The 144,179-nt window shown below is 37.0% G+C and overlaps 1 long non-coding RNA gene across 1 annotated transcript; it reads right to left on the bottom strand.

Annotated features, from left to right (window-relative positions):
- Positions 1-26,737: 26,737 nt before the first annotated feature.
- LOC138710445 (uncharacterized) lies at positions 26,738-125,096 on the bottom strand. Its single transcript, XR_011335241.1, has 6 exons — positions 124,853-125,096; positions 112,248-119,177; positions 88,079-88,356; positions 79,998-80,176; positions 74,650-75,664; positions 26,738-26,752 (listed from the first exon to the last, which is right to left on the bottom strand). It is a non-coding gene; the product is annotated as an uncharacterized lncRNA (long non-coding RNA).
- Positions 125,097-144,179: the final 19,083 nt, after the last annotated feature.

Below are 144,179 nucleotides of genomic sequence, written 5' to 3'. Positions count from 1 at the left end.
TGTCTCACTGTACTCTTGATATCCTATGCCTGTGAATGTACATATAATACTCATTCATGCATGGTTCTGCTATTATTTCCGAGGCATTACTTCCAATTGGACAAATGCCAGAAGAAGCCCAAGAAGCAATATTCAATCAACTCCTTGCCACCTCTGATTTCTTTTATAATATCCCTCCACCAGCAGTTCCAAACAAATGACAAAAAAGGATCCTACCTGTGGAAGTCATAAAACTGTAGAATACTGAAACAAACAAGGGACAGCTCATAAGTAGGCCTACTGCAAGCGCAGTTACAACTTTCGAAGGGTAGGACAATACCAATATTAGTGACAGTGATCAATGAACATTCTTTACCCTATTAAAGTATTTCTAAGACTGTATTGTGTATGTGCTCACTTAGACTTTATTATTTATTAAGTGCTCCCATAATAAATATAATAAACAGTGAAGTTACTTTAACACGTGACAAACATTAAAAAGTTACTATTAAACAGTCATGAACATAATCATACAATGTTTCTAACACGTAATGCGCAGATTAACTCAATGAATATTAGTAATATGTAAAGTGTTAAATTAAGCACCTTTATTATGGACAAAGAAAACTGGATCTACCACTTCACTGTTCAAGTATGGGCTATCCAGGAGAACGCAAGCCATCAGTTGAGAAACACCGTCCTAAGGGTACAAACACGTTGACGATGGTAGACTAGCTGGTAGAGTAGCTGGTAGCGGTAGTGGGGGAAATGAATCGCTAGAATCATATGGCACCGCACACGTTGACTCATGGATGGTCGCTTTACTGCTAGCTTTCCAGCACGCTGTTTGCTCCAAGAATGGTTTCAGTCATTCTTTCAAGCTTGCAGCGCAAGTCTCGGCGTGGAGTTACAGAGATATTGGAGAGGTGGCCTGTGGACCAGATGTCAATGATGACTTGTGTAATTAGTAGTAATTTTATCAATTAATTGTGTAATTCGTGCTTTTTAATTTACACAAATTTGTATTCTATTTTAAACTACGCGCGTGTGATTTAGTTTTGACGTTAATTGGCCGTAACTCGGTAACCAGTAAAGATTTTGAGGAATGGTAACTTTTAAAACGAATTTCCATTCTTACTAAACATTTTTCTCGCTTTGACCCCCCCATCTAACGTGAAAAACAAAAAAGTTTACCACTTACCGAAAATTTTTTTCTGTGAGCAGATCACTTAAAAGTTAGTATTTTTTTTCTCACTTTTAAAAACAATATTTTGACTTCGAATTGTTTTCTATGCTTCCCTTGGACATTGACCTATCAATACAAAAAACTGCAGCACGATTGTTTGAATATCATAGATGCTACGACGTGATAAGTTAAACAGAGCAGGAAATATCATTCTTGGCTACTACGACTATCAGCCAGCATCCTGTGAAGCTCCGCCTTGAGCATACCGCTTGCTTCACTCGTGGCGGGAATCCTGTGTCAGTGGTTGTAAAGTTTTAAAACAATGCACACATTGGATGTAGAAAAACGTATTGCTCGTGTGTTCGAAAGACCTGCCACGACATTAACTTTTCGTATAGATTCAAAACTGGAGGTAGAATTTAATTAATTTTTTAATTACAAACTACCAATGAATTCGGATGAATGGATATCGTCGTTCACCAATAGGCCTGATTTGCAGTCTTCAACCTCATTTCAAGGGTTTAATCGCTTTCTTCTGTATGTGCCTTAATACCACGAAAAATAGAAAAAAATAAACAAATAAATAATAACTAATATCAATCAAATTATTGAGAATGTTCACTAGGCACTATTTTGTAAGAATTGTACAGTTTACCTCAGTGTGAGTATACGCCGTTATTCCTGCAAAATAGGATTCCCTGGCAATTTTACCAAGCCTTCTGTATGAAATCTTTGGTTAAATAGAGAAGAGAAGTTTCGATTTCCACTCTCGGGAAACTAATGCATTTTTCTGGAAAGTTCCACTGATATTTAAAAAGATAATATTCACCAAACGCAACACTTTATTATTTATAGGATGAAGGGAACACTGTCGAGAAAAGAATTCTTGTAATAGTAATCACTCTGGTTTTGCACTGTCTATTAATCAAATTCTACTTGAATCCCTTGCGATATCAAGTCTACACAGAGATTCCAAGGAGATGACCTAATCAGCTGTGAATCAGCTGACAGATTAAAGCGACCTGCAAACAAGCTCCAATTTGTGCACACCAAACTTCCTTATTTTTCATAACACTGATAGCGGAGCCTGCTAGCTTTAAAGCTAGGCGCCAACGTGTTCGTACCCTAAGGTAAGCAAATAGACCTGATATATTGTTAATATGATATTATCTTTCACTGTTCATTAGATGGAAGCAAGGGACGGAGCATATTATCAGACATATTTTTAGCACATCAAAAAAATGCCGCCAAACAAAATTAAAGTTTTAATAGTTGGTAACATTAAGGAGTGCACATAAACTAAAATTATTCTAACAGAATTGCTTGACTATGAACAAATGGTCGGGGAAACATAGGAACACGCTAAGGGCAATCTATCTGGATATGGCTATTAGACATAAAATTTATAATACTTATCCCAAAAAAAGACGACCAAGCCCATCTTATCAAGGGTCAGCGGCAACCCTTCGTTCTTCTTTCCTCATCGTCTTCTGCTGGAAGATATTCCAATGAAGGTGCCGGCACGGGATCTACTATGGCGGCTCGCATGAGATCTGGCATGGCTGCTAACATTGGAGCTGACATGGCACCAAGGACAGGATCTGGCATGGCAGGTAGAATGGGGTCTGGCATGGCATTTAACATGGGGGTTGGCATGGAAGCTAGCATGGTAGCTGGTACGGGATCTAGCATGGCAGCTCGTACGGGACCTGTATTGGCAGCAGGGACGGGCTCTGCCATGGTAGCTAGCATGGGAACTGGCATGGCAGCTGGCATGAGATTTTGCTTGCCAGCTTCTAAGGCAGCTGGCATAGGATCTAACATGGGATCAGCCATGAGATCATGCTTGCCAGCTTCTATGACAGCTGGCATAGGATCTAACATGCGATCTGGCATGAGATCTTGCAAGCCAGCTTCTATGGCAGCTGGCATATGATCTAACATGGGATCTGGCATGAGATCTTGCTTGCCAGCTTCTATGGCAGCTGGCATAGGATATAACTTGCGATCTGGCATGAGATCATGCTTGCCAGCTTCTATGGAAGCTGGCATAAGCTGGCATAGGATCTAGCATGGGATCTGACATGAGATCATGCTTGCCAGCTTCAATGGCAACTAGCATGGTAGCTAGCATAGGATCTAAAATGCGATGTAGCATGAGATCTTGCTTTCCAGCTTTTATGGCAAATAGTATGGCAGCTGGCATAAGATCTAACATGGGATCTGGCATGAGATCTAGCTTGTCAGCTTCTATGGCAGCTGGATTAGAATCTAACATAGGATCTGGCATGAGATCATGCTTGCCAGCTTCAATGGCAGCTGGCATAGGATCTAACATGGGATATGTCAAGAGATCTTGCTTGCCAGCTTCTATGGCAGCTAGACGACGAAGCCTAAAAGATACATATCTTATAAAGGGCCAGCAGCAACCCTTCGTTCTTCCTTCCTCATCTTCTTCTGCTGGTAGATGTTCCAATGAAGATGCCGGCATGGGATCTACCATGGGGCATCGCATGAGATCTGGCATGGCTGCTAACATGGCAGCAGGGACGGGGACTGGCATGGCATCTAACATGGGAACTGGCATGTCAGCTAGCATAGAGTCTGGCATGGCATTTAACATTGGGGCCGGCATGGCAGCTAGCATGGGATCAAACATGGGTGGTGGCATGGCAGCTAGCATGGTAGCTCGTGTGGGATCTAACATGGCAGCTGGTACAGGATCTGGCTTGGCAGCAGGGACGGGATTTTCCATGGTAGCTAGCATGTGAACTGGCATGGCAGCTACCATGGCAGCTGGCATAGGAACTAACATGGGATCTGGCATGAGATTTTGCTTGCCAGCTTCTATGGCAGCTAGCATGGCATCTGCAATAGGATATAACATGGGATCTGAGATGATATCTTGCTTGCCAGCTTCTATGGCAGCTAGCATGACAGCTGGCATAGGATCTAACATGCGATCTGGCATGAGATCTTGCTTGCCAGCTTCTATGGCAGCTGGCATAAGATCTAATATGCGATCTGGCATGAGATCTTGCTTGCCAGCTTCTATGGTAAGTGGCATATGATGTAACATGTGATCTGGCATGGGATTTAGCTTGCCAGCTTCTATAGCAGCTGTCATGGGTAGTAACATGGGATCTGACACGAGATTTTGCTTGCCAGCTTCTATGGCAGTTGGCATAGGATCTAACATGGGATCTGGCATGACATCTTGCTTGCCAGCTTCTATGGCACCTGGCATAGGATGTAACATGGGATATGCCATGAGATTTTGCTTGCGAGCTTCTATGGCAGCTGTCATAGGATGTAACATGGGATCTGGCATGAGATTTTGCTTGCCAGCTTCTATGGCAGCTGACATAGTATCTAACATGGGATCTGGAATGAGAATAGCAGCTGGCATGGTTTGTAACATGGGATCTGGCATGAGACTTTGCTTGCCAGCTTCAATGGCAGCTCGCATAGGATCTAACTTGGGATCTGCCAAAGGTTCTTGCCTGTCAGCTTCTATAGTAGCTAGAATGTCCTCTGGCTTATTATCTAACATGGGATCTGGCACGAGATTTTGGTTCCTGGCTTCTATGGTAGCTGGCATTGCCTCTAGTCCGAATTCTGGCACTGGTATGCCAAGTGCGATCTCATCTGCAAGAAACAAAATAAACTTGGTGGTCAAGCGTGAGTCATTGCATTCATTGGCTTTCAGTGAATGGCATATTAATAGGGTGAGGATTTGTATGGAACTGCATATTTTTACTGTCCATATGCAAGTCATAGAAAATTATTTTATAGATGATTTGAAGGGATGTAATAACGAATATTCAAAATTAATTGTACATATTTTCGCATATTTCAGGCTTTCTCGTATATAATGGACCACTGAGCATGTAATGTAGCATATTTTCAGTATTTTTTGGCACATACCCCAAATTAGCATATTTTGTAAAAACAATAATATTCAGAATTTATTGTCAGCACATAATAATTTTCCCTTAAGTGTACTCGATGGCGGAAAATTCTTTGCATATGCAGTATGGGTGTGGGAAAACCAAAGAACCACACCATACTTTTGTTCCATTTTGCTACTGCGCAACAAGAAGCATTCCCAGACACCTCTATATACCTGACTTCATCTTCATCATCATCATTATCATCAACATCTATACAAGTATTAGGCCATTGGACTATTACAATCTCATAACAAAGAGAAATTTTCTCCCCAACTCTTTTTCGGACGTCCCAGATATCTTTTCCCCTGGGGTTGATAGTGAAGCATTGTTTTTGGAATTATGTGGGATCTCATACATTGAAAATGGCTCATCGAGTTCTGATATTTTTATATGAAATAGAATGATTCCAGACTGAGTTCTTCCATTATGTCGTATTTGCGTTTGTGGTCCCATTTTGTATATTATGCTGTTCTTCGCATAAATCTCATGCTTTCATCCATCCACCTTAATGTCCATACTGCTAGCCAAATTCTGAGCTCACAATAACCGGTAATTGAGAATATGGAAGACGAAAAACTATCTATGACATTACTTTCAAAGTGGGGCTGTGATGGCAGTAGCGGACATTCACTCTACAAAGGGCGGAGGAGTTTTCTGACTCTGATATTTTCTTTATGTCTATGGTCGCTTTGCAGCTTTATTCTTCAAGCGAAAATAGAGAAAAAATTATTGATTGGCAAAATCCTCGATCATCTTCTACATTGTACTGTCGGCCCATAAGGGTACAATTTCCAAAAGAGACTGCTAAACCATTTAACGAAGAAGTAGCTTACATTGAAGAACAGATAAGTGCCCTCAGTTCCACTCACATAGTTTGCTTGGAAAAGAGCTAGAAATCAACCATGAAATGGTACTAATCATGATAGATGGCAATATTTGTAATGCTGTGACGTCAACTTTATCCACCCAAAGGTGTTACATCTGCGGGGCAACACCGAAAGAAATGAACCAGTTAGATGGCATAGGCAAGGAGAAGAAAGTTGACACATCTACTGTTAAATTTGGCTTGTCAACTTTGCATGGCTGGATTCGCTTCTTCGAGTGTTTCCTCTATCTTTCCTACCATTTAGCATCTTAAGATTGGCAAGTGAGATGCAAGAAATTGAAAGAAGGTGTGGCCACTCGCAAGAAAGAAATCCAAAGTAAATTCCGTTCTGAATTAGGACTCTTGGTAGACCAAACCAAACCAGGTGGAAGCGGAAACAAACAATGGCAACACTGCCAGACAATTTTTTGATAATGAAGAAGTAAGTCCAGAAATAACTGGCATTGACAGGAATCTCGTCCACAGATGTGGAATTATACTTAAGACCACATCGTGTGGATTTGAAATAAACACAAATGAACTTGAAAAATATGCAACCGAGACTGCCAGACTATTTGTCTCACTGTACTCTTGATATCCCATGCCTATGAATGTACATAAAATACTCATTCATGCATGGTTCTGCTATCATTTCCGAGGCATTACCTCCAATTGGACAAATGCCAGAAGAAGCCTACGGAGCAATGTTCAATCAACTCCTTGCCACCTCTGATTTCTTTTATAACATCCCTCCACCAACAGTACCAAACAAATGACAAAAAAGGATCCTACCTGTGGAAGTCATAAACCTATAGAATACTGAAACAAACAAGGGACGGCTCATAAGTAGGCCTACTGCAAGCGCAGTCACAACTTTCGAAGGGTAGGACAATACCAATATTAGTGACAGTGATCAATGAAGGTTCTTTACCCTATTAAAGTATTTTTAAGACTGTATTGTGTATGTGCTCACTTAGACTTTATTATTTATTAAGTGCCCTCATAATAAATACAATAAACAGTGAAGTTACTTTAACACGTGACAACCATTAAAAAGTTACTATTAAACAGTCATGAACATAAGCATACAATGTTTCCAACACGTAATGCAAATATTAACTCAATGAATATTAGTAATATGTAAAGTGTTAAATTAAGCACCTTAATTATGGGCAAAGAAAACTGCTTCTACCACTTCACTGTTCAAGTATAGGCTACCCAGAAGAATGCAAGCCATCAGTTGAGGAACACTGTCCTAAGGTAAGCAAATAGACCTGATATATTGTCAATATATTATCTTTCACTGTTCATTGGGGGGAAGCAAGGGATGGAGCATGATATCAGACATATTATTAGCACATCAAGAAAAATGCCGCCAAACAAAATGAAAGTTTTAATAGTTGGTAACATTAAGGAGTGCAAATAATCTAAAATTATTATAACAAAATTGCTTTTCTATGAAAATATGGTCAGGGAAACACAGGAACACGCTAAGGGCGATCTATCTGGCAATGACCCTTAGACATAAAATTTATAACCACTTACCCCAAAAAAGACGACGAAGCCCACAGGATACATATCCTACAAAGGACCAGCGGCTACCCTTCGTTCTTCTTTCCTCATCTTCTTCTGCTGGTAGATGTTCCAATGAAGGTGCCGGCATGGTATCTACTATGGCGGCTCGCATGAGATCTGGCAAAGCTGCTAACATTGGAGCTGACATGGCAGCTGGGACAGGATCTGGCATGGCATCTAACATGGGAACTGGCATAGCAGGTAGAATGGGGTCTGGCATGGCATTTAACTTGGGGGCTCGCATGGCATCTACCACAGGATCTAACATGGGTGGTGGCATTGCAGCTAGCATGGTAGCTGGTACGGGTTCTAGGATGGCAGCTCGTACGGGATCTGTAGCTTGCATGGGAACTGGCATAGCATCTAACATGGGATCTGGCATGAGATCTTGCTTGCCAGCTTCTATGGCAGAAGGCATAGGATCTAACATGGGATCTGGCATGAGATCTTGCTTGCCATCTTCTATGACAGCTGGCATAGGATATAACTTGCGATCTGGCATGAGATCATGCTTGCCAGCTTCTATGGAAGCTGGCATAGGATCTAACTTGGGATATGGCATGAGATCTTGCTTGCCAGCTTTTATGGCAGCTGGCATACGATCTGGCATTAGATCTCGCTTGCCTGCTTCTATGGCAGCTGCCATAGAATCTAAAATGGGATCTGGCATCAGACAATGATTGCCAGGTTCTAGAGCAAGTGGCACAGGATCTAACATGGGATCTGGCATGAGATTTTGCTTGCCAGCTTCTATGGCAGCTAGCATGGCAGCTGGCATAGGATCTAACATGGGATCTGGCATGAGATATTGCTTGCCAGTTTCTATGGCAGCTGGCATAGTATCTAACATGGGATCTGGCATCATGGCAGCTGGCATAGGATCAAACATGCAATCTGGCATGAGATCTTGCTTGCCAGCTTCTACAGCACCTGGCATAGTATGTAACATGTGATCTGGCTTAAGATTTTGCTTGCGAGCTTCTATGGCAGCTGTCATAGAATGTAACAAGTGATCTGTCGTGAGATTTTGCTTGCGAGCTTCTACGGCAGCTGTCATAGTATGTAACATGTGATCTGTCATATTTTGCTTGCGAGCTTCTATGGCAGCTGGCATGGCATCTGGCATAGGATCTAACATGGGATCTCGCACGAGATTTTGCTTGCAAGCTTCTATGGTAGCTAGCATGGCAGCTGGCATAGGATCCAACTTGGGACCTAGCATGAAATCTTGCTTGCCAGCTTCTATGGCAGCTGTCATAGGATGTAACATGGGATCTGGCATGACATCTTGCTTGCCAGCTTCTATGGCACCTGGCATAGGATCTGACATGCGTTCTGGCATGAGATCTTGCTTGCCAGATTCTATGGCAGTTGCCATAGGATTTGGCATGAGATCATGCTTGCCAGCTTCTATGACAGAAGGCATAGGCTCTAACATGCGATCTGGCATGAGATCCTGCTTGCCAGCTTCTATGGCAGGTAGCATGGCAGCTGCCATAGGATGTAACATGAGATCTGGCATGAGATTTTGCTTGCCAGCTTCTATGGCACCAGGCATAGGACGTAACATGGGATCTGGCTTGAGATTTTGCTTGCGAGCTTCTATGGGAGCTGTCATAGGATGTAACATGGGATCTGACATGTGATTTTGCTTGCCAGCTTCAATGGCAGCTAGGATGGCAGCTCGCAAAGGTTCTAACATGGGATCTGGCATGAGATCTTGCTTGGCAGCTTCTATGGCAGCTGGCATAGTATCTAACATGGAATTAGTCATGAGATCTTGCTTGCCAGCTTCAATGGCAGCTAGCATGGCAGCTGGCATAGGATTTAACATGCGATCTGGCATGAGATCATGCTTGCCAGCTTTTATGGCAGCTAGTATGGCAAGTGGCATAGGATCTAACATGGGATCTGTCAGGAGATCTTGCTTGCCAGCTTCTATGGCAGCTAGACGACGAAGCCTACAAGATACATATCTTATAAAGGGCCTGCAGCAACCCTTCGTTCTTCTGTCCTCCTCTTCTTCCGCTGGTAAATGTTCCAATGAAGATGCCGGCATGGGATCTACCATAGTGCCTCGCATGAGATGTGGCATGCCTGCTAACATGGGATCTGACATGGCAGCAGGGACAGGATCGGGCATGGCATCTAACATGGGAACTGGCATGGCAGCTGGAATGGGGTCTGGCATAGCATTTGAGAAGGGGGCTGGCAAGGCAGCTAGCATGGGATCTAACATGGGTGGTGGCATGGTAGCTGGTACGGTATCTAGCATGGCAGCTGGTACGGGCTCTGGTATGGCAGCAGGGACGGGATCTGCCATGGTAGCTAGGATGGGAACTGGCATGGCAGCTGGTATAGGATCTAAAAAAGGATCTGTCATGAGATCTTGCTTGGCACTGTCTATGGCAGCTGGCATAGGATCTAGCATGAGATCATGTTTGCCGGCTTCAATGGCAGCTAGCATGGGAGCTGGCATAGGATCTAAAATGCGATCTGGCATGAGATTATGCTTGCCAGCGTCTATGGCAGCTAGAATGGCAGCTGGCATAGGATCTAACATGGGATCTGACATGAGATCTTGCTTGCCAGCTTCTATGACAGAAGGCATAGGCTCTAACATGAGATCTGGCATGAGATCTTGCTTGCCAGCTTCTATGGCAGCTAGCATGGCAGCTGGCATAGGATCTAACATGGGATCTAGCATGAGTTCTTTCTTGCCAGCTTCTATTGCAGCTGGCATAGGATCTAACATGCATTCTGGCATGAGATCTTGCTTGCCAGCTTCTGTAGCACCTGGCATAGTATGTAACATGGGGTCTGGCTTGAGATTTTGATTGCGAGCTTCTATGGCAGCTGTCATAAGATGTAACATGGGATCTGGCATGAGATTTTGCCACCCAGGTTCTATGGCAGCTGGCATAGGATCTAACATGGTATCTGGCATGAGATTTTGCTTGCCAGCTTCTATGGCAGCTAGCATGGGAGCTGGCATAGGATCTAACATGGGATCTGGCGTGAGATTTTGCTTGCCAGCTTCTATGGCAGCTAGCATGGCAGCTGGCATAGGATCTAACATGGGACCTAGCATGAAATCTTGCTTGCCAGCTTCTATGGCAGCTGTCATAGGATATAACATGGGATCTGGCATGAGATCTTGCTTGCCAGCTTCTATGTCACCTGGCATAGGATCTAACATGGGATCTGGCATGAGATCTTGCTTGCCAGATTCTATGGCTGCTGCCATAGAATATGGCATGAGATCATGCTTGCCAGCTTCTATGGCAGCTAGCATGGCAGCTGGCATATGATCTGAAATGGGATCTGGCATTAGATCTAGCTTGGCAGCTTCTATGGGAGCTGGCATAGGATCTAACATGGGATTTGGCATGAGATCATGCTTGCCAACTTCAATGGCAGCTAGGATCGCAGCTGGCATAGGATCTAACATGCGATCTGGCATGAGATCTTGCTTGCCAGCTTTTATGGCAGCTAGTATGGCAACTGGCATAGGATCTAACATGGGATCAGTCAGGAGATCTTGCTTGCCAGCTTCTATGGCAGCTAGACGACGAAGTCTACAAGATACATATCTTATAAAGGGCCAGCAGCAACCCTTCGTTCTCCTTTCCTCATCTTCTTCTGCTGGTAGATGTTCCAATGAAGGAGGCGGCATGGGATCTACCATAGGGGCGCGCATGAGATCTGGCATGGCTGCTAACATTGGAGCTGACATGGCAGCAGGGACAGGATCTAGCATGGCATCTAACATGGGAACTGGCATGGCAGGTAGAATGGGGTCTGGCATGGCATTTAACTTGGGGGCTCGCATGGCAACTACCACAGGATCTAACATGGGTGGTGGCATTGCAGCTAGCATGGTAGCTGGTACGGGTTCTAGGATGGCAGCTCGTACGGGATCTGTAGCTTGCATGGGAACTGGCATAGCATCTAACATGGGATCTGGCATGAGATCTTGCTTGCCAGCTTCTGTGGCAGAAGGCATAGGATCTAACATGGGATCTGGCATGAGATCTTGCTTGCCATCTTCTCTGACAGCTGGCATAAGATATAACTTGCGATCTTGCATGAGATCATGCTTGCCAGCTTCTATGGCAGCTGGCATAGGATCTAACTTGGGATCTGGCATGAGATCTTGCTTGCCAGCTTTTATGGTAGCTGGCATACGATCTGGCATGAGATCTCGCTTGCCTGCTTCTATGGCAGCTGCCATAGGATCTAAAATGGGATCTGGCATTAGACCATGCTTGCCAGGTTCTAGAGCAAGTGGCACAGGATCTAACATGGGATCTGGCATGAGATTTAGCTTGCCACCTTCTATGGCAGCTAGCATGGCAGCTGGCATAGGATCTAACATGGGATCTGGCATGAGATATTGCTTGCCAGTTACTATGGCAGCTGGCATAGGATCTAACATGGGATCTGGCATTATGGCAGCTGGCATAGTATCAAACATGCAATCTGGCATGAGATCTTGCTTGCCAGCTTCTACAGCACCTGGCATAGTATGTAACATGTGATCTGGCTTAAGATTTTGCTTGCGAGCTTCTATGGCAGCTGTCATAGAATGTAACATGTGATCTGTCATGAGATTTTCCTTGCGAGCTTCTATGGCAGCTGGCATGGCATCTGGCATAGGATCTAACATGGGATCTCGCACGAGATTTTGCTTGCCAGCTTCTATGGTAGCTAGCATGGCAGCTGGCATAGGATCCAACTTGGGACCTAGCATGAAATCTTGCTTGCCAGCTTCTATGGCAGCTGTCATAGGATGTAACATGGGATCTGGCATGACATCTTGCTTGCCAGCTTCTATGGCACCTGGCATAGGATCTAACATGGGATCTGGCATGAGATCTTGCTTGCCAGATTCTATGGCAGTTGCCATAGGATTTGGCATGAGATCAAGCTTGCCAGCTTCTATGACAGAAGGCATAGGCTCTAACATGCGATCTGGCATGAGATCCTGCTTGCCAGCTTCTATGGCAGGTAGCATGGCAGCTGCCATAGGATGTAACATGAGATCTGGCATGAGATTTTGCTTGCCAGCTTCTATGGCACCAGGCATAGGACGTAACATGGGATCTGGCTTGAGATTTTGCTTGCGAGCTTCTATGGGAGCTGTCATAGGATGTAACATGGGATCTGACATGTGATTTTGCTTGCCAGCTTCAATGGCAGCTAGGATGGCAGCTCGCATAGGTTCTAACATGGGATCTGGCATGAGATCTTGCTTGGCAGCTTCTATGGCAGCTGGCATAGGATCTAACATGGGATTAGTCATGAGATCATGCTTGCCAGCTTCAATGGCAGCTAGCATGGCAGCTGGGATAGGATTTAACATGTGATCTGGCATGAGATCATGCTTGCCAGCTTTTATGGCAGCCAGTATGGCAAGTGGCATAGGATCTAACATGGGATCTGTCAGGAGATCTTGCTTGCCAGCTTCTATGGCAGCTAGACGACGAAGCCTACAAGATACATATCTTATAAAGGGCCTGCAGCAACCTTTCGTTCCTCTGTCCTCCTCTTCTTCCGCTGGTAAATGTTCCAATGAAGATGCCGGCATGGGATCTACCATAGTGCCTCGCATGAGATGTGGCATGCCTGCTAACATGGGATCTGACATTGCAGCAGGGGCAGGATCGGGCATGGCATCTAACATGGGAACTGGCATGGCAGCCGGAATGGGGTCTGGCATAGCATTTAATAAGGTGGCTGGCAAGGCAGCTAGCATGGGATCTAACATGGGTGGTGGCATGGTAGCTGGTACGGTATCTAGCATGGCAGCTGGTACGGGCTCTGGTATGGCAGCAGGGACGGGATCTGCCATGGTAGCTAGGATGGGAACTGGCATGGCAGCTGGTATAGGATCTGAAAAAGGATCTGTCATGAGATTTTGCTTGGCACTGTGTATGGCAGCTGGCATAGGATCTAGCATGAGATCATGTTTGCCGGCTTCAATGGCAGCTAGCATGGGAGCTGGCATAGGATCTAAAATGCGATCTGGCATGAGATTATGCTTGCCAGCGTCTATGGCAGCTAGAATGGCAGATGGCATAGGATCTAACATGGGATCTGACATGAGATCTTGCTTGCCAGCTTCTATGACAGAAGGCATAGGCTCTAACATGAGATCTGGCATGAGATCTTGCTTGCCAGCTTCTATGGCAGCTAGCATGGCAGCTGGCATAGGATCTAACATGGGATCTAGCATGAGATCTTTCTTGCCAGCTTCTATTGCAGCTGGCATAGGATCTAACATGCATTCTGGCATGAGATCTTGCTTGCCAGCTTCTGTAGCACCTGGCATAGTATGTAACATGGGATCTGGCTTGAGATTTTGCTTGCGAGCTTCTATGGCAGCTGTCATAAGATGTAACATGGGATCTGGCATGAGATTTTGACTGCCAGGTTCTATGGCAGCTGGCATAGGATCTAACATGGGATCTGGCATGAGATTTTGCTTGCCAGCTTCTATGGCAGCTAGCATGGTAGCTGCCATAGGATCTAACATTGGATCTGGCGTGAGATTTTGCTTGCCAGCTTCTATGGCAGCTAGCATGGCAGCTGGCATAGGATCTAACATGGGACCTTGCATGAAATTTTGCTTGTCAGCTTCTATGGCAGCTGTCATAGGATCTAACATGGGATCTGGCATGAGATCTTGCTTGCCAGATTCTATGGCTGCTGCCATAGGATATGGCATGAGATCATGCTTGCCAGCTTCTATGGCAGCTAGCATGGCAGCTGGCATATGATCTGAAATGGGATCTGGCATGAGATCTAGCTTGGCAGCTTCTATGGGAGCTGGCATAGGATCTAACATGGGATTTGGCAAGAGATCATGCTTGCCAACTTCAATGGCAGCTAGCATGGCAGCTGGCATAGGATCTAACATGCGATCTGGCATGAGATCTTGCTTGCCAGCTTTTATGGCAGCTAGTATGGCAACTGGCATAGGATCTAACATGGGATCAGTCAGGAGATCTTGCTTGCCAGCTTCTATGGCAGCTAGACGACGAAGTCTACAAGATACATATCTTATAAAGGGCCAGCAGCAACCCTTCGTTCTTCTTTCCTCATCTTCTTCTGCTGGTAGATGTTCCAATGAAGGAGTCTGCATGGGATCTACCATGGGGGCTCGCATGAGATCTGGCATGCCTGCTGACAGGGGAGCGGACATGGCAGCAGGGACGTGATCTGGCATGGCATCTAACATGGGAACTGGCATGGCAGCTAGCATGGGATCTGGCATGGCATTTAACATAGGGCCTGGCATGGAAGCTAGAATGGGATTTAACAAGGGTGGTGGCATGGCAGCCAACATCGTAGCTGGTATGGGATCTAGCATGGCAGCTGATACGGGATTTGGCATGGCAGCAGGGACGGGATCTGCCGTGGTAGCTAGCATGGGAACTGGCATGGCAGCTAGCACAGCAGGCGGCATAGGATCTAACATGGGGTGTGGCATGAGATTTTGCTTGCCAGCTTCTATGGCAGCTAGCATGGGAGCTGGAATAGGATCTGACATGCGATCTGGCATGAGATCTTGCTTGCCAGCTTCTATGGCAGCTAGCATGGCAGTTGGCATAGGATGTAACATGCGATCCGGCATGAGATTTTGCTTCCCAGCTTCTATGGCACCTGGCATAGGATGTAATATGGGATCTGGCTTGAGATTTTGCTTGCGAGCTTCTATGGGAGCTGTCATAGGATGTAACATGGGATCTGGCATGAGATTTTGCTTGCCAGCTTCTATGGTAGCTGGCATAGGTTGTAACATGGGATCTGGCATGTGATTTTGCTTGCCAGCTTCAATGGCAGCTAGCATGGCAGCTCGCATAGGATCTAACATGGGATCTGGCATGAGATCTTGCTTGCCAGCTTCTATGGCAGCTATAATGTCAGCTGGCTTAGGATCTAACATGGGATCTGGCACGAGATTTTGGTTCCTGGCTTCTATGGTGGCTGGCATGGTCTCTAGTCCGATTTCTGGCGCTTGTATGCCAAGTGCAATAGCATCTGCAAGAAACAAAATAAACTTGGTGGTCAAGCACGAGTCATTGCATTCACTGGCTTTCAGTGAATGGCATATTAATAGGGCGAGGACTGGTATGGAAGTGCGTATTTTTACTGTCCATTTGAAAGTCATAGAAATTTATTTTATATACGGTTTGAATGGTGTAATAACGAATATTCAAAATTAATTGTACATAATTTCGCACATTTCAGGCTTTCTCGTATATAATGGACTACTGAGCATGTAATGTAGCATTTTTTACAGTATTTTGTGGCATAAAGCCCCAAATTAGCATATTTTGTAAAAACAATAATATTCAGAATTTTTTGTTTGTCAGCACATAATAATTTTCTCTTAACTGTACTCGATGGCGGGAAATTCCTTGCATATGCAGTAAGGGTGTGGGAAAACCAAAACAACCGCACTATAATTTTGCTCCATTTTGCTACTGCGCAACAAGAAGCATTCCCAAACACCTCTATCTACCTGACTTCATCATCTTCATCTTCATCATCATCATCATCATCATCATTATCATCATCATCATCATCATCATCATCGGCTATACAAGTATTGGTCGACATGGTTGGCGAGTAGGTATAGCGCTGGCCTTCTACGCCCAAGGTTGCGGGTTCGATCCCGGGCCAGGTCGATGGCATTTAAGTGTGCTTAAATGCGACAGGCTCATGTGAGTAGATTTACTGGCATGTAAAAGAACTCCTGCGGGACAAAATTCCGGCACATCCGGCGACGCTGATATAACCTCTGCAGTTGTGAGCGTCATTAAATAAAATATAACAGCGCATAATATCGCTTGCCTTCTACGCCCAAGGAGCGGGTTCGATCCCGGGCCAGGTCGATGGCATTTAAGTGTGCTTAAATGCGACAGGCTAATGTGAGTAGATTTACTGGCATGTAAAAGAATTCCTGCGGGACAAAATTCCGGCACATCCGGCGACGCTGATATAACCTCTGCAGCTGCGAGCGTCGTTAAATAAAACATAACATATAACATTTTACAAGTATTACACCATGTGGACTAATACAATCTCATAATAAAGGAAATTTTCTCCCCAATTCTTTTTCGGACATCCCTGAGATCTTTTCCCCTGGGGTTGATAGTGAAGCATAACTTTTGGAATTATGTGGGATCTCATACATTGGGAATGGCTCATCCAGTTCTGATATTTCTATTTGAACTAGAATGATTCCAGACTGACTTCTTCCATTACGTCGTATTTGCGTTTATGGTCCCATTTTGTATATTATGCTGTTCTTCGCATAAATTTCATGCTTTCATCTATCCAACTTAATGTCCATGCCTCACTACCATAACAGAGTACAAGGTTTGTTAAAGGTGTATTCTAGTGCTTTTCTGTATCAGGGAAGGTTTCATTATCCTGTTTATTATTTCCATAGTTTTGGTGTATTTTACAATTTTGCTTATTATAGACTATCCAAATCATTATCAAATATTAATTTGTAGCCAAGATAATATAAAATCATTTACACATTCTAAAATTTTGCCATCTAAACATATTTTACTAGGGACAGGGTATTTTCACCAGAAGGGCATAACTTTGGTTTTTTTTTCCTGTATTTATTTCCATGTTATATTTTTTGCAATGATGTTTAAATTATGTACAGAGTATTGCAAAATAATATTCTGCAGATGATATTAAAAGTAGGTTATCTGCAATATCAATGAACCTATTTTTAAATTTGTTTATCTGGAACTGATCATGTCGCATTTGTTTCAATTGCTGAAGATTATTTCGTTCATGTGCATTATAAACAGAATGAGGGAGAGACTGTAATCCCGTTTTACTTCTGTCTTAATTTCGAGCCATTCTGAGGTCCACTGGTCAATGATTTTGTTAAATAAATAATTTCGGGTGTTTCTTATATATAGCCGTCTGCTGATTCCAAAAATTAAGTCAGAAATTTTCCATCACCCACCATTTTTTTTATTTTGAAAATAATTTTTTTCCCGTTTATTAACATTTGTGGTATATGACATGCTGATTAGAAGGAGTATTTTACATTTATATTTCATTCCATTGTGTCAACAATTGACTTATTGTTGGTGATTGTTGTCTGTGAATTCACGAATAACAACAATAGCATTTCCCTCAGAAAGCTGTGATTATAAGGTAAAGTTCCCAGATGAATAGACACTTTCTTTAAAAAAGAAGTTAATCCTGTGCTGTCTTCCGTTGTCAATTGAATTGTGATAGAAGTGTATATATCGTACCTAATAGTGCATTATAAAGTATTTAGTATATAAGAAACATGTCTCGAAAGTGTCTTAATGATAGAAACAATTTCTGTTACATGTGTGGTGAGCTCACTTTAAAAGCAGAGAGGTGAAATTTTACTCCTTTAGTTAGAAGAGCTTATGACTGTTATTTTAACAACAAAATAGACCAGAACAAGACATGGGCCCCGGAAATCTGTTGTATCAAATGTGTAACACTATTAACTGGTTGTCATATGCCTTTTGCAGTCCCTATGATATGGCGCGAACCTAAGGATCATTTGACAGACTGCTACTTCCGCTTGACAAATATATCTGGAATAAATTCTATGTCCAGGCACACTGTTAAATATCCATCTTTAGATTCAGCAATTCGACTAGTGTTTCATGGGCCAGGACTTCCCATACCAACTCCAACAGATGACATAACATTGACTGAAGTAATTCAAAGTGTTCCTGATGTTCAGAATGAATTACAGAAAGATCCAGATTTTGTGGAAGATGACACTATATATGAACCTCTCTTTTTAACACAGAAGGATTTAAATGATTTGGTTCGGGATCTTGATTTAAGTAAAAGCAAGGCAAAATTACTCACCTCAAGACTGAAAGGTTGGAAGCTGCTGCAAGGTGACACCAAAGTAAATTTATTCCTCCAATGCCAAAAGGAATTTGAGCATTTGTTTCCTAAAGAGAGGACCTAGTTTTCTGCATTGATGTTGAGAATTTGTTCGAGTCACTGGGTGTTGAGCATAAACCTGAGGATTGACATTTGTTCATAAACTCCTCGAAAACAAGTTTTAAAGGTGTGTTACTATATAATGGAAACAAATATCCATCCATTCCTTTAGCCCATGTAGTTGGTATGAAGCAAAATAGATGAGAATATGAAGCTCTTACAATCTACTATCAAGTATCAAGTATTCTTGGCAGATATCTGGGGATTTGAAAGTAACAGCTATCTTATTTGGGTTACAGCTTGGCTATACTACATTTTGTTGCTTTGTGTGCAAGTGGAATAGCAGAGACAAAAATAATCATTACATAAAAAAGAACTGGTCAAATAGGGAGTCACTTTATGAAGAACAAGAAAATGTTCTTCACCAACCACTTGTAAGTTCTGAAAAAATCTTATTATCTCCACTGCATATCAAACTAGACTCAATTAAGAATTTTGTGAAAGCAATGGATCGTGATGGCAGTGCATTTATCTTTCTGAAAAATAAGTTCCCAAGAATCTGTGAAGCTAAATTAAAAGAAGGAATATTTGTTGGCTCTCAAATAAGTGAAGTGATGAAAGATACGCAATTTGAAAACCAGTTAAATATGCAAGAAGCAGGTGCATGACTGTCTTTCAGAAAAGTTGTCACTAACTTTCTAGGAAACTTCAGGTCTGAGAACTACAGAGAACTTGTCAGTGAGATCATTGAGAACTACAAGATCATGGGATCTTAATATGTCTTTAAAAATACACTTTCTGCATTCCCATCTCGATTTCTTCCCTGAAAACCTAAGGGCTGTGAGCAACAAGCACGGGGAGAGTTTCCACCAGGACATCGCAGAAATGGAAAGGCGCTACCAGGGTAAATGGTGTCCAAATATGTTGGCAGACTACTGTTGGACACTGAAAACAGATGTTCTTCAACCGAAGTACAGCCGAAAATCTACTTCACATACATTTCAGGTCAGTAAATAAATTATGTAATTTCAGCTAAGATATCATAATACTATAATCAGAGCATTTAGAATAGAAAATGTGGTAGCTCGACAATGGTCTAATGGAACTTTTAAACCCCCTTGTGTCGCCACGGCAACTGAGGGAAACATTGGCATGGCGATCATTCTGAGATTGCAGTTTTCTTCTTAATACTGTGGACAGAGCAGGTAGAACTCGTTCTGCTATGGAATTAAGGAGATATTTCTTGTGGTGTTCGGGTGATTTTATTGTGCCGTTTATGTGAGCGAGTAGTAATAAGCCTAATTTTTTTGTTCTTGATGTAAATCCACTTATATAATCTGTAAGGAAGGGACGAATCCTTTATCCACCCAAAGACTAGACTATTTTTCAGAAGTGGTGTAGAGCAATTCCACGAAGACAGAAAAAACTGTAGGCTCGTTTTTAAATCTGTGATATCCATTTTTCTGCGGTTTTGATTGTAATAGCCGATAAATTTATTATTGCCGGTAAAGAGGTAGAACTTTCACGCAAGAACTGGTGACCAAAACCTATGCCATAACACATATTTTCCCAGACTTGTCTCAATATCTTAAAAAAAGAAAAGAAGAGAAAATATCCAACCAAGAGGACATCAATTCTTTCTCATAACAATGTACCCTTACCAAATACCATCTGGCTATGACCAATTTCATTGACGCTAAATAATCCAGTAGTTGACACAACATCGTTAAATATCCGAGTAAAAAAGTAATTGGATGTGACACCCGAAAATCAGAAGAACACTTTAGCTAATATTGCGCTTGTGTGCATTTATGTGCCATTACTCCATACCTGAATGCCCAAAATTATGTCTAGGTACACTGACCGTAATTCCTTCCAGCAAATGAACCCCCAGACCAGCATTTCAGCTGTTTGGTGTGAGATTTTCAAAATCGATACTTTTTTAGAGTAAAAACTGTGATGGTTTCGAGGGAAGTGAAAATAGAAAAGAATTCAGAAGGTGAATGAACGACCTTGCAGTTACGCTGAACTCAAAGACTCCCCCTTCTGCCCTGTACAAAGGTTCCTAGCATTACACGATTTTAAAAAATATATTACATGTAATTGTCAATACAAAGAACACGTTTGCCTAAGAAAGAACCCTTGAATTATTTAGAGTGACAATTCAGAGCACTAGCGAAATATATTAATTCTTGTGGGATTGCAGATTTAAATATATTCTGACAGAAAAAATTTAACAAAGATTCTCTAGAGTGACATTTTGGAAATAGAAAATGATTATCTTGTGATGTTCACCATAGACTTTCTACATCTGAACATTTTTCAATCTATGTGCCGGTTAAAAAATGTGCTGTATTCAAGCGCTAATTATGAACACCTAATTGAATTCAAGCACCTAGCTTCTCCTTCATTAAATATACATGTTTAATTATTAATTATTTTATTTTTAATAATAGTACTTTAATCGTAATTAGCGTAAAAGTTATTTCGGTAACAAAAGTACAGTATAATTCTACTTTGCATCTAGGCTAAAAAATAATAATAATAATAATAATAATAATAATAATAATAATAATAATAATAATAATAATAATAATGGTTTATTTTAACTGGCAGGGTTAAGGCCATTCGGCCTTCTCTTCCACTCAAGCAGTATGATACAAAATTACTACATTGCTATGAACAGAACATAATCTGGTTTACAATTTTATTACATTTGTTTTTTTGTTTGTGAGGTTTCTAATCGAGCATATGAGAAAGTAACAGATCTCATGGAAAAGTCATTAATTTAATATTCTCCAATAAGTAGCATACAACTAGTTAATATAGTGCTACTAAATTGTTTTAATTTTACAAAACACAAAATAACCTAGGTATTTCAAAAGATCAAAGCTTACATTAGTATAGATATAATATCGAAGCTTAATTTATGAGTCTAAATTGCATGTAATATTTCTTGTTTCTCTGAATTATGTATAAACCAGATACAACTGCAACTAATGACTAAATAGTAGATAAAAACTATTGGTTAAAATAAAGTGTCTCCTTTATTTTATTACATTCTTTCTTATGTATAAAAAAACTACAATTTCATGTCAATGCGTACTTTATAATGCCATAAAAATGTTCAGTTTTGCGAAGCTGTACTTTTTTTGCGTATTTCTGGCTGAAGCCAGCACAATATTCCATTTTTCGGTTAATTATTATATTTACTATTCAGGGTTGTGTTGTATAACTCACAATTTATTAATGTAGTAATATTACATTTTTAAACAAGTTAAATATTGTAACAAAGTACTCTACAATACATTCTTACCTAATGGGTTATTTTTAAAAACCTTTTGCATTCGCTCAAATAGCCATCCTGAAACTGGTAACGGAAAACAGAGCTAGCGCCACTCGGCGACCAACCACTGAACTAGAGAAAGTAACGTCACTTTCTCTTCTACCCATCTGCTATAATGTATAGACACGAAAAATGTTTTTCATGTGATTACTCTAAAACCCTGGTCGATGGAAAAGGTCTGTAAATAGATTTGAAATCAGCATAAAAAAATAACTTAGAATCACCCATTGTTTTAACAGAGAAAAGTTTAAATTTTGTTGACTAGTGATTAGTTTTCAGTGAAATCAAATTTGTCCAGTCTGACCTAAAAATCCCGTAACCACCTTTTCTCTGTTTTACTTATTCCCAGTTGGCAATTTTTTTTTTTTTTGTGAAGTTTATTTATACACACTTTAACATCTGTGGTCATATCACGTGTGTAAAATCTTTGGCTATATCAGTAGGTCGTGTACTTTTGTTCTGACTCCGTTTTTATTGTCGTGTGTTATAGATGGCTTATGTTCATGTAACTGATTTAGATTTTGTTTTAATGTTTATGATATTGGTGATTAAGGAGGTCATGAATCATGGTATGTAAATTTCCAATCCAGCATGTGCCTTCGTGACTGAGGGAAACCAGGAAAAAACCTCAATCAGATTGGCTGACCAAGGGGTTTGAACCCAGGACCTTCCAAATACGAAGGCTCTAACTCTACCATTTGTGCCAAGTCGCTCGGTTTTTTTATTGCTTATCCAATTTTTGTAATTTTATTGTTTGTTAGTTGCAATTATAACAATACACGTTACACTACAGTAGACTACTAAGACATGCTATGTTGCACGTGTTGTTCAGTTGTGCAATTAAAAGTTCTCCAGAGAAAATTTTGTCACTAACTTTTTCACCCAGTATTCACACAATGTAAACAATGCGAAAATTTCGGGACACTGTACTGGAATGTGACACTTTATAGATTGTAATAATGGTGAGGGCATGCCTTGCTCCAAAACATGACAGCCTTTCTTCCTAGAATTAGTAAACCCTCATAAACTCCCATTTTCTCCTCAACTCTTATGCACGTGGCAGAAATAAAATATGACAATGACTTCAAGAATTAGCAACTGAGCTAAGTGTTTATTCTTTGCTCGTTCCTACAGTTAAGTGGTGAAGAATGTGAGGGAAGGCTGTCATGTTTTGGAGCAAAGTTATAAGTGTAAAGGTGTCGTCTTTACATGCAATGAAGGCGTTTTGGGGCCAACAAGGTAGAACTCCATGCCCGAGTTACCTCCCATATGCAGTGAGAAGAAAGTAACTAGAAGGGGATTGTAAATAGACATAATAATTAAATAACATTATTTCATGATATGAATACTTCACTTGAGGTTGTTCCACGTTAATTTATCTACATAGGTCTATTTCTAAATAGTCAGTCCCTCTCTCTTTTTTTTTTGCATTGCATAATGACCTCTATTGTATAAAATTCCTAATAAGAAGTGTGTATTATGATAACTTGAAATTATAATATTAAAGCTTTCGCTTATGGACATGCTTGTTCAGCTTTTTAGTCAACGTTGAAATCTCTGGTCATAAGGTTAAAACATTGCAACTCCAGTAATCGCATCTACAGATCCATTGATATATCCAGTGGTGTCATTCTAATTTTTTAACAATCAGTTCTCTCCGTTAATGACCGCAAATTTAAAAATATTAAATGACATAATAATAAACAGCTACAAATAAAGGAAAACTGCAATTCAACGTGTTCTTGCATAATTTAAAAAGCTGACTCACGTCACAAAGAATGGGAGTAGATTTTTGACACTTCATCTGTGCGCTCAGTAGCAGAGGATTGCCTCACTACAGACACATCATATCACATACATTGTCCTATCTACTATACTATTATATGCACAAATATAGTATAATATACAGCATTATACTATATACACACAAATTAAATAAAAACAATAGAAGCAGGAAATACATGCATTTAGGTGTTCCTTATGCAGAAATGACTGATGTTTCCAGGAAATGCGGCAGCATGGGTCAAGTGCTGTTCTATGCATGCGCAGAATCTTTTTTACTTTCTCCCAACATTCTTATCTCCAACACAATAACGGTAGATAAAGTGTAAGAAGTCCACAGAACAACACCAACTAACTAGCTTTCAATAGCTGCTCACATTGACATATTGTTTGAATTAACCCAAGATGCCCCAGCCAGAAATAGGAAAAAGTAGTGCTTGTTTGTTGTAGCCCTGTGCTCCACATAAGGACTTAAAGGAAATACTATACTATCCGAAGATGCATCTGCATACACACTTATACCACATACTGTTACATCAAGTTAATATAACATGTTCAGCATATCACTGCCACTTCTAGCAACACCATATTGTATCTTTGATCCAGGGAAAATACAATATGTCATTGCAGAAAGTGGCAGGATTAAGTCTTTCCATAAGTGACGAGTACTTTTCGTGGACCAAAAAAATTGTATGGCTTTCCTAAGAAGTAGGGATGATGTATTAAGCATTTACCACTTTCGAAACATCAGTCAATGAACCAGTTTTACTTTTCTCACATATACCTCTACCACCACTAATACAGGTTTGGTTTTAAGAATTGATGCACGTGAGGTGCAAGCTGGCACTTGTACCATCTTCGCAATGATGTGCGAGGCTTGTGGTTTCTCACACTGAGGATTTAGTGGATCAGTTGCTGAACGCATGTTGTGTTCAATGAATCTCTTTGCCTGTTTGCCACTTTTGGGAAAGGAAGTTAAGGATGAACTGGAAATTAACCTGCACACTTTGGTGGAGAAGAGAGTGATATCTTCAGTAGACTGTCAATACTCCAAGTATCTAAATGTTTTATTTTCCTATCTTATTATTCATTTTTATCACAGATTTGTTCCTTGGACCCGCATAGTTATGAACTTACATCGCTATTGATATAAAACTTTAAAAAATCCTCCCACATAATTCATTTTTGGCAGCCTGAGACAAAAATAGGTACAGTGATTCTAAAACAAGTTACAAAAGAGTTTTTTTACACTATTTTCTACACATTTACGACATTTACTGTGCCCTGTCCAACAATATGAAAAAAGAAAATAAGCATGGACTGGGGCGGTCCATGATACTATGGCAAAAACTGAAGTTGTTCTGATCTTAGCTCTATATGCTTTGTTTTTGTCTCTTGACAGTCAAACTGCTGTTTTAAATTTTAAGTTAATGAAGTGATATCTAGAGGTCGTTCCACTCTAAAAATTTATGTCAATTTTATCAGGTATGAATAAATGACTATGTCTAATAGTTTGAGATCTTCCCCTATGAACTGGCTCCTTGGAGAGCCAATCTCTAAATTGTCGACAGCAAGATTACCACATGGATTAGACATGCTCCAATGTGTACAGTTTCATCTCTTGGACAAAGACAAGCCCCTCCTATATAGTTACAGATTGGCCAAAGGGAGAATGCAAGGATTCCAACCCTGTGAATAGTTTTGTATGTTAAGAAACTTCCCAAACTATACGAAAAATACCTGGATCTAAAAAAAAAAAAGAGCTAGACAGCGAGGAAGTGATATAATAAAACAAAACACATTAAAGAGATCTGGGCTAGTTGTTTGATACTGCTATGACACATGCAATGAAAGAGATTAGAAATGAGGAGGACCAGATATTTCTTGAAATGCAAAGAGAAGACTCATTTTGAAGTAGCATGGAAGGTGCTGATCTAAAAACAGTTGCAAAAGAAATCAAGAATGAATGAAGAGAGCTCGGTATGAAGAAGTGAATTGTGTGTATGTCTAATAACTATCCAATTCACTTGCGTGATTCGGGTTCTGCATACTGCAGATAGATAGATACCTCTTCATCATGTTAATCACCTAGTGAATCTGATAGCAAGAATGAATATCGATTGTCTGAATCATTATCTTCATTTTTAACATTATTACCTGCTGTAGTTGTTCCCTCCTCACCACCTAGTGTCCCTAAAAACATATTCGAGTTACCTAAGGTAGTCAGTGCCTTGGATAGAGTCAATCTTCCAGATTGTGCAGCAGTATTTGTAGCTGGAGCCATTCCTGAGACATTAGATAACATTAGAGAGTGGAACAAAGCATCTATTGGTATTCAAAGTTGTTGTTTGTTGTTGTTGTTTTCTAATGCCAGACGTTTGACAATAAAGTCATTTGACCTCTTGCACTCCAATATTTTTCAAAGATATTATCATGACCAGCCACTGAAGCACAGATTTTGAGGTGTTCCGAATCCATTTCTTGGTTTGAGTTGCACAATGGACAGTTAGGGGACTGATATATTCCAATTCTATGCAGGTGTTTGGCCAAACAATCATGGCCTGTTGCCAAGCTAAATGCAGCTACAGACGATTTTCGTGGTAAATCGGGAATTAACTGTGGATTTTGATGCAGAGAGTTCCATTTTTTCCCATGGGATTGTGTTATCAAATTTTGTTTGTTAAAGTCTAAGTATGTAGATTTAATAAATCTTTTCACCGAGTAATATGTAGATTTAGTAGCAGGTCTGTAAGTAGCAGTGCTGCCCTTCTTTGCTAAAGCATCCGCATTCTCGTTTCCCAGGATTCCACAGTGTGATGGTATCCATTGGAATACAATTCTTTTATTGAGTGATATTAATTGAGAGAGCATTTTAGTTATTTCTGCTGTTTGAGATGAAGGTGTGTGTTTAGAGACTATTGATAGAATAGCTGCTTTGCAGTCTGACAATATAACTGCATTTTTAAATTTACTGATGTGGCATAGAAGATTCCTGAGACTTTCACTTATTGCAATGATTTCTCCATCAAAACTTGTTGTTCCATACCCAAGAGATCTATAAAGTGAGAAGAGACAGCACGTAACACCTGCACCGGCACCTAGTTCTCTGGAGATCAAGGATCCGTCAGTGTATAAATAAAGCCAGTTTTGTGGAGGGTATCTAATATTAATTGTCTCTAAAGACAAGTGTTTTAGTATTTCAGTGTTTACTTCTGATTTCAGTATTTCAAAGTCCATATAATGATATCAAGCTTCTTACTCTCCATAAGAAATATCCGAACCAAACTGTAGATAAGAAAGCACAATTATAGGCTACTATTGCAATTTGCCAACATCTTTGGTTTCTCTCTGAGCATCTGTTTGCTTTTTTGATGACCAAGTGACCACAGAGAAAAAGAAAAATCATCACAATCATCATCATCATCATCATCATCATCATTTACTAAACAGGCTTTAGATAATGTGGTCTGTTGCGGACTCAATTCGTTTAACCAGCAAAAAAGGAAAATATAGTGACAAACTTGCAGCCTCCACAGAAACCTGATACTCCTCAACGACTACAGACCATGGCTAAATTGGAAAACCTGAAATTGGAGAATCCTGTAACATTAAGAACCAGTTATTTATTTGAAGATTGAAATAGGAAGAGTCAAATCTCAATCTTTCCTGCACAGACTTCCTACAGAGTGGTTTTCAAGGAACTTCGTGATTGCTCCTCTTAGACGAAAGTAGTACCGGTAAATGACACGACAGAACACACTATCAACCTGTTCCGAAAGTTGTTGTTGTTGTCTAGTGCCTTGCATTTGGCAATGAAGCCATTAGCAGTCGTGCTTTCCAATACTTTTGAACTGTAGTTTCTTCTGATCTTAATGCTTCACAGGTCTTCAAGTGATCTTCATTCATTTCTGCTGGATCGTTACACAGGACATATATGGGTGAAGCTGAGATACCTATTCTGTAGAGATGACTTGCTAGACAGTCATGATTTGTCAATAGTCTGAAGGCTGCAACTGCTGTTTTCCTTGGTCTCTGGGAGATTATATCTGGGTTGGAAAGTAGTGTAATCCATTTTTTGTCTTTAGCATTTGATTCTATTTCTTGTAGGTATGAATGAGAAAATTTTGTAGTGATCAAGTGTTTTATTGAGGAATATGAGAAATTAAATTTAGATTTTTGTTTTATTGTTGTGCCTTTCTTGGCAAGTGTATCTGCTGTTTCATTCCCCATGACTCCACAGTGTGCTGGAATCCATTGGAGACGGACAATCTTATTAACTTTTTGGAGTTGTGTTAACATTTTGTAGCATTCTCTTATTTTTGTTGACTTCTTTGTAGCATTTGAACATATTCCCTGAATTGCAGCTTTAGAATCTGAAAAAATTACTGTCTTGTTATATTTATTTAAGGGAAGATTTAATAATTGTCGGAGAGCAATGTGTATAGCCTCTATTTCACCATCATAATTTGTTGTGTCTCTGCCAACAGAATGATAAAAGGAAAAATGTGTACATGTAACTCCAGCTCCAGTAAGGTTTTCTGTGGTTGATCCATCAGTATATATGTGTAGCCATTCTTCTGTAGGGTACTAATAAGAAACACCATAAGCCACAACAAGAAAGTACAATGAGACATTGACGAAGATGAATAGAAACAGTTTCTTCTAAAACTTTTATTCAAATACTGATAAGAGTTTTCTACTCCTTCAAAAGCTGCTCTGACTTTTTTCTTTTACTATGTTACACATTATAAACTTCTCAGCTCTGGAGCGACTTGTAAATGGTAATATTTTAATGAAATTTTTTATGCTTGTTTTATACATTAATGCATGATATTAGCCTTGTGGGAATTTGAATTTTTGAAAGTTCGGTTTTTTGGACCACACTACCATGTCAACGCACTGGAAGAATTTCTGTTAGCTACTAGCAAACACATGTAATTTTTAAGTAAAGAGTTCTCTTTTAGATCTTTTATGTCAGATTCTAGAATATTGACATAATTAAGTACTTGACTGAGGGTATTGAATGTATATTGCATATTTAATCTTACTGTTTCTAGTTGGACTGTGAGAGATTCGGTGTCATGTACGTATCTCTGGCAGACTTAGTGTTCTCTCAGAAGATAAAATTTTCTTGGTAGGCGATCTGTTGCAGACTGCATCCTGTTGTTCTCTCACCAGTGATAGCATGGTTGAAATATGATGTGAACTGACATGAACTTTTGTACTGTCACCCCTTGACAATCTTTCTGATGATAAACATATCTTGCATGGAAAGATGAAGGACCCACCTCATGTAAAAGCCTCATACTCAGGATTGCCGAATTTGAGACAATCAAGGTGGAATGCACTTCTGACCGTGCACCTCTTAGCTTTACAAACCACTCACTATTGCTCGTGTAGTGTGGTCTCTCACCTCGCATGCATCGGATCTTAAAAAACAAGCCTTTGAAGACTTGATTGCTGTGTGGATTTAGATTCAAACATGAGCACAGCTTAAATGATATTGACTACTAACGACCCAGCAACCATAAAGCATTCTGAATCGTTAGAGACTGGAATTTTTTGTTGAGTTCAAAGTGCAAAATGTGGGATTTTCAAATGGGAAAATCGGTGCTTTCAATTGAATTTTTCAGCATTTCCACATTGTTCGCTTTCGAGCTTGGAAATTAGTATGTTCGTTTTTATAAAGTCTTTACAACACTTTTTCCCAGATAGTCGCAAGTTTTCTTTTTGTTTTGCACACTGCAAAAACAAGTGGCAATAGAAGTCAGCACAAGAGATTGTTCATCTTCCTTGCGAAAATTAATTGCCGATACATGTTTTACCAACTTCAAATCTTTCTCAACAGTATCACTTCTTTCCCACGAGACCTCACAATTACAAAATTTACACATGACTGTACTTTTATCTGTGCAATAAAACCCATGCCTTTTATACTGGAAAGCTCTGACCCTTGGAGCTATTTTATTATTAAGCATTCTTGTAGTCTCACTTGCACGGGGACACAATAATGTTATTTCGCCTATGTGTGACACTATAAACAAATAAAACAAACACACTCAACACGCTCCAAAATAATATGAACTAAGGATGCATTCAGCAGGCTCACAATGCTTACCATGCTCACAATACGATTCTCGCACATCGCTACGTATATCAGATATGATGTCAGGAGTGTGTTTAGACCAGGTATTTGAATTAAAAACTTCTAGCTCATTGACGTTAACTAAAACAGATTCAATATCGATTGTGCAATACTAGTGACCATAAATATTGACCTTATCTGTGCGACAGCTATCGATTATCGATTGTAGTAAAAAAAATTAGAAATTGAAAATTCGCGCACATAGTTCGCTAATTGCTTAAAAAATCGCATTTCCGACTTGATACGGATTTCGCGATGTTTCACGAATTCAAATCAGGCATAAATGAATTGAAGAATGTATATTTACTGTAATAAGACGTTGAGAAATATTTTTTTTCCAAAATTCGAGAAATATTCCATTTCCTATGAATTGTCAATACTTTAAAAGAAGGAAATAATATATTTCATTCAAATGGAATAACAAATTGTAGGAGAGAGGAAAACGAAGTAGGGTAAATCTTGTTAATATTGTGATAAGAGTAATATCGTGATACTGTGTTTGATAGTTTGATTCAAGGGATTAGGTTTATTCTGTTCAGCATGGGAATTATACTTACAACATATAAATGCATGCTTAAATCCAATAATTCCTTCCTACATGCTACAAGGAAATTATCCCAAGAAATTACATCCAGTCTCACAGCACTCAGTATCACCGAATCAGCAAATATTTTGGACAAGTACAGCACTGTAGATACGCGAAAGGTATGGCAAGTATTAAGAGAAAAAGCGTTTGAGAACTGGAGCCAGAAAAAACATAAAGGCAAAGGCATGCTCTTATACCAACAATATACCCCGGCCAATAAGTGGATCCGGAATCACAGGGGTCTTTCCTGTAGTGAGTGGAGGGAAGCAATCAAGATGAATGCGAATGTGTCAGCTGTGCGTAGTGTACCTGGCAGGTCTTCGGGCAGTAACCTCTGTCGACGTTGCGACAGGGAGGTTGAAACCCTTGCCCATGTCCTGGGGGCCTGTCCACACAGTTAACTTCTACGAAATACGTGGCATCATACAGTAAGATCTATAATAGAAACTGCCTTAAGGAACAAAGGTTATTCAGTATATGAAGAAGTACACGGCATATCCAGTGAGGGCAGTAATCGAAGAATTGACATAACTGCATTTAAACCTCCCTCTCTTGAAGGTTACATCATTGATTCTACTGTGAGATTCGAATCGCACAAACACCAGCCAGAAGAAGTACACGAGGAAAAAAGGAATATATATGAACCTTCCATCAGTTTTTATAAGGACAAATACCATCTGGAATCCATTGTCATTACGGGACTAATGATAGGAGCCCGTGGGACCATACCACAGTTCCTAGTCGACTTCTGTAAATCTTTTGACCTGCATAAAAGTATTTTAAGAGATCTAACAATTGCAGCACTCAAAGGCTCAATAGCTATTTTCAGGCATCATACATATTGTAACTATGCTGTTGTAAAATTGAAAATTAATATGTAATGTATTTATTATTATTATTATTATTATTATTATTATTATTACTACTACTACTACTACTACTACTACTATTATTATTATTATCATTATTATTATTATTATTATTGTCAGTTATCAATATCATCATTGCTATCTCTGTTTTCTTTCTTTTTTCTTGTATTAGCTCGATGAGAGCTCTATAGTGTTCTTTTGACTCTGTTGACCCTCTACAGGGCTTTAACTTAATTTGTATTATTTTCATCAGTGTTTGTATTCCTTTTTTGTATTTATATGTGCTATCTGGTAGGATGGAAGAGAAGGCCTTATGGCCTTAATTCTGTCAGATTAAATAAATAAATAATTATTATATGGACCATGACTAATTCGCATCTCCTTATGTTACTTCGTTTAATATCATGTGTTTCAATATAATTCAAATTGTTTATTTTTCACTCTAACAACAATTTATCACTAAGCCTCAAGGCATTTACTCTATTGTATCATGGTACTCTTTGTCGATGGCAACCTGTAGTGGTTACAGGAAGAAATTAAATCAAAATCAATGGTTTTAAAGAGCGAGAGAAGGACCGATTTTATGCAGCAACTTGTCCATGAACTTGTCCTTAATACATTGTCACAAAAAACCAGATTTTTGTCTCGATAAGTAAAATTGTAATAAATTCTCATACCAACTATCACGATATTACTCATATCACGATATTACCAACCTTTACCCTATCTTATTAATGTGGTTAATAATGTATTTTGTAATTGAAAATCTATTTATTTATTTAAATTATGTTTTTGAATAATAAATTATGGTTCATAATTGTGTATGTGATATTAGCACTCAAAGAGAAAGGGATATTGGTAGACGACTGCCAAAGTAATTGCAGATCAGTTTCAAGTCTGCAAACATAGTAATATCGACAGGCCAGTTCTAAAGAGAAACAACTCAAAATTTAAAGTTTTGAGAAAACTGAAGCTAAAGCTTCAAGCATATGTTGTTGTTGTGTTTTCTAATGCCAGGCGTTTGACAATAAAGTCATTTGACCTCTTGCACTCCAATATTTTTCAAAGATATTATCATGACTAGCCACTGAAGCACAGATTTTGAGGTGTTCCGAATCCATTTCTGCTTCAAGCATATATATTGTAACTATATATAAAAAGCATATATAAAAGCATATATAAAACATGATTAATTGAATTTGGATTAAGTTAAATGATCCTTTGATTATGCAAATCTGGCTTCCAGCTCCCTGTGAAGCAGGCTGAATAATTTCAAGGGAAAAATTGTTCCGGGGCTGGGTATCGATCCTGGGACCCTTCACTTAGCACACAAATACTCTACCGACTGAGCTACCCCAGGAACCATACACAACACCGACAATGCCACAACCCAACTTTGAGTGCACACAATTCTGTGTGACTTAAATTGTGGGGTAGCTCAGTCGGTAGAGCATTGGTGCACTAAGCAAAGGGTCCCAGGATCGATACCCGGCACCAGAACAATTTTTCCCTTGAAATAATTCAAGTCTGCTTCACAGGGAGCTTCTACCTGAAAGCCAGATTTGCATAATAATATATATTCGTTACTGTAGATATGTTAACAGAAAGCCACAATCTAAGTCACACAGAATTGTGTGTATTCAAAGGTCGGTTCTGGCATCTTCTCAGCCCATTTGAATTGTGTGGATATAAAGGGAAGAATTGTGACGGTGTCGTGTAAGGTTCCTGGGATAGCTCAGTTGGTGGAGCATTTGAGCGCTAAGCGAAGGGTCCCGGAATCGATACCTGGCCCCAGAACAATTTTTCCCTTGAAATTATTCGATCCTTTGATTCTTCACAGCAACATAAAGCTTCAAAATGCAGGTTTCTCTAAACTTTAAATTTTGAGTTGTTTCACTTTCAAGCTGGGCCGTCAATTTTGTTTTCCTGTTTTGACCGCCAGCACACTTGGATAAGAAACAACGATTTAATAATGTGATTATGTTTACTGTTATATTAAAAAACTAGAGAATTTCGTGTTAAAATGTTAAATTAATGTTCTTGCTTTCTGTCAAGAACCTAATTTGTTTTAATTTCAAACATTTAAGAACAGGTTCTACGAACTGCGACAAATTCAACAAGTGAATCCACTGGATAAATGCCCTATTTGCTACCAGTAAGAATTCAAGTCTCCTGAACTTGTTCACAGAGTCCGTGGATATCCAGAGTACTGCAATCCTTTGCACTGGAAATGCCGACAAATCAGCTATTTTTATTACAGCGCTTGCTATTTGCAATATATATTTGTAAAGGGAATGAATGTAGCCTAAATCAGAATAAAATATTTTTAATTTTAAGGGCCATGGCTTAAATTGAGTTATACTTTAAATGTTCCTATCCCAAGCATGTTGAAATGGAATAACAACAGTGGCCGACTAATTGATTGCACTACTCTGGGATTCTGCTTGTGCATAGCCGAAAGAGCTTCTACTTCAGAATGTAAACAGTTACTGTACCTATGAACAAAGAGGAGTGGAAAAGACGATTCTCCAATTTCTGCAGATGCCACAGCTCCTCCTGCCCGACTTTCTTCTCCCACTTGGCGTACTGTCTGCTGGATTCCCTGAAGTGGTCGCTGCTCGAGCTCTGGGTGGCAGCGTCTGGCATCATCAGCTTTGCCGGCTTGCCAGTTGTATCATGTTGAGCTAAAAGGCAGTGTAATTCTGAACTGAAATCTTCGTAATACACTGATTGCTAACTATGAAGAGAATAAATAGGTACTGTCCAGCCGAATGGTTATATCTCTTTCCTGTTCGTCCCACTCGTTTCTCCTGCCCTCTTTGTAAGGGCTAGTGGCTGAGCTGTTAGGTTCTTCTCTGCAAATATTTGCTGTACGGAATTGGAAGTTTACGTAATATTATAAAACTATTTAAAATAATTTAAAGAAAAGGGTCCCATTAAGTAAGTAACTGTCATGTGATTTCCTCTGTTTTGACGACCGTGTGACATAACCACTTGGATGGACAGTAGCATGACAACATGTACGTCACCAAATTAAACTATTAACAATAAGTGAATCATAGAAGTAAAATCTGAAAAGGAATCAAAAGATGAAGCATGTAGTAACAGCTACTCCTAATATAGGCATAACCTCTAAGAAAAATAAATTCAGAGAACTGAAATAAAGAAGTTTAGGCTTTTATTAAAAAATTAAATTAATTCATCCATATTCTTTTATTTACAGATGGTTCCTAAATGTTATGTTTCTGTGTGTAACAACAATTACTAGAGTGCTTTACGTGAGTGTGTTACATTACAGTTCTCAAATTTCCAACTGAAAAGATAAGTTATGTGGCTGGAAGCTACTCGTATACTATGAAATATTTTCACGCCAACAAAGCATTCAGTTGTGTGTATTAAACACTTTGAAGTAAACGATCTGTATCTAGTACATGTATCTAGAGACAGAGAAGGAAATGTGCAAGAATAGTCCTAAAACAGATGTCTCTTATAACTATTTCCAGGTTTACAGGAACAATTAGATAATCTTATTCCTCAACAAGAATGGACCCTGCTAACAAGTGCATTCAGAGATTTGAGCAGCAACAAATTAAGTGGTTGCAAATGGACAAAATTAATTCGTTTGATGAACTGTGTAACACAGATACTTTTAAAAAGATAGCAGGTGGATCATTAATCTCAATGCAGTGTTTCTGTACTTTTTGTTGGTTAATTTTGAGGGTGTGTCACAAATATATTGCTGTATTAAAATATATGAAAATTTATCAGTGCAATTGTGTGTAAATAATCAAAATGATATTCATTGCATCACAGAGTTGGTAAGTGCACACATAAAATTAGAAATGTGGTCTCAATTGGAGAGCATTCTTCTAAAGTATGTAAATTATAATAATTATTACGGTGTAATGATGTTTAGTGTTAACACTGACAGCATGTTGGCCACGTTTGTATGTTTACTTAAGTATAATGCTTTATTGGAGGAAGTATTTGAAAGACGCCTGCTATGTTTATTGGAACAAATTTCAAACACATAAAACATAGTGTCAAAATACTTATGTGATGTATTATAAGTGCATCTTTGTTGTACAAACAGTCATCTTCCTCCTACAATGTTATTAGAAACTGTCCATTTTATACGCTAATAGAATACTGAAATCTTTTAACAAATGCAGTAAATCAATAATAATGAAGTAATTTTTTACTTTTTTGAACCCATGTGCTAGTAATCTTTTGTCATGCGTTAATTTACTACTCTTTATCAAATGCTATTATTATCTGGCATCTGAATAAAATAAATAAGTGCAAGAACAAGCGCGATGAAGACACAACATTTGCTCTATATGGGTTGAGGGAAAACTGCGGAGAAAACCTCAACATTGACATCCCTTAATTTGAGGACCAGCCAGCAAGCCTTGAGAAACTGCTATAGAAGCAGCACTTTCTCTATCAATACTGTCTTTACTTGTACAATACAATATGCTAACTGCGAGCACTGCGGCTGCAGTATTTGTTCTGTTGGATTGAATGGGGGACAATCACATCACACACGTGATCAGAAGTTAAGGTTGTTGCAACCATAAGGCAAATTTCTGCATGACACAATCTGCAGTAGGTTCTGAAATGTAGACTATGATTACACCGTAAAAAAGGTCCGTTCAAAAGAATAGGGCAATAATGCAACAAAAAGTAGGACATTTCCTAAAAACAGTAAAAGACCAAATAATGCAAATAAATGTAAAATAAAAGTAGATTGTATTGGTTCACATTGAAGTGTAAAGAGTTTATATTGTATCCTGCATTATCTCTGATGTATAAGAAAAAATATAATATTTCATCAACTTCCGAGCCCTATTCATCACTCATCAACTCATCACTTTTTCCCACCTCACTTCTGACATTCCCATCACATCCACTCTGTTTCTTCTCATTGCTTCCTTCATGGTTTCTAACTTACTTGATAACTGTGGAGTCTTCACATCCCGCGCTGTACTCTTCAATCTTCTTTTCTTCTCTTCACTGTATTTCTGCATGAATCGTCCTTCCCCAGTATCCCCCACCCGGACATCCGATTGGGGGGATAGTTTACGTCCGGAGTTTTTTACCAGGGAAAGACTCATCATGCCATTTTTTATCACATTCTTCTTGGGATGTAGATAAATGCGGTAGCTTCCCATTGCTATCCGCACACCACTCTCTCTTTCGCATCTTGAAAGATCCCAGGGGGCCCCAGCGTGGAGGTGAGGAGAGTGGATTTGACTAATTAGGCCCTCCAGACTTCACCGAAATTTACCACAAGGGTTAAATATCAGTTCCATCAGGGTTTTTGACCCAATCAGAGACTGGGAAATCCCAATTAGTCTTTGCCCCCCATTATTGAGTCTAAAGCATTACAAAGGTTATCAATGTGAAAAGATAACTAAGATACTTATCGAACATGACACCAAGAAAGTTGGTCTTCCAGCATGATTTAAAATTAAAGTTATGTCATTGAAATATAGATATGTAAAATTAACATTATTACTAAGAAATAAACATAAAGTTCTGTCTACATTAATAATAAGATTATTAGAACGACACCATTTTTAAATTCGCAAATACTAATCATTAATTTTTAGTTTGTGCAATACCTAGATGCAAAACAGGAACAAGATGAAGTTAAACTTCTATGAAAATTAAACAAACTAACACTTCAATATTATTAATTTATGCAGTGATAAGAGAAGTTGTAAAACAAATACAAAGGAAAAATCGTGAACTGAATAAAATTTATAAAAGCAATAATTATATGATTGATAGAATTCTGAAAAAAAAAAAAAAAGTTTTAACTTCAATCTTTATATTTTTGTGGAGTGGAGGGCACACAGGTATGCATGAGGTAATTTTCATTGTGCTACTAAAGCCCCTTGAGTCTTGGTGTCTCTGAGTGAAAATATGTCTACCAGAGTTCACATTTGACTTGAACGAAAAATTGCGTGTGAAGATTTTATGCGCTATGCACTTATCTTTGGACTGATACTAAAGACAGGTAGGCCTACATATTGCAAGTCTGCATGATGGTCAGCACAGCACACAACTACTGCTCAAACAACACTTTCCACAGGCTATGGTTTGCAGAATTGCCCAGTGTGAGTCAGTGGCGTATAATGGTTTAAGGGTCTGGGCTACCACTGACCCTATTATTACACAAAATATATTTTAAAGTCCCTATAATATAATTCCTTACCTATTTATATGTGAATTCCAGACGTCTTGATTGGGACGAAAATACTTTGATGACTTCATCGTTGAAATTACAGTTGGGCCGCTTGCGAAGTTTCTGTAGAAATGACTTTTCAATGGACATCAGTGCCAAGCCGGATAAACGTTCTTGTGTATGAGTTGATCTACAGTAGGATTTTATTCTCTTCAACGCAGAAAATGTTCTTTCTACCGATGCTGACGTAGCTGGTATTGTCACAATTAATGTTGCCAATTTAAGGACTTCAGGAATAACTTGGTTCAGCTGGTTTTCATATATGGCAGATAATATTTCATGGATAGGTTTGTTCGAAAAATCAAAGACTTCTGCTGAATATATTACACTTAATTCATTTTTCAAACGTACTTGATCAAAGTGACTGTTATAGGACTGAAATAATTTGTTTAGTGCCTCATTCGGGAAGTTTTCTCTATAAGCAGAAAATTTTTGAGAATCTAGAAGATGTGTGAACTGAAGCTTTCCATAATCAGAAAATCTGTCAGTAATTTCAATGTGCATACGATCTAGTATGCTGTAGTACAGCTGCCTGTATTTCAATTCACCATCTCCTTTTCTTCGCTTTAATGGTGGTTCCATTGTATTGTCTGAAGAATTTTCATTTTCCATATTACTCCATATGGACGGAAACCTACTACGTCTGAACTCGGATATAGTATTTTTTAACTTTGATACCTCTTGCAAGCAGTATGCTATGTCTAGACTTTTTGTCTGAAGAATATTGTAGAGCACATCTGTATGTGCGAACACTCTAGCATAGACTTCAAGAAGAAATATATTCTGAAACTGTGTGAAAAAATACAAATATCCTTGAGCCTGCACAATTACATCATCATCCCAGTTTTCTTCAGAGTCATTACAAATGATATTTTCAAAGAAAGCAGTCAGTTGTTCTCTGTATTTCTTTACTGTATTTACAAGCCGAGATGTAAAATTCCATCTAGTTGGTGCTACTTTTGGGAGTTTCTTTTTCATAAATTCCTTGAGTTTTTCTGATCTTTTAGCAGATGAGAAAAATGCAGCTAAACCCGACAGTGTTTTGAAAAAAATGCGGCATTCTGGAATGGTTGAAGTAGTTTGTTGCAAAACTAAATTGAGAACATGGCTGTAACAATGGACAAATAGTGCTTGAGGATACTTTTCTTGAACTTTTGTTTTTAAGCCATTAATATTTCCCGCCATAACTGAAGCACCATCGTATGTCTGTGCAATTAACTTATTGCCGACATTGTATTCTGCTATAACACCTTCCACATGCTGAAACAAAGCAGCAGCAGTTTTGCCCGAACTGACATTTGTGAATCGTATAAGCCGTTCTTGAACATTGGCAGTACTGTCGACGTATCTTAAAACAGTGGACAGTTGACTCTGATTAGAGCAGTCACTTGTTTCATCAACAACAATGGCCACAAAAGGTGCTTCTTCTATTTCAGATTTTATGTTCTTTATCATAACCCCACTTATAGCAAATGTTAAGTCATTCTGAATTGCGGGAGAAGTACCACGGAATTCTGTTGAACTCTCAAGATGATTGGCCAGTAAATGGTCAAATTCACTTAAGGAACTTAACTATTCAATATAATTTCCTCTATTGTCTGATTCCACACTCTCATTATGACCCTGAAAATCCAATTCTTGTTTTCCTAGAAAGCAGACTGCGTTAATAAGACGCAGTAAAATCTCCCGATTTTTTTTCACAAGAGCATTGTGTTGGTTGATGTGTAGAGCTTTTTGCTTATCTAGCTGTAAATCAATTCTTGTCTTCCCAAAGTTTGCAAAGTTCATGCTACTATAAATATGAGCTTTTGATTTGTCGTGTTTTAGGACTGCCGTTCGAAGGGAGTTCATATTAGAAAACCCCTCTTTTGACCACACATTAGTTTCGCGGCTAAATAACAAACATGGCCAGCAAAATAGTTTAGACAGTTTAGAACTACCACACAACCAATTCCACTTACCATATGATGTTGAAGTGAAATGGCGTGTGTACTCACGCTGTTTTTCTTTTACGTCCATGGACAAATTTAACTCAGGAGTTGGTCTTTCCATTTTCAAAATTTCAACTTTCTCGTTGTATGTACGACAGTTAAAATGCACTTTTAATAAACCTTCTATTACACAGTCATTTTCAACACAAACCTCTCCAGAAACTTGTTCTGCCATATTTTTCACAATATCACTTAATTGGGAAATTAAAAACTTAATAATTCACAATTAATATAACTCTTAGACACTTGGACAAATAAAAAATTTAAAATACTGCACTGCAAGAACACAATCACATTCATGAGCTAGCGTACTAAGCGTAATGTTGCTTCGCGCCTGCAAAGAAACCGATCACGAGAGTGGCAACTCACCTGGCCTTACACTGCACGATGGAAACAGAGGGGAGCGGGGGATGGGCAGTTGTGCGACAGGACAGCGTTAGCAGAACGGTCACCAGGCTACCCCTTGTAGCAGCGGTTTCTCCAGTGATGCCGTCTTGGCAACTTGTTTCTTTTCGAGAGCAGAGAGCGCATATAAATCTAACAATTACTTTAATTTTAATTACTGTGGTAAAACTAATACGGTAATACAAAATTATTACATTATGTTATATTATAAACTTTTTCTTTTGTAATTTCCTTGGGCTACCACCGGTAGCCCCGGTAGTCCGCAAAATACGCCCCTGGTGTGAGTATTCATTATTATTAATATTGTAAATCTGTGTGTCTTACACTATTTAACAGAATGTTGGAAAAATCTTACTCTCGCCTTTTTGTATTTGTTGTACACACAAGAAAAAGCGTAGTTAAAGTTACAGCAGTTTTCATTTCCAGGACTGATCCATTAAAGTTACACGAAAATGCACTACAAAGAGCAAACAGCTCATATCAACAAAATCGTAATAAAAAAGAAATGCTATGCATTCTCATATGCACCGAGTACTTACTCTTATCGAAATTCTTTCATGGAGCGAGTCTTGATGGGAATCTATCTGTATGTAGGCAACAATTTCGCACGGCTGTCTACAAGTAGCATATATACAGGGGCTCTTGTATACTGCACATGCGCAATGTGTTGTAAGCAAAACATACATACAATAAGGGAGCCCCAAATTTTTTTCCGTATCTGTACATACTCGTAGATCTGTAGTTGATACTTTTGTACGTGGTTTGTAACAGCTGGTGTTGCCTAAACCCTAAAAGACACAAAACTCTATATGGAAGAACATACTATTGTGTCGTCATTAAAAGCTACATATTTCCACACATACAAACATGCAAGCTACCAAAAAATCTCTACAAATTAATTTCAAGAATTAAGGAGAATTACCCATTCAAGATATTATGAAAATGCAATAATTTAACCATGAATATTTCTCAAAGAAAAAGCCTTATATTTCTAAAGGTAAATAATCTTAATCCCTTAGTTTCCTGCTACTGCAATGCAGACCTGGAATATTGCTGGAGTATTAGTCCATGCTAATTCAATAATTATTTGACCTAATAAAGAAGATGAAAGCTGCAATGTCTTACCTTGTTGGCGAAACGTTTAGTCCACCATCATTAATTCTATTGGGTATCCACTTCATTATCTGGTATCCTGATGTAGCCAGATGTTTGACTGGGTTAGTTACAGGGTCCCACTCCATGGGCTGCATGTCATTCTCGGCATTGATGCCTTCCCACTGCATGGGCTCCTTTATTTTTAGAAAAAATTCAGAAATGTGGAATAATAAATGTTAAAATTTTAATCGACAATGGTGAAGTTTTAAGGTCTACAATGCCGTAAATTGGCTCACTTTAGAACAAAAATAAATTGGGCATCCCATGATGTAGATCGACGCAATTAAATTAATGTTATTCCTGAATGAGTGGATTCTATGAAACATTTAGAATTCACTTTTTTTTTTAATTTTCTCTGTCGCAGGTAGATTTCTCTATAAACCTACAATACTGCAAGAAACTTCGATAATCGAATCAGTGAATTACATGCAGATTCCTGGAATTGTTTTGAAAGTTCTGAAAGACTTGTAAAAACCGCCTAAAATTTCTTAACACAGCTAGTGATAAGTAGGGAGCACATTTTTATCTGCTAAACATTTTTAATATATTTATTTCTTATGTGCAAAAAAATACGAAAATATTTGCTAAAAAAAAATATATTTCTTTTAATATGACAAAAATATCTTACTTAGCTTGAAAAAATTGTTACTAGGTACTCACCAATCACACTTGAGTATCAGTTGCTAGTAGCTGGCCGAGAATTGCAGTGGACAACAAAGGTCATCTCCAAATTCTCCATTACAAATGCATGCCGATTATCTCTGAACAACGACTTATACTGTGAAAACGATCTTTCCACAACACAGGATGTCAGACATGAATATTTAAAGGGAGGAATGTCACAAACACATACAGTACACCATCAATTTCACCTACAGGCACACCCTCCAATACTTGAGTAACTTCACACATTTTTTTATACCCACTGTTTTTTCCCAAACACATTCTGGAATTTGTCACTTAGTACGCTTACTTGTACTTCTGAACCTGGTAGCGAGTCTAGTTTAATCCATGGATGTTTCAAGTTTTTTATGGTGTCACACAAAAAGCTTAAATTTGCTGATAGGAAAGCCAAATAGTTTTTTAAACAACCATTTTTCAGTAAATCTTGAAGGATATCAATTGACGAAGCATCGTTTTTGTCCAGCTCATTCACAACAGACGCAAAACTTTCAAAATTGCTTGCATAATATACAACGGCACTTAGCCATGTACCCCAGCATGTGACACAGGCAAATGAGGAAGTGTAAGATCTGGATATTTCTGTTTGAACACATCAATTTTTGAGGGTGATTTAACAAATACCTTTTTTTCCATATGACACTAATGGCCAGTTTTTCCAAGTAATGTTTAATTTGGCTTAACAAATGTTAAATTAACAGCTGGTTTATTTTTAACGTTTTGTTAAGATGTTTTCCATTTTTCCAACATAATTTTGTTTAAAATAACCAACACTTAACTTTAACTGTCGTTAATACTATTCTAACTACTCAACAGCAGTTGGTAATGATTTTGCATATATAAGACAACTTCTTATTGGCTGATATTATTATTTAAATTCTGTACTATGGAGTAAGTCATGAAACATGTGTAAAATCGTAACCTATTACAGTAGCCATGATTCATACAGTACAGAGAATTGATAAATGAAAGTTGCATTTACTGCTATTGAATAATAATAATTATTATGTATGGTTATATTTTATAATGCTAAATATGAATTTCTGTTTAGAAAAATCTCAGCATTATGACCACCAGGTGACAATAATTACACGAATGTGTGTGTAGTCAACTGTATAGAAAACCCCGAAGAGAATTCCGTATCATATAAAATTCTCTAATTCAGGTTCATGTATAAATTATATGTAATTTCGTCCTAAAGAAGCAATTGCTGCTGAAACATTTTATTATTTACTCACTGCGTATTTTGAAGCACTATTGACATCGGCTATAGTTGAAGAGCTAGTAACATAGAATCTACAGTTAATAGTAGCTGGTGAATTGGAACAAGTGGCCTATTTCAACTAGGTAACATACAACTGAGTTTTAAGACAGGAAAGTGATTATTATAACTACATACTGGTACCTAAGAAATATTAGTAAATTAATACATAATGTGCATTCAAACATAACAAAACTTAATTGGTATATTAACTTTCATTTATTAGAATTATATTATAGCTAGCGATAATATATGTTTGCACTGGCTTTAAAACAGAAGCGAAAGAGCTGGATTCTTGGAATTTATAATCGTTTTCTTTCCGATGGAAATTTAATTTTCCAGCAGGATAATTACCCCACGCACACCGCCATAAACGTTCAAAGACGGTTCACGGAAAAGCATGAAAAAGAGGAGGATTGACAAATATCGAGACATCCCACCTCAAAATCCAGATCAGTTCTGGTTACCTGGGAAGATTTCGCTAAGGACCAGAACTATTTCCGCGATCTGGTGGACTCAATGCCCCGAAAATGCCAGGCAGTGATAGACGCCGATGGCAAGTGGACAATGTATTATATCCACATGTGTATTTCTTTTATTTTTCTTTAATTTGTTTGTTTATCTTTGTTTTATTTCGGGAAGAAAATTGATTTCCCAAGAGTTTTTTAAATTCTCCTAGTGGAGCCAGAGTTGCGAAATACTACACAAAATTATAAAAATGAAGAAAGGTAACATGTATAAAAATTAGTTACGTTAAAAAAAAAAGCTATAGCCGAGAATCGAACACGGGCCCCTGCGATGGCAAGCCAACACGCTAATGACTACTCCATTGGGGTGTTATGACGTAACCAGCGCGACGAGGCACATACAGCTGTTAGGCTTGAAGTGTACGGACACAGCTCAAATACAAACGTAATCGTGTAAATATTTCAATGTTCAGTACTAGTTAATGTTTCATTTGGACTGATTTACTGAAGTTTGGTGAAACCGGCCCTTACTCTAAACATTCCTCAAAGAGAAACATAACATGTTATTTTCACAACTTTTGTCTGAACAGCTGTGGTGTTATCCGCCATGTTTAACTGTTTGTTAAATGAGTTAACGGCCTGAAATCCTACATTTAAAGTTAACAAACGGTTAAGAATCTGTTAAGCCAAACTGGTGTTGAACAAATGGAAAAACTGTATTTAACAAACTGTTGAAGGTTTAACAGTCGTTAAGTGTTCTAACAATACTTGGACAAACCGGCCACTTATCTACGTTGGGGTACAGAGACACATAGTTTCATATAGTGTAGAGCATGGACCACACATGTTACATTTATCATTTTTGGAAAGCTCACTATAAAGCCTTCAGCTGTTTTTTTCATATACGCTGCACCATCTGTAAGTAGGAGTAACACAATGTCATACACTTCACCCCATTTGGCCATAGTAAATGCATAGCTTCGTTAAATAAACTAGCTACTGTGACATGGTTTGCTGTAGGCATTTCTTTACACGCTAACAAAAACGAATGTTCACAAGCAGTTTTGTCATTCTTTAACACAACAACAACACCACCAACGTTTCCTACTTTTCTACCACTTGAATTCGTTGTTTCGTCAATGCTCACCCACAGTTTTTCACTTTCACACACTGACCGAATTTTCTGTGAAGTTTCCTTGTAACATTTTGGGAGGTAATGTTTCCTTAATGTCGATTCCTCAGAAGGTTCGATGTTGATGTATTTAGTCAGGATATTTTTAAGTTTCACATTATTTAATTTATGGAGTGGAATATCGGCTGCAACAAATGCTCTGCATAAACCTAAATAATATTGGGAACACTTTGACGGTCCTACATTGGAAGAAGCTGGTCCACCTATTAGCACTTGTCGTGAATGCACACGTGAAGCAGCGGCAATGTGCTTGTTTCCAGACAAATGTTGGGTTACCTGAGAGCGCTGATCTTCATTTGCTGATTTATCATATGGTTGGCAAAATAACACTTTTCTGTCGGTAGTAAAAATGTTTTTAAATTCATTTATGTATTGCTGAAGACGCGATCTTAAACTCGATTTGATTTTAGGCATCTCAAGGGACTAATAGACACATGTCTTAACGTAAACGTTTCTAGCTACTGACTGACAATTTTGGAGAAAAGCTTCCTAAAGTGAAGCCACTACACCTACACTACGCAGCTTATGCTTATGGTCCAATAACAGGGAATCACAACAAGATGTATTGCCTCACTTGATAGCCATGGGTGACAGGCGAGAGATTTGTTTAAATAAAATAATGTTTATACCCGAGCTCTTATCTGTTGTGTTTGTGTTTCACAAAGCCAGCTCTTATCTGTTGTGTTTGTGTATCACAAACAAAGCGGGGAATGAAGTCATCTTCAGCAACAATAAACATTCCTAATTATATGTTGCAAGATCTCTCCTTCTTGTCCATGTTAATTTATTCTCTAATAATAATACTGATATGCTGCCTAGCAGTTCTAAAACTTGAGGCGATACTATTATAAAAATGAATCAAGGATATGCCACACAGAGCATAGAAACACGAAGCAAGAATTCTTAAGAAGAATCAAGAATTCTTAAAAAGATAACGTACTTTTGAGTGATATAATTGATTTAGTTTTAAAATATTTTAAAGTTCTTGTAAAAAATTATTTAAGTAAAAAAACTCCAAGATTAATGTGTTTATAATAGATTTCCTGAAAATATGTATTTACATATTTTTTTTTTGTGAAAATATGTTTTTTTATGTGAAATAAAATTCGGGGTTTAAACTTGAAACTTCACATTCGGGATTTTTAACTTTGTTAATTGTGTTTTATCACACGCAAAAAAATATATATATATTTAATTAGGCTACATAGGAATCTGCTCCTTAGTGATAACCGGTATAGATGGAGTAGGGAAAGGGACTTGTGTGCTGGGAATGTGAGTTTGATTACACTCCAGTTGATACATTATATGTGCATGTATCTTTTCTCTCCATGCTCTTGGAGGCAATGTCGACAATGCAGTACACACAATGCAGCTTTCCACATTCGAACGTGGAAAGATAAAATGTATGCACTTTTTTTTCCTTTCTGGCAACTTGTAAGTCTGTTATTTAATGAGATCACTCAGCGTCAAATGAAATGGTGAAATGGAGATGATATTAAGGCAAAATTAATCGATGATGAGCTAGGGACCCAAACACGTGATCAACTCAAGTCAGATACAAGCAATTATGGGATTCAATATATTTCAATTTCTGTCAACACTGAGACCGCTTCGATAATAGGAGCAGCAAAAAAGAAAGATGAGTTCATGTCAATTTGGCCGTTATTCGAGGAACCTGTCATCAGTTCGTGGCTACCTGTAAGACCTCTGATATTGTGAGTTAGTAAAGTGACTGAAAAATTACAAACATTTCGAAGCAATTTTTCATTCGTACAATATATTCCTGTTAAATTACAGATATATTAAGATTTTCGTAACAGTTACTTGAATTTGAATTAGATTTAAGGCACTCTGGCACGCCCTATTTACAGTAGCGGCCAGTGATCAAAATCCTCGGTGAGGCCAGATGCAACTAGTTTAAGTGCCTCCGATAGGAAATGTTTGTTTATGATATTAATTATTATTGTTATTATATTATTAATATCATTATTACTGTATTATTATTATTATTATTATTATTATTATTATTATTATTACTACTACTACTATTATTAGTCTATTCTTATTACTATCAGTGAAAAATAATAATTTCACTCACCAAATAAGCTGTTATGCTCTCTGAGTTTCAGTGATTGTTTCAGTGTGATGACGCATCCCATATTATGTGTTGAAATTCCCCTTTCTTTCTTTTCTTTTTATTTTTTTCCTTTGACAGCAACAAACAAGGCCAAGAGAAGTTTATTTTGCATCACATTACCACATAACCATTTATGTTGTCCATACCAGGATGCAATATAAACTCGCGTTTTAAGATTATGTGTCAGAAAAATTATCAGTGATGTCATAGGTATCTCAGTAGTCTCTCTCTTTATTTAAAACTTCCTTTCTTTTAGTATTATTTCTTCTCGAAAAAGGACACTCTAACAATGAATTAACTGCACCAGTATTATTTCTCTCATTTGTTTCTGTTTATATTTTCCCGAAATACATAACAACATTGGCCCAGATTCACTACTGTACTACGAAGTACAATAGTAGAACACCCTCGCTTATGTCATAAACTGAGACATAAGGGGAGAGAATCTCGAGTGCGTTTCTGCCTGTCAAAGAGCTGGAATTTTGTTATTTATGGCCTAGTTAGGAAGACAAGTCACCACTGCTATTCCCACCCCACTCTATCCTTGAGGCCGGCCCATGGATGGGAGGAGTGAAACCTGACCATGCCAGCCGAATTGTGCCTCAGCTACAACGTTTTAAGCGTAAACTCAAAGCCCGCGAAAGGACATGAAATGCATTAAGCCAAACCTGGCACGAACGATTCTGGCCTCAGGAACAAATTTTACTGCAAAACAGGTCTATATACATCACAAGCCAGACCCGGCACAAGTGATCCCAGCCTCAGTTTTCAAATGATTCTACAGCGATATATGCTTCATTCAAATAACTAATACATTATATAAAAACACAAAATTTTATTTCAGTTAAGCCAAGTGACTGAGGCCCGGCCTCACTTGCCTCAGTCAATCAGCTGCCACTGCCTATTTACCTACCAATGTTAAATTACTGATTTGAAGTGTATGTTTTCTCAGGATTTGCTTGGAGTAGAACTATGAAATTTTGTGGACTTGTTCTTGGGACACTTGTGAGCAATTTAACATGGGCTTTTCAAATTATGTCATATACAGTCTGATCCATTTGGATATGAATAATATTAATTTATCATTATAAAGCTATTATGATGATAGGAAAAATTTCTTGCTGGTTATATTATGATTAAAAGATGGGAGTTTCCATATATGACAATCAACAATGCATAATCTGAAAGGACAAATGAAAATCGTAAATGATTAAAATGGTTACTAAGAATCAACACAATGTGTTCTTTGGTATGCTAAATTTGAGTGTGTTAAAAGAGGTCAAAGGGAATTTCAACGTGAGTATGGTGTGCATAATGTTCCTAAATATGATTCCATAATGTTGTCATATCGAATATTTGTAGAAAGAGGTTCTGTGTTAAAAAAAAAAAAACATGCAGGAGGTCGCAGGCGAAACCCAGTAAGAGAACCAGCTACCTCTTGGCTTGGTCTCTAAATTCCCCAGATCTAACCCCTCTTGACTTCTTTGTGTGGGGTTTTGTTAAAGACATGTCTATTCACAGAAACCCAGGAACATTGATGATCTGAGTAAAAATTACTCAAGCTTTTCAACAAATCACCCCTCTTATGTTACAACGGACATGGGCTGAATTGCATCACCGTTACAAGTTGTGCAGAGTGAGCAATGGGGGTCATGTTGAGCTCTGAGGAATCTCCCATCTTTCAGTGTTGTGTGCACAAAGTTTCAACAAATAAAGTTCAGTAGTAAATGTTTTACGGTTGTTTTATTTTAACCATACCCAAACGAATCATCTTGTAGTATACTGATTAACTATTTTTTCTCTTTGGGCCGCATGTCAACAACATTTTATCATCATATTTTTTAGCTATAACTCAATAAAAAATTTAAAATCACAAAAAGCTCGTGTTAAATTACTGACGTGTTCATGATTAATAAGTCCTCAAAATTTGGACTAATTTTTACCAGTAGAACCTGAAAAAAGGTACAATTTATAGAAAAAAAACACTTACAGGAAATGGACGCTTAAGTTTCTCAATATATTCCTGGTCCATATGATGGATTGTCAGCTTCCTTTTCCAGATCCTCCACTAGTTCTCTTTATGCAGATCTGTGCAGTCTAGTCTTCATATCAATGTCCCTTGCATACTTATCACCAGCTCCGAGTCTTTCTTTGTCCATATTGTACATGGCTTTCACTGTACAAAGTCTGATGGTTTTCAACAAGCTCTGTAATACTTTACATCTACACATGCTGACATCACTGAATGTAATCACAGTATCATACACTCCGAAGTGAAGTGCACTGATTGAAACAAACACTATCTTTGGTAGTTGTGCCCATATGATAGTGTTGACGCACTCATTTGGATTCTGTATCTGATCGTGGAGGCATTTTTTCAAAAGCTCAGTATTTGTAAGATCTTTGAATATTGACTTGATTTCTTCTACTATTGCATAAAGAAAACTGTTTTTGTGACTGAAAGGTTGGCTGGATTCTTTGGCTTTTTCTTTTTACATCAAGAGTCACCTCCTTTTATTTATTTATTTATCCTGGTAAAGATAAGGTTATCAGGCCTTCTCTTCCCCTCTACCAGGGGATTACAGCTACAATATTAAGAATACAATTACAATTATAATAATTACAATTAATATTAAATTTACAAATACAATAAAAATCAAAGTACTAAAAGATTACGCTATACTGGAGAATTACCACGGTCAATTTGAACCGTGCCGTTACGTTTACCACCAAATTTAAGTAAATACACAATGTCACCAACATAAGAACATGACGTTGGTGTGTGGCGTAGTTGGCGGGAGAAATTTTTTCTCTCTCTCTCTCTCTCTCTGCCTCCTTCGTTCTGAACATTACTGAGAGATAGCACCAGTGTTAGCTACAAAGTGTATTTGCGCAAATATATTGCAAGTAGATTACGTGACTTATTACGTGTTTTAGATGAGAGTCTTGAGACAAAACAGTTTTGTGCTATATTTCTTTTTTCTCTCTCTCTCTGTCTACCTCCTTCGTTCTGAACATTATTGAGAGATAGCACCACTGTTAGCGACAATGTGTATTTGCGTAAATATTGCGAGTAAATTATGACGAGTGCCTTAGATGAGAGGCTTGGGACAGAAACAGTTTTGCTGTAGCGCATGCGTGGACCTCTCATGTAGTGGGAGCATGATCCTTACTTGAATTTATTTTTGCGTGTACATTGCAGATTAAATTATTGAGATATCTTCTTGATTCGGTTACAGACCTTGCATTTACGAAGGTTAGGTTGGCTTTGGTTAGGTTAGCTTTGGTTAGGTTAGCTTAGCTTTGGTTAGGTTAGCTTAGCTTTGGTTAGGTTAGGTTAGCTTTGGTTAGGTTAGGTTAGGTTAGGTTAGCTTTGGTTAGGTTAGCTTAGGTTAGCTCAGCTTAGGTTAGGTTAGTTTTGGTTAGGTTAGGTTAGCTTTGCTTGATTTCATTCGTCCATGTAGTAGTTAAAATTATATAATATGACTGTTTTTGATTCGTAATATTGATAAAAAATTAATAGGCCTATAATGAAAGCGGTGAATAATTTTATGGTTCCTAAAATTTTTTTTCGTAAAAGGCTAGGTATTTTTCTATAGGCCAGAAATAAAACAGCAACGCCGTCATAATTACGTACTTTACGCTTGGCGAACTTTAACTGGAAATTTACTTTCCGTCATTTTAATGGTATTCCGTGAAACACACCTTTTTTCCTGTTAATTTCCTTGTGATAACCTAGTTTATGATCTTATTACATCTTCATTTTCTTTTAATGCATTCAAAAAACCGCCGTTGTACTACATAAAACCTTGAACTTGACTAATGGAGTGAATTATTTAAGAATATAGTCGCGAATTTGACTACCACCATTTCGATTATATTTTGTTTGATATGGCTCGGTACGGCCCAGTGACTAGCGGCCAGCGAATAGCGTCGACTATCGATATTGGTCTGCCGTGGGTATTATCCAGTTGTTCCAAAGATTAACTGATTAGTAAGAGGTAGACAGTTTATTGTAAAAGTTAGGAAGAGAGAAACATTTTTTTTTTAATGAAGTAAAAATTGAACCTACTCTACACAATAAGAAAATGCTTAACAAGTTTGCTTTTGAACGCTACTAAATTCAGACAATCTCTGATGTCACTGGGTAGGGTATTCCACAAGCGCAAGAGCGAGATTGTGTATTATGATGAATACGATGATGTCTTATATGTTAGTATGGCTAGTATGCGGCTATTTTGCGGGCATAGTTCATGATTTGGACTTTTGTCATTCGAAGACATGTGAAATAATATACAACACAATGCAGTTTTCATTGCCTCAACACTATGGGTGTTCTGCCTTATAGCCAAACCATAGTAATTTTGTATTTGAGACAAGAGGCACCAGTAAAGCATTCAAAGTGGAGTACCTCTCGAAGAGAGACACACTATATTCGATCCTTTTGCATGGGAAGAAGGAATACTGGTAGAAAGAAAACGATCGGACAGAACCCCACAGAAACAACAGAAAGGACTTCTGGACTATGCTCTTATGGAATGTGGAAGGGTTAAAAAGCATACTGAACTTAGCACTGGATAACCTGCTTGAGACACACGACGTAAACATACTCACAGAAACCTTCACCACAGAACCTGCCGAAATACCAGGTTACTATAGTACACATGCCTTGGCTACACAAGGAACAGGAAGACCCATGGGCAGTGTATCATGTTATTATAAACCAAACATTGGTAGAATAGTAAATACACACACAAGAAAACCTGATCTTCCTAGAGACGAGTTTATACATATCAGGAATGTATTGCAGGTCCCAAGAAGACCCAGTAAACATCACAGCAAAATTACTAACTGCAATATCACAAATGCACCATGACAAGCCTGTGTTGATAGTGGGCGATTTAAACTGCAGACTTGACCAACTGAAACTCAAAACAAAAGAAGTCTTGAAATGCCCAGAAGAAGAAGGTTTCATACTTATAAACGAGGCAAAAACGAAAATCTACTTTGCACCAAATGGATATAGCACAATCGATCTCTACCAAGGAAACATCAGTCATGGAAAGCAGACAGGGAAGTGGAAATCTGGAACAACCCCACTCAGGAAACACCTTCCCATTACCACGGAATTCCCCTTCAATGAAGACAGGGGATACAACAGGAAAGACGAGCAAAAGACCACCAACTCGAGAAAAATAGACCCGCAAAAGCTTTCTACCAAAAGGATGGAAACAGCTGAAACTCTAATACAAGATGGTAACATAAACGAGGCAGTAGAAATATTAATAAACGTCATCAAAGAAGTAATTGTGCCATCAAACATCAAACAGGGGAAGATGTGGTTCAACCACGATTGCTACCAGAAGCGCAAGAGAGTACTAGAACTTCTCCACGCCATGAAGACAAGTCAAACATCTGAACACATGAAAGAATATTCCAAGGTTCGAAAGGAATACAAGAATATGATCAAGCTGAGAAAAAATGAATACTTAGAAAGAGAAGGAAGAAAAGAAGCCGAGGAGGCAAAGGTGGACCCATTGAAACAAAAGAAAAGATACTGAATATAATACCAATGGAAAAATGGGAAGAGCACTTTGAAAGCATCCTCAACAGAACTGGACGAATTCCACCCCTAAAAAGAGCCTTAAACAAGTCGAGTAAGGGGTATAATAGAACCTCAGAAGAGGTAGTAACAAAAACGATAACAGCCTTAAAGAAACGCAAGGCTGCCGACAAATTATTCAATGAGCACATACAGGACACCAGCATGTTAATGACGAATCTATGGTCAAAAATCTTCAACAAATGCCTAGAAATGGGAAACATCTCCGACCAGTGGAAGATCTCGCAAACACAAGGGAAAAGGACCCACCAATAGTGTCGACTCATATCGAGACATTGCCCTAGAGAACACCATCTTCAAGGTCTTCACAAAGACTCTAATGGAAAGACTGACAGAACAAATTGACCATCAAATTCCAGACCAGCAACTTGGCTTCCACAAAGGCAGGTCGACTTTACACGCAATCGGGAACATTATAGACAATATAACAAGTGCCATAAGGAGACCAAAACGAAAACTATACGCTGTGTTCGTAGCTTACAAGAAGGCATTCGATTTTGTCGACAGGAAAATTATTGTAAGGAAACTCGAAAAATTCACAGGAAACGACGAACCCAGTATGATCCTAATCAGAAATATTCTGACAGAAAACAAAGTTCATATAAGTGATTTTATAACAACATCAAGAAAAATAACTCAGATGAACGGTGATCTACAAGGGGATCCCCTCAGCCCTCTCCTGTTCAACATACTCACATCTGATATAGCCAAAGCACTGCAAGAAACGCCAGCCTCACTGTACATGTACCTACGCCGACAACATGATACTAGGATCAAGAGATAAAAACGAACTACAAGTGGCACTGGACACCCTGAGTGAATGGGCACACATCAACAGCCTGGAAGTCAACGACACAAAGACCATGCACATGGTGTTCAGAAAAGGGGGGCAAATAGCAGGAAGTGAATCTATTATACTCAATGGGAAAAAATTGCAGATTGTGAACAGCTTCAAATACCTTGGGGAAACTTTCCAGACAAGTGGAACATACTTCAACATACATGCAAAGGAAAGGGCAACAACAGCAACGAAAGCTATTTACGAGGTAAGATAGCTACAAAAAATGTCGCTGGATACTGCAATGTCTTTTTCAGAGCAAAAATATCCCCGATTCTCAATACGGCATAAATCTAATTTGGCCATATTCATCCAAAAAAGCCCTGGAAAACCTGGAAGCAGTTAAAGCCAGATTTCTAAAGACAGCTCTGGAAATATCAATATATACACCATCACGACTAGCTTACGACCTTGCCCGGGAAACCGTCTTCATCGAGGATGTTCGAACACAACTGCTGCTGCCACCTTCAGAACGAGCGGAAGAGCTCTTACTCGAACGAAGAAAGAAAAGAGAAAAGAGATCTCGCAGGAGTTCTTCGCAAGGATGCCATGATAGATAGAAATTGGACTGGACCAAACTGCGAGTTGCGCAGTGCCCTGATAAGACTAGCAGTCCACGGATTCCACCACAAGCTATGCATAAAGAAGCCAAGATTCCAAGAGCCAACAGAACAGTGTGTGTGTAATCTGTGCGAGAAACATTGTAGCTGCTATCATTAGTGAAGGTCTCTGAAAGACTACAGCAAAGAATAACCACACAATAACTATACAATCTGCACATTTGTGCGCATTCTACGTTATTACTATAAAAATTCTAAAGAAATCCTTGCATAAGCGGGCTATTCAAATATGTAACAGTTCAAATCTGTGAAATGTCAAAAACCAGGCAGGCACGTCCATGTAATGTTTTGTTTAAACGATTATTAAAACTATTTAGAATGGGAAAACACACATACAGCATATACCATTCAAAAGAGAAGTTTTAAGAACATGAATCCATAAAATAAAATAAAATAAATTGAAAATTTCACCATTTTCAGCTGTCTGGAGCAATGGCATTATATAATGGGCCGGAGTACCTTAATAATAACTATAAACCTAATGTAATACATTATGCTAGTGTTTCTCAAACTTTTTCCATTGCAGTTCTACAAACTTGGAATTCTGAAGACTTAGTCCATTATTATTATTATTATTATTATTATTATTATTATTAATATATATATATCTTGATTCTAAATTGTACTTTCATGACCATGTTGATCACTTATTTAATCATTCACTAAGAATGCTTGGTCTCATTAGGTCTATTACTTATTCCTTTTCCTCTCCTGATACACTACTTACATTATATTATGCTTTAGTAAGGTCTAAATTAGAATATGCATCTGTTGCGTGGAACTCTATTACGTCTACTGATTCAGCTAAACTAGAAAATATCCAAAGAAAATTCATTTCTCTTTGTGCGTTCAGATTCGTACCCAACTCCTCTTCTTTAAATTATGAACTATCTAGTAAATATTTTAACTGTACCAGTCTGTATTCGAGACGTCAGGATATTGATTACACTTTTTTTAATAATGCTATTAATGGTGTCATTGATTGTGATTCTTTTATACATAACACCTACCTTAGAATTCCCATGAAAGGTTTTCGTGGTCAAAGAATTTTCTTCACTAAATTATTTAAATCCCTTTCTCCAATAGCCAGATGTATTAAAAGTGCCAATTTGCAAGATCTGATTTGATTTTACTTATGCATGATATTCCTTACTTGTTATTTAATATCTTTTATTATTTGTTAGATATTGCCATTTATTTTGTTGCATTTGGTGAATGGTTAATGTTGACCATTATATTGATTGTATTTGAACTCACTGCCATTTTCTGTCATTCATTCTCATAATCATTTGTTCTGTTTTGTTTTTTATTTTGTGCTAAACTGTAATTGGCCTTGTGCTGTTGTTTTGCACATTAATATTTGAAATAAATAAATAAATAAAATAAATTATTATTATTATTATTATTATTATTATTATTATTATTATTAAATTATGGTTTATTTAACGACGCTCGCAAATGCCGAGGTTATATCAGCATCGCTGGTGTGCTGGAATTTTGTCCTACAGGAGTTCTTTTACATGCCAGTAAACCTGACATGAGCATGTCGCATTTAAGCACACTTAAATGCCATCGACCTGGACCAGAATCGAACCCGCAACCTCGAGCACAGAAGGCCAGCGCTATACTGACTGCGCTACCCAGGTCTATTTTATTATTATTATTATTATTATTATTATTATTATTATTATTATTATTATTATTATGCGTAATTGGTTCAACACAAAAAATTATCTTAATAGGTTACACAATCCACGCTATTGAAATTGGTTTGGAGTGATTTATTAAGGATAGTATCCAAGTTTGATTTAGAAACATGTTAAAGGAATATGCTCCATTGAATAAAATTACCTTATTTTATTATTTAGATACAAATTCAATTCAGAAACATGTTGAAGGATTTATTCTTGTAAAAAAACCGATGCTGCCTGGACCAAATGATTATATTTTTATTATGTAATTACTTTATAAAGTTTGTTCTAGCATGGTCCAAATATTGATTTGCAAAGAAAGGAACTTAGAACCTTTCTCTGTATCTCTAACATCAAGTTGATATTTAGGCCTATAGTACGGGACTGGTACACTCGTATTTAGCCTATTCATGAAAATAAGTTTCTTTGCTCTCCCGAAAACTAGCAAATTTTGACTTAGTTCCTTTCTAAAGTGTGCCATTCATTTGTAATATTAATACATTTGTCACTTGCATTTGATCATGAATTAACGCAACGCAAATCTGATAACAGTCTCATGTATGGTATGAGAGGATTTTCAAGTTTCATTATTGTTAGAATTATTATTTTCTGTATTTTATGTAAATATTAAGATATACACGTAGCCTACACTAAATTGAAAATGCAAGTTTTTGACAATATATGTGCATTATTAACATAGTTTCAATTCTACAGTTAAACCCACTTCAATAAATGTATAGCAGCAGCAGCAGTAGTAGTAGTAATAATGTAATTTGTTTTCATAGACAAGTACGCACAGAATCCAGATATGAAACTGATAAATGTTATATATATTTTTTTAAGATCTTTAATAGTATTAATAATAATGAAATATAATAATTAATATTTATTTTGTAATATTACGATTATATCATAATAATTATTATTGGTGATGTTTCAAATTTTTATTGATTCGTATTTTCGTGACTTTTGTACATACTTTTCAGTATTCTCCAAATTTAAAATACCATTGAAGTACAATTTATGATTCACAGAATTCCAAACTTTCAGAAGTGCTGCATTATACTATTTCTGTTGTATTTATTGGTAAGGAAGGATAGTCATAAAAAAGTTTAATGTATCAAAACCACAAAACTTCATTGTCCACAGTAATTTTTTAATTGCTTCACACGTTCGGTAGTGTTTTTAAATGTGTCTGTCCAATTGAGGCGTAATTATCAGCCCACAATATACACATTTATCCCTAGAATCGCCAATGACGCTACAAAACGTAATTTTTTTTATTCCCTACTTATTGTTGCAGTTTTCAAGCAAGAATCATAAAATAACTTAAAAAGCTCACCTCAGTGGGAAGAGGTTCATCCTGGTTGTCCCATGGGTATCGAACCGAGCTCCTCAATACACATACTCTTCATAAAACGCTATCTTTGCTTGCTTTAATTGAAATCAAAAATCATGATGGCGGTTCAATATGTCATCTGCATTGTTGAAGACTGCATTGTTATGTGTTGAGCAATGAAAGCGAATTCCATAGAGAATGAAAAAATGGATCAAGCGTTAGTGAGTAGAAGCTGTAGCCACAGTCTAGTATATACAGTCACGAAGCTATACTAGACTGTGCTGTAGTAGTCGCTGTAGATAAGAAAATTGATAGTACTTTGGTTGAGAACTTTCGATCTTATTTTAAAATGTAGTCAACCGATTGCAAGGAAATTTAAATATTGTCATTTTCATATTTCATATTTAAAACGTATTTTTAAGTTTTCTGACGAAATTGATATAACGTACATTTTATGAAGCAGTTATGTATTACATTATTGTTAGGCTACTTGATTTTTATCAACAGTAATCTTACTAGATAATGTCCGACTTTGTGTCAAGAAGAGATTAAAAAAATTCAATATTACCACTCAAGTTGGGCTCATAGAATAATAATACGATACCGGTACCTATTTGCTACTGTGATACTTAAATTCAGAAATCTTGCAGAAATATTATACACACTATTCGAAAGAGACTTGAAATTCTCACAAAGGCAACAGAAATCCATACAAAATATTAATATTTTTTTATCACAGATCATGAATTATGTATTCCATTTTAAAAATAAATAGACCAAAGTGTGCAAATAATTGTATTTAGTCTAATAATTTGTCCACATCTGTAGTTATGTATAATTGTGAGGGCAGGCTAGAGCAAACAACTCCACTTTGAATTTTGTTTTTAGAAATACACGGAGGTATAAATTGAACAGTATTTAAAAATCTGAATCTGCTCAGTGGTACCATCAAATATTTAACATTCACACCATATCACCATAAATTTCCATAATAAATAGACGATAAAAATCAATTATGGTTATTACACAACTTCTAATCTAGTTTAAACCTATGAAGGTAAGCTTGTTTTCCCGTGCTCTGTAACAAGTGCTGTGAACTCTGGTGATATGGAGATTTTGAGTTAATCGTTGTTCTGTTGTTGGAAAGAATAATTTGCATGTTGCACCTTTCTGTGTTTTTCCATTGACTCTGCCACTTTTCAAGACATTTTTTCCCCAGGTCAGTGACAACTGATGTTACAGGTTTCCTGTTATAGATTATAGCTAGTTCACTATTTTTGGCTGCTTCTTTGGCAAGTCTGTCTGTCAATTCATTGCCTTCTATACCAATATGTGCCTTTACCCATCCAAAGTGAATTGTCCAGTTGAGATCCTAAGTTGGCGAATCTTCTTTCAAATTACTTCTATTATTGGGCTATGTATAACTATGTTTTTCAGTGAGGCATCACTTTGCTATCAGTGTGAATGGCTGCTCTTTTGTTGTTGTTAGTACAGTTGAGGAGAGATTGTAGTTGTTCCAGGGACTTCAAAATGGCTATAGCCTCGGCTTGATTGTTTGAGCAATTTTGATATAGTCTTTACTTAAATTTCTTTGTCAGAGTTCTATTTACACATATTGTTACTCCTGCACAACTTTGTCTTCGATTTTGCTGCCGTCCCTGAAGATATCTACCTGGTATGATGTTGAGCCATTTATTTCATATATTTTCGTCCGTTGTGTTGGGTGTGGCCAATCAACAAGTAGTGGGAGATCATAATCAGATCTTCTCTCTATGTGGTATTTTTCTTTGTAGAGCTGCACTTTTTCTTCTATTACCATTCACTCCTATCAGTGGCACACCAACCATCACATAGGAGGCTTCAAAGAGATAGTTCTATAGGCCTTAGCCATCTTTATATTAATTATAAGCCTTTGTACCCTCTGCAACTTCCGGAGGTTTGCTTGTTTATATATAGAATCTCGGTATGTGTGAGTGTGAGTGTGAGTGTGTGTGTGTGCGCGCACGCGTGTGTGTTAGAGATCCTATTATGAATGATAAGGGCAAAGAAAATGGAATTTTTCTTTTTCGTCGCTTTTATCATCCTATCTTTGCTTTTATCATTACTCCAGTATGCACACCTCAATGACAATGCATGGTTCAATTCTCTCTGATATAGCATCACTGCTTCATTTATAATTTATTGTCGCTCCAACATGTACCTTAAGATCTATCGTTTGTCTGAGCTTAAACCAAATGCGTGATATAGTATACTAGCATGGATAAATTGAACCGAAATATCGAGAAACCCCACATGTCTAGAAAACTAAACTTTTCGTTGAGAGACATCCAACTCTTCCTATTCCTTATTAAATTAAAAATATTTTCATTACCTTACTTTAAATGTATAGAATCTTTATAACTTACGAATAACTCCTGTGCTTCTGAGGACCTCGGAAAAATCATGTACTTATCTCCAAGAAAAAAGCAGGTTATATCCCACTTCTGAAAACCAAATTTGTCGTGCTCTCTTTGTCTATTATTCCACAAGGATGGCAGATGGGTTCGAGTTGAGAATTATTTACGTTCATCACCTCCTTATTATTCTACTATGTTACACTATCAGGATTCTGACACCACTATTGTAGAACAGTAGGACTACAAGGAACTTCATACAGGATTCCTACTTGGAAATAACTTGTGGGTATTCGTAAATTATTAGAAATTTGCACTTCTAGTAACTGAAGTCTAGTTCACAACACAACAAGGTTTATTAAGACTGTAAATTGGAAGAACCTTAAAGGATACATACAGTTACAATATTGTTGGCTTGTTGCCTCTACGTATTGATGATGGGTCTTCCTCTTCTGATGCCATGGTGCCATCAGATGCAAAGTCTAAATTTCTTCCTCGCAGAGGGATAAAGCCTTCTTGTCGACTTCATGATGTCTTGCTAGCAATGGTTCAACTACTGACTGACTACTGACTATCTAACTCAGGGTGACACAACACTTAGCTTTGAACGAACACACGCAAATTGATGACAGTGTTACGAAACCGGCAAAGATGACATTAAGCCAGTCTTGCTCTAATAAAAGGTCTCAGAAATCTTTCTGGCAATAATGTGCAAATGGACACTTTGAAAGGACAACTGTCTTAAGAGTTACAAACAAGACTTGATCATGTGATGACGTATGTCAATGTGTCTTTACTTTAGCCAAATAGATTCGTACAACGTACATTAACACTCAGTAGAAATATGTATGCATACATGCAGCTTCTCACGGCGAAGCAGCACTAGAGTGCTTAGACAGCTTATCTTAGGGTGTCTCAGGTTGGGATTTCCTATCATCTTCTCTGATAATTGGCTTTGAAACAACTTGTCATTCTAGCTGCAAAAAACAGCTAATGGTTCTGAATACAATTGAATTAAATAAATTTCTTGCCTGTGCTCTTTGTCCAAGAGTCATGATTTTGAAAGGTGCTGCTGCGTCCAAAGACTCTCTAACATCATAATCCCATTTTCTTGAGGTAAATCGGAGTCATTTCACATTTTTCCACATAAACTTTTCGCGTTATCATTCTTCTTCTTCTTCATTTGCAAGGCATCTTTGAAGAAATCAGAACACTGGTAAAAATTTGCTTCATTTTTATCACTTTAATTGGTTTCTTTCTCCCTGTTCCTCTGACAAGTTGCATCCAATCATGTGGATGATCGATGGACATTCCACTTATTTTCTTTCTTTTTTCTGTCCGAGCTTGATCTGATTTTAAAATCTATATTTTCTCATTTATTTCAGTTCAATATTGTTTACAATAGGTATACTATCACTTACCTCTTGATGAAGAATTGGCAAGATGCATAGAACAGAGTACTGTGACATTACAAGTCCTTTGCGAAATCTTAATTCACAACTCACAAAAATGTTACTACTATTTAGGAAGTGCCAACACAACATACTTATGAGCTCTAATTTAGAAATTATACAAATTTTCAAATTGCAGAATGAGAAGAGGGAAATAAGTTCTATATTTAATTCCACCAAACTGTACCGGTACTTAAGGAAATAAGTTTACATATTTCCTTTTTCCCAAACCAAATTATTACATTAAAGTTCTGTGTCCTTTTACACACGTGGATTTAACAATTTCTAATAGAGATATCTCTTGTTTCCCTTTACCCAACTAAAGAACGCGCTTTCAGGATTATAACAGTATATATAACTCATTTTGGCCAAATTTTGACATATTCCCCTTAACCTGAAGACCACAGGTTACTAGTGTCTAAGTTTAATTTTAAATTGTAGCCTTTTTCTTTGTAATGTGTTGTTTGTGAAGAAGTTAACTTCACCCCAGTTTATTTATCGACATCCTGCCAACTGATATTCACGTCCTTGTGCTTGTTTATCACTTGTAGTGCATTTATTTGTTGTAGGGAGAATCTGTGAACGTACCAACTTGAAAATTTGTTAAAGCTCCATTTTAAAATTACAGAGATGTCTATAAATGAATGAATGTATGGATTTTATTGCTGTGCTAATGTTGTAAAGGAGAGAGTGATTTAAAAACTTTTAATTCACTGCTGTGAATGAAGTAATTGTTTAGGTTGCTAAGGACGGTGAAATAAAGACCAGGTTAGATATGAGTAATGGATAAAATCAATTAAAATTTGTCCAAGTTATTACTTCTATGTGAATAGATAGTGTACCAGGATATTCAAATAAACAATTCATTTCTTTATATAAAAGATAATAGCTTAGAGGGGGCATAGACCTAAAGCTCCATGCCTTCATGACCTAGGCACTATAACGAAGTTGTGTGGTTGGCACCACGCTCCAACCGCCTTTTATCCCCAGGAAGGATCTGTTACTCAGTTTGATAGGAGGTTGAGTACATCTTGGGGCCATTCTGAAAGTTTTGGCAACAAGCAAAATCCCATCACCACTCACGACCCAATTGAGTCTGTAGCCATTCCCAACTGAACTACTAGACATTATATTCCGTACTGAAATGATTTTTTATTCTACACAAAACCAACCCTCTGTTACAATAAAATATACTGTGTACTAACCACTACATTGAGCGCCAATATGCCTGGGTTAAATCCCAAATCTCTCTGCAGTGCATATGAAGAGATGGCATTATGTCACTGTTGATAGTGATTCATCCATCGGATTGGGATGTTAAGCCTGGAGGCCCCCTTGGTGTTATTCGACAGAAGTAGGACACGCACGCACGCACACGCACACGCACGCACGCACACACCTAAAAACACGACATAACTCTTCACAGACACACATCATGCATAACGTGGTCTGCAGAAGTGGTGTGCAACTTGAAAAAAAATAGGTCACAGTCCTGCCATCTATCCGCAGTATGTGGAACCCGAATCACGTTAAGTGAAGAGGGTAGGCATTAGACACACACGTACACACAATGTATACAACATTTTCAGAAAATGTATGTGTATCTAATCAGTGGCGGTTCCTCCATGGAACAGAGGGAACAGACTGTTCCCTTCCTCACTGCCCCCTTAACTGAGATTGTGAGATATACTTCATTCTAAAGGATAGGCTACTTGCAGTTTTCGAAAAGCGAAAAGAGCTATCGTCAGCAGGTTTATTGCAGTGAAGTGAAAACGACTCGAGCCCTTCTCGTCTGCTGTGCGTGATGATGTGAGTGGGAGTCTCAAGAATGTTTTCTTCGAAGCAGGCTTGAGCGGACACGAACTTACCCGAGTATCGCTGGAAGCTGTAGAGTTACCTCTTCCCTCGCAGAGTATTGAGAAGTGTGGAATATACTGTTTCATCAAGCTAGTTTATTTATATAGTGATAATTTGGAAAACAATTAAGTTCGAAGAGATTTTCGTGTGACATAATATTGTGTGTGAAATTATACAATAGTTCTTAAAAAATCCGTACGATTTACGCATTCACAGCCTGAGTTAAATCTGACGAAATAATGGCAATGGAACAGGTGACTCCTGCCTGTTCCAACTTCAACGAGGCTGAGCGAGCCAAGACAGTGAGTGTAGTGTTACCGATCAGCTGAAGTTGAGAGCGTTTAGTTCGATCAATGTTGCTGAGAAAAGCGCGGTTATTTTGAATGGCAAACCTACTCCTCTCCTTACATAACTTAAAACTAAAACAAAATCTTATACAAGACATTTTCAAAGTAGTTACTATAATTCTGTGAAATGGTTAACTGGGTGCTCGTCAAGCAGTAAATTGTAGGTTTAATTGAGGTTTATTTATTTTTAGTTAACTGTATTATATATTTAGGAATAATAATAATAATAATAATAATAATAATAATAATAATAATAATAATAATAATAATAATATAATATCATTAATTTGTTTCACATTAACATATTCTTTTTTTGATTAAGTTGTAAATGAAGTAAAAAAAAAGAATTGGTAATGTTGCTAAATTATTATTATTATTATTATTATTATTATTATTATTATTATTGTACTTACAAATGGCTTTTAAGGAACCCGCAGGTTCATTGCCGCCCTCACAAAAGCCGCCATCGGTCCCTATACTGTGCAAGATTAATCCATTCTCTACCATCATATCCCACCTTCCTCAAATCCATTTTGATATTATCCTTCCTATACGTCTCGGCCTCCCCAAAGGCCTTTTTCCCTCTGGCCTCCCAACTAACACTCTATATGCATTAACAGATTATTATTATTATTATTATTAGTGTTGTTTCTGACCTGTTCCCCATCGAGAAATAGCACCGCACCCCACTGTATCTAATGCCTACCCACTTCACTTGCGTGATTCGCATTCCGCATATTGCGGATAGATGGCAGGACTGTGACCATTTTCAAGTTGCACACCACTTCGGCGGGCCACATTGTGCATGATGTGTATCTGTGAAGAGTTATGTTGTGTACTACGGTGAGTGTATGTGTAAGTGTAATGTAGGGTATGGGTGGTGATGATGATGATGATAATTGTGAGGAAAGGAGAAGGGGAAACCCGGTACCAGCACATAGCCCACTCCTATCGAATAGCACCAAGGGGACCGCCAGTCTTAACATCCCCATCCTATAGACAAATTACAATCAACAGTGACATATGCACTGCGGAGAGATTTGGGATTTAACCCAGGTATATTGGTGCACAATTTAGTGATCAGAAATTGTGCACTGCCATCTCTCCTAGACCCGAGGGTGAAATTTTACATGAAAACTTAGAAGAAAATGTAAACTACTTCTTATTGAAGTTTCTTTATTCGTTTGTTCATGTTCATATTTCATTTTTACACTGCATATAAAATTACTTAAACTGGAATGTTTACCTAATTACAGTAGCATTCTACCAGTCATTCTTTATTAATATTATGCATCTGTGCACTGAGGGATACTTCCAGCTCACTTCTTTGGTTGAGGGGTTAGGTACAGCTTACAGCAATAAAATTTTGGAAATATTCACATGTTTTTCCTCCATTACTCTATCTTGTACAATAATGAAAATTAGTATATGTAAAGCACTGTTCTTCTGCTATATGAAAAAAATACTTTTACGATTTAAAAAAAATATTTACATTTTTTATAGATAAATTCCAGTCGGCGTGTTTTTCGCTCTGCAAAGATGTCAATGATGCGTTCTTTGAAGATGTCGTCCCTGGAAAGACTGTTCAACAAACCCTTCTCAATAGCCAGAGTACTCAAATTGCTCAGTCTAGAATCTGACATGGAGTTCCTTAAAAATGTCTTAACTCTCTTCAATGCACTCATACTTCGTTCACTCGACGCAGCAGATACAGGGAAGGTGAGAATCAGTCTTATGAGCAGCACTGTTTCTTGAAAGATTTTTTCTAGGCCATTGTTAAAAAAATATTTCAGAAACAAACCTGCAGGCAAATGCTTTGTTTGGTCAGAATAAACGTTCGTTCATTTTGAAGCTGTTCACTGTCAACGTATGGGTACTTTTTACCAATGTACTCAACTTAAGTGACGGAAACACTGATCTATAATCAGGGAACTGTTTTTCATCGAGTAATTCAACAAAATTAAAGTTTTTAAGATCTTCAAATCTCGATTCCATCCGTATCACTATGGTATCAATTATTTCAAAAGCTAGGACTTGTAGTGTCATAAATTATCCTGATCCTGCCTGAGTGCCTTGGCATCTTTGATACACTCCTCAACAGTTTCCTGATTTCTAAAAGATTTTACATTTGTTACATACAGCAAGTTTTACTTCATGATTGCAAATGCTGATATTTGATGTACACTTTATTTGCAACATTATGTATAAGTGGTCAATGTAAACAATATTTTCCGCAGTTGCGAGTGTCGTTAAATAAACCATAGTTTAATTTTCTACGGGGAAGATAACTATATACATAGAAGTCACAATGATAAGAGGATAGATAGGGTGGAGATCATAGTAATAACAAATTACAATGAAAGCAGTAGTGATGGTGTAGTGGCAAAATTTTCTAACAATAACAATAAATGCACAGTCTGTAACGTTTTATTAGATTTGGTTTTCTTAACTTATCGGCATTATAGGTCTATTTACACGAGTTCTGAGTGTACTTCAACTGTCATGGCGTTTAGCAGGATGATATCTGTAGGGGGCTGCAGCTGGTTGGGAGATATACAAGTAGGATAGTGACTCGCTTCTTTGCTTAACATTTAACATTTCAGGGGCCAAAAAGATCTGTGATACTTTTTTTTAATACCATAATTTCTCACATACTGACAGATTGCAGCATTGCCAACCATGGCCGAATTGGGCTATACGTAGCTTTTAGCAGAATGATCGTAGCCGAATGGCAAAGTGTAGCCAAATGAGATTCGATCGAATGACCACTTGTGAATACTCAATTTTATGTGTAAACACGTTCTTCTATCAAATGTTATTTTCTCACACTCTAATACCCATAAGTTTCTGGCTTCTTAAAAAAAAAAAATACGAAAACATAATAGAAAATTTAAGGTAGAACTGAATTCCGGACACTGCGACCATTATTTATGGCAAGGAAAACTTTATAATTTTCAGTTTTCTTTTCCTGTTATGTGAATTGCGCCCATTGTTTAACAGTCAATCCTGGATTCGTGAATTCGCCAACACCTGACAGTGTCTTTATTGGGAGTCGTCTATGCAACAAAAATGAATTGGCCCTAAATTAATGAGATATCCAACACATCCGCCTTCCAACATTGTAACTATAGCATAGGTCATGGATTCTGTTTCTGAATGTGTTTGGCTTCATTTTGGTATTTTTAGCTAAATTTCGGTACATTTGTAGCAGACTCGCTAGTATTGAGGTTGGTAACGCTGAATGACACGTTTTTTTTTTCGTGATCCTTTCTATTACCTTTTTCTGTTTTTCAGCTTTCTTAAACTAGTACGTACACAACACCCATGCCCAAGGCGGGACTCGAATCCACAACCTTTCGGACCAAGCTTGAGCCATCCAGGCTGGCAACATGTTCAGAGTCTAGGCTCTTCACAAAGCTGTCTAGCATTAGTGACATATGCAACACTCCAGTTGGCGCATGCGCATATGCTTTCTCTATCTGCTGCAGAGAGCCTGATTTGAAACAGTTTCATTCACTCACAGTGAGTAGCCACAATGTTGTTATGCGCTTGTTCCGCGCCGAGGAGCTGGCGTCAATCCTTCCATAACTAGAGAGCTTAATACTAGAGAGATTTCATTTACCTATACCAATGAAAACAGGAAAATGTAAATGCGCTTATTTCTTGAAAATCCAATGGGTATTCTAAGGCTCACAGATTACCCTTCAGCTTCGCCCCTGGAGAACATGAAAAAGTTAACAAGTTTATGAGTTATGAGGGAAATGCTTCATCACTGTACAGTGAACTGCCACCATTTTGAATTTTGAAGAAAAAAATAATATTTTTTTTTAAATCGTAAAAATATATTTTTTTTTCAATATAGCAGATGGACAGTGTTTTACATATACCAATTTTCATTATTGCACAAGATACAGTAATGGAGGAAAAAAATTAATATTTCCAAACATTTTTACTCCTGTAAGCTGTACCTAACTCCTTAAGTACTGCATTTTAGCTTTGTTGAAACAGCAGCAGCTCTGTTAAAATTTTGAAATGCATGCACAATCGCACACACACACAAACACACACACGCAGATAATAGCTGAGCATTGTCCCAAATCAAGGGCATCTACCATGGTGATACAAATTGTTACTAAATATATTTTACTGATCTTAAAAATGACTAATAATTTTTGACAGAAGGCGTGAAAGTGAAGGCCAACATGGGTTAATAAGCTAAGGATGCAATAACTTCAACAAAAATAAAAAGAACTGGGAAGAATCGTCAAGATTTACGGATGCAAGGTGAAACTGGAAACACAGTTGAGACTGTACTGCAGTAGAACAGCAAACTAAAAGATATGTCCAGAAGTCTGCTCAGAAAATTGTAGAAGTGCCAACACCCCTTTTTCGCTCATTATCAGGCATCTTCACAGACTTGGAGGGTTACAATCTCCTCAGATAGGAGAATTTCGACCATGTTATAGGAAACTACATGGTCTCCGTAACTGAAGTGGACACCACCATCATTGAACTGTGATTGTAACCTCTGAGAAGTGCATAATTTTGAAATGTACATCAATACCTGTGACTTGTTGACTACTAGAAATGGGGTACAGATCCCTTTCCTTTGATAATGCAAGTCATTTCCTACTGCTGTCAATGAGAATGCCCATGAGTGCTGTTGTGTGTAAAACTAGTCTATTCAAAGCCAATATTTCATTCAGAAAACGTCTGGGGGCAAACATGGCAACTATTTAATTTATTTCATATCATGCAAGAAGAAAATAAAAATGGAGTCAATTTCGTGTTGACTGCTTTTTTTTTTTTTTTTCAAATAAATATCTATTAATTTCTTTGCTAAAATGATTGTAATTCACGTGCATCATTCTAAGATTTGTGAATACTGAATATGAACAAAATCCGTCATATAGTTTATACTTTATAAGACTTCTCTGGTGCCGATAATATTAATAATGATCTAATTAAATATGCTTGCAACTAATTAAAGTAAGCCTACCGCACATTAAATCTATTAAACACATCTTAAAATTCGGTCATATACCTAATTGAAAAAAAGACACAGAAATAAATATAACAACTACAGAGGAATCAGCATTTTATATATAATATGTTGTATTATAAAACATATGCGACAATAATAAAATAAACTAGTTCGAAATAATAATAGATATTAATATACAGTAGAACCTCTATTATCCGTGGTAATAAAAGGGATGGAATGAACGGTTAATCAAAAACATCGGATAATCCATACCACAAAATATTTTTGTAAATCAAGTGAACAATACTTGAACTTTAGAAATTTCCTCCGTGGTCTTGTATTTAACACGCCAGGTAGTGAATCAGAAGTTCATTAATTTAACCCAGATGTCCCTGACGTCCTTCCAGAAGGACGGAATGCATGGCCTAAGAAATAATGACGTAATAATTAATCTTAGGTTCGAAATGTTACTATTGTTAGTCACGCGCCGTTTGAATGTCCATTGTTGACGACTACACAGCAGCTGCAAGTTAACCGCCAGTTGTGAGCGAGAAATTTAGACCTGAATGTTGGACTTCAGCAGCGATGGATGATTTGACTGACCTCGTTATAAATGGGTAATTATATTTACCGTAATTTACGGATTATTTTTTTTAAATTTATGGTGCAATATCTCAAAGGTTAGGGCTTTCAATAAACTTATGTTAAATTTGCATGAACTTACATTCATAACTAGTAATAACGTTATATTTTTTAACGTCCTTCTGGAAGGATGTCAGGATAATATGGTATTTTCTTCGTGTTTCCAGGAGAAAAATTACACTGCATGAACTATCGGAAATCATGGAAAGTAGTGAAACTATTCCAAACAGTGGTGTAGATGTCGCACTTTTGCCATCTCTAAATGCAAATGATGATTTGACTGATGAGGATTCGGATGCAGAAGACAACCCATGTATAGATAATTTGCCTGCAAGTCAGCTGAGTTCCGATGTGTTTGTAAATGACATGGCTATCAACAATGTATGTGAGAAATCATCATATGACACAGGATTGCCGTCTGAACCATTACCTGGTCCATCTCCGCTATCTAGTAAGTGTAGAAGAACAAGATCTACAACGCCCTCTACAGCCCTGGAGACAAACAAGGAAGACATTACTGGGACTAAGGCTACCAAGAAAAAAGATAAAGGGGAACCTGTAAAAGCAGGCTCAACACTCCCAAGCACCAGTTCTACAATGGCCCCTCCAACTCTGCAGACAAACAAGGAAGGTATTACTGGGACACAGGCTGCCGAGAGAGAAACTACAGAGGAAACTGAAAATGAAGACTCAACTCTTCCAAGCATGGAATGGCCTCTGATGTACGAAGTACCACTCAAACCCGGTAGAAGTCCGTTAGAATACTTCACACAATTTTTCGATGAAGAAATTCTGAACATGATGGTGACTTATACCAATCAGTATGCAGCAAAGAAGAACAGAGTAGGAGACTGCTCTGAAAATGAAATGATGGTGTTTCTAGCTGTACTCCTGCTTAGTGGTTATGTAGTAGTTCCCAGAAGAAGAATGTACTGGCAAGGGGAACAAGACAGTCACAATGAACTTGTGTCAAATGCAATATCGAGAGACAGATTAGACTTCATCATGATGAACTTGCATGTGTGTGATAACCAGACATCGGATTCTAGGGCAAATGCCTATTTTGTTTCTTTAGGAGAAAAGTAAAAATAATTATTAATATTTGTGTTTCATGGAAATTGAAAGGTATTCAAAGAGTTTTATAGTGCCCTAAAATGCCCTAAAACGGTTATTAGAGCCTAATTTGTTAATATTCGCCTAAAAATGCCTAACTCACTGTAAAGTTTCGCATTTTACTCTTACTTTTTATAATGTATACATGCATTCACTGCGAAATTTAAGGCATTTGAAAAGTGGAAAGTTTGCTTCACACATGAAACCATTGATAAAGGAAACAAAATGTTTTGAATCTCACGACACTCGCAATAGATTTCACCGAATTTAACATGTTTGGAGGCATAAATGCCGACAAAGAACCAACCTTAGTTTTGAAGCAGGCAACAATCACAACATGTGCTGCTACCGATTCAGAGATATACTATACTATAAAAATGACTGTTTTCGGTCTCAAACCGATTAGCTGTACTGCCCTTCAGAGTGTCATAAAATCACAATTTTTGGAGAAAGAGTGTTTTTGAAATATTTATGAAAAGTCGTAAAACTGCGAATTAGTAGGGTAAACCGTTACAAAATATTTAAAAGAATGGCCCTCCACTACCAGGAAATGCAACAATAAGTGGAACTTTGTATTTTTGTCCAATTGAATCTCAATAACAACGGTTCATTTGAATGCTCGTTAACAGTTGCTCTTTCCCTCACCTTATTTGTGTTGAGAAGTTTTGAGCGGTAGGACGTTTTCCTGTGAAGTTTAACGCGATAATGCCGAAAAATATAAGTGCAAAATCTACGTTGATCCGGCAATGGCTAACAGAATATCCAGAATTCACTTATGATGGAAAAATAATATTCTGCAAGATTTGTAGCAAACAGGTATGTAACAATAGTTGAAATATATAAATTATATTAATTTTAATGAGTAGGACTATAATATTTATACATTGACTGAGCTATCCTGAGGTGTAATTCTTTTTAAGACCACTACACTTTAACCTTTTAAATTCCGATAGTTAAAGTATTTGCAGGTCATTAAAATTTTGATTGTTCGAACCCACTTTGTGATAGAAATACGGCAATACAACAATTAGGATTTTATTTTAATTCAGTTTACTTTACATTTTTAGATTTCGCAAGAAAAGAAGTGCCACCTAAAGCAGCATGTGCAAGGAGCGGCTCATAAGGCTAAAGCTCAGCAGAAAAATCAACTGCAACAAACTTTACTAACACAGCCTACTTCATCCAATCTCAGCAGCAATTTCTATGCTGATTTAACCAGAGCGTTTGTTGCTGCTAAGATTCCCTGGAATGCAATTGAAAATCCGGTTTTAAGACAGTTTTTACAAAAATACTGCAAACAAAATATCCCATCTGAGTCGACCCTAAGAAAAAATTACTTAGACAGAATATACAATGAAACTTTAGCTTCCATTCGGGAGGATATAGGTGATTCTTACATATGGGTCTCTGTGGATGAAACCTCAGATCCTATGAATAGGTATATAGCAAATATGGTAGTAGGAAAACTTAGTCCTGATGGACCTTCGATTCCACACCTCGTATGTGTTAAGGAACTTTCGAAAGTGAATAGCCAAGCCATTGCTTATTTTGTAAATAAAGGCCTACAGTCTTTATACTCAGGTAATATAGACGATTCTAAAGTTCTGTTGTTTTGTACTGATGATGCCTCATACATGGTTGCTGCAGCTCCACTTCTTAAAACATTTTATCCTAACCTCACGCATGTAACCTGTCTAGCACATGGCCTTCACAGGGTTTCTGAAACAATCCGGAATGAATTTCTTCTTGTCAATTCGTTTATTTCTAACACAAAAAAATGTTTTTGTAAAGCCCCATCCAGGATTTCAATATTCAGAGAGAACTTTCCAGATATCCCACTCCCACCTCAGCCGGTTGTTACACGATGGGGAACCTGGATTCAGTCAGTGGTGTATTATTCTAAGTATTTTAAAGAAGTGGTCACAGTTATTGATAAATTACCTGAAACTGATAGTGCAGCGTGTGTGAAAGCAGTGAAAGATTGTCTGAATGACTCACGAGTGAAAAACGATATTGCCTACATAACATCAAACTTTTCTTTCATATCTGCAAGCATTGAACAATTAGAACGTGAAAAACAATCTCTTTATAGCCAAATAGCAATAGTAAAGGAAGCTCAAGTGAACATACATTCTGCTTTGGGCGAAACTGGGAAAAAAGTTAAAAATAAGTGGGACAACGTATTAAATAAGAATGTAGGATTTTCATTGTTAGAAAAAGTATCAAGAGTAATATCGGGAGAAAGTGTAAATGTTCCAGTAAGTATTGATGTTTCTATTGTACCTAATTTAAAATTTGCGCCTCTCACATCAGTTTCGGTTGAAAGAAGTTTTTTCTGTTTTCAAAATGATTCTCAGTGACAAAAGGCAAAGGTTAACTGTGGAGAATTTAGAAAAAATTCTGGTGGTGTACTGTGCAGATAATTATAATAAAGTCTGAGCATGGAACTGAATTTCAATAACTTAAAATGAGTAATCTTGATATCAATAATCATTATTTCATTAATTTCAATATATTAAATTTGTGCAGCTCTGTTTATAAATATAATATAGTATTCTTTTTTAATGTTTAAACATACTATTTTGTGCGTATTTTAGTGTATAACTAAAAATTTCAGTGAAAGAAATAAGTATGATACCTTGATGTGCCTAAAATGCCTATTTTCATTAAAATAGAGCCTAATTTTACAAATTTTGAGCTTATTTTAGGCGCCTAAAACTGCAATTTTAGTGCCTAAAAATCCGATGTCTAGTGATAACGATGACCTAGAGAAATCAGATCGTTTTGCAAAAATTCGCATGTTACTAAGCATGCTCAATGAACGTTTCCAACATTTTGGACCTCATGAACGCCATCATTCCATTGATGAATCTATGGTCTCATACTTCGGAAGGCATGGGTGTAAACAATTTATTAAAGGTACGTTTATCTCCACTTCCATTATATCACAGTATAAAAATAAATATGGATCTCCTAATTCATTTGTTTATATTTCAGGAAAGCCAATATGGTATGGCTTCAAGTTCTGGTGTGGTGGCACCAGTAATGGATATTTTATGTGGCTGGAACCCTACCAGGGAGCTGGCACCTGCAGTCAGAAGTATGAAGACAAAGGTCTGGGATACGGAGTGGTGATAAGCTATGCCGATCAGCTGCGTGATAATGTGCCATACCGCTTTTTCTTCGACAATTTATTCACAAATGTCCAACTTCTGATTGATCTAAAGAAAAGAGGTAATGGAGCGACGGGAACAATGCAACAAAATCATATTGCTAAAAGCTGCACCCTGTCCCCTGCTGATAAGATAAAAAAGGAAAAACGAGGGACACACGAGGCCTGGTCAGATAAAACTTCAGGTAAGCATATAAGAGCACATAAAATGTTCGTTTTAGATAATAATCTACTGTATATACTAAAATATATATTCCTTTGTATCCTTTTCTTTTAGGTATCACTATTGTCAAGTGGAATGATAACAGTGTTGTCACAATAGCAACAAATTATGATGAGGTTTTTCCTCTGAAGCAAGTTGGGAGCTTTTCAAGAGAAAAGAAACGAAGGATAGCTGTGCCTCAACCTCGTCTTTTTGAGTCATACAACAGTCATATGGGAGGCATTGATCGCGGGGACCAGAACGTGTCTCTCTATCGGACGTCCATCAGAGGGAAGAAATGGTACTTCCCAATCATTGCTCATCTCATAGATGTCGCTGAACAGAACACCTGGCTTTTGTACAGGCGTAATGAAAAGAATATAGATCATCTGTCTTTTCGCAGATGAGTTGTTACAGCTATTCTGGAATCAAACAAACAGGTTATCACCAGCAAAGGTAGGCCTTCTAAGGTATCGAAAATTGAATCCCGGTATGATGGACGGGACCACTACGTTTCTGATCTGCCAGTGGACAAACATACGCATAAGAAGAAGCAACTGAAATGCAGAATATGCCAGAAAAAAGCAACCACAATGTGCCTCAAGTGTGATCTGCCCCTCCATGTCAGCTGTTTTGTGTCTTTTCACACCAAGTGGAATGATTGGTGAAAGAACATTATTTACTGGATTAGTAAAAAAACATAGTTACTGGATTAGTGATAAGCATGAGTGACTGGATATCCACAGCTAATTCATGCTATACTTTGTGATATTTGTTTATGACTGCATGCTCTCAATTGTTTTGTGGTATTCCAACATTTTGTCATTCCTAAATAAACACCACTAAATCTAATTGTGCGCAATGATATCCATAGTTTTAACATGATTAGGCCCTTAAATGTCATATTTAGTATTTCTTATGTTTTCAGAGGACCATGAGTATAATCTTCTGGTACTCACTGCTGAAATTCGATTGTCTATTACGAAAAATCGTTCTTCACATTTCTTATTAAATTGTAGTCATATTATCCTGACGTCCTTCCAGAAGGACGCACTTTTCTGCAAAATCTAGGAAGGTTATTACTTAAAACACATACTTGTCCATTACTAAGGTTCACTAGGAACAATATACACACTGTCTTTCGAAATTTCGGAAAAAAAAAAAAAAAAAAAAAAAAAAAATGATTCAGGAACATCTGGGTTAAGTTCAGTTGTCAACGACATGCTTTTAAGGGGCAATGAAAGTCCTTGTAATGGCTTTCAGCGGAAAGATGGGAATACAAGAGGTCTCATGTTATAGATTTACATACTTTATACACACTTTATCCTTGATACTTATTAAATCGAGCACAGTTGTAACATCAGTATTTGAGAGGAAGATATGTGTCTAGAGACTATTGACAGAATAGCTGCTTTGGAGTCTGACAATATAACTGCATTTTTAAATTTATTGATGTGGCAGAGAAGATTCCTGAGATTTCACTTATTGCAGTGATTTCTCCATCAAAACTTGTTGTTCCATACCCAAGAGATCTATAAAGTGAGAAGAGACAGCATGTAACACCTGCACCTGCACCTTGTTCCCTGGAGATCAAGGATCCATCGGTGTATAAATGAAGCCAATTTTGTGGAGGGTACCTAATATTAATTGTCTCTAAAGACAATACATTCATTTAATACAGTTGGTATTAGCATTGTGTATTACAGGTGCTATGTTTGGTTCAAGTTTGTCAAGTACAACGAAGTTCGATATATGCCAATGTTCGCTCTGCAGGAGGAGGCTGTCGTGTTTGTTCTATCTTGTTAAAAAAATATTCTCTGTTCTCCCCTCCCACCCATTCATGTTTTAACTGCTTAAGCATTTTAGCACAGATCTTGCGATTAGTTTTTCGTATGAAATAAGGCAAAATTTTTAATGTCTTGTTGTCTCTCTCATGTTCAACTGGTACAACTAAATGGTACAACTTCCACAAACTGAAGCACCACAAAAGCAGTATGATTGTCGCACGTGATTTGAGAACAATGCTCAACTATGATATGATTCCAATTTTAAATCTTATTCACATTTTTGTAAATAATTCATAAATAACACCTGAACCACATTACTGCGAATGGGTATCTAGCATTCAAACACTAAAACAAAAATTATATCAACACATTAATTGTTCATAAATGATTAATTAAACAGTGACTATATATACACAATTCTCCCACCATTCAGATCTAACAAATATTTGAATATATTAATTTAAAAAAGTCAAATATTCCTAACTTAAATATATTAAGCTCTTCATCAAACTATTCCCTTATTTACCTATCACAGCAGGCCATAATATATCTTCAGAAATTTGTCTTGTATTTCTTTAGCTCCACCTTGATGTGATGAATATTGGTCAGCTGCGCACGAGCATTTGGTGTTAATTTTTGGAAACGGTGGTAGTGCTGTACCAACTGGGTGAGAGCCAACTGCAGAAGTGAGGAACCAGTCATCAAATTGGGAAATGAAGACAGGATCTTTCGATTCAACTCCTCCAAAGATCGTTTCCATCCCACAGAGAAAGACTGAACAAGTGCCAATGCTTTTTCTGGAAAGAAGGTATAAACTTTTAACCTTTCAGAACATTTTGCAAAATATACAGTCATTAGGATTGGCTATGTTTACTAAATTTTGAGCTCTCAAGTTCCAGTCATCACTCATCAGGAAAAATGAGAGAATTCAGAAATAGGTGGCATAACTCTTGTTGTATAGGTCTATGCTTTCTGTCACCAAATCCTATCATCGGAATTTCAATTCTCTCATTTTCTGTTAACATTTGAAGGGTACACAGGAATAACGATCAAGGTCTATTTTAGAAAGTTTCGAGAAAAACGAATTTTAAAGTTTTAGTACTTAGTTATATGTGTATTTAATAGAAATTGACGTGGTGGAATGTAAACAACGATTGTTTCTTATTAATTATACAATACCATTTTATTCTAAATCTGCTTGGCAACAATGGAAAATGCAATATAAACAAACAATGTGTAAACTTCCAAAATAAGAACGATCAAGGTCCAAATAGGAAACTTCGAGATACATGGGATACAGCATGCATTATAGTGAAACACCACTTCTACCTCAGACATTTAATTTGCTTTTGATCGTTTTATATATAATTTCAAAATATAATTCTCGTTTTCCTTTCATTGGTCTTGTACTGCAGGACTGCAGAACTGCTTCTTTATTTGAAAGTCATTGAATGTTGCTGTTTTCAAATCTAATAATCCTTGGCGCTACAGCTCATGAAGGGCCCAGACCGACCAGCCAGTTGCTGGCCTCACGTCCACATGCCGAAACAGAGGTGGACGATAATCCAATCAGAATGGAGGTACCGTGTGGTTAGCACGATGATCCCCCAGCCATTATAGCTGGCTTTCGCAACCAAATTTCGCTACCTATCGTAGCTCCCCAAGTGCATCATGATGCTGGGTGGGCACCGGTCCCATACACTGGCCGAAATTTCATGAGAAAATTTCTTTCCCCATGAGGACTCAAACCAGCACGCATTCTGTAATGCGAGTCTTAGGCAGAACGTCTGAGACCAAGATGTCACAGTGCGGGATTTGAAATATGTCATCATATAAAGCAGTTGAAATTTTCAACTCTTTCACATTGTTCTTCTTCTGATATCTTTTCAGTGGCTTGAAATATAATTAAAATAATGTTAGAAAATGACTATTATAGACTAATTTGGATGTTTAATAGCATTTGAAATTAAAATGCGATAAATAAAATTAAAGATAAAATAATTTTGACAAATAAAATAGAAACTCACTATATAGCTTTCATATCGTTCGATTGATGATAATCAGGAACACATTTTTAGTACGGTATCTTATTTTACATTGTAGATTGCAATGGACCTCTAGGCGAAAGGGCTTTCTTTTTGCAGTAGCTATTCAGAAATTCTCCCCATCCATAAAATACTTCTTTTTTTTTTATTAAGTTATTTTACGATGCTGTATCAACATCTCAGGTTATGTAGCATCTGAATGGAATGAATGCCAGTGAAATGAGTCCAGGGCCCAGCATTTGCTTGTATTGGGTTGAGGGAAAACCCCGGAAAAAACCTCAACCAGGTAACTTTCCCCAACCAGGATTCGAACCCGGGCCACCTGATTTTGCGAACATACGTGCTGACCATTACTCCACAGGCGTGGACTAAAATACTTCTTCTATCTTGCAGTAAACTATGAAGAATGGTTCAAGGTTCCTTCCTAGGATTAGCAATCTCATGTCACTAGTCATCAGGAAACTCACATCTTATCTTCTGGTTTATAAATTCTACATTATTATTGCACTTGAGGTACAAATGGCCTCTTTTTGGAAATGTTGCCAACAAACAAAATTTCTTCACTATATGCACTAAGAAATGGAAAAATCGAATCACAATAAAATTTGTTATTCTGTCATCAGCAGGATTCACAGAACATATTGAATTCACGCATAGTCATGCAAAATTTCAAAACAGGAATACCACAACATTAAGCATACTTCATCATGAGCTTTGTTCGAAACCTTTTCATCATGTGTACAAAATACAGATTTCCAGTAGAAAGTGTATGGACTTAGCACGAAAAGACTATAGTTGCCTGGAGTAATATGCTTCACTTGTTGAAAGTTTAGGAATTGAAAGATTCTTCCAGTAATCCATAGAAATTGCTTCCTTAATCATAGACTTTCTGGACTTGAAAGATATCCAAACATTCAGAACACTTTACCTAATACAAAGTATCTCTTTTCCTCTTATGTAGTTCATTTTGAGTCGCTGTCATTTTTGCTTATTCAAATTGTGTATCTGAGTTGCATCTTTATCATTGTTTATTTCTAATTCAAGTTGAGATATATTGGTTCTAAATTTATCGCAAATACATGCGTCACTTTTGAAATACCCAAAACTTATGCTGTACTAATTAAAAAAATCAATTAATATTTCTTGTAGGACCTCATAGTATTTACAATGATAAGTCCTGTCAGGTGAGCATTCTATGTAGCACAGGAAGCCATTAGACTTCATTCACTCATTAATCTACTCCTTTCTATAAGTAAAATATTCTGAGAACATCTCAATCCTCAACACTTAAACAAGCGTCTTCTGTAATTTATTTGAATCATGATCTGTATTCTTTTCGATTAGTTAGAAGTACATCAAAAAATTTTATTTTCTTTGTACTAGCATTCTGCATAGCTATATTCTCTGTTATTTCTGATATTTCCATTTCACTTATGACTTAATTTTAAGACAACATCTGGAACAACTAACACAAGCCTGAAAGAATGTCCATGAAACAAGCTGCAAATAAGACCTTGTTTACTTTAGTGCAAAAAATAATCATTGCATTCTTACTCAACAGTGCAAAAAGTAACGAAATTGTCGTCAGTGGCACAGCCAACGGGTGGGCCAGGTGGGCCTGGGCCCAAAAAATTAGTGAATTTTTAGTTTTTTTTTACGGAAAACACTCAACATCAAAAATAAACCATGGATCCAGAGCAATAATTAAGATAAGAAGTCAAAAATGTGTTCATTGACACCTTATTTTATTTGGTTTATTTAGACCATGTTCTGGCTCTTGCAAATTCATTATCGGAAGCACCTCAGTCTTCAAAAATGGATATTAGTAAATGTTCGTCCCTCATTAAGACAATGATAGAAAACTTTTCAAAGCTCCGAAATGAAGAAAAATTCGAAGAATTTTATTCTAGTGCTGTTTGTATGACAGAAGTTTTCGGAATTAGTGTCTCTGTACAAGAAAAAATAAATCATTGATCACCTCAAATGCCACAGGCTCATGTCAGTAGATTTACTGGCATGTAAAAGAACTCCTGCGGGACAAAATTCTGGCACACCGGCGATGCTGATATAACCTCTGCAGTTGTGAGCGTCGTTAAATAAACCATCCGTAATTAAATTAAATCGATCACTTCAGTCTCTGGTAAGAGACTATTTCGTTACTGATGATGGTGACACTACGCTGAAGAGCTTCAATTCAGAACAACAAGATAAGATTTTGCTGACAGCAAGTTTATATAATATACTTGATAAAGTCATATCAGAAATGAAAAGATGGTTTGAAGAAAATTCTGTTTTCTGTGAAGCAGTATCAGTTGGTGAGCCAAAGTCTTCTGATTTCATGAACTTCAAGATGCTGCCAGAACTGGCTGACTTGTATGGATCTTCAAATTTTGTGTTAAACATAAACAAGGAACTTCTAGAGAAACAGTGTTCCCTGTGAATATTAAATCAAAACATGTGTGTGACCTATATTCTAAACTACAGAACATAAGCATGGGTTTGGCATTCCAGGAACTACTCCAAGTTTTACAAATTATAGGCCTACTGATCTGTCCCATCACGACTGCATCCGCAGAAAGGAATTTTTCTGCATCATGACGAATAAAAACTTACACCAGGACAGCCATGTCAAGCACAAGGCTTTGTAATCTAGCAATTTTATCCATTGAGAGGAAGAAAAGTTGGAATTTGTTGAAGGACCCATCATCAGTGGTCAACAGATTCGTGCTAGGAAATCTCGACAGCTCCAGATCAACTTACGAAGCGTTTGTATGACTCGCATGATTGTTTATCATAATTTTGCATGTTATTAAATAAGACTTCCGAGAATGAGTTTCAAAAGAGTTGACAACAGCGCCATTGTCAGGTACTTTATAAGATCCTGTCTTGTAAACGCAGTACCAATCTAAGATAATAGCTCGACCATTACCTTTCTGATTATACAAGTAGCCACAATAATTTTGGTGTCAGAACTGATCATAACAAAACTGATGACCGCTAGAACTAGCCATAACAACATGTTGGAAGTATCTAATATCTATAGTGGCAGTAACAAAATTAAATGATATGCAACAAAGATACTCACTTTCATGATTTTTCAGTTCATCTGCTTGTCCCTTGTCAACCAGCACTTCACCTTCCTTCACAAACTGCAATATGCCACCAAAGTGAGGTGACAAGATTTCTTCCACATGTTCTGCACTGTGAGTATTGAACTGTTCACGGAAGCTTTCTGCCTCTTTAGAATTGTCCCGAGTGCGTTCCCTAATGCAAACATCAATATTTTTTAATTTACATTTGTTTGTTTATCAACTGTCAGAAGACAGGTCTGAACCTCATTAGTGACATCAATAAAGGTGCGTACACACATAGGGAATGAACAATGAACAAGTGATGAAGCGAACTTTCACTGTTTGGAGCAACATACAAATAATCAGCAAATGGTCAGGGAACATTCGTGTTTGCTGGTTATTCGCAATAATGGTAGACGATTTATTATAGTAAGTGCAGCAGTTATTATGGGCTATCTAACAAAAATAAAGTTGAAAAATAAAGGGTGATTGTGACAGATTCCACTATACAAAAGTCGCAATTGGTATAGAATAGAAGCACTGACTTGTTTAATTACTTATGTTAAATTCAGTGGGATAGTTTTAAAACTTCTGACGAATTTCAGCAACAGACTTTGAAATGTTACTATGCAAAATAGGCTAACACTTTGCAAGAAAGAAAGACTGGTGAGAAGCAATACCTGTTCATGAAAGATTAGCACTAACAATTCAATATCTGGCAACAGAGGATTCATATACAAGTTTTATGTATTTATTCAAAGTTTCCAAACAGCCGAGTTCCATGATTTTTCCAAAATTTCCTGGTCCCGATATAATTCAATAAGGTTGATGCGGGACTGTATTTAAAATGTTTGCCATCTCAGGCAACTAAAGAAATGTTGCCCTCTCTACATAAATAACGAATTATGAAAATTAGTCAAAATTAAGACAGAGAATCGAATAATCAATATTCAAATGGAATTAATTAGTAAAAAGGGAAAATAATACAAAAGAAATAAAATTAAATATAACTTTAAATGTGAGTATTGTATTACAGTACATTCAGCGATCACCGCCCTGCTTTTTGTTGGATCTGAAATCTTCTAGAGGGGCCTATTGTTTCACTCCTTGACTGGTGAAATAGTCTCTAGTTACTTCATTTATTGCTCAGAATGCTGGATCTAATTTTATTTATTTCATTTCCTTACTCATCAGTCATTATTTTAATTACATGGGTGCTGATCAATACTGCCATTCATTTCACTTTCTTTATCGTACTTATTGTTAGTTTAGAAGATGTATCACATAACAGTGAAAATGTACTCACATCAATTTTTGAAAGAATACCTCAGTTTCATTTTGAACAACTCGATTTTGTGTGTCTTACTACATAAGCACTTTTTATTTCTTTTCTAAATTATTTTAAGTTTTCACTGTTTTCTATATTCAGCCTCAATTCTTTTTGTATCCGAACTTAATAATACTAATAATTTAAAACTTCATAATTTAACAACTGCAGACAATCATTTTAAACCTGTAACTTATGTACTAGTTCATTTCAACTGATAATAATAATGATGATAATAATAATAATGATAATAATAATAATAATAAAAATAAAAATAAAATGTCAGGTATTTAACCAATAAGTTACCAATTTTTGCATAGAACAAGTATTATTTTGCTTTGAGATGTTATGAGCTGCCATGTAAAATTAAGTACGGTAACTTACAAGCTTTAATTATGTGACGCACATGTGAAATAAAGCTTGATTGGTACATTATAATCAGACAACCTTACTACCTTTTACTAATTAGTTAATTAATTACATCCTGTTTGCATATAGTATAAAAATACCTACTCTTCGGATATATAAAAATTAATGTAAAATGTTTGTCATAAATGCACATGTGTATAAAATTTCTCAAATTTTCACAGCTTGAGTATGGTACTAATCCCAAAAATTTGCCATCCAGTGCCATGGCTCATGTTGGTCCATGCATAAATATGGCCCTTTGTTGATGACATCTTCTTCAATCCATTCCAGTTTTGATATACTAGTACTGGTTTGTGAAATTAGGTATATTAACCACTGTGGTCTGCTGCTACAACAAACTACGAAAAAGTGACAAATCCCATCCACAGCGAATACCAATTTCGTTTGATGTACTGACAAGCAATGGATCACATACGAAACAAACCAAATGACTGGTTTACCTTCGCTGTACATCCACATGTTCTGAATTCAGTCAGCAAAAGCATTTATTCATTGTTCGGTCGGTATATGGGCTTAAAACTAGTGTTGTGGGATTTAATCGATTAATTGATCAATTTCTGTTGTAAGATTAATCGATCAAAAATATTTAATCGATATTCCTCTCTCGGAAATTGCTTACTTAAAAAGCACAATAATACTGTTATTTTTTTATTGCAAAGCAGGTAGCATAGGGAAAATCTTTCCACAAACACTTCAGAAAGGGATGGAAATATGAGGACAGTGACCTAGTCTACCTCTATTGAAAGTTGAAACACAATGCGAAACCCTTATTAAGTTTTATGGTTTTCCAAGAAAACTTCCACCTTGTTGTCAGCTCATCTTCCTAGCATATGAAATACATACTTTTCTGGGCTTCGTCTCCCTCATCCATTTCAAAATAGCCATGTCTATACTGTGTGGAAGTTAGAGCATAACTACCTTCTTCTCTTTTTAAAATCTGGTAATTCGATTACAACAGGGGCCAGTCTTCTGTTTCGACCGCTGTACTTTTGCAGTTGCAGTTTCTGTACTGAGTTGGTATATGAAGGTTGTGTGTTTAGTTTGATAAAGAAAAAAAGAATCAATTTTCTGTGGTTTGTGAAAAGTGTAAACTCCATTATGTCATATGAGAATTTGAGAGGTAAACTTGGTGAAATGTTAGGATTTAAATTAAACGATCGTGGAGAAGTGCTTGACAGAAAAAAAGTTTTTTCACGTTTAGTGATGCAGGAAACATTGTTACTAAACATAGAGCGGCACTTAATTCGGAGTATGTGAATGCACTCACATGTTTAAAATCATGGATGAAGCAATATTAACTAGGTGAGTCTTCGTACTTTTTTTTATTTATGCTTGTCTCAAAAATTCCCGGAGAAATTGACACAATAAATTATAAGCCTCATAATAAATATGTTAATAAGTAATTAAAATAGTTGTTCTGTAATATAACGATACAATATATACAGATATACAACATTTAATACTTATGCTAATCACCTAACACAAGTTAAATTTAACAATAATTGAGTGGCTCAGTGCCAGACTTGCCTAAACCACAATTACACTGAAAATAGTTATTCAAGTCTAAATTTGGACGTCATTTTTTTAAATAATCACATGTCAAAAGAAAATTATTTCTCTTTTACTGTAATCTAGTATGTATCTATAATAATAATAATAATAATCCGTGGCGCTACAGCCCGTGAAGGGCCTAGACCGACCAGCTGGCTGCTGGCCTCACGCCCACATGCCAAAGCAGAGGTGGACGATCATCCAACCAGAATGAAGGTATCATGTGGTTAGCACGATGATTCCCCCAGCTGTTATAGCTGGTATGTATCTAGTCCATGTAAAAAAGTAAGTTGAAAAATATCATTAACCCAGAAATGTGTTAACTGTAAAATGAATGATAGGCAAGTTTAGCCCTAAAACAAATTACTGTATATTTCAAGCCCAAACATGTGGCATAGGAGTCATTTCTTGTCAAAGGACCCTGAATGCAAAAAAATTAAAATATTTCAAAGTAATTGTAATATTCATATTTCTAGAGTAGATGAACCTTTATACCAGATAAACGGTTAGGTAATTTTATGAAAATATTATATTATTTAATGTCTATGCATATTTGACTTTAGTATTAATAGTACTGCTGACAAAAGGAAAAATACACCTCATTTGTTGCCTGTTTGATCATCTTTGCTTGTCTTCTGATTTTTTGTTGCGTGAGAAACTTGCTGTGTAGATGTTCCACAATCTACTGTGAAATTTTGAAGCAAATCAGATGAGTTTTTCAAGTACATGGGACTAAATCAAAATATTACGATCATATGTCAGGACCGCAACACAAAACATGATTTTATTTATCCCCATAAGAAAGTAATTAACTTAGCAAAGTAAAACTTTCAGAAAGTGAGGTTATCCACAAGATCTAAATTTTAACATACAACAACTTTTTTGGTAGCATGACTATTTTGCACTCAAAATTGCGTTGCGTGTGTGACATTAGCCTCATATTATCAAATGTCACACCCACAACACAAAACATGAAAAAAAAACAGGGAAAGACAAAAACAAGCTCTTCAAACTGATGAAATAAAGTTAACGCTAAAGCGCAAGCAAGATAGAATAAGACAGAGGCGGCACAGAGAAAAACTAAAGTAGGTACCTGAGATAAATAATGTATCTCTAACAAGGGGTTCATATAGGAGTAACAGATCACTAGGGAAAGCAGTTCTTTAAAGTGAATAGAGGTTTACCAAACAGCCTAAAGAAAAGGAAAACAGTGGTATCGAAATTTATATTTGAGGAATTGCCGGAATTTGCAAAAAGACTAAATCTGCTACAAAAATTTTAAAAAGTACCGTAAAAGATTGAATGATGAAACAAAAGATAACACGGTGCAGTTTTATCTTCATGATGACATAAGCAGGACTGAGCTAGGTAAAAAAGACAAAGTCACCATAAAGAATGTTCAAACCGGCAAGAAAGAAGTGGTACAGAAACGTACTATGATGATGACGACCACTACTGAAGCCTATGAAGAGTTTGTGAAGGAATATCCTGATTGTGTTATAAAGAAATTCAAGTTTTTCGAGCTTCACCAACCATTTGTATTTCCCGTTTCCTCTATGACCCATAACACATGTATATCATTACCATGGGAACATGCAGTTTTTGGTAGAAAGTATAGGAAAGAAACTGGTGTATTTCCACGTAGTAAACAAGATTTATTAGCCATCCTTGTATGTGACACTGAAAGCTTTGAATGCATGTCAGATACATGTGAGAAATGCAAGTCGGCCTGCATTTCTGTTCAAAATATCATTAGTGATGAAGAAAAAGTTAATAATGAAATGAAATGGCCTCAGTGTAGAGACGTGGAAGGACATCCTCAAATTGTCCTGGAAACTGGGACTGATCTGAATATGTCAAGAAAATACAAATCCAGTTGAACGGCATTCAAACTCCATAGTTACGTGAAAATAAAACAGTCCAAACACTTTGAAGAGGTGAAGAAAAATTTTCTAATTCATGATGCAGTCATCCAAATTGATTTTGCAGAAAACTACATATCTTTGAGCCAAGATGAAATTCAAAGTGCTGACTGGAGTCAGTGACAAACCACCATTTTCACTGCTGCTGTTTGGTTGAAATGCGGGAAGAACTATAATTATGTCATTATAAGTGATGACTTGTCACACAGCAAATATTCCTTAAAACCCTTCTCTAAGACTTGAAACTGAAACAAGTTCCGAATATTCAACATGTGAAGATATTCTCTGATGGCTGTGCTGCACAGTTCAAGAATTGCATCGCAGTGTTGAACCTCACACATTTTCAGTCTGACTTCAATATTTCTGAAGACTGGAATTTTTTTGCCACTTCCCATGGCAAAGGAGCAGTTGATGATGTTGGGAGAACTTTGAAAAGAACTGTTTAGAAAATGCTGAAATCAAGCCAAATGATTATATAAATTCGCCTTACGAATTCTATGAATGTACCAAACAGAGTGTAAAAGGTGTAACAACACTATTTACATCTGCAGAAGAAGTGAATTCATTATCATCATTCCTGGATAATCGTTGGAAAAATGTACAGCCAATTCCAAGCCTGCATAAAGTTTGCTTTGTGTCTCCTATTAAAGAAGATTTGGTGAAAGTTTCTGTAAGCTTCAACAAGAAGAATTAACAACAGTCCAATTATTACATCTTGAAGAAAAAGAAGAAGAAGAAGAAGAAGAAGAAGAAGAAGAAGAGAGGTCTAGATCTTCATGCAACAACAAGGACAATACCAAACTTGAGCCAGGGGACTTTGTACGGTACTTGTATCTTTAACTGCAACAGGAAAGTCTAACAGGAAACAAGACGTCTTCTTTGCTATTGTGATGAAGTATGAGGAAGTGTTGGGTGTTGCCAGTAAATGAGGACAAATTTTGGGAGGACTTGTCAGTGATCCTGAAGAAAGTGAAACCTCCTAATTTGCTTAATAACAGGAGTCAATTTGCCTTTAGGTGACTATGCTATGTTTTAGCCTACATGAATGTTTGTAAAAATTTTTTAAATTTGTGTTTTTTTAATTAATTTCAATAGCAGTGGTATTATTTTGGTTAGTTTGTAAATAAAAAATATCTATGTCACATTCCTGCTGATAAAAATTTGTAAACTTAACATGTCTTCAAGTGTCACACACGCAACATTTTCAAATTAGAATTTATGTTGAATGTTAATGTTCCTCAGCAACTTCTATTATATCATCTCAAAAGTATACATTTTATTTATGTCACCAGCAAGTTACAATCATATTCATAATCCAAGAGAACATAATTGTAATAAAATCTTCACTTGCGTGAGCAGGAGTTGTATCATTTTGTCATACACGCAACAAAGATTGACATTTTATAACTGTGATGGTTAATATACTATATAAAAGTAAAAATGTTAGCTCTTAAAACATTTAATCTACAGTGTCTTTTTTATAAGTGAATCTGCTGTTAAAATGTCACACATGCAACCATGGAATGACCCATAGGCAATGTTAGGCAAGTTTGGCTCTCGTAAAAAAAAATTTGATATCCAAATAAGTGGGATGTGCAAGTTAGGTTCAAAAGTATAAGAGATTAAAATCATTGCAGGTCAGTGATATGATGACCGATTTATTGGACTAATTAACAAAGTTACGAACTATAAATCTTTGGAACACAAAGAAAAATATGGAACTCTTTATTCATTATCCCTGTCAGTTGCTTCCATGTCTGGATTGTTGAAACCTTCTCCTTCTCCTTTTAGATTTCGGTAATAATGGTGGTAAATTGGAGGGATATATTTGAGTAGTGACATTAAATCTTTCTTCTTCTCTTTCGTGATTGGCCGACCTCTGGGATACAGGAGGTTCAATTTCTGAGAAAAGTTTCGCGATGAGTGCCCTCAGATCCCTTTCCGTGCTATATCGACCATACCAAAATCTATGCAGTCAGACACACTGTATGTTTGGTAGAAAAGTTTCTTGGGTTCATCTTTCCGAAACTGTAACCATCGAATCTTGAGCCAGTCCACTTTTTGTTTATTTTCTGATATCCTTCTGTATGTTATTTCATTTTCTAAAGTATCTCAACTATAGAATAGTTCGCTAGTCATACGATGGACCTGAAATTTTGGATTTCTTTTCGTCGCATCAGCTATTACTCTTTCCCACTTTTCAGGAACATATACTTCTTCATGATAGCGTTTAGACCTCTCGATGACTCCAAAGTCTATGTCACAGATATCAAAACTGTGGCCAGGAATGAAAAATTTTTGATTGATCACTTCAAGGGTTGGATGGTTTTGCAATGAGCAAGATAAGAAGAGAGCTGTTTTAATATTACGATTCTGCCCTCCACAGCTGTCACTATAGATTGTAAAAACTTTGGTTTTCTGTGGGAGAAAATTGTTGATATGACTGAGAAGGCATGCCATTCCGAACTCCATAGTCATAAAAAATGACAAAATAAAATGGTACATGTGGTGACATAAGCTGTAAATTTTAGCCAAACAACAACAATTATTCGTACTTAGCACTAAGCTTGCCTAACCAACCTCATCAAGGGATATTAACAGATTTGATTTCGTCAAATACTACCTTTAATTATGTTTCATACGCATGCAAATAGAGCTAAACTTGCTTACATTATAAAATATTAATTGAAAATATAAACTAAAATATCCACCAAAAATAGTGCCTAACCCTCTGCATTTCTTATGGGTTTTGAAAAAATGTAAGAGACAAACTTGCCTAAGCGTCACATTATATAAACTTTGCAAAAAATACAATTAAAAATAAGAAATCATCCATTAAAATATACTTATTACTAAAATAACTTACCTGATAAAGTCAGATCACCATAATTGGGTTGATAATCTTTGTCAGCATCACTGTTATCTTCAAATATGTTGTGAATGTACTCCAGGTCTGACTCTTCATATGCCAGGTTTGTTTATTTGTTGCTTAGGCAACTATGTCGCACAACTTGCGTCTAGAGCCTAACCTATCAAAAGCTTCCACTTGAGTAAATAGTTAGAATTTCATTCGCCAGGTGGCAGTGGTGTTACAGTTTTCGTATTAATCGAATCTTTTGACGATAGATGGCGGCAACACTAAAGCTGAAAAATAGAGATGTGTATTGTTTTATTAAGTCTTGCTGCTTTACACTCTATTCCCTACTCTATTCAGTAAATATGTTAAAGGTTAAAAAATAATTGGCAAAAAATATTAATTTACAAGCTGTCCAACAAAGAATATGATTATTGTAGGTCTACTAATCAAAATCAAGTAATTACAAACAGAAAGAAAAACCATAATTTTGATGACAAAATGTAGGCCTATTCTGATTTCCTGAAATAAAATGATTTAACATAATATACTACACTGGTCAAAAAAAGTTAAGCATATTTAGGCATATAACGGTTTTGATTAATTAAAATAAAATAGATAAATTATATTTGGGTTTCTTGGTTCCACAGAATAAACTTAAAAGTAGAAATACACTTTTTGTTAACACTGGACTCAATATGAAATGAAAAAGTAGCATTGTTTGGAAACAACGGAAAAGATAAGGGAAGTTGAAATTCGTACATCATCAAAGAAAAGGAAATGGTGCTTTCAGTACCCTGTTTAATAACGTGTTGGTCCTCCACGAAACCTAAGGCACTCTTGTATGCGACGGGGCATACTCAGTACCAACGCATCTAAGCTCTCCTGAGGCAAATTGTCCCATTCTTCCAAGGCAGCATTCCTGAGTTCTTGAATCGTTAATGGGTGATGTGGACGATTGGAAATGGCTCTCCTGAGAAAGCTCCATGCATGCTCTATGCAGTTCATATCCGGTGAGCATTCTGGCCAATCCATTCTTCGGATCCCATGTTCTACCAGATACCGCTGCACACTATGAGCACGATGAGGCCGAGCATTATCGTCCTGTAGAGTGAACCCTTCTCCTACAGTCTCTGCAAAACCACTTACTATGGGTTGGAGGATGTTGTTCTCATACACGGCAGCAGTCATCTATTGAAACCAGTGGTGTGTAGCGGCCAAACATGACACCTACCCAAAACAAGATTGAACCACCAAACTGCTGGTGACGTTCCACGGTCATTGAGGGATGATTTCGTTCCCCTATTCGTCTCCGTACGCGAATAGAGTTGTTGTCAGGGTGTAGGCCCATTCTCACTTCGTCTGAGAATAAAGTTCTGGTCCATTGGCCTCGTGTCCAATTCTCATGTGCTCTAGCCCATCTTGCACGATCACCCCTGTAATGTGGACGGAGTGCTGGAGTCTTGAGTGGTCTTTGAGCATACAACCCTATGTCATGAAATCTATTGCGCACAGTTTGGCTACTTACAACAACACCAGTGGCTTCGTGCAGGTCATGGCGCAGAGTTGTAGCTGAGGCTATAGGGTTCCTATGTTCAGATAACCTTACATACCGGTCCTGACCTGGTGTTGTTTTGCGTGGACGGCCCTCGCGAGGTCAATCTGCTATTGACTGGGTTTCCTGGTACTTTCTCCACAGTCTGGAGACAATACTCTGATTCACATGAAGGATGTTTTATGAGGTCAAACATTGGTCTGAAAATGTCGATTCCTCAACATATTCTCAAATATTTCAAAACAAAATCTCATCTAGCTCTGATAGAAATTAAAAATCAGAAGAATTCAACACAAGGCAGTAATACCAAGCCGAAAAGTTATGTTTCGAATAATATTGTACAATGCAATACAGTCTCATAGCAGCACTTTAGTGGAGAGGAACAATATTTCAAAATATAAATCTCATAAATTAGATTCTACTTGTGTAAAAGTAGGATCCCATTATGTAAAATTTATCCTTCAACAATTTATTATTTTATTTTAATGTACCGAAGTACAACAATTTGATGAATTCTGGAAATAAACAGCTAATGAACAGCTTTCTAAAACAAAAAATACAACAATTAAAGGATATAATTAGCCACCCTACCCATTATCTCCTGGCTTAGTTGCTTTATAGATGGTGCCTTGATATCACTTGTGACCTGTCTTCGGACAGTTGACAAAACAACAAAACAAGGGATCAAGATGTAAAAACAAGGGATATAATTATTCGTTTACTGAAATCAGATGTTTTCCCTAGGACTGGTATTTAATTTTAATATTACGATAAATTACTATCTTGGAAATTTCAAGCTCATAGGGAACTTGCACTCTAAATATCATTCAGTCGAATACAGGGGCGTTTTAAATGAAAATAATACCAATTGATCTTATTTCTCATTACGAATGTTATAATTCTAATAACAATAGAAACTTGTTAAAACTAGGGTTGCCATAATGAAGAAACAAAGAAACCAGTACATGATTCACAAGTCAATTTGATCGACAGGAAAAAACGTACGAATTTATAAGAAACTTGTATATATCATCTATTTTTCATAGACAAGAATACTTCAATATCACTTGTTTACTTAATGTGAATGAGACTGGCCACTTCAGTAATACACTTTACCTTATCTAGCACATTATTTGGAATGCAATTTACATTATTACCATTTATTTTAGCACCACACCATTCATGTCTGTACATAACCACTCTTAACTCTCAATGTAAGAACAGAAATGTGTTACTATACCCCTTTTCATGGAGGTCGCAGCTTTTTAACCTCCTGGAACAACAGGAGTCATTTGTGCTTAAGCAACATTGCCTAGCCCCTAGTTGTAATATGACTCAATCGTTGTTAGTTAAATATTACATGCTCCTAAACAAAATGTTGTAGCCACAAAGAATAAGAGACGTATGAACTAAGTCACGTGAAAAGTGAATGATGCCTCACCACATTTTGCAAGATGTATGCATGAACTGTTAAATAAGAAGTTAGATTACATATGAATTGGAAGTGCTGGACCTGTCCCATGGCCAGCCTGCTTACTTGATTATTTTTTATGAGGTACACTTAGCGGCAAAAAGAATGGGCCGACTCTTGGTCGATAGAAATGCTAAGTTCTATTGCGCGGTTCACTTGTGTAAACGTAACCCAGTGCAAGGCATTGCTGTGGTGTCTCTTCATTGAAAGTCATCCGTGTATAATGTACTAAACCTTACGAGCAGTGTGTGGCCCAGCGGTAAGAAGTCTGACATTCGTGCCAGAGGTTGTGAGTTCGGCTCCTGGTATGGTAAAATTATTTTTTTTTTATTTTAACTTTTACTTAATTTATTAGTTTAAATGTGAAATGGCATTTGTTAACAAACTTCGTTATGCCTGCCTTGTAAAAACATTATTGCCCATCATCTGTGGGCTATTAATAGGTGAGACCTGGCCTGTATAAACAAAAATACTTGTTTCACATCCTAAAAAAACGGACGCATATCAAACACAAATAAATAAATTAACAAAAACAAACAATTTGTTAATATATTAACAAAACAAGGCTGTGATGGGGACTAGAATCTCATCCACAAACCACCTGCGTCAACATCTGCCCTCATTATGCGCGGCATGGAGTCCACAAGATTATGAAACAGGTCTAAATTCTTGGCCATCTTCTCCCTTGCATCTAGAATTCTGTCCCACAATTCCTCAGGTGCCCGAACGGGTGGCTGTTCTGCTCAATTAGAGCATAGGATCCTTTTGACTGGGTCGACATCACGCCGTCTCGTAAACCATCTTTGAATCCGGTTGGCAGTGTGTATCGGATGATTATCCTGCTGGAAGAAAAGTGTTCCTTCTGGATATCATTTTCGGGCGGAAGGGATCATTACATTTGCCAAAATGTGTTCGTAGACTTCTGCCGTAAACAGACCGTGGATGCGTTCCAGAAGTCCTGCCCCATCGTATGACATCCACCCCAACACACGACCCTCACGCGAAGCATATCGGTGGTCATTCATACAATAAACTAGGGCAGTACTATCATTGTTACATTGTTATTGGAGACAATTACCTCGTCGGAGAAAATGACATTTCTCCAATCAAAGTCCTGTCGGAGAGTAGCATACACAGAATGTTACTGGAGACAATTACGTGATCGGAGAAAATGACATTTCTCCAATCGAAGTCCTGTCGGAACCAGGGCAATGAGTTATTGTTTCTGTGCCATCTTCAAGCGTAATGACGAGACAGAACGTTATATTAACAGAAAGCAGTATTGCTTGAAAGAGAGAGGGAGGTTTATTATTTATTAGAGTTTGGGCATATTCTAAGATATATCGCCACATAATTATAGCTTTGCAAGACACATATAATGGAAAATTTGTAATAAAAAAAAAAAGAAGATTGGGGGAGATTCGAACCTTGAGCTACTAGTACTAACATGTTCAATATACCAATGCCGTAACAACTTATGCTACTGCAACTGTTTATATTAGTTCGGCATAATACATGGTTTTCCTGTTCATATTCGTTCTGGTCGATTTTGTATTTATCAATTTTATTATTTTTTCACTCTTCAAGGGCCCTGATGTATCTAGAATCAGCCCGCCATTCGATTTTATTACATATTTTAGCCTCTTAAACAAAATACAGCAAATTTAAATGGTTTAATTATGTGTTACCTAGTGAACTATGGCGTTGACGAGACGAGCATGTGCAATGTATGTCTCTGGAACTTAGAAATTGTCAGCCAGCCCATTCTTTTTGCCGCTAAGTGTACATAAAACAAAAGTCATGCCTACAGCACCTACAACCAAAGAAGATACAAAGGAACAAGTATGTTGTCAAATGTTAGAAAAAACCTTAATAAAAGTATTAATAAGTATTTAGATGTTAATGTAGGTCATTATTATTATTATTATTATTATTATTATTATTATTATTACTGATGCTGCCATCACCACCACCACTATTATTTTGAGCACTTAATGAAGCGACGTAAAATGAAATCTCTGAAATTTTTACTTCTTTAATACTTTTACCTAGTATGCCTTCGAAATTTCAAATGCCTAATACTTCTCAATATTCTACTGTACTGTGGAGGAAAATATTTTGGATGAAAGTTACATAATAAAAAAGAAAAATCAGAATTTCCAAAAATTATAGTAATTTCATTTGAAATTCTAAACTTACCCTCCTCCCCCTCCCGAGTTCCTCATGAAGAGTAAACACTGAAAAGTTTCCAATGTCATTTTTTGAAAGGTCTCTTGCTGTTATAAAGATTGAAAAAAAAATCAGCATTTAGTTTTATTGATCCATTTAAGAGCTATTGGCTTGTAACCTTTTATGTGAACCACCCTTTATATTCTAGGCCTACTTAACTTGATTTTCTCTGTGACAGATTGCCTGAAGAAGATGGCTTTTTGAAAAGCACCGAAGGTCTTTGGTCCAGTCTTCCAGCTGGAACGAACTCAAATGGAAACACTGGCACAAAGAAGAGGATCTATGTTCCTGTGGTGGGAAAATTTAAAATGAAAACTGACAAGCAATTTTCTGGAAGAAAATATAGTAGAAATGTTACAAGGATGCAGAAACATGATTCGAATTCAGATGTAAAAGAATCTGAAAAACGACAGAAGGGAAATTTTGTACAGCCCACAACAGTTAACTCTGCGAAGAATTCTACTAAGAGATGGCTACCTGAAAATAAAGATTTAAAAAAAACTAAGGCTTCTAATGAAACTTGTTTACAGGAAGACAACTGCATAAAGGACGTTTCGAAAGACATTTCGAGTAAAGTCAGAGTAGAGGAGTTACAGACACAGTCTAAACCAGAAGTGGACAGGAAGCAATTCCTTTGTCATGATTGTGGGAAAATTTTCACATTAAAGCATCAGCTTCAAGGCCACTTACGGACTCACACTGGTGAAAAACCATATTGTTGTTCTGTGTGTGGGGAGTCGTTCGGTTTTGGTAGCTGTTTGAGAAAGCACATGAGGATACACACACTAGAAAAACCGTATCTATGTACTGTGTGTGGAGGATCTTCAGTCGTGGTGATACGCTCACTAAACACATGCGGGGTCACACAGGCGAAAAACCCTACCATTGTACTGTGTGCGGCAACAATTTTGGACATCGTAGTACCCTCATTAACCATTTGAGGGCCCACATGGGAGGAAAACATTATCTGTGTACTGAATGTGGTTGGAGATGTGTTCAGAGTTATGACTTAACAAAACATATGGTTGTCACTCAGGTGAAAAACCAGTGCGCTGTAAAGTAGAAACAAAGAGTCTAGCTTTTGTTTAAAAAAAAAATGCCACTTTTCTCTCTAATAAGCAAGGCCCGGATTTTGATAACTTAAAAATAATCAAAGTTGACATTACCTTGAAACAGTTTAAAGGAACTTATAAGTTGCAAAAATTAGCCCATAAATTTGGGGCTGTAGTAGTTCATATGATAAAACAATGGACTTTAGACTGGAAGCTCCTGGATTCGAGTCCATTGGATGGCGGAATTTTTCTCGTCATAACTTTCAGGACACACTCACCTCCTGTCAAATTAATTGTATTTATTTTATTGGTTAATTGACTATGCTGTACTAGTTATTTAGTGTTGTTGGGATTGATGATAGTGAGATGGTATCTGACGAGATGAAGTCGAGGATTCGCCATAGATTACCTGACATTCACCTTACGGTTGGGGAAAACCTCGGAAAAACTGAACCAGGTAATTAACCCAAGCCTGAACCCAACTTTGGATTGGCAAGCAAGCACCTCAGCTGACTGAGCTATGCTGGTGGCAATTGTATTTATTAAATATAATATATGGGGAAAGGAACTGGTCACCCTACCCCATTATCTCCTGACCTAGTTTCCTCATAAGTGGTGCCTTGTTGGTATCACTTGTGAGGTTCAGACCTGTCTTCGGACAGTGGACTAAACAACAACAAATACAAACGTACAACGTATTTTTCTAGCAATTTTGTATTTGTTCTGCAGGCCTGGCTCAGTACCTCATAGAATAAAGGGTGATTGTTGAGTGTTAGTGAAATCATGACAATGGTGAAGGGAAACAGTAGGCCTATATCCCCGAGATGGAAATTGAACCCAGGTCATTACTGTGAAAGGCAGAGAAGCTAACCACTCAGCCACTTGAGTACCAATTCTTTCTGTGGTCAAAATGTGGCCAGAGCATGATACTGACCACATCAATTCTTTCTCGTGCAAGGAGAAAAAGTGAACTTTACCTCCATACAATGTCCAATACTGGTATCATGGGATATCTTTACTCTATAAAATGAACAGCATTATTTATTAAATTACATAACAGTAAAATATTTTCAAGTGAATTAACCTCACTTTTTATGTCTTTGTTAACATTTCGCAGTATAAGTATTCACTAATTTAGCAGTTGGATCTTTTCCAATACTGTTCTGTAGATTGCAGAAAAATCAATATGGCGTGCATCTTTGTAATTTAATTTTAGTAGAATAAGTTTAGACTCTATACACTAATTCAGTTATATTTGTAAAAACGTGTAACTGTATTTTGAAATAGGTACAAACTTTTAGTGCTTCGTATGTGTTTGTATTTCATATGGTTTCATACTGCTGTGGTGAGATATTAGGGAGTGTTTTTAATAGTATATCTTTTGCTATTCCTTCTGGTGATAAGTTCATCCTTTTCATAATTGAAGGGTACATGGGAAAAACGAACAATGTCACATTTCCATTAAAGGTGAGACAATGATCTACTTCAGTATATTACTGCAAAATTTATTGGTGTTTCTACTAGAAATGAAGGAAATGATGAGTGTATCCATGGTTTTAATTCTCCTTTACCACTTTTGGTAAAAATAACATTAAAGTTAGTAGTAATACAGTGAATTAGATAATGACATCAGTCTTAAAGGAATTGTGACGTTCGTTTTTCCCGTGTACCCTTCAATTGCTATGCAACGAACATTGAAAGTGAATTGCAAGTTTAAAAGTTAATAATAGAAAATTTATGCAAAACTGAAAAAAATGAGAGAAACATTATACATTTTTTTGCAACAAAAGTGGCATGATAAGAATTTGAAAATAATTGAGTGCTATCTGCAAAATACCAAACAAGAGATAAGTCGTTCAAATCCGGGTCTTGCAAATGAAAGTTTTCACAGTGAAAATAAACTGTGGGTGGTTAATGTTTATTTGTATTGTCATGTGATACTAAGAAAACATTTCAGAACTGAAGAATAGTTACACAAATAACTTCATTTTCGTTAAATGTGAATTCACTGTTTGTGTACAGATTCTTAACACTGTACATCAGGGTTAATGAAGTTACAATGCAGCCACATCTTTTCATTATCTGGGCTTTCATAATTTTTCATTCACGTCAAATTATTCTTATCTATGTAAAGATTAATTTTTGGTCCTACAGAATATATCTGTTATGGTATCAATTAATTAAACTGTTCTATGTTAAATTATTGGCACAATTTAAGACTTACAAGTCTTTTAACAGTGAAGCATCTTCATTCTGTGTCCTATGCCATACCTGTGTGGTCTAAGGTATCATGTCTTGGACTGGTGATATGAAATGAGTGCTGGTTCGAATCTTCGTCGGGAAATAACTTTTCTCACGAAATTCTGGCCAGTGGTGTGGGATTCATGCTCACTCAGCATTGTGAGGTTTTGTAAGCCAACTATAACAGGTCGGGTGGGGTGGGAATCATTGTGTTGACCACATTTTACCCCTGTACTGTTGGATGATCGTTTACATCTGTTGAGACATGTGAACAGTTGGTGTGTGATGGTCTTGGGCCTCCATGAACTGTCATGGCATGATTTAATTAATCTTCATTCTGTAATGCAGAATTTAGGAGAATCAGTGTTGACATAATAATTTGTATAATTTGAGTGAATTAATGTACAAAAGTGATTCTATTTGTTGAATAATTTGATTTGAATTGTCTCACTACCCCGCTTGCGAGTATGGTTTTGTAACACAAATAAAGAGGTATAGTGTGACTGCATCTATACTAAATAAAACAAATGAAACACTGAACGTCACTGATACTTTATGTTCAATCACTGTTGAGTTGTAACACAGTTTTTCTTATTCCTAACCTTGCTCCCTACCTACTGCTTTGCTTACATTACTTTCAAACAAGCAAAAAAGAATGAAATCCATATTTTTTATTATGTCATTATTAATAACTAGAGATCCTACTTTTTTGTACGAATCAGAAAGTTTGGTTCTGACAACTATGCAGAGGCAAAGAACTCAACCAGAGATGAAATTACTATAGCCACATCATTATTATTTCTGGCAGCCAACCACATTGTAGCTCGACTACATTTAAACATGCGCATCATGTCATTGGCCGCAGGTATGTAGAATGTACAACGCAGTCAGCTTAAGACCTAAAAAAAGAGAAGCCATGTAGGAAATAACAGTGACATGGTTATAGACCTTTGGGACACAAAACAAATTAATATGTGAATAATTAAACAATTAATTCAATGCTAAAGTAGGATGGGAGGATATTTTTAAACCGACTATTGGAAAAGAGAGCCTACACGTAATTAGTAATGACAATGGAGTTAGGTTAGTCAACTTTGCCACATCAAAAAATTTAATTGTCAAAAGTACAACATTTCCCCATAAGGATATACATAAATATACTTGGACGTCTCCAGATGGATTGACACACAACCAAATAGATCACATCTTGATAGATAAACAGAGACATATTAATATAGCAGATATTCGAACTTTCAGGGAGGGCAGACTATAATTCTGACCATTATTTGGTAATTGGAGAACTAAGAGAAAGACTATCAGTAGCCAAGCGAGTAGAGCAACAAGTTAATATTAGAAGATTCAATATTCCGAAATTAAAGGACGAGGAAACTAAGCAACATTATCAGGTCGAAATTTCTAATAGGTTTGCCGTATTAGCAAGTTCCGACGAAGTTGAGGAAGAGTTAGATGTTAATAGCATGTGGGAAAATATCCGAGATAATATCAAAATTAGAGCTGAACAGAGCATAGGTTATTATGAAACTAAGAAAAAGAAACCATGGTTTGATGAAGATTGTTGCATGGTAGTAGAAAGAAGGAAACAGGCAAAATTGAAATTCTTACAGGATCCAGTTGAGGCGAATAGAGATAATTATTTCAATAAAAGATGGGAAGCAAATCGTACACTTAGGAATAAAAAGAGAGATTACTTGAAGGAAAAACTGAATGAGGTAGAAACAAATAGTAAAAATAAAAACATTAGAGATTTATATAAGGGCATAAAGGAATTCAAGAATGGATATCAGGCAAGGGTAAACGTGATAAAGGATGAGAATGGTGACTTGTTTGCAGACGCTCATTCTATCCTGAACAAATGGAAAAACTATTTTGGACAACTACTAAATATACATAGGCCAAATACAAAATGATCGGGATGAAATTGAAATACAAACTGCTGGGCCATTTATACCTGAACCCACACTTTCTGAAGTCGAAATTACGATAGAATATCTGAAAAATTATAAGTCTCCAGGTATCGATCAAATTCCAGCAGAATTAATACAAGAGGGTGGAAGTGCATTATATAGCGGAATTTATAAACTTGTACTTGCTATTTGGGAAAAGGAAATTGTACCAGAACAATGGAAGGAGTCCATAATCGTACCTATCTTTAAGAAGGGGGACAAGACTAACTGTAGTAACTTTCGAGGAATATCACTTTTGTTGACGTCATACAAAATTTTGTCCAATATTCTTTTGAGAAGATTAACTCCATATGTAGATGAAATTATTGGGGATCATCAGTGTGGTTTTAGGCGTAATAGATCAACTATTGACCAGATATTTTGTATTCGACAGATAATGGAGAAAAAATGGGAGTATAAGGGTACATACAATACATCAGTTATTAATAGATTTCAAAAAGGCGTATGACTCGGTTAAGAGAGAAGTTTTATATGATATTCTTACTGAATTTGATATTCCCAAGAAACTAGTTCGATTAATTAAAATGTGTCTCAGTGAAACGTACAGCAGAGTTCGTATAGGTCAATTTTTGTCAGATGCATTTCCAATTCACTGTGGGCTAAAGCAAGGAGATGCACTATCACCTTTACTTTTTAACTTTGCTCTAGAGTATGCCATTAGGAAAGTCCAGGATAACAGAGAGGGTTTGGAATTGAATGGGTTACATCAGCTGCTTGTCTATGTGGATGACGTGAATATGTTAGGAGAAAATCCACAAATGATTAGGGAAAACACGAGGATTTTACTGGAAGCAAGTAAAGAAATAGGTTTGGAAGTAAATCCTGAAAAGACAAAGTATATGATTATGTCTCGTGACGGAAATATTGTGCGAAATGGAAATATAAAAATTGGAAATTTATCTTTCGAAGAGGTGGAGAAGTTCAAATATCTTGGAACAACAGTAACAAATATAAATGATACTCGGGAGGAAATTAAACACAGAATAAATATGGGAAATGCCTGTTATTATTCGGTTGAAAAGCTTTAATCATCCAGTCTGCTGTCAAAATATTTGAAAGTTAGAATTTATAAAACAATTATATTACCGGTTGTTCTTTATGGTTGTGAAACTTGGACTCTCACGTTGAGAGAGAACATTGGTTAAGGGTGTTTGAGAATAAGGTTCTCAGAAAAATATTTGGGGCTAAGAGGGATGAAGTTACAGGAGAATGGAGAAAGTTACACAACACAGAACTGCATGTATTGTGTTCTTCACCTGACATAATCAGGAACATTAAATCCAGACGTTTGAGATGGGCAGGGCATGTAGCATGTATGGGCGAATCCAGAAATGCATATAGAGTGTTAGTTGGGAGGCCAGAGGGGGAAAAAGACCTCTAGGGAGGCCGAGACGTAGATGGGAAGATAATATTAAAATGGATTTGAGGGAGGTGGGATATGATGATAGAGAAGGGATTAATCTTGCTCAGGATAGGGACTGATGGCGGGCTTATGTGAGGGTGGCAATGAACCTCCGGATTCTTTAAAAGCCAGTAAGTAAGTATAATTAAACATTTCAAATATAATGGACAGGATAATTATACGAGTACAGATGAAATTGGTATCAACATTTAGGGGGGGGAAAAAAAGTCATATTCCATTTAAGGGGATCTGCTATTGAGTTTTGGTCATTTTCTTCATTTCTCTTTTAATATGATGTCAAAAAATTTACGGTTTCTTGAGGAATACTATAGTGAAGATTTCATCATAATATCTTTATTCTAAGTCAGAAATTTAGTTTATAAGTGGTTACTACAAATTCAGAATGCATATTATAAACTTTAAAGTAATTTGATCACAAATCAGAATTTTTACATTTTAACTTACTGGAAATAAGAAATCTCCTAGAGCAATGGTTCCCAAATTGGGGGCCATGAGACGATTTACAAAATAAAATAAAAAACGCCTTATTAACATACACTTAATGTGTGTTCAGAAACATGTACAACATTCAACATAAAAAAAGTTTCAGTAGTTGTACAATAAAGTAAAAAATAATTTTATTTATGTTACAAATATGCCTGTTTTTCAGAAAGTATCTTTCAAATCTGGACTCTGTATTTGATAAATATGATACAGTGCAACTCCACAAATAGACTCTCACTCTCGTATACTTCATGATACAAGGTAAGTCAACACACCCTATCCCGTGCTGCACAGGGCTAACCAGTTGAACCAGTGCAGTAGTGTGCAGATACTCGTACATATTGGTAGCATGGCAGGGAACAAAAAATGTGTGCTTATGTTGAAGCAGAAGTTACAAATATTGGAATGGTTTAAAAAAGGTGAATCAATCAGAGCCATTGCTCAAGAATTTGACATTTCGATCAGAACAGTGCCTGGGATAAAACAAAATTCATCTAAATACGAGGCATTCTGTAGTGATTATAAGAAGCTTTGTTATTACCAGTTAATTGTAGTATGAAAATACAGCTTATTTGGTGTAATTTTCACAATTTAATCAATAAGGATGATTTATGTTCTCTCTTGAATGGTATACACCATTTTAAAATAATTTAATACACAAACACAACTATTACATGAAATGCTCAATAAGTTTTTGTAGCTTTATTCTCTTCAGCTCTAATCAACAATCCAGGTTGCCAGGTGACAATAGAAAAGATGCGAAAACAAATGAATGAGGTGTATAAATAATTGAATGCTCTTTCATACTTAAGCATAAAAATATTGGGGTGCCATCTGAAATTTCAAAGTGGGGGGAGGCATGGGGTGGGAGGTGAACTCTAAAATGCAATTAAGCCTGGTTTAAGGCTTCCCCCTCAATATCTAAATGTACGTGTTTTTTTTTTTTTTTAATTGAATTCAATTTAAATAATTAGTTAGAGTGGGAAGTTTTGAAATGAAAGCCCTGTATGTAGATTCATTTAAAGTTTTTCCTCCAGAAGTGGCTTTATGTTTCAAATGTATCACGTATATTGTACTTAATCACGAAGTTGTTTTGTTATATATTTTGCATATACTACAATATATTTATAATTATGTACGTAATTATTTATGATTTGGTCTGCACACCACAAAAAACAATGTACAGCCCTTATGTTTACCAATGTCCGCAGTACTCCGTAGAAAGACAGAGTTCGTACCTCGTCTCGCACACGGATCATTGCTGTGTCTATTTGTGGAGATCCACTGTATCACTTTCAAGTCCTGTGAAATTTCTCGTCTTTGTTTTGATGAAGCTTATTTTGCATAAATATGATGTTGCAAATGTTAAAAAAATTTAAGAATTCTTTTGCAATCTCGAGATATTCATGCACTCTTTCGATCCATAATTGAGGACCATTTTTGCAAAACTTGCTAACTGCAAAATTTGCAAAATTGATATTTTGATGGATTCATTAATATAAGGCAGGCCTCTACATGATGTTAAAGGCGTCTTAGTAAAATTGGATTATTTCTCTTCATTGTAGTGTGTCAAAGTGTGATCGTTTTTTCAAAACTTGCTTTCTCCTATGTGAGAGTTAGCAGAAAAATTTGCTTACTACAGTGTTTTGTCTCTCCTGTAAAATTTAGTTTTTTCAGTTAGCAAGTTTTGCAAAAACAGTCCTCAATTGGTCTACACTCTGCGAAAAAAAGCCTAGTTTTAACAGTCCATCAGTAGATACGTACATATTTAAATTTATTTCTTTTTTTTTAATTTCAGCTAGTTGAAAGCAACTGTCTAAAAATGGATTTAGTACCCATCTGTAACTGTTATATTGTTCTGAGTGTCTTCCAGAAAATACTAAAAAATTGTTTAGAATTGTGCAAACTTAATTTAAAAAACTCAGTATTTGCCGTATCAGACATACCTAAATTTTCCACGAGTTCTTTTTGGGAACCACTGTCCTAGAGTAATGAAGGAATTTTTGGAGCTGCTTGATCAGGGTACAGTAATTACAAAAAAAAATGGTATCTTGGATTTTTAAGTCACAAAAACTTTTATTATTTAATAGTTCCCTTATGGAATGTTATCTATTTTTCTTACTTAGTATTGCAATTATAAAAAATTCTAGACTATATTGTTAAGGAAATATGAGGAGCTTTCCATATTGATTTACACTTTCAAATTTCCCACCATCCATGGTTTGCCAATTGGCTTGTCATTACAGTTGCAAGTAGTACATTGGTCTGTTCATAGGTGGCAGCACGATACTGAGGAGTGTAATTCCTATAAACTACAGTGTATTTCTCCAACTCTGTCATTAAGTGAGTGGACAGCGGGTGTAAACACTGCAGATATTCAAGGCGATTGGTGGCTGTGAAGAAGATCACTGCCCATCCTTGCGCTGTTGTCTGTGTGCTGCAGTCAGGGACTTGGGGACCCACCTGGCAGACACCTTCCCATCTTAAGATGTTCGTGCACTACTGTATGTGGTGCAGAGGGACCTGGCAAGTCCTGTGGCTGCCTCCAGTTCCGAGAATGTGATGCACCTGCTCTCCAGAATATGCCGCTCCACTCTAGAGATGTTGACTAGTGTTGACACAGTCACTTTCCTTCCAGAACTGGTTCCCTTCTCTGTTGATGTGAGGCCACGTTTCTAGGCATACACCCAGTTATACACGATTTTCCGTGACGGTGCATGCTCACCACACAATGCCACCAATCACCTGTGAATATATTCTGCAGTGTTTACACCCTCCTTCCACAGGAACCACGTCGTCCAGCACTGTCCTTGAAGATCACTCTCCATGCTGTCCACTCACATGACAGCAGTTGGAGAAATGCACCGTAATTTGCAGGAATTACAGTCCTCTGTATCGTGCTGCAGGCAGACCAATATACTACTTGCAATGTAATGACAAGCCAAATGGCGGAATATGGATGGTGGGAAATTTGAAAGTGTAAATCAGTATGGAAATCCCCTCGCAGTATCTGGGACTTTCAAGTCACAAAAAATTTAATTTATTAGAGCCAAGTGATTTAAACACATATACACGTAATAGATAAATCTGCTAAAATTTATAAACAGCTTAACTTGAATAGTGCATAAATTTCTTATTACTTACATATCACAGTACATACAGATTAATGGTCTTCAACCCAAAGCCCTCCATAATAGTTCTTTTGACCCATCTGAATTTGTAACATAATACAGATCATTAGAGTTTTTCTTGATAATTTTACTCCTTTCTTGCTGGCCTTGTTGAATGACTCAGTAACAGTAAGTGTAGTTGTTAATCTTGCAGTGTAGGCTTTCACGGCCGGAGTCTATAGATGTAGATTCATTTTCCGGGCTGAGAGGCCATGGTATATTAGTTGGTTTTATACCAGACGTTTCGTCTGCAACTGCGGCAGACATCTTCAGTGGAGTGGTATCCGAGGTCGCAAGACTCTTCTCGGCGTACCTGACGCAACTGATCCTGTGTCTGGTTGTGCGGGCGTATTTATAGTGCGGCTCGCGGGCCGAGGCCTGTTGTCGCTGTGGTCCGTGCCGCTTTGTTCGCTGCTCCCGTTCTGGGTTCCGTCCTTTTGTTGTAGTGGCTTCTTATCTGTTCTGTTTAGGACCGGGTACCAACACTTGTTTAGCTTTACGCCTTCTTCCTTGTGATTAAAGTTGTTGTTATGTTTATGTATTTCGATCGCTTCTCTATGTAGACGGGGGAAGAAGTGCGTCGTCGTGCTCAAGATGTCCGTGTCCTTGAATCTTATGTTGTGATCGCCCTCTTGATAGGCATGTGCTGCCACTGCCGATTTGTCGATCTGTCCTAGGCGGCAATTCCTATTATGTTCTGTCAGTCTCGTCCTGACGCTCCGCTGTGTAGTACCGATGTAGACCTTCCCACACAAACACGGAATCCTGTAAACTCCGGCGGACAGTAGCTTATCTCGTTTGTCCTTGGATGACCTCAGCATGTTCCAGATTTGCTTGGTCGGCAGGAAGGTCGTTTCCACTTCATGACACTTCAGCACCCTGCTGATACGGTCCGTCACATTCCTTAAGTAGGGTAGGAAGACAGTGCCCTTCTTAGTCGCTCGTTCCTGTGACCGCATCGACGGTGTTACTCTGGGGCGCAAGGCTCTCTTTATCTCCGGCCTTGAGTAGCCATTGGCCATGAGTGCTGTCGATACATGGCTCAGCTCCCGTTGGATGTGTCGTGGCTCGGCTACCCGCCTGGCCCTGTTGATCAGGGTTTTCATCATGGCCCATTTCATATAAGAAGCTGACACGGGTTCCGACGGCAGCAATCCTGAAGAAAACTAACCAACTGATAAATACCTCGTCAATTCCAGCGGCCGTACAACGCTCCATTAAGAAATCGGAGGCATTACCGCCTAGAATATACGGCCTACCAAAAATACATAAAAAGGAGGTTCCACTCAGACCGATCGTCAATGCTATCGGCTCTCCTACCTATGAGCTGGCAAAATACCTCAGCAACCAATTGAAACAACACGTAGGAAAGAAGAGTTCTTACATCAGAGACTCGACCCACTTCATAGAAAAAATCAAGATGTTGAGAACGCGGCCTGAAGATTTACTTGTAAGCTTTGACGTGGTGTCATTGTTTACTAAAGTACCGGTCAAGGACACACTGGAGCTGCTACACAAGTTCTACCCGCAAGATGTGGTGGACCTGTTTCACCAGGTTCTGACCACAACTTATTTCCAATGGAATTATGAATTCTATGAACAGCTGGATGGTGTAGCTATGGGGAGCCCGCTAAGTCCGATGATAGCCAACTTCTATATGGAGTTTCTTGAAGAGTCGATCCTCGAAGTCGCGACACTTAAGCCTTCATGCTGGTTTAGATACGTCGATGATACGTTCGTAATCTGGCCCCATGGTGAACGATCATTGATGGATTTCCTGAGTCAGTTGAATAGCTTCCATACGCAAGTACAATTTACTATGGAAACGGAAAAGGACGGCAGGTTACCCTTCCTGGACGTTATGGTACAAAGGAGGACAGATGGCACCCTAGGTCATGACGTCTACAGGAAGCCGACCCACACAGACAGATATCTGCATAAGACCTCGAATCATCATCCCGGCCAGAAACGGGCCATGATGAAAACCCTGATCAACAGGGCCAGGCGGGTAGCCGAGCCACGACACATCCAACGGGAGCTGAGCCATGTATCGACAGCACTCATGGCCAATGGCTACTCAAGGCAGGAGATAAAGAGAGCCTTGCGCCCCAGAGTAACACCGTCGATGCGGTCACAGGAACGAGCGACTAAGAAGGGCACGGTCTTCCTACCCTACTTAAGGAATGTGATGGACCGTATCAGCAGGGTGCTGAAGCGTCATGAAGTGGAAACGACCTTCCTGCCGACCAAGCAAATCCGGAACATGCTGAGGTCATCCAAGGACAAACGAGATAAGCTACTGTCCGCCGGAGTTTACAGGATTCCGTGTTTGTGTGGGAAGGTCTACATCGGTACTACACAGCGGAGCGTCAGGACGAGACTGACAGAACATAATAGGAATTGCCGCCTAGGACAGATCGACAAATCGGCAGTGGCAGCACATGCCTATCAAGAGGGCGATCACAACATAAGATTCAAGGACACGGACATCTTGAGCACGACGACGCACTTCTTCCCCCGTCTACATAGAGAAGCGATCGAAATACATAAACATAACAACAACTTTAATCGCAAGGAAGAAGGCGTAAAGCTAGACAAGTGTTGGTACCTGGTCCTAAACAGAACAGATAAGAAGCCACTACAACAAAAGGACGGAACCCAGAACGGGAGCAGCGAACAAAGCGGCGCGGACCGCAGCGACAACAGGCCTCGGCCTGCGAGCCACACTATAAATACGCCCGCACAACCAGACACAGGATCAGTTGCCTCAGGTACGCCGAGAAGAGTCTTGCGACCTCGGATACCACTCCACTGAAGATGTCTGCCACAGTTGCAGACGAAACGTCTGGTATAAAACCAACTAATAGACCACGGCCTCTCAGCCCGGAAAATGAATCTACATCTATAGTGTTGTTGTTGTTTTCTAATGCCAGATGTTTGACAATAAAGTCATTTGACCTCTTGCACTCCAATATTTTTCAAAGATATTGTCATGGTTAGCTACTGACACACAGATTTTGAGATGTTCTGAATCCATTTCTTGATTTGAGTTGCACAATGGACAGTTAGGAAACTGATATATTCCAATTCTATGCAGCCAAACAATCATGGCCTGTTGCCAATCTAAATGCAGCTACAGACGTTTTGCGTGATAAATCGGGAATCAAGTGTGGATTATTGTCATTTACAAGCTTTTATTTTTCTTCATGATACTAGTCACAAGAATCTCTTTGTAATTGGTTGGTTTTCATTTGTCAGTTCGTCTACTACAGAAAACTTTAAACCACTGATATATTTTGTGTAACACACTAAAGGTTGTGATACATAGAAGAACATTACGGCATTTGACTAATTAATATCATAAGAAAAATTTTCAAAATGGTCCTAGTTTCATCTGCCTACTTTCACATGCGTGTGACTGTTTGTTACTCCTTACAGTTATATCTAAAACTACGTACAAATGATGTGAAAATTCCTCAATTATAATTCTAACATTGATGGTACAGAATTGGCGTACTGCCCCAATCTCAGAAACAGAATTCCAAATCTGTAAGATCAACTGTTTATAGTATTTATTGTAGAATATTCGCACCTGAAGTCTTACTTGTGAATTCTTTTCCTTCTATAAGGATGTGAGGAAAAATACCACAAATTTTTATGGAGAAGTTTAAGCTACTTATACATCCCTTCGAAAATTTATTTCTTTGGATTCATCACTGCAACAATATAGTTATATTAAGTGACTCTAGAGCCACAATACAATCAACAGTAACAAGAAATCAACCAAAAATGGGGGGAAAAAAATCCATTCAATGATTAAACAAATTCAAAGTTTAAATAAAACCATAGTCTTTCAGCAGATTCCTGCACATTGTGGTAAAAGTGGTAATGAGAGAGCAGACATTCTACCAAAGAAAGGCACTAAAATTAAACAAAAACAAAACTCTAATTTTTCATATTATTCGATAAAATAAATTATTAAAAATAATTATAATGTCCAAGTATTAAATATTACAGAAAATTCTCATTGGAAAAATTTACTAGAAAGACCTGATTTAATTCCTGACCTACCACATAAATTTGCTGTGGCCATGTTTAGACTCTTTACAGGTCATTATTGTCTGGCAAACATTTACATAGGAATGACATCCTTTCTACTCCAAGAAAAAGAAGAAATGGATATGAATCATTTAACACACTGTGAAGCACTTCAAAAAATACAAGTCTTATATCTAAATACTGGGAAGCAAGAGAGAAAATAACTAGACTGTTAAGTCAAGAGCATTAAATACCTACCTACTATTTCTAGTGTCCCAACTGCTGGTAAGTATAAAGTTCCTTTCCTTTCTTAAAAGAAATAAGAATACTACATTTACTTGAAGTGAAGATTCTGTACACAGCTTATTATGTATAAAAATTTATTTTTCACATGAAGTAAATTGACAATAAAGCACATAATAAACAATTATTCAAGTTTTAAATTAATTTAAATTCTAAAACAATAAAGACAGGACATTTTAATGAAAAGTATTCAGTCCAATTTTACCCATCATTATTAATGAAAAGCAACTGTCTATCACTCTCCAAAGAGAGGGTGAAACAAAATCCAAAACATAAACATACTATATAACCGAGTTAAGATTGAGGCAGCCAAAAGAAACAGATGGAACAAGAGCGATTCTCTCTACTTTTTGTCTTCACAAACTGCACACTAATTCCTCGGCAGCTGCATTCGATCTAAAACAGTGAAAGGCAGGTGACATTTACCTGGTAGCCCACAATCCTTTAAGAAATAGTCTAAGTGTACAGTCATCTGCCTGAATGAGGTAAAAACTTGGACTAGAATTGCAAACAAAAGTAAAAATAATTCTGTATATTATATAATCATTTATCTTAAGAAATATTTTTTTTCTTTGATATGAACAATTTTTTTTCATTTATTCCATGTAATAAAAAAAACTCACAATCCCTTGAGAAAGAGTCTAACTGTACAGTTATCTGCCAGAATGGGGTAAAACTTGGAACTAAAATATTGCAATAAAAAGTAAAAATAATTCTCTATACAATCATTTCACAATCCCTAAAGGCTTGTTTTGTAAATGATGTAAACCTACTCCAAATGATTAGAAATAAAGATATTTTAACACAGAAATATTTATTTCATATTTTCATATTTTGTGAAACAAAATTTCGTATTTTGGGAAAAATTTTGATATTACGTCAGTCTCCAGAAAAAAGTAACTACTTTTTTAATTAACTCATAAGGAGAAAAAAATAGGAGTAAACAAATTAATAAATATACAACTTCCAGGGCTCCGAACAATTTACAGATGATATTATGCTCATTTACAGCCCTCCCCTATTTTAAAACCATGAGTTGCAACTGCTAATTGTATGTTTGTTACAAATCTAACACATTACACCCTCTTCAATAAGCCATCAAGCCTGACTGAGCCAGTCCCATAAAATTGATCTGAGTACTTGCACTCTGTATAGTGAAGTAAGTTTAGACAGACATTCTGAAGATTACTGGAGTATATTTATTAAAATGGAAATCAAAGAATACGATAACATTCTGACAATGATTTATCTTCCTCGAAAATGTTCACATTTTACATAATGGTTTACTCCAACTCGATGAAATACATATAAATTTAATTGTATTCTACGCCATCAGCATAATTTCTATTGAGTTTACTTCCTTGTACTTTAGAACAATGACGACACAGACTACTAAAATTGTCATATATTACATTTACTTACGTTTATCTTTTTCTCTATCTCTTAGCAGAACCCACTTCTATAGACAGCTAATAAAGAAGCAACTAGTTAACAGTTGTGCAGACAAGACTTAGATTAAGAGTTGTAACCTCAACAAATTATCAGCACTGATGCATTTTTACTTTCAACAAAAGAACTGAGGTTATAACCCAACACAATAAAAAAATGCAATGCTGTAAAAGTATTCACTTTTGTTGTTAAGTTATATTTTAATTGATAGGTATAAATAATATTACAGTATATTAGAGAGTTGGTTATGAGAATATGACAGGTGGTCAAGAAATGAGCTGGGTGCTGCAGTGCTGCCAATTTTATCAGCAAGTACAGTACCACTCATTAATTTCAATACAGCTGCAACGAAACTCGTTATTGTAAAAATTGTTATATATGGCTTTTGACAGAGCCTTCTTTAGTTACAAGCCGGAGCCATACGTCGGCAACACTGTAATTAACTGTCACCCGGAGGCCGACCATACAGGACACGTGTTTGTGCTAATGCCGATTTTCAATGTAAATTAATGTTACAATATAAGTGTGTATCGATGGAATTATGTCTGCGGTCGTACCAAATGTTAATTGTTGATGTATTATAAACTAAATGCGCGTTGGTGATAAAAACCAAGACAATAAATAAAAATAAAATGGTTGCAGTCTTTGGGAATTTTTACGGTTATTGATGACAAAGTAATTGACTATTCTACTAAATATTAAATATTGTATAACTACATTTTTATAGTCTTATTTGTGGTTTGTGTGTATCAGAATTCTAGCCAAATTGTTGGGTCTCGCCTCCTATATCAATAAAGTTACGCCGTTGGTTTTCAAATTCATTGTAAACAACTGTTTTGTAATCCCATAAATGTTGCAGTTTTGTTGAAGATTCGGAATGCCTGCTATACGTCAGAACTACCTATAATTTGTAGATGCATATAATCACTTTGTTGGTTTTCAAGGTTTGTTTATTAATATTATTTATTTTGTAATAAATTAGGTATAAACATGTTTATTTTCACTTCATATTTTTTTTAGAGGATTTAAAGTTCGCTGAGTTTACGCTAATTGACATACACGTACTTAATGATAATATTGCGTTTTGTTATGTATTATGTTGAAGGTACGTTTTTTCATTTTTTCATAGGTTTTTTTACTTGGCTTAACTGTATTTACATCCTCATACTTTTATTATAATAGGTATGTCAATAGTTTCTTCTGTTTACATTTTATTTTAGGCCTATTTGCATAATTTACATTCTTAGCTTGTTTTCTGTAGTTATATTTATTTAAAATTATATTTTTAAAAGTTTATAACAAATAATTTAGGATAACAGTATTGTTATGGTGACTGGCCAGGTTCAAACTAAAACTGGCTTCCTGGACATCTGACATATTTATAGAAAAACACGACATAATCACATGAAATTAAAATGAATATGATATCCTACACCTTTCACGTCAGAGGTGAAACAGCATTAAGCGGCAAAACATTGTCAATTTACTAGCCACAAATTTATTAACTGAATGGAACTTAAGAATACTGCGTAGGAACTTACGTCTTTATTGCATTATTGATTTTATTATTTTCGATGCAAGGAATATCTTTTTTATTTATTTATTTATTTACCTTCGTACCGGTACTGTCAATAAAAGTATGTTTTTTTGTAATTATTTTAAGTGGCAGCCTTTGTATGTAAGTAGCCTACTTACCCCATATTCTGAAGTATAACTAATTGATTGCAATAAAACACTATTTTCGAACCCGTAATAATTTACATCACTACTTTGTGCATGAAGTAATATTGAAAAAATACGCGTTACGTATAACGAAAGCAATGAGCAAACACAATATCACTTTAAAATCTCCTGCCTCCACTCTGCGTTGCCAAATCTACCCATGCTCCGGCTTGTAACTAAAGAAGGCTCTGCTTTTGATCTTTATCTATCAAACTTTGAATTGTAATAATTCAAACACATTACCTAATAATTACACAGAGACTGGAACAAGGTCAACTGTGTGAAAAACCACGAGGCATATAAATTGTGGCTTTTTCTTTTCAGTTCGTACTTCTAATAAAAACGTAGTCATGTAAAAAAAAAGTTACTGTAAAAAAATCCCTATTATATGGTTTGTGATGTTTAACTATCAAACTTTGAACTGTAATAATCCAAATAGACCATATCCAATAGTTTTATTAAATAATGGGGCAAAACGGACTGCGTGAAAAACTATGAGGTTTATTAAATAAAGACTGGAGCAAAATGCCTATGACATTTTTTTTTCCCCCCCATTTGTACCTCCAACAAAGATTAGTTACATAATAAAAAAAAGTTATTGTAAAAAAATCACTATATAAGGGTTCTGATATTTAAATATCAAATTCTCAACTGTAATAATCCAAATATATCTTATCCAATAATAAGATAGAGAATGAAAAACAAGATGTAGTCACGTCAGAAATGATTAACAACATAGTGCTTGTGTTGTGTTTAGCCAACTGTCTGAAGACAGGTCTGAACCTCACAAGTGATATCAAAAAGTCACTACTTATGAGGCAATTAGAACAGGAGATAATGGGGTAGAGTGGCCAGTTCCTTTCTCCCTCCATTGCATACATAGCCGATTACACTAATCAGACTTCACATGCATATAAACAATTGAGGGGCGTTTTCACAAAACTCGTTATCTACACAATCTTCTTTTTTTCAAGATAACTTTTTTCTAAAATACACAACTGTAGATACCAAGTTTTGAAAAATCTCTTTTATTTCAAGATCAATTTACTGATATACTTACCAACTTTAGCTTAAGCCTGGTTCAGACGGTGCGTGTTTCTGTGATGGATTCCAAGGTGGCTGCATGGATGAGTCGCCTGCGTGGTCACTCTCCGGAAGTAATACGCTCTGGTGGCTCCGTGGATGGCTAGCTTGCTGGATTTCGAGGGTAGGTTCCTTGCTATTTTTCGTGATGCTTTGCAGGCTGGAAACCAAAGATAATCATATAATATCACCACTGAAACTATGTCGCCATGTTCGTTGTTCCAACTAAACCTGTTTTTTCTATATTCTTTAGTTTCTAAGAAACAACAATTAAATATTGGACTTTAGCTGTTTTGCACTTATGGCTTAATTACTTTATTACGACATTTACTACTGTTAATGTAGGACTTGTTTTCCACTCATGGTTTAGTTTCTTTTTGACCATGAGTGTTGGCAACAGATGAGACAGCAGATGATTTTCCAATTTGAACTGCGAAAAGAGCCAGCTCCGTGTGAACAACTACCATCACCGTAGGCAACACGGGAGCCAGCCAGTCAGCACACAGGCGACCCATCCGCGCAGCCACCTTGGAATCCATCACAGAAACACGCACCGTCTGAACCAGGCTTTAATTCTGATAGCACCATTGGATTCTCCTGACCCAAAAACATAAGGATACGCTAAAACCTCAAAATCGAAAAAAATTTAGATAACGAGTTTTGTGAAAACGCCCCTCAATTGTTCTTCCTCTGACACATATTGTCAAATGAGATGTACTGCCTGATCATAATAGATGTACATATCAGCCAGAATCTCAATCAGAGGAAAACAATATAGTATGAATGTTTAATATTATAGAGTTTCACGAAGTAGGATGTAACTTTAATTGCTCATATTTTCTTCATTTTTACATAATCTTAAAAATTCTGGTACTGGCATGAGGACTGAATGAAAAGTAATGCCTCCACCTTCATAACTCGGCAACAGATGGCAAACACTGGCATCCAATTGGTACTGGAATGTTCGTTAAGACTCCCCTCTGCCGCCACAGTTAGCAGGAAGTTATGTCAGTAAACAGTTGTGTTGTTAAACTGTATAGAATGGAACCCTGTGCAGAAGCTCAGTCAATGCGATATAAGCAACGTGTTGTCATTGATTTCTTGACAGCAGAAGGCGTCCTTCTAACGGATATTCATCGAAGAATGCAAGTTGTTTATGGTGACTGTGTTGATGTGAGGACTATGCGTCATTGGGCCAGTAGGTGTAAATAAGGAAAGGTGGGAACTTCTGACCTGCATAACAAGTCCACCAACACCTTTTATTTTTCTTGAACGCTAAAAATACATAACCAATTATTTTACTCAGGGACGTGTTTGCTACTGAATGTTTGTAGGAGTGATACCCTTTCAAGATCTATGCAAATGTTTGTGAGGCACGAATTTGTTATGCAAGCTTCATAATCTTATATGTTGAGCCAAAATGAAATATTCAATTCCAACATTTATTCGAATTATTGTAACAGCAGCAGACATCTTACACTCATGAACAATCCCAAGCCTTGGTGTAAAAGCTGATGCTTTTCAAAAAGAAGCAGTACATTTGTTTACGGGAATTTTTATGTAGGTGTGAAGTAGCCCTAAGAGAAATTTACTTCACAATAACGTAAAAAATGCATAGAGATAACCATGACATCACCATGGTAACCATACTAAAATTGTTTAAATGACGGACATTTTAATAGAAAATAGAGAAATGAGAAAGGAAGAAATTGGAGAAAACCGAAAAGAGATAAAGAAATATAGAAAAAGAAAATTAAATCAAGGGTAGAAAAAAAAACACAAAAAAGATGGAAATTCAGAAAAATTTTGCTCACCATCAAGCTGCAAACTTATCGTAACCAAACCCTTTGAATAAATGTCCTGCTATGATGACTGGTGTAACAAGCTGTCAAAAGTTGTTCAGCTGGCAATCTGATTACCTTACATTTATAGTTGTTCCACGTTATTCTGAGAATGTATTCCTTAAAAAATAAAAATAATGTAGAAAAAAGAATCTGCACTGCTCAAAAATTCTTTCTCAAAGTTCTGTTTGTATGCACACCAAGACGCGTTTCATTGTCTCACTTAGTGGTTTCCAAATGAGACTGGAACTGTGTAAGGTCCAGAGTCAGGACCTTGCTTATCAGACACTCCCCAACCTGAAAATAATACTCAGGTTACAGTGAGACCAACCTTTCTACACAAAGTATCAAAAGTAGACAGAAATGCTATCACTTGTACCAAGTGGTACACTTGAAATAAAAAGCCCCTATATTTACTACAAATACATTAAACAATACTTACTTACTGGCTTTTAAGGAACCCGGAGGTTCATTGCTGCCCTCACATAAGCCCGCCATTGGTCCCTATCCTGAGCAAGATTAATCCAATCTCTACCATCATATCCCACTTCCCTCAAATCCATTTTAATATTATCTTCCCATCTACGTCTCGGCCTCCCCAAAGGTCTTTTCCCCTCTGGCCTCCCAACTAACACTCTATATGCATTTCTGGATTCGCCCATACGTGCTACATGCCCTGCCCATCTCAAACGTCTGGATTTAATGTTCCTAATTATGTCAGGTGAAGGATGCAATGCATGCAGCTCTGCATTGTGTAACTTTCTCCATTCTCCTGTAACTTCATTCCTCTTAGCCCCAAATATTTTCCTAAGAACCTTATTTTCAAAAACCCTCAATCTCTGTTCCTCTCTCAAAGTGAGAGTCCAAGTTTCACAGCCATACAGAACAACCGGTAATATAATTGTTTTATAAATTCTAACTTTCAGATTTTTTGACAGCAGACTAGATGACAAAAGCTTCTCAATCGAATAATAACACGCATTTCCCATATTTATTCTGCGTTTAATTTCCTGCCGAGTGTCATTTATATTTGTTACTGTTGCTCCAAGATATTTGAATTTTTCCACCTCTTCAAAGGATAAATCTCCAACTTTTATAGTTCCATTCTGGTCACGAGACATAATCATATACTTTGTCTTTTCGGGATTTACTTCCAACCCTATCTCTTTACTTGCTTCAAGTAGAATTTCCGCGTTTTCCCTAATCGTTTGTGGATTTTCTCCTAACATATTCACGTCATCCGCATAGACAAGAAGCTGATGTATCCCGTTCAATTCCAAACCCTCTGTGTTATCCTGAACTTTCCTAATGGTATATTCTAGAGCGAAGTTAAAAAGTAAAGGTGATAGTGCATCTCCCTGCTTTAGCCCGCAGTGAATTGGAAAAGCATCAGATAGAAACTGGCCTATACGGACTCTGCTGTAAGTTTCACTAAGACACATTTTAATTAATCGAACTAGTTTCTTGGGAATACCAAATTCAATAAGAATATTATATAAAACTTCTCTCTTAACTGAGTCATACGATTTTTTCAAATCTATGAATAACTGATGTACTGTACCCTTATACTCCCATTTTTTCTCGAATATCTGGCGAATACAAAAAATCTGATCAATAGTCGATCTATTACGCCTGAAACCACACTGATGATCCCCAGTAACTTCATCTACATATGGAGTTAATCTTCTCAAAAGGATATTCGACAAAATTTTGTTCGAAGTCAACAAAAGTGATATTCCTCGAAAGTTCCCACAGTTAGTCTTGTCCCCCTTCTTAAAAATAGGTACCATTATGGACTCCTTCCATTGTTCTGGTACAATTTCCTTTTCCCAAATTGCAAGTACAAGTTTATAAATTTCGCTAGATAATATGCTTCCACCCTCTTGTATTAATTCTGCTTGAATTTGATCAATACCTGGAGACTTGTACTTTTTCAGATTTTCTATTGCAATTTCGACTTCAGAATGTGTAGGTTCCGGTATAAATGGCTCAGCAGTTTGTATTTCAATTTCGTCCCGATCATTTCTACTTGGCCTATGTATATTTAATAGTTGCCCAAAATAGTTTTTCCATCTGTTAAGGATTGAATGAGAGTCTGCAAGCAAGTCACCATTCTCATCCTTGATTACGTTTACCCTTGCCTGAGATCCATTTTTAAATTCCTTTATACCCTTATATAAATCTCGAATATTTTTATTCTTACTATTTGTTTCTACCTCATTCAGTGTTTCCTTCAAATAATCTCTCTTTTTATTCCTAAGTGTACGACTTGTTTCCCATCTTTCATTGAAATAATTATCTCTATTCTCCTCAATTGGATCCTGTAAGAATTTCAATTTTGCCTGTTTCCTTCTATCTACTGCAATGGAACAATCTTCATCAAACCATGGTTTCTTTTTCTTAGTTTCATGATAACCTATGCTCTGCTCAGCTGCAATTTTGATATTATCTCGGATATTGTCCCATACGCTATTAACATTTCTTTCTCAGCTTCGTTGGAAGTTGCTAAAGCAGCAAACCTATTTGAAATTTCAACCTGATAACGTTGCTTAGTTTCCTCGTCCTTTAATTTCAGAATATTGAATCTACTAATATTAGCTTGCTGCTCTACTCGCTTAATTCTCCAATTACCAAATAATGGACAGAATTACAGTCTGCCCCCCTGAAAGTTCGAATGTCTACTATACTAGTATGTCTTCGTTTATCTATCAAGATGTGATCTATTTGGTTGTGTGTCATTCCGTCTCGAGAAGTCCAAGTATATTTATGTATATCCTTATGGGGGAATGTTGTACTCTTGACAATTAAATTTTTTGATGTGGCAAAGTTGACTAACCTAACTCCATTGTCATTACTACTTACGTGTAGGCTCTCTTTTCCAATTGTTGGTTGAAAAATATCTTCCTGTCCTACTTTAGCGTTGAAATCCCCCCAATAAAACTTTCATGTGATATCTAGGTAATTGATCAAAAGTGTGTTCCAATTCCTCATAGAAGCTATCCTTTATATGGTCGTCTTTCTCTTCTGTGAGAGCCCATTTATAACTACGATATCGTACCATCTACCCTTAAGTACTAAATACGATAACCTGTCACTGATAAATTCGACCTTTTTTACTGCTGATTTTATTCTTTTATGTACAAAGAATTCTGTTCCTAATTGGTGATTAATGTTTCCTTCCCCATAATACAACCAGTAATCGCCTATTAGTGATATGCCATTCCCATCTAACCTAACCTCTTGTACTCGCACGAAGTCTATTCTATATCTAGCGAGTTCTTTTGCTACTAATGTTACCCCTCCTGTTCTATAAAGACTAGTTACATTCCATGTACCAAATCTTATAACCTTATTCCTTTGCTGTGGTCGTGCCGGAGAATCAGTCCCATTCCAAGGCTTATTGTTAGGTTTCGTAACAAGCTGTTTTTTTACGGTGATGAGTTGTTAGCCCTTCGCCCAACCCCCAAGTTGGAGGACCACCCCTTATCGGCTGTCCACGACTGCATATTCAATATATTCGCAGCTACCCTCCATATCTAGAGGCTGTCTCCTGTATCCGCAACCTGAGGATGCGCCATGCCGTGGTGATAGGGACCCACAATACATGGGCATTAAACAATATTATAATTAATTAATAAAACATATTACACACTTAAACTTCTTCCTACGACTGCTTTTGTGAACATTAAGTTATATATTGGTCGAAACAACATAAAAGAAATTAAAATCTTGAAAAAGCTAGACTTCGATAAAAAAATTCAGGCACAATATAAAGATTTTTAGGTGCCATGGCAACCTGCCGCCAGAGAGTTGTCTACACCTGGATGTGTTGTTTCCGGTAAAATGAAACTTGTAGCTTCTTTCCTAATTTGGTTTTTCTTTCACAGATCCGGAAATCTACAATGACTTGAAAATTTGTTCACTTTTTTTGCTAAGTGTATTAATGTAAGCCGATTTACATTATTACTTCTTATGTTCGTGCAACCATGGCACGAATTTATGAATGAAGAATGACTGCAATATTTGCATGTTTTTTTTCCCATGAAGAGTCCTTCTCAACGGAATACACAACAGGCTGCTGTGGAGCCCATACTGCCAAATATCCTACATCACAACCTGTCATATAAAACTGACCTTGGATTTGATGATAGTAATCATGGTCCATATTAAAAAAAAAAAGCATCATCATCCACAAACAATATATAATCATTTACTCCTTTCAATGCCTGAGTCAATGTTGTCTTTCTATATTTATAGGGGCATTTTATTTCACGTGTACCAGTACATGTTTTTTCCCTCAATATCATTAAGTCTATCAGGACTTGCTCCTAGTATGCCTGATGAATGAAGCCATACATCTGTTTCTTCAATCTGTGACTTTATTAACGCTGAGACTTCTAACGCAGCTACTGCTTCATGCTGTTTTCCTCACTACACAGCTTTTACACCTAACATATCATAACCAACAATTTTTTTAAAGACAAATGGGGGAAATCTGTCCCTCTGACAGGCTTTCAGGCTTTGAGTAAGATACCAAAGTTACTTGCAGTTAATCTACACTTTCTGAGTTCTGCACATCTAGTGTTTACTGTCGGCCCCTTAGTCTCATCAGCAGAGTAGGCCTAATTGCTGCATCTGACAAGGTGCAATGTTGCTTTAAAAATGCCCCTTTATCTTTTGCACTATTGTAGTTCTCAGAAAAAATAACTTTTTCCATACATGGTGCTAGAAATGGTTCCAGTTTGGTTCCAGGTACACAATGTTCTGAACCTAACAACCAAGTAAACCCAACTGTATGGTGATCCTTCAGTGAAGAAAACACTATCTTTTATCTCCACTGCAGACTTTTTATTCAAAGGATTATATTCCTTTTCTGCTGGGAACAATTGTTCAATAGTCTTAATTTCACTATCTTCCTTCTGCTTTCTCACATTCCAGTTGCACGACTAGTCAGTCACCGACACATTGTGATGTGCGTGTATAAGCAGTGCTGCCATATGATGACATCGAACTGCTCAAGGACAGAAACTTGCAGCACCACCGATATTACCATCTCCCATCGTCAACTATTAAAAATATAAAAAATCTCAAATTAGTAGGCCTATTCACTCTAGTAGCTACGCATGCTAAACTAACCTCAAACATGAAGTATCAATTTACACAGTAATTTATACCAACCTGAAATTAAGTTTTATTTTTCATACTAGCTTTAACAATTTCTTTTATGATCCCATATTCTATCAAACAGTTCATCGATTTGATGTGTCCCTATTCCATTGCACTTTCGCTCTTTTTTTTTTTTTAATACAATTCATGCATTCCACGAGTGACAGACATCTGGTATAATATAAGTGTAAATAAATAGTATCTTATTTACTTTAATCCTTTATTTCTATTTGGTGTTCACTTTTAAGCATGAGGAAAATGAAACATGTTGGCAGTTATAAACATTTACTTTCATTTTCATCTGTAATTTACAAATGTAATTATGTGACAGACGTGACAGTGGTTGAGCCTCAGGTATGAGCAGTACAAGTATAGGTAATTAGGCCTATTTCTACGAATTTTCGATAGTTATCAAAATATATACAATTTATACAGGGTGTATCAAAAATACGTGTACAAACTTCAGGCATGGGTTCCTTACACGAAAAGAAGGAAAAAAGTTCATATGAACATATGTCCCATAATCCTTTGTTTCCCCATTATTCATTTATTACTAAAAGTTTGTGTTCAACGGCCTTCAAGGTCCAACCTCAAAACTTCATTTCTTTATGCACTCATTCATAGAAGGCTGTGACTCGTTGTATCAGAAATGGACTGCAGATGGCGAAGTGTTGCCATGGAGACTTGTTTACATGTGTCATTTGTCATTAGTCTGTCTTCAACGTTGCAATTGTGAACGTGGAGTGAGTTAACGTGTTTCGTTCAACCATGGCAGGACGATATTCATTTCATGAGCAGGCTGACATCATTTTTATGTATGGTCGCGCGAATGGTAATGGACGCGAGGCTGTACGGCTGTATCAGATGGCATTTCCAGACCGAAGACAACCGAATCATCAAACCTTTGTTGCTGTGTATCGTCGCGTTGCTGAGACAGGAACCGTTGCACCACAGACTGGTGATCGAGGAAGACCAAGAGTTGTTCGTACGCCGAACCTCGAAGAAGACATTTTACACTGTGTCGAAGACGATCCAGGCATCAGTACAAGACAATTGGCTGTGGCAACTGGTACATCACACAGTACAGCATGGAGGGTACTTCACGAGCAGCTCTTGTATCCGTATCATATGCAACGTGTGCAGGGCCTTTCGCCTGCCGATTATCCACCACGGGAGAACTTTTGCCGATGATTTCTAGCACAAATAGCCAATCCATTGTTTGTCTCATCAGTTTTGTTTACAGACGAGGCAACGTTTGGGAGAGATGGAATTACCAATTTCCACAATGAACACGTATGGGCAGATCGTAATCCTCGTGCTGTATTTCAGGCTAGACATCAGCAACAATTTAGGATTAATGTGTGGGCTGGAATTGTAGGTGACTGTCTGGTAGGTCCATACGTTCTACCAGCACGTCTTACAGGTGCTATCTACAGGGACTTTATCCAAAACACTCTTCCAGAATTACTGCACGAAGATGTGCCTCTGAACATAAGACAAAACATGTGGTTCATGCATGATGGGGCTCCAGCACATTTTAGTCGCCTTGTTCGAGATACACTGACTGGTGTCTACCATGACGGATAGGCAGAGGAGGACCAGTTCAATGGCCAGCACGTTCTCCCGACCTCAATCCTTTGGATTTTTATCTTTGGGGGCACCTTAAACAATTGGTTTATGGAGCAGACATCCCGGATCAAGAAACTCTTCATCGACGTGTCATGGAAGCCTGCGAAACCATTCGACATCATCCCGGAGTATTTGAAAGGGTGCGACAGTCCATGATTCGACGAGTGCATGCATGTTTAGAAGCAAGAGGAGAACATTTCGAGCATTGGTTATGAGTTTTGTGTGTTGGCACATTATGAGTGTACCAATGTGTTGAACAGTTCCTAACGGGGAAACAAAGGATTATGGGACATATGTTCATATGAACTTTTTTCCTTCTTTTGGTGTAAGGAACCCATGCCTGAAGTTTGTACACGTATTTTTGATACACCCTGTATATAGTGTTCAAGAAGATCTTAGTTTCATGCTGATTTATTTATAAATGTAAGTTTTAAAAGTTTTAAGAACTGTGATGGAGGTGACAGGTAATGTGATGGATGTGACACGTCCAAAGACCAGGCCTTGTTAAGATCATATTTGAGTTTAACACATTTGAAAAAATGACACCAAGTAAAAACGGTATTCTAAGATAATATTCGAACTTCACTGAATTAAAAATATTGTTAAAGTTGTCAGTATACAGACAAATTAGTAATTACATTAAAAAGTAATTAAAATATACCAAGTCTTATTTAAAAGTCATTCAACTTAAAAAATCTTGCGCTATTCACTACAACAGGATGAGGAATAATTTTGAGCACTTCAGATTTGTTGTAGCATATGCTGTCCACAGACTGAGGCCATTTGTACACCAGTATCAACCATCACTGAAACTTTAAATTCATTTGGAGAAATGACTCTTACCACTTCACCAGGATACTTTCTTCCTTCATGTCACAACAACCCATTATCCGTGTGTTACATTTATCAACAGTCCTACACAGCTTTCCATCTAATAATATCCTGATTCCTTTGAAATGCACTTTCCAAATCATGAGACTCATTCGAAGAATGAACATCTTGGTACCTTAAACGTTTTGGCTTGATGTCTTTTTTTATATCGCACACAATCATTTCTGATGCATCTGTTTTTCCTTTCAACAAATTATGTGTGTTGTATGGTCAGAAAAAGTGGCTAGATTGTATCTTTGTACATCTGGCATGGTGGACCATTGCTCAGAGAATATTTGTTGATTTTCCAATATTGATTCTTTACTGATAAAAATAACTGAGATTTCTTTCATTTCTTTCTTTGCACAGTCAAATTAGGATGATACTGACACAAACATACATTATGAAACATGCAGTACATATTTTGGACGAAGTTGATTAAAATAAAACTTTTCTTAGTTACGTTCCCCTGTTACTTGATTCTTTAAGGACTTAACAATTTAAAACAACTTGTTTGTCTGCTGACTGAACACTGATGTTTCTCAGATAAAAATCATAGATTATTTGTTTTGTTTCTTCAGTGATCTGGGCTTGCTATATGCAGTGTCACAAATAAACATGTCACATACATCACAATGTTTTTCAAAATATAAACAATGTCAATTAAAATACGAAAAGCACAATTAGATAGCCTCTGTCAATAATACAATGAATCTGAAGTATTATTTTATTATCTTCAAAATAATGCATGATTTTTAGTGACGGACGTGACAGCTGAGACAACCAAACAAGAATCTAATTTAAAGTATCTAAGGAATGCATACGTGTTTTCAGATTTTTTTAGAGATCTTATGAAGACACTGTCCTTCAATAATTAGGTGATTCCTTAGTAATCATGAAATAATCATGGGTAACTCAGCAATCAAAAATTTACTTGATGCAAACAAAGAAAAACTGCATTAAGAAGGCGAAAAATAGCAAAAATATAAATCTAAAAAATATATTTTTTTGCTCTTTATGAGCAGTTGTTTACAGCAGTAATTTTCCAGTTTCAAAATTTTATTCACAGGCTTATTTACTCGTGGAATGCATGAATTTCCTTTCATCTCCAAAAAATAACACTAAAAAACAATTTCGGAATATGTATGATAAGACTTTCTTGTGTTAAATTCTAACGTACTGTATCTTGTTTACATGTTTCGACCTATTTATGGGTCATCCTCAGAACTGGTCATTGTTGGTCTTGGCGCCTCTTATTCTGTTTCCTGTGAGGGTGCGTTCGTGTGGTATAGTGTAGTGTGTGTGTTTTGAAATTGAGTTGTGTGTTGAGAATTTCGTTGGGGTGTGTTTTCGTGTGTCTGTATATTTCATATTGTTCTAGTGTGTTAGTTTCTGGCTTTTTGGTTGGATGTGTAATATTTCCATGTCTGTGTTGATGTCTCTGTGGGTGTGGTTAGCATTTGTGATGTGTTCTGCATATGTGGAGGTGTTTTGTAATTTTGTTATATGGCTGTGATGTGTTCTTTGTAACGTGTTTGAAATGATCTGCCTGTCTGTCCTATGTAGAAGTTGTTGCAGGTGTTACATTTGAGTTTGTATACCCCTGTGTGGTTGTATTTGTTTGTTTGTGTTGTTTGTGTGTTGAGATGTTTTTATAGAGTGTTATTTGTTCTGTTTGCGATGTTGTAATTTAATTTCTTGAATGAGGTTGCAATTTTGTGTTTTTGTTTTCGTATGTTAGTGTGATGTATTTTTTTGTGTTCACACATCACAGCCATAACAAAATTACAAAACACCTCCACATATGCAGAACACATCACAAATGCTAACCACATCCACAGAGACATCAACACAGAATGGAAATACTACACAGCCAATCAAAAAACCAGAAACTAAACACACTAGAACAATATGAAATATACAGACACACGAAAACATACCCCAACGAAATTCTCAACACACAACTCAATTTTAAAACACACTCTTTGACTCTATACCATACCACACGAACGCACCCTCACAGGAAACAGAACAAGAGGCGCCAAGACCAACAACGACCAGTTCTGAGGATGACCATAAATAGGTCGAAATATGTAAACAAGGTATGTTAGAATTTAACACAAAATCTTATCATACATATTCCCTAGTGATACAGTATTAAAAGTTGTGTAATCAAGATGTATAAAAAACTATACCGGTACTGTCAAATTTTATTATGCTCTTTCTTGCCATTTCGTTAATAATAAAATACTATGATGAATCATCAACTGCAATATTAAACCAAACCAGTAACTTTAACGTCATATATAATGTTAATGGCGCCAAGCTTCAATATGTTTGGAAATACTTGATGATAATGAATTCTGTATTAAATGGCAAAACAAACAAGTTAACCACATAGTATACAAATTACTCATAACACACTTCTAATACCTGATAATTAAAACTTCATATTAATAATTGTTGCGAATCTAATAAATTGAAGAAAAAAAATCTATTGTAGTAATTAAAGGTCAACATTGCACTTAAACGGATGCTGAACTACATGAGCGGCGCGGGTGGGGATAACTTCCCCTACTGGCGTTCGCCGTAATAAGTTTTAAAAGTTTTTAAGTTTCTACCGCCTAGTGTAGGGTATTACGGCACTCGAATGTAATCCACGAAAAGTGTCACCTTTTAAATCGTCCTTTTGGTGCATTTGTCCATATGATAGGCCTAATTTCATTATAACCTATATTAAACGTCTAATCATACCTTGCATGTCTCAATCTGTTTTTTCTGTCCTTCTAACATATTTCTTAGACTTCGAATCTCCTGACTAATCTCTCCCACTTGTTCCATTAATTTTCTGCATGTCGTAGAGATGTTACTGTCATCCTTTCCAAAACCTTCAAGAATTTCTGAAGTTTTTGTTGGTAAAACGAGGGTTGAGCGAATTCCGACGATTTTGCAATAGAAAATGTTCGAATTACAAAGCGAATTTGATGGAATTTTTGTGGAGATGTATTTTAAAACTTAAGCTTTCTATTGGTAATTGTTACAAGTAAACTAATTGTAGAGATATGTGGCAAATTACCTGTAAAATGACACGTCCAACGTAATGTGAGTGCAAACGTTCCGTTTTCTAGTCAATGAAACGATTGCAGCCATATGAAACACACAATGCGATGTAATGTGAAGAACGCAGAACTGTTATTAATTCAATATCTACTGAAAAACACTCAACTAGAGCATATAATACTACAATAATCACATAAATTTCACAACTGAACTTTCTTTCGAAGCCCGCCATTATGATAAAAATGACGCACTTCAACTGCCAACGTAAAAAAAAAAAACAAAAAATCACTACTTCACGACAGCCACACTCAATCGCTTTCTCCTTCTTCGAAACGGACACCTCCGGGATACAGTAAAGGCTCATTCACAATGAAAATTAAACATAACGTAGCGTTAACTTAAGAATATAAAAGTTACGGTAAAATCAAGAAGTCATACCATCATTCACGATGGGAACATAAACAAAACCGCAAACATACTTGGTCACCATGGAAACATAACAACGACGTCATTTCCTCATATTCTATCGTATACTTCAGTGCTCCACGATTGTGTTCTGTTCGCAAATCATGTAAGCATAAGCATGAAAGTTTGGAGTTTGCAAACTTTCATGTTAACGTCTTACGGTAATGTTTATGTCAATGCTTATGTGAATCATTGTGAATGATCCCATTTGGTAGCCTGGGCGCAAACTTCTGTGTTTATGTGACGGTTATGTTTAATTTTCATTGTGAATGAACCTTAATTTTACATCTTCAAGCAGAGCCTCAAAAGGATCGCGCGCTAGCCTCGAACAATCCTTCCTCCATAAATATTCACAAAGGTGATCACTGAGGTCTTCCTTGCGCACGCCTCCCCGAGACAGACATCCCCTACTAAAACTTAATAGCTTCCCTTATGAAAAGGTTGCCAGACTAGACAAAGCGTAGCTATCACATATAATTTGGAAACAAACCTAAAAGGTAAAATGATATACATTTGAAACGGTTAGGAAATCGAATATACAAACTGTCAGAAAAATTTACACATAAGTAGCGTTTGTGCTCATTTACAGTTAAGAAAGGGGGAAAAAATATCATCAGATAGGTTAGAATGATTTGAATGCCATATACCGCGAGAAAAATAATAGTACGGATTTACTGGAATTGATATCTAAACTAATCAACAGCCATCGGTTAAGATAACTTGAAATTTCCATTTCCACGTTTCCACTATTGCAACTGCGCAGGAATAATGAGAGGCAAACAACAGTTGCCAGTTAAAACTGCAGATTTTCTTGCTCTCATCTCATTTCTATTTGCGCACATATTCATTTTGGATAAGCAAATATCACAAAGGAAGGGATGAAACTAGAATCATGATTGAGGAAGTGAGCTGGCCGAAATATCATTTTTTTTTAATTACGCGGATGTCAAGGTCAGACTTTTGAAATTAAATTACAATTGATTGGACCAGGAAGAATTTTTTTTTTTTTTTTTTTCATGAAGCAGTTTGAGCAGTTACCACACTGGTCATGTGTGTAAGGTTTTCAGCCACTGGTGACAGCATTCCAAATTTAAGATTCACTTTCAAATTGTCAGGTCCTACTATTTCACGCTATAAAATAAATTTTCCCAACGATCGTGAAGTCTCACTAAACTCAAGTAAAAGTAAGATTTTTAAATTATTATGTTACTAAATTAATTTATTGTGAAACATAACAATAAACAAAAATAAATAAGACAATAGAATAAAAGTCTTTTTTCTACAATCAAGCTCCTTTTTTTCAGAAGGAGCCCAATAATTATCTGGTTAAAATTGTTTATGATTAATTGGATTATCAGGACAGAGTATAATACGTAACGGTAGCGATAGGAGGGCAAATAAACCAAATGGCTTTTAAGGAACCGCCCTCACATAAGCCCGTCATCGATCTCTATCTTGTGCAAGATTAATCCAGTCTTTGTCATCATATCCCACCTCCCTCAAATCCATTTTAATATTATCCTCCCATCTACGTCTCGGCCTCCCCAAAAGTCTTTTTCCCTCTATATGCATTTCTAGATTCGCCCATACGTGCCCTGCCCATCTCAAACGTCTGGATTTAATGTTTTTAATTATGTCAGGCGAAGAATACAATGCGTGCAGTTCTGTGTTGTGTAACTTTCTCCATTCTCCTGTAACTTTCTCCATTCTCCTGTAACTTTATCCCTCTTAGCCCCAAATATTTTCATAAGACACCTTATTCTCATTTCATTCATTCATTCATTCATTCATTCATTCATTTATTTTATTCTATAGATCTTACATGAACAATGAAGCTTTAAGATGTGGAACAAGTCAAAATTTTACAATATTACAATTACAATTTTTACAATATTTTACAATTTTTAGTTTTACAATTTAATAATTTTCTACAATTTTTACAATTTTGTGCAATTTTTTTTGTAATATTTTGGCGAGATGTAGTGAGGTCCGAGGATTCGCCAAAAGATTACCTGGCATTTGCCTTTTGGTTGGGGAAAACCTCGGAAAAACCCAACCAGGTAATCAAATCAAAGGGGTGAAATGAAGTGATGCCGAGGACTCGCCATAGACCATCCGGCTTCAGTTCCACGGCTGGGGAAAACCTCAGAAGAAACCATTCAATAAGAGAAACCATTCAACTCAAACACCCTTAATTTCTGTTCCTCTCTCGAAGTGAGAGTCCAAGTTTCACAACCATACAGAAAAACCTAAACATAACTATTTTTTTAAATTCTGACTTTCAGCTTTTTTGAAAGCAGACTGGATAACAAATGCTTCTCAATCGAATAATTTCTGACATTTCCCATATTTATTCTGCGTTTATTTTCCTCTCAAGTGTCATTTATATTTGTTACTCTTGCTCCAAGATATTTGAATTTTTTCACCTTTTCGAAGGATACATTTTCAATTTTTATATTTCTATTTCGTAGAATGTTCTGGTCACGAGACATAATCTTATACATGGTCCTTTCGAGATTTACTTCCAAACCTATCTCTGTACTTGCTTCAAGTGAAATTAAAAATGAATGAATGAATGAAAAAGTGAGTGAATATGTAAGTGAGTGAATAAGTAATTGAGTGAATAACTGAGTGAATAAATGGATAAATAAATAAATCATTAAATAAGTAAATAAAGAAGCAAATGAATAAGCGAATAAATGCATGAATAAATGAATAAGTGAATAATTAAGTGATTAAATAAATGAATAAATAAATAAGTGATCAAATAAATACATAAGGGCATATATGTATATGAAAAAACAAATACGTGAATAAGTAATTAAGTGAATAACTAAATAAATAAATACGTAAATAAGTAAATAAATTAACAATGAGACAGGTGTATACAGACAGACAGGCAGATCATTTAAAACACGTTACAAAGAACACATCATAGCCATAATCAAATAACCAAACACTTCTACATACGCAGAATACATCACAAACGCCAACCACACCTACAGCAACATAAACACAGACATGGAAATTCTATATCTCCAACCGAAAAACCAGACAGAAACTAAACACACTAGAACAATACGAAATATACAGACACACAAAAACACACCCGCATCAAATCCTCAACACATATAACTCAATTTCAGCACACACACTTTTTGACTCCACATTACACTACACAAACACACCACCACAGGAAACGCAATCAGAAAGCGCAAAGACCATCCAGTTCTCAGGATAACTCACAGGCTGAAACTAGTCAACAAGGTAACTTAGTTACTTAACACGTGGAGGCATATATATATATATATATATATATATATATATTTTTTTATTTATTTATCAAAGCTTCCTCAAATTAGAGGCTGCCATTAGACAAAGTATACAAAACAATAAAGGAACAAATAGAAGATGAGAGCTAAAAGAATAAGAAAAAAGGCAAACAAATACACAAACAAACAACGGCAGTTTACAGAAGAAAAAAAAAATTCAAGTAAAGAATCAATGAAAGCTAAGAAGGAAAAAGAAAAATGATAATGGTGCGTCAATTTTTTCCATACACTGAATTAGAGTCCATATAGGTGGTTCTGTAAAAGTTTGACTGACTCTCTAACTATGAGGAGGGCCAGTTCATTCAGAAAAGATTTGTGCAGTCCTAGGGTCTTACAGAATTGAGAAGAGAAGTTGGGTATCGTTCCTCTTGCTCCAAACATCAATCCCATAACACTGATATCGTGAAGTTGGTATTTATCTTTATAATACGGGATGGTTGGAATGTATACTTTATATTGCAAGTGATATAATGTTAAAAGTTGTGTGATCAAGATGTATAAATTAATTAATTTGGTTTTTTTTCGCTCCTGCATGAAGCCTATGAAAGTGGCATTTGAAAATTTTAATTTTATAGTTGACTGCTTTTGTAAATCCCAGCTCGTACATTTCTGCTAAAAATTAATGAGCATCCCCCTCTTTTCTGACGGTCATTATAATTCGGTTCTGAGACTCGCCAAAGACCAGGATAATTCCTGTATTCTTCAGTAAACTCTACGCTTTTCCCATTAGACCAGTTCATCACAGTTTCACATACAGATAACCTATGAAAAAATACTCGACAAACTAGTCGAATGCACCGAACCTATACAAATGTTTGGAATGAAAACAGCAGCTCCTATGGAAGACCTGAAATCAGCTGGTGAAGAAGCAGATAGTTGCCAATGTCTCCCAGTCCCAGAGCGGGAGACTCATGCATACTTGTCCAAGGATTGGGTGCACACAGTTTATTCCTGCATCTCGCCTTGCGCATATCTGCCTAACTGGCAACTGTTGTTTGTCTCTCGTTATTCCTGTGCAGTTGCAAAAGTGGAAACGACGGTTTAAGTGGAAACTGTTGTTTGCCTCTCATTATTCCTGCGCAGTTGCAATAGTGGAAACACAGCTTAAGTCCACGCCATGCGTTTTCGATCAAATTCGTGCATGCACCACTTTCCGGATCAACAAAGTTGAGGATGTGATTCACAGTCAAATGACGGAAATTGTTAACATCCAGGCCTTCATATCTCTTCCAGCAGTCCGTCATTATTGTGGTTTGAGCGGCGACATGTTTCCAAATAAGACGAAACAAACTAATCTTTGTCATTATTCGGACAAATCTCCAATCGCACTTCCTTCGTCTCAAGATCTATCACGTCCAAAACCCAAGAACCCTCCACAATACGACCAGCCTCAAATTTTCCACGTCCAATTTTGCATTCGTCAATTTCTACTATATGATTCGGCCCTCCAATTCTAGGCCGATCCAGACTGTCTGAAAGAAAAATAAAACTTATAGCAAACAAAAGCGTACGAAAACCTAACCTAACCTGTCACAGTTTCGTATATGCAAACCGTAATAAAAGCCTAAACTAACCTAACCTAACCTGTCGCAGACACGCCTATACAAGGCATAATAAAAACCTAAACTATCCTAACCTAACCTTGCATAGTTTCGTATATGCAAAGCATAAAAAAGCCTAAACTAACCTAACCTAACTTCTCACTAAAATCCTAAACTAACCCAACCTAACCTGCCACAGATTTGCCTACACAAGGCATAAAAAAGCTAAAACTATCCAACGCATCATAAAAACCTAACCTAACCTAACCTCTTACAGTTTCATATGCCTAAACTAAACTAACCTAATCTAACCTCTCACTAAAATCCTAAACTAACCCAACCTAACTTGCCACAGATTTGCCTACACAAGGCATAAAAAGGCCTAAACTATCCTAACCTAACCTGTCACAGTTTCATATATGAAAGCCACAATAAAAGCCTAACCTAACCTAACCTCTCACTAAAATCCTAAACTAACCCAACCTAACCTGCCACACATTTGCTTACACAAGGCATAACAAAAGCCTAAACTATCATAACCTAACCTAACCTCTCACTAATTCCAAAACTAACCCAACCTAACCTGTTACAGATTTGCCTACACAAGGCATAACAAAACCCTAAACTATCCTAACCTATCCTGTTACAGTTTCGTAAATGCAAAACACAATGTCTAAATTAACCTAACCTGTCACGAAAAGCCTAAACTAACACCACCTAAACTGCCACAGATTTGCGTACAGAACGTTTGTTCTAATCGCAATATTTTCAGAGTTACATTAATTTGAAGTTGTTAGTAAAATACCTTTTTTCTTTAGTTTTACGGGTAAAAAAATATTACATATAGAGAATGAACTATTCAGAAGTGCCATTTCTTTAATTGGCTAGTTTTCTGAAGCTAAAAATAAGCTCCGTAAGGGACGGTAAATCCTCGTGAATCACCCTATATATTTTTTTTTTTTTTGAGAAAAGCTGAAAGTTTCATAAGTCATGATTAATATGTATAAAAGAAATGTCAATAAGTACGTAAACTTTAGAGCTTACCCACACAAAAATTACACCGCACGCCCCTGCTTCGCAGACTGCTGAAAGAGCGCTCTACTGTACTGGCGGTGCGTGGCTGGGCGAGCAATATCACCAGAGCTTTTTTCGTCGCCGGAAAGAAAGGTTCAGCTCCTTTAAGACTTGGGAGACGACAAGTTCTTTTAGTTCTTCACTGCTCAATTTCTTGTTCTTCCATATTTTGTACCAAAGTTCCAACTCTGCTTCTAGGCCCTCCAAATGGTAAAAGTTATAGAATAAAGCTACCTTTTCCTTCAATTTATCGATTGTCATGAGTAACATGTGCAAAGTTTGTAGATATGTCAATACAAAGGCAAGTGTATTGTCAGCAAAAGACCGTAATTCTAAAGAAGAGATAATAGAATTCAGGTACGGAATTATTAAATATCTTCTCCAGAACTCGATAGATTTGTTGCTGGATGTTGCTGCGGTGCTGCAGAACTGAGACCACCCGCGATTTTCTCGGGGATAAATACATGATTTTCCCGAGGTCCTCCCAAGCATATGAAGCTATTTGTAACTTCGTAAAAAAGAAATCTTGCACCATCAGTGACCTGTTTGTTTTCATTAAAGTTAAATGAAATTTTAATACATTTACAGATTTCGTCAAGAATTTGCTCAACAGAACTTAATTTTTGTTGTTGTTTTGTGTATTGCTTTGACTGTGCATTTACACAAGTGAAGTGAAGTGTCGAGTGTATTGTTTTAAGTCGATTTAAGTATTCGATAAGTTAAAATGGCAGAATCACCCGAGCAAATAATTATGCGTTTGCAAGCCGAGTTGGCTTAAGTTCGTCTTCAACAATGAGCGAAAGATTTAATGACAGCCAGTGCCCTAAAAGAGTGGTCAGGCATTCCGAGTGGTCTACCGGTCCGTGAATTTTTTGCAAACATAGATTACGCAGCACGTATTGGAAATTTGGATGGAGATGATAAAAACAGATAGTGAAAATGAAAGTAGTTGGCCCCGCATTCGAATTTCTCCAATCTCAACCCGATCTTATCGAAGACGACGTCACTTCATCGATTTGCGGAAAAACTTCCGGATAATTATTATTACGCACAATTTCAAACAACAAGTCAAAAAACAGAATGAAAGCCCGGAAGCTTTCGCTGATTGGCTCAAGGCCCGAAGCCTAAAGACGTTGCAACGAGGATTTCAAGGCGAGGAGCGCAGGACTCTCACAGCTGAAGTCTACCGATGATTATTGGCCGCTGTAGCAGGCATGAGAGGTGAAGTCGGATGACAGGTCCGCATCGCAATGCCGAAAAATATAATAATAATAATAATAATAATAATAATAATAATAATAATAATAATAATAATAATAATAATAAAAAACAAACATTTTCTAAAAATTTAGTTTTGCGAGATTTTAAGCTTTATAAATGTGAATAATAATAATAATAATAATAATAATAATAATAATAATAATAATAATAATACATTTATTTATTTATTTTAGCTGGCAGAGTTAAGGCTGTAAAGCCTTCTCTTCCACTCAACCAGCAAAAAGTATACATACATATGTATGAACTTACAATCTACTAAGAATACAAGAATTTGATTTGGATAAAAGTTACATGTATATAAGAGTTACGTAGGCTACTTATGAATTAAACAGTAATATACTATGAACTATTAATTAAACAATGAAATGCAAACTGTGTAGCAGAATTAAACTCAAATACATAGAATATTAATGTATTTCAAATAATGTTAGATAATAGGAGGAGATTATTGAGATACAATTTTGAAAATACAGCGCTATCAGGATGCATGTCTAAAGAAAGAAGTTACAATATAGTCAATGACCGTTTAAGTCAGTATAATTAGAGTGAATTACTAAGAAGGTTATCCTTTAAGTTAATTTTAAAAATGTTTGTCTTGCGGTCCCTAATTCTTTGTGACAAGGAATTCCATTGTCGCGAGGTGGATACCTACTGTATTGGGTGTTCATTTCAAAGTGTGTCATGACGTCACTGTTGTGAGTCAGCGATTTGAAGCGAGTTTCAGCTTTTATGTCAGAGAAGTTGTCTATTAATCAAGGCGTTCAATCTGTACTTGAGAACGTGTACGGTATAACTTGAACGTCGTAGCAACAGATGGCGGTCTGTACGGTCTGTGTGCTACCATAACCTCTTTCGAACTGTGTTTTGCGGGGGAAAGTCGTCGCAGGGTATTTGTTATCATCGGTTGCATACGGCAACATTCCACAATACAAATCAAATGCTCCGTGTCCATGTTGACCATCGAAGTTAATGTCAACAAATACTGTACGTAAGTAATCGTCTTAACCCTCTCCCCATATCCCGACAGTAAGAAAAAAACTCACCTCAGTACATGTTTCCAAACAGTTCACATTCCTGCCATTACCGGCTTTACCGTACATATCGGTAAGTACTCTTCAGAATGAATGCCGTACTTCCTAGGCAACTTCTCTGGCATTATAGGTAATATGCCTCTGCGGAAGTGTAGGAAGATTGAATTTTCTAGGCTCATCGGCTAGCCACATGACGGCATACAGCGAGCCATGACACACTTTGAACTGAACACCCAGTATAAGATGATGAATAACAAGATGTTCTATGAAGAGGTACAGTATACTTGGCGTGCCACAGATAATTGATCTGGTATTTACGTCGTGGTTAGAGCACACGAACCGCGATGTAATAACGCCGCGACATAAATTACGCTCTAGACCAGTGGTTGCCAAACACCACGAAATTGTGACGTAATAGAAATGCAACCCGCACACCACTATCGTAGGGAAAGTGGTGGAGTGGGTATCTCCTCAGGTAATGTAGTGAATGGCAATGCAGAGACCGACTGTGACCAAAAAACAAAAACAATATAATATTCTTCTTCTTATTAACTACACACACTTTTTCTGTGTTAACTTTTATCCTCCTATTCATTATTTTTGTATTATTAATAAAATAAAATATATTTTCTTATATACTATAAAAAGAACTTGTACTTTACATCAGCAGATATTTGAAAAAGGCGATACTTTTTGTTTGCTTGTTTATTAATTGGGTTATTTTACGACGCTGTATCAACATCTAGGTTATTTAGCGTCTGAGTGAGATGGTGATAATGCAGGTGAAATGAGTCCGGGGTCCAGCACCGAAAGTTACCCAGCATTTGCTCGTATTGGGTTGAGGGAAAACCCCGGAAAAAACCTCAACCAGGTAACTTGCCCCGACCAGGATTCGAACCCGGGCCACCTGGTTTCGCAGCCAGACGCGGCTTGTTTATTAATGAAATATTCAAATTACACTACATACGTCGAAAAAAAAAACGTCGAAGTATTTTACCCTGATTAAGACATAGAAGCCGATACTTTTTATTGTTTGTTTATTAATGAAATATTCAACTTACAGGTAAGGGCGTGGTACTCCTTGTAACAAGAAGAATAATGACAACGTGCATTGTTCTTTTATACTTCATTAAAAATTTTACAACAAATTAAGTATCTCATATTTTTGCCATCTGCACAAAAGAAATACTGTTCCTCCCATGGTCCTTAAAATTAAGTTTTTACATATTATCTGTTTTCTCTTTTGGAAAAGACATCGAAAAATATTATCCTACACATTTGTCACATTACATGTGTACGTCCGCTGCTGATAAGTGTCTTTACTTATATCGAAGTGAAGGCTTTAAACAGAGGGTGGGGTTATAATGCCATGGTTACGCTTGAGTGGAGGCAGGGGCATGTGTCGCGACACAGCTTTTGGCGATCACTGCTCTAGACAAAATTATTAATTTCTTTCTTACAGATTTCGCGTTTGCAGTAATGCTGTTATTTTAAGACGCACAAGGCCAAATTGAGCTGGACAAAGTGTTAGTACTGTATTCTTGAAGGAAAGAGATATACTTTTCTCTGTTGATAAATGGACTGTTATAATGGATTTTGGTTTAGACTCTTACTACACCGCGCTTGCTAGCCTTGTAACCACATAAAATACTGTATCTACAACAGGAGATCGTTGAATTCCACCAAGTCATGGGTACGGAACACTAACTACTCTACTAACATTAGGCTTACCTGCATCACAACAGATGTTGAAAGTGATGACCTTCAACTCGAACACATTCCCTGTATCTCCGAAAACAATTCTGGTTCACATGCAAAAGTTCATGTTGACTGATTGCCTGTATTTCTCTCGTGATGTCCTTCAATTCTTGTAATGTATGCGGATTTGATGTGTACACTTTATTCTTTAACGTTCCCCATAAATAAAAATTGCATGGAGATATGTCAGGGGAACGAGGTGGTCACAATCCTCGACTAATTATTCTGTCACCAAACACACTTCGCAATTCATGCATAGAATTCGCAGCAGTGTGCGCTGTAGCTGAATTCTGCTGAAACCAGCCACTCAATCGTTCATTTCTTGTTAGTTACCGGTATGGAAAAAAATTATTTAAAATTGAAATTACATAAATGTTTGCATCAACTGTTGTGTCGAAAAATATGGGACCGATAATTATACTCGTACTCACTGCACACCAAACCCCAACCTTTGCAGCGTGGTGAGGAAATTCATGAATAATATGGGAATTTTCGGTAGCTCAGCATCTATTGTTCTGAGTAGAAACGTGACCGTGAAGATGAAACCACGCTTTATCAGTGAAGAACGTTAAAAGTGGGTCCACGTCGCCATTATGAATGGACTGCAAAAACCAAATGCAATAATTAACTGTACTTACAGGATCTTGTGGTTGTGAAACAGCTACCCTGTACGGCTTAAGTTTCAGAAGTTTCTTACCACAAAAGCTGACGTCTTCGAAATGTTAACCTCTTGTGCTAAACGTCGCAGTGATTTGCGGGGTGAGTGCTCTAACCGGGCCCCTACTTCATTTAGCTTCTCTTCTGTCAGTACACGTCATTGGTGAACACGTTTCTTGTTAAAAAAAATCCTGTACGTCTGACTTTATTGACAAGGTCATGAATAGTTGACCTGCTAGGAATTCGAACATCTGCAAACCAATGTTCAAATTCTCTTCGACACTTTCTTGCAGAAGAGTATTTCACATACGCATTGTAGAGAAAAATACGTTGTTCTAAAGTGTACTCAACCATTATTAATAGACACTTTATCACCACGAGACAACACAATTTTATTCAGAGCACGTGCACAGACATCTTTCCCTCACAACAGATCCAACTCGACTAACTGGCGCGTCAGCTCTTTTTACCTTCTCAAGTAATGTTTGTGCAGTAAGAAAACATGTCAGTTGTCATTTTTACAACAGTGTAAAGATTTTTCAACCTAACTTTTCGAATCGATTCCATCCACTCATCTGGTATCTTATGTAATAATTAGACTTCGTGGAATTGCCACGAGAATCGCGAGGTTTACTGCGCACGCGGTATAGACTGTATGAGAAGGGGACGTGCAAAGGATAGAGTATGCCTCTAATGTAAACACTGAGCAGTATACTGCGGTTACAATAAAACCTCTATCCTGCATTCAAGAAATATAATGAATGATCATTGAATTAGGCAATATCTAAACATGTAAATACACAATTATTTTGTAGTTAGATATATTAACTCTTAAAATTTAATGTAAGATACATCATCCTTGAATATGTGCATTGCAGTGAAAAGTTACGTACATTTTGAGCGACTGCAAAGTAACCTCCTCCGATGATCACTTAAACAGTTTTTATTTTGGGCAAATGTACGTTCAACATCACACGATGTAATACGTACTTACATATTTGAAGAACAGAAAGTCACTACTTTTTAGTACACCAATTTCAGACATCTTGTCGTGACCTGATAGTACATCATTTATAATACGAAGTTGTGAATAGGCAGAATTTTTAGCAACTCAACTTACATTTCACTTTCTCTGCAATTAGTGAATTGTTATTTTGGATAACGGTTTGTGATACTTTATCCACTATATTAAGGGCTTCTGAGACGATTCTAACAGGATGATGCTTTTGGACACGATTTTAAAATTAGAATATTAGAATAAATGAACAAAATATCTGCCAATAGCTGTTCAGAAGGCAATGATTTTATAGCTGCAACAGCGGAACTGTCTGTGCTATCCAATGCATCAATTACCTCTATTATTTTGCCGTATTGTTCTGTATAATAATTAACAGCATCAAACCACGTTCTCCAACGGGTCAAGACTGGCTGCGGGGGTAAGGGTATTCCAGAGGCAATTATTCGGAACAGCAACACTCTCATTGTAGTATGTTTGATTGAATTCTTGTTTGCACTGAACAAATGTTAAGCTTTGACTATTTCAACCACAGTAATGCAAAAACAAGTGCTTACATAGGTATACATTAGCTGTAGCTGCTCCATCTATTTGAACCGGTCACAACTCTAAACATGAGCTGCTTATACTACGAGACTGGGAGGTCGCTCACCTCCTCTATACTACCATACATCGGCAACCTGATAGCATGCTGCGTGTGGCAATTCAACGAAGTCTAGTAATAATATAAGATTTCTGATTTCTTCTCAATTAGACCGAAATCACAGTCACAGGGAAAGTATGTGTCCTTTGATATCAAAATTTATATTTGAACTGCACAGTTTGCCATCTTTTTGTTTGCAAAGATTGCCATGATCATCAATATTGATAACATTAGTCCTCTTTAAGGAATGCACAGTGAAGCTATGAGGACGAATAATTGTTAACATAATAACTTACTAAATTTACATAATTTTAATCATAATCTATTCTGATACAATCTAAACTAGACCTTAAAAGCATTTCCTAATATTCATAAACCTCATCACAAATAATGTTTTAATATGCAAGTTGGCTATCTAGTTTGGTTACTTTTCTTCGGGAGAGAGACCATTTTTGCACTTCACAGAAAGACCAGAGCAATAAACACAAGAACTTTGATTAAATATACAGTATTTAAGCTCAATAAGGTTTCCTGGTGTTAGAACACTCATAAATATATATCCTTTGCAGCCAAGAGATGGCAGCATTAATCAGAAAAGTTTTCATTTTGAAGCTTAGACTGTTTTTATGCACATGTCTTCAATTTGTGTCTTAAGGCGGGGCTCCTGCAGACTGGCTTTGCCACTAGTGTTGTCAGTTTAGTGGATCACCTCACAATCTTGTGGCTTATGCCGGAGACCTGTGCCACGCGGTTTCCAGAGTTTGCGGCCTCAGAGCCGTAGAAGTCAAAGGATTCTAGTTGCATGCCACAAAACACCACCTTTGAATGGTTGTTTACAATCACAATCTGTTGAGAACAGTGCAATGGAATGTTCAGATGATAGGGTGATCGAGCTGATGGATCTTTTCAGAAAAGTCAGAAATTTATGTGATGCTACTGACAGCAACTATAAAAATAGAAACGAAATGACTCTCTAAGTCTAATATTGCATGTGCTGGGCATTAATAAGGGGAAATTGAATCAATCTTCTTAATGTATCCAGCTGTTTGCTGACAACATAAAGTCCACTGTAGTCTGTCCAGTTGTTGTTTTTCACGAGAAATGAGGGGTATTTTGATCGGTGTTCATTATAGATGCCTGTTGCTAGTAGCCAGAGTTGGGGTGTAGTCAATATATACTGCAGGGCTGTGTCTTCTGCAACTGGTACTGATGATTTTAATTTACTTATTTTGTGGTTTATGGATGGACAGTATAGAAGAATGTGTTCCAGATCTTCATCATGATTATTACACCACAGACAAGTAGGATTATCAGAAATGTGAAATCGGTGTAGGTACAATTGAGTGACAATGTGACCTGTTCTGGCTCTTGTTAAAAATGTTTGAACATGTCTGGGAAAGTTTTTGTACATTTCCAGATCGTTTGGTTTCTTTTGTACAGACTATAAAATTTTTCCTTTGTCAGAAGAGAGCAAATTGTTGATCCACAGGTTTATAAAATGAGACTTTACTGAAGCTGGGTAGAGATATCACTTGAAGTGGGCTTGGTTGCAAATATGTTGCCTGTTTTCCAATATTATCGACTCTCTCGTTTCCAGGTTTACCAAAATGACTAGGTATCCATTGAAATGTTATTTCCTTTTGGAGTTTTTTTAGTTTACTTAGTTGTTTCTGAAATGGAATAATTCTATGTGCGTATAGGTTTGGTACATATTTAATTATCCATTTGGATCTTGCATACACTACTTTTAACACTTGAATATAAGTAGGCTCTGAAGATGGTGTGATGAAGCACCGAAACAGCAGTAAGCCGCACAAACTTACATAATTAACATGAGTAAGTCCGCTAGTTAATCAATTATATTTAATTATATTAAATATAGCCCCCTTGGAGTATGCGAATAGATTTTTCAGAAATTTGAGTAACACACTGAAGAGCAGCATCAACAGCTAGCAATTCGGTGTCAAGACTGGAGGAGGATGAGGGAAATGAGGAGGGAAAATTGAAAGGAAACTTTAAAATACCTCACATGCCATTTTTATAGGCAAATAAAAAGGCTGAAACAAAGAAGTCTGGCAGTGGAAATAAGGACACCTTTGTGAGTAAATATTTCGTCATTTAGAGCTTATTAAGAACAGGAATGTTCCTCGTGAAACTGAGGATAGCTACCTCTCAGGTTTGTTTTAAAAGTATCCTAATATCTTCGGTTGATAAAAAAATTTCGCAGGGTTTTTTTTTTCTTTTTCCACCGTAACAAGCATCTTTATTTGAGATGAATACAAGACAGAAATAAATCAGCAATATATTCTTCTACGTTATCTATGACTCTCTGCCAATGCTGGGTAGCTTTTCAATTCTGTCTGAAGAAACTGCTTGTTTGGACTTATACAAGTCTTCAAGCCAAGTTTGTAAATTATCTTCGTAATTAAAGGAGTTCCTTTGTAGATTCTTCAGTAGAGAACAGAAAATGTGGAAATCTGTAGACATAAGGTCGGAAGAATATGGGGGATATGAAATCATCTCCCAACCAAGCTCCTGGATAGCTGCAGGAGTGCACTTAATGCAGTCTCCCCTGTCGTTTTTCTTCAATTGTGACCGCAAGACGTCCGAGTTGTTGGCAATAAATATCAGCAGTTATAATTATATTCCTTGAAAGTAATTAGTAGTACAAGACGGCTTCTTTATTCCACCAGATGCATAACATCATATAAGAAAGAACATTAACTTTTTGTACGGGGGTTATGTGTTGAAATGACAGAACCATTTTCTTGCAATGCTTCCTATGATAATATTCTCTCCAATGCATGGCATAGTTGTTTCAAGCTGCCTTTGCTCCTCTATTAAACTCAAACAGAATATGTCGGAAGTGTTCTTTTTCTCCACTTGACAGTCAGCCACAAATAGCACAAACTTCCTTCAAATCCCCAAACTTTAAGGCGTATTTACAAGCACAACACTCCAAATAACAAACAATACATAATTTCCTAACAAAGCAGTGTCATGTTGACGAACAACTCTATGGCTTATACGTCAACCCTTAAATTATATAGGAATATAAAGTCTGAGCCATTTGAGAAGACATAAAATAAAATGACTATAAAATTTATAATGGGGGTGCGTAGAATTCATTTCAGTTCCGATGTGATACTGAAGCATAGGAGTTTTGTATCATCATTGCTACCGCATAAGAAATATGTTACTCAGCAACGACCAAATAAAGAAAATGCTTCTTCAATAGATGGGTATTTTCTGATGAAGCAACCTTCCATGTGAGTGGGTGAGTGAATATCCATAATGCAATCATATGAGGACGTGAAAATCCACATGTCTCATATGAACTGGAACGGGCTACTGTTCTCCAACCAGGAGATCAACCGTGAAAGGAATGTGCTTACTATTGCGTCATCTATTGGAGCGAAGTAGATAGATAACATTATTGTTATAACGTCAGTTTAAAAACCATGCGCTCTCCTGCATATGTTATTTCCTGTATGAGGGATTAAGAGACCAGGAGATTAACAGTGATCTAATTTTGTAACTAGGGTAGTATAAATATGTATGTATCAATGTTATTGTTTGTGCTGTGAGAGCTAGCCAATAGAGATACGAGTACCCACATGTGTGACCTTATGACATCAACATTCATTCACAGCATTACCCCACTTCGTCTCATTCCACAGAGACTTTCTCGTGGTTGGAGTACAGTAGTTAATGTTTGGTGTGTGGTAAGTTGCCATAATCTGTATGGGCCATTTATCTTTGCACAGGAATTAGTTCGATCAGGACCATACCTGGACACGCTGAAAACTTTTTCAAACCACAACTGCAACAGGAAAACAACATGAATATCGTGTTCCAACAGGGTGGTACACCATCTCATTGAACACAGACGTTCACGATTATCTGGATGACACATTTGGTAACATCTTGTAATCAAAAGTTGCAACATGGATAAATTACCGCATTCTAGAGCTGTTGGTGCCCGGACTTACCATGATTATATGGGTGAAAATCTGGAAAAGGCAGTGGCAGATGTAAAAGTTATCGGAAAGCAGCTGAGAAATATGGTATTAATAAATCAACAATTGAAAGACACACAAAGGGAAAACATACTAGAAAATTTGGTAGACCATATGTTTTACATGAAGAAGACGAAAATATATTGACAGAATGTATAAAAATATCTTCAGATTGGGGTTTCCCTCTCTCTCACAGCATTTGACATTCGTTTGATTATAGTCATTTCTGGACCAAAAGGGCATAAAAGAAAAACGATTCCAGAATAATATGCCTGGAAAAGCATGGGCCCATGGGTTTCTCCAAAGATACAAGGTGATTTTGTCTGAACATCTCTGCCAAAATATAAAATGTTCCAGAGCAGCCGTGTGGAAGGAAACACTAGAAGAATATTTTAAAGACCTGGATACTTCTTTGGCTGGTGTCCCTCCAGAGGTGATATTGAACCACGATGAAACAAACACCACAGATGATCCTGGCAGAAAAAAAAAATTATATCAGACTAGGATGCCACCATCCAGAGAAAATAACTGACCATTCTCAGACTAGTTTTTCTTTCATGTTCAGTGGCTCTGACAGTGGACATCTGCTTCCACCATAAGTGGTGTATTGAGCAGAAAACATGTATAATTCCTGGACTGAAGGTGGGCCCAAAGGTACACAGTACAACCGATAAAAAAATTCGTGGTTCAATATGGCCATATTTGAAGATTATTTTTATTCTCTTGTACTCCCTTACTTCAAAAGTTTTGATGATGCTTTGCCAAAAGTAATGATTGGCGACAACTTAGCTTCCCATATCTCACCATCTGTAGTCCGAGAATGCAACCATCTCTGCCAGCCATTTAACGTGGCCTTTTTCAGGCCACTAAAAGTCAAGTGGGCTGAAGTTTGCATAAATGGAAGACAACACATAGGGAAACTATTCCTAAGGACCACTTTCCTAGACTGCTCAAGTCATGTCTCAACAGCCCAAATCAAAATGGATCTGCAGAAAAAACTTGAAAGCTGGTTTCAAGGGGAATGGAATTTATCCTCTCAATAAAAATGAGGTGTTGAAGAGGATTCAAACAAATGAAGGAGCAGAAAATGACAATGGAAACTCACAAATATGGAAAGAAGCCTTCACAAACTTTCTGAAGGAATCCCGTGCAACTGGAACTCAACCTCTGAGGAAAAGGAAGAAGAAATTTAACATTCTCCTGGCAAAAGCATTTATTCTTCCATTCTTTCTGATATTCAGCAAGAGGAATTTGAAAGTGCCACCGCCACTAGTGAAAAAAGAAAAAAGAAAAGTGCAACAACTACTTCGGCTACAGTGAATAAGAAAAGACTCAGAAAATTGTACAAAGTTCTGATGAAAGTGATGGAGCTATTTCATTACATGACTCAAGTTTTGGGTTGGATGACTGTTTGTCAAATAATGAAGTTGAAGACATTGTACCAGAAGCTGTTCAACCTTTTATGAAACCAGATGTAGTCACAGATGTCCCAGTGCTTGAACAAACAGCTAGCAATGAAAATATATCTGTTGGTTCTTTTGCCGTTGTAGAATTTTAATGTCAAAACAAAAGTTCAAAGAAGTCAGCTACTGGGAGTACCAAAAAGTTCATAGGGCAGTGGTATCACATTGTGAAGACTTCAGCAATGTTACATTTAAATTTATGCAAAAGTCTACCGAAAGGAAATATACCCATATGCAGAATAAATTGACAAATTTAGACAGGCAAAGACAGGTTAATGTCATATTTAAAACGTTGTATTTATATAATTCACAGAACTTAGAAATTCCAGACAAATGTATTCATGTTAACTTCTTAGTTGCAATATCTAAAGAATGAACTTAGGAGAGAAATTTGCATGGTTTCAAGTGTTACAAAATGTACATTCTGTATTCCTGTTATAATAATTTCTTCTCTCTCTCTCTGATGTTTACCTTGCAATCACCACCAGTGTTGTTGCTGCCAGCACCATCATTACCACTGTCCTTTGGTTCTCTCACCACGATTTTGTTATTCACTATCTCCTACAACCAAAATAGCAGTTGTAGAAATAAAATAACAATGGGTCTGGCAGCTGCTGTTTAAAGTGTGTCTATTTCATCAGCTTTCAAAGTGCCAAGTACATTCATTTGTTATTCCAAATGCAATTTTATTATGCACTCTATTAACGTAGGTGGTCAATTTTACAGGTTTCAATCCAGATGCTCACGTTACCAGTAATTGTGTTTATTCATTGCGATCAAAGGAGTATAAGGGATATGAAAGCGTCATACATAGCCTCTTCTATCCAAGTCAACCTCTCCTACACGTGGCATACCCTGTCTAGCAGACAAGGCTCTGACGAACCAAGAATCATCAGGATAACTGTAATAACCAGTATGAAGGAAATGTCATATTGTCATGAGGGAACACATTATAATTTCCCAATGCATGCCTAGATGCAGAGAGGAGGCAGCCCTTCACTAGGCTAGAGTGCTGTAGGCCAATCCCCTACACACTTGAAAATTCTATGTTTAAAAGTAAAGGC

Source organism: Periplaneta americana, chromosome 12, assembly GCF_040183065.1.
Source record: "Periplaneta americana isolate PAMFEO1 chromosome 12, P.americana_PAMFEO1_priV1, whole genome shotgun sequence".
NCBI classification, from domain to species: Eukaryota; Metazoa; Arthropoda; class Insecta; order Blattodea; family Blattidae; genus Periplaneta; species Periplaneta americana.
Note: the sequence above shows the minus strand (reverse complement) of the source record. Positions and strands in the feature narration are given on the sequence as shown.